This window comes from Cyrtonyx montezumae, unplaced genomic scaffold (assembly GCF_038088225.1).
Source record: "Cyrtonyx montezumae isolate F1298 unplaced genomic scaffold, pur_monq_1.0 scaffold_31, whole genome shotgun sequence".
Taxonomy (NCBI): domain Eukaryota; kingdom Metazoa; phylum Chordata; class Aves; order Galliformes; family Odontophoridae; genus Cyrtonyx; species Cyrtonyx montezumae.
In genome coordinates, this window is record NW_027072036.1 from 522,069 (window position 1) to 633,848 (window position 111,780).

At 50.2% G+C, this 111,780-nt stretch overlaps 6 protein-coding genes and 1 long non-coding RNA gene across 13 annotated transcripts; 2 read left to right on the forward strand and 5 right to left on the reverse strand.

Annotated features, from left to right (window-relative positions):
• Positions 1-10,894: 10,894 nt before the first annotated feature.
• On the reverse strand, positions 10,895-38,719 carry RPS6KA1 (ribosomal protein S6 kinase A1). Of its 4 annotated transcripts, XM_065744362.1 has the most exons (23): positions 38,600-38,719; positions 35,352-35,396; positions 25,454-25,507; positions 21,737-21,853; positions 21,078-21,159; positions 20,792-20,872; positions 20,111-20,190; positions 19,737-19,843; positions 19,136-19,173; positions 18,876-19,018; positions 18,418-18,488; positions 18,090-18,178; positions 17,823-17,887; positions 17,121-17,223; positions 16,744-16,871; positions 16,180-16,305; positions 15,086-15,175; positions 14,703-14,861; positions 14,379-14,540; positions 13,694-13,770; positions 13,480-13,597; positions 12,956-13,093; positions 10,895-11,676 (listed from the first exon to the last, which is right to left on the reverse strand). In XM_065744362.1, the coding sequence occupies exons 1-23, from the start codon at positions 38,660-38,662 to the stop codon at positions 11,554-11,556; spliced, it is 2,259 nt and encodes a 752-aa protein (XP_065600434.1). In that variant the 5' UTR covers positions 38,663-38,719; the 3' UTR covers positions 10,895-11,553. The 4 variants fall into 4 exon arrangements, with proteins under 4 accessions (XP_065600434.1, XP_065600433.1, XP_065600432.1 ...); XM_065744361.1 differs by lacking the exons at positions 35,352-35,396; positions 38,600-38,719 and adding an exon at positions 23,747-24,175 and having other exon boundaries at positions 25,454-25,501; XM_065744360.1 differs by lacking the exons at positions 10,895-11,676; positions 35,352-35,396; positions 38,600-38,719 and adding exons at positions 12,329-12,735; positions 27,251-29,210 and having other exon boundaries at positions 12,910-13,093.
• Positions 38,720-51,693: 12,974 nt separating this feature from the next.
• Positions 51,694-55,111, reverse strand: HMGN2 (high mobility group nucleosomal binding domain 2). Its single transcript, XM_065744368.1, has 6 exons — positions 54,800-55,111; positions 54,116-54,160; positions 53,737-53,766; positions 53,391-53,441; positions 52,986-53,081; positions 51,694-52,570 (listed from the first exon to the last, which is right to left on the reverse strand). The coding sequence occupies exons 1-6, from the start codon at positions 54,812-54,814 to the stop codon at positions 52,535-52,537; spliced, it is 273 nt and encodes a 90-aa protein (XP_065600440.1). The 5' UTR covers positions 54,815-55,111; the 3' UTR covers positions 51,694-52,534.
• A 1,516-nt stretch (positions 55,112-56,627) lies between these two features.
• On the reverse strand, positions 56,628-65,820 carry DHDDS (dehydrodolichyl diphosphate synthase subunit). 3 transcript variants are annotated; one of them, XM_065744750.1, is made up of 8 exons: positions 64,519-65,192; positions 63,497-63,613; positions 62,394-62,536; positions 61,129-61,245; positions 60,844-60,945; positions 60,097-60,211; positions 59,236-59,343; positions 56,628-58,173 (listed from the first exon to the last, which is right to left on the reverse strand). In XM_065744750.1, exons 1-8 carry the CDS (start codon positions 64,579-64,581, stop codon positions 57,937-57,939), a joined length of 1,002 nt encoding a protein of 333 aa, XP_065600822.1. In that variant the 5' UTR covers positions 64,582-65,192; the 3' UTR covers positions 56,628-57,936. The 3 variants fall into 3 exon arrangements, with proteins under 3 accessions (XP_065600822.1, XP_065600824.1, XP_065600823.1); XM_065744752.1 differs by lacking the exons at positions 63,497-63,613; positions 64,519-65,192 and adding an exon at positions 65,790-65,820; XM_065744751.1 differs by lacking the exon at positions 63,497-63,613.
• Positions 65,821-69,303: 3,483 nt separating this feature from the next.
• Positions 69,304-79,475, reverse strand: LIN28A (lin-28 homolog A). Its single transcript, XM_065744616.1, has 4 exons — positions 79,445-79,475; positions 78,580-78,755; positions 70,407-70,591; positions 69,304-69,517 (listed from the first exon to the last, which is right to left on the reverse strand). The coding sequence occupies exons 1-4, from the start codon at positions 79,473-79,475 to the stop codon at positions 69,304-69,306; spliced, it is 606 nt and encodes a 201-aa protein (XP_065600688.1).
• Positions 79,476-85,473: 5,998 nt separating this feature from the next.
• Positions 85,474-95,501, forward strand: CRYBG2 (crystallin beta-gamma domain containing 2). 2 transcript variants are annotated; one of them, XM_065744552.1, is made up of 20 exons: positions 85,474-85,555; positions 88,005-89,779; positions 89,891-90,370; positions 90,815-90,862; positions 90,942-91,060; positions 91,295-91,451; positions 91,525-91,664; positions 91,745-91,871; positions 91,948-92,111; positions 92,237-92,363; positions 92,478-92,620; positions 92,703-92,829; positions 92,922-92,954; positions 93,071-93,183; positions 93,335-93,464; positions 93,608-93,747; positions 93,833-93,956; positions 94,278-94,436; positions 94,781-94,940; positions 95,028-95,501. In XM_065744552.1, the coding sequence occupies exons 2-20, from the start codon at positions 88,040-88,042 to the stop codon at positions 95,114-95,116; spliced, it is 4,320 nt and encodes a 1,439-aa protein (XP_065600624.1). In that variant the 5' UTR covers positions 85,474-85,555; positions 88,005-88,039; the 3' UTR covers positions 95,117-95,501. The 2 variants fall into 2 exon arrangements, with proteins under 2 accessions (XP_065600624.1, XP_065600623.1); XM_065744551.1 differs by having other exon boundaries at positions 88,005-90,370.
• A 1,561-nt stretch (positions 95,502-97,062) lies between these two features.
• On the reverse strand, positions 97,063-101,058 carry LOC136053591 (uncharacterized). The gene is made up of 3 exons (XR_010622658.1): positions 101,044-101,058; positions 98,723-98,917; positions 97,063-97,366 (listed from the first exon to the last, which is right to left on the reverse strand). It is a non-coding gene; the product is annotated as an uncharacterized LOC136053591 (long non-coding RNA).
• A 71-nt stretch (positions 101,059-101,129) lies between these two features.
• Positions 101,130-110,814, forward strand: UBXN11 (UBX domain protein 11). The gene is given in 12 exon segments (XM_065744369.1): positions 101,130-101,546; positions 101,548-101,631; positions 102,369-102,423; positions 103,408-103,484; positions 103,991-104,102; positions 105,458-105,669; positions 106,362-106,439; positions 107,743-107,863; positions 108,667-108,767; positions 108,986-109,053; positions 109,721-109,867; positions 110,450-110,814. Coding segments are annotated over 12 exon segments (1,278 nt in total). The 5' UTR covers positions 101,130-101,489; the 3' UTR covers positions 110,616-110,814.
• The last annotated feature ends 966 nt before the right edge of the window (positions 110,815-111,780 follow it).

Here is a 111,780-nt window from a genome sequence, read left to right on the forward strand (position 1 = left end):
GAATAAAGCAACCTTTTTGTACAGTGACTGCTGATTTTCATATGTAAAGGGTTAAACTGACCTTCACTATTCAGAAGAGGTAATAAAATAGAACTTTTAAGGACAAAAATGGAGCACTTCAAGAGATTATTATCAAGAGTGATGATAGAAGACAAAACCTTATTCTTAAAGCACAGATGCTTCTAAAACGAGAGCTCACATGTTTATAAAAAGCACGCTGCCAGGCCCTTATAATGAATTAGCAAAACAAGGGGAAATCGGTCCTTTCTCGCAGGGCTCGGAGGAAAGAGGGCATTCAGTCGATGCGCTCGCAGAGCCAGATGCGTGCTTTGCACTTACGCAGGGCTGCGAGCTGGTATTGGTTGGTAGGGGGAAGAAAACAGCCTGAGAAAAACCCATCAGAGCTCCTGTCCTCCCCTTTCAGCGTTAATGGGAGGGATACGCGGCTGCGGGAGCTGCAGTGGGGGATGGGGCTGCGGAGGGGGTGGGGAGAGCAGCGCGAGGCCTTGCGATCAGCGCAGCTCTTATTCTGCTGCTCTGCTCCCAGCACAGGCATGTGGAGCTCGGGAAGCCAAGCAGAATCTTCGTTTGGCTTTTGTCCTCTCCCCACGGAGCTAATGAGGGGGAACACGGGGCCGTGGCGCTGCGGAACGGGTAACGGAGCAGTGCAAAGCTCAGCAGGACCTCGAGACAAACCCAGGAGGTTCCGGGCCGAACTTTCCTCGCACCATCCAGCGAGTCACCGCAGACCCGGACCCCATTGCAGGGCACGGGGCGGGCGGAGGGCCTACAGGCGCTGACAGAAACGCGGCTCCTCGCACAGAGAGAGGCCAGCCCGGGCCACGGGGGGACGAGCACCTGGGGTGCTCAACTGCGACCCCAGGCCCTCCACCTCGAGGCGGGAGAAACTTTGCCCCAAACTTCACCTTTTCCGCTGCCGCCCCTCCCGTCTGCCTTCGGGGGCGGGGGAGAAACAACCGCCCCTCAGCGCCGCTCCCCCCGCAGAAGGGGGAGGGGGCGCAGTTCCCGGCTCCGCGCCGCGTTTTCCCGCTCACCCCTCCCTCGTGCACAGCGCCCCTGGTCGCCTCACTCCTCCGCGCCTGCGGATCCCTCCGCACTGACGGCGCTTTTTTTTTCTGACCTCCCTTCTCTTTCCCCCCACATCCACACGTTCTCTTCGCAAGTCCATGGGGTGAGGTGAGGGGATAAACGCTTCTCTCTCCCCCACTCTCGTAATAATCTTCCGCGAAAGGAGAGCGGGACGGCACTTTATAGTGGCTGAGGGCAGAGAGGTGCTGGGACTACTTTGCGTTCCTGCCACGGCTTCGGCGGAAGGGACGCGCTGTGCGGGAGCTGACTGGTGCTGCGGCCTCCTCTGCGCTTCCTGGAAACTCCCGCTCATGGCTGGGAGGGGGGCGAGGCGGCGGCAAAGAAAGAGTCCCAGGCCGACTGCGGGCGGGGGAACGCACCCTCTTACCGCCGCCCCTGTGAGGCGCGCACGGAGCCCGGGCAGCCGCCAGCGCCATTTCCCTTTGTGGAAAGAGGGATCAACTCCTCAGATCCCGTCCTCCCCCGTCGAGGAGGCCCTTTTCCGCCCTCGTAACGCATAGGAGCCCCGCCACGAGGGAGAGCCTCCTCAGAAAGCCCTTCCTGGGGCCGTGCCCGGGGAGCGGCGGAGTTACCGCTCAGGGGAGGGGAGTGGAGTTTGTAAATGGAAACACGGGCTACCGAAGCGCCCAGCGCAGTAGGACCCCGAACCTCCGGCTGCAACGGGCTGAGCACAACAAAAAACAAAACAAAACAAAAAAAGTTAAATCCCTCCCTCTGCTGCCCCCTGGCAGCCGAGTCTGTTAAGGATGGGTACGGGCAGCATCGGTCCGCGCTGCGTACGTACGGACCTCGGCGCTGCATCCGATGGATCCCGCCGCCGTCACGGCCCTGGTGGAGCGAGGCTCCGAGAGGAGTGAGATCCAGCTCATGACCGGTGGGGTCTGTACTGGGGTCAGCCCTTCGTCTACAGTGATCATCTGGATGAGGGGACTGAGTGCACTCTCTGGAATTTCACAGATGACACCAAGTTGGCAGGAAATGTCGATCTGCCCGAGGGTAGGAATGCCCTACAGAGGGCTTTGGACAGGCTGATCGCTGGGCTGAGGACACTGTCACGAGCTTGAACAAGCCCAGGAGCCGAGTGCCACGACAGCCCCACACACCGCTGCAGGCTTGGGGCAGAGTGGCCCAAGAGCTGCGTGGTGGAGCAGGACTTGGGGCCATTAGTAACACGACTGAACATGAGCCGGCAGAGTGCCCAGGTGACCAAGGAGCCCAATGTTATCCTGGTTGTGTCAGCAGCAGTGCAGCCAGAAGGAACAGGAGGTGTCCATCCCTCTGTTCTGGCATGGGTGGGGCTGCACCTCAGTGCTGTTTTCAGTATTGGGTCCCCTGCTACGAGAAAGACATGGAGGCCCTAGGGTGCATCCAGAGAAGGGAATGGAGACGCAAGGGGCCTGGAGCACAGTGGGTAGCAGCTGAGGAAACTGGGATGGTTCCGTCTGAAGAAGAGGAGGCTCAGGAGAGACCTCATCAACTCTCTATAACTACCCGAAAGGAGGTTTTAGTGAAGTGGGTTCACCCTGTTTTCCCAGATGACAGCAAAAGTACATGTGAAAGTGGCCTTAAGTTGCACCAGCGGAAGTTCAGTTTGGATATTAGAAAAAAATTATTCTCAGAAATAGTGGTAATACATTGGAATAGGCTGCCCAGGGAGGTGGTGATGTCATCATCCCTAAAGGTGTTCAAGAAACGGTTGGATATGGCACCGAGACATTGTCTAGAGTGGTCACAGATGTGATGGTGGCTGGACTTGATGATCTTAGTGGTCTTTCCAATCTTAATGACTGTATTCTCCTCTTCCAGCTCTGCCCTGACATGGGTCATTCTCAGACATCAGAACCATTCCTGCACTGAACCCATGGACTCCAGCAGCACTGGGGCTGCGATCAGGAGAAGCAGGTGATGTGTAATGGAATGATGTGGGAAAGAAAGATTGATGACATCAAGTAGGTGCCCTTAAATCCTGTTAACCATTAAGCATTTCCATAGAAATATCCTGATTCTCGATGCAAACATAAAACTCAAATGGAAATCTAGGGTGAAGGGTTTTTAACTTTATGTTCCTGACCTCATGAAGTCCTGGTCTCATGAAGTTCTGTCTTGTTCATTGGTCAGCCTCAACCTTCATGGTACAGGGAAGATGGGAGATGGGTACCTTAGTCTTTGGAACCTTTAGGACAAAGAGAGGACATACAATGACTCTGAGCTCCTCCAGTCCTGTCCAATTAAAGATATTCTGGTCTCTGCTAAGGCCTCAGGTACCTCTTAGCGTGTATCTTTCGGTTGATCTCTTTGTTACACTTTTATTATTTTGGTCTTTGTACTCCAGTCAATTCAGAATGATTTGTAGATATCTGTGATTCTTCTGTCAGCTTTGTGCTGCTTCTACCATCAAAACATTAAAACAAAAAGGCTTGCTGATTATTCATCAGCAGATCTTCAGATTTGCACCCAGGCTGCTTTCTTGGAGCAAGTCAGCAAATTAAAACCAACTCTCTCAAAAAAACCATTTTGCTGAGAATTGATTGTTTCCAGGTCCTTTCACCCCTCAATAAAAAAGAAATATATATATATATATATATATATATAAATAAAAATAAAATCAGGTCCTGTAGAGAGCTGATAGCTGCTGTTGAAGAGCCAATTGCACACCAGATTCTGATGCTGGTTATGTTGGAATAATTGCCATTCAGTATTTAGCTAGTAGGAGATGAAAGGAAAATATCACTTTGTTTACGTGTCCCATTAGAATAAATCTTCCTAGATATTTCAAGGGGATAAAGTGTCTGCTAACAAAGAATTGTCTGGACTGAAAAGCTTTGTGTTGCTTGGTAGATAGTTTGAATTATCATGGGAGGATTATGAAAAGCCTAAAAAAACCCCAAACACATTAACATGAAGCACAGAAACGTGTAGTGTCCAAGTGAAAAAAATACAAGTATTGGAAAGGGGAAAAATAAAAACCCAAATCTCTTGGATTTTGTGAAGAAAAATGCTTTATTCTAAACATCCTCTTATTTGTGCTCTGGTATAAGTTATTGCTTGTCTTTTGTTTTTATGGAAACCAGTATGGACTATGCTAATATTACAGATCTGAGTGATTCTGGTGGTTCCTGAGGGCTGTTTAGTGAAGCCACTTGTGCCTGTAGCCTGACAACACAGCCCTCAGTGTGCCTGTAAGGTGGGAAGACACTGCTGGCAAAGGTTCAGGCTCTGTCATTAAGTGTAAACCAATTATTCTGGCTGAAGTTTGTTCAATTAATGATGTTGACTGCCTGGACAGCAGACATCTTAGGGTTTGGAACTATTTCGCAGCTGAGAGGTAAAGGTTTTGCACTTGGAAGTGATGTCAGAGCACTATTGATTATAGATGTGATATGAATCCCTCTCCTGCTGTCACATCAGCTTTCAGCACCAGGTAGAATCACTGAATCACCTGATTACGTAGAAACAAAAACAACAACAACAAAAACCTGGTTTGACTTGTGCTTAGTTTTAAATAATCTGAAGTAATTACTGGCTCAGGTGTAATTTTCATACCTGTATTCTTAATGTTCAGGCTTATATTTTTACACAAAAGTCACCCGAGTGAGCAGAGATCACTCTGGACCTGGACTGGCAGCATCCAGCAAAGCAGAGGGCTGCTGCTCCCACTGCTGAGTGCATTAGGCAGAAGAAGCTACAGCTATGAGCAAGCATGGTGCTCCTGCGGAACATGGCTGGATGACGTCACTGAACCACCAAGGAGGAAACTCCATTCATCAGTTCTCAAGCCTCCTGCTAGGCCTCTGGCAGAGGATGAGGGGAGTTTATAGGAGCTTCCCAAATGGGAAAGGAGAAGCAAGTTGGTTAAATGATGTATTTATGAGTCAGCAGCTGAAGCAACATTACCATGTGAAGGGGATCCCACAATTAATTAAAGAAACATTTTTGTGCCTGTGTACTTAAGTGAAATCCCATGCAACACTGCAGCCCAGTCATAGCTCCTAAAATGTGCAAATCCACACAGTTTTAGTGCTTCAAGAGCAGACAGCACAAATCTGGGGGAGTAGAAATGAGGTGGCATCATTTGCTCCAATTCATTGCAGCCAGGGCCCCTCCCCAGCTCCTCACTGGAGAGCTCACTATGGGGCACAGAGGGTGTGCTATGGGAACACAGCCGTGTACCAGTTATGAAGTGAGCCCAGCTGAGTGCAGAGCAGTAAGGGGAGAAGAGGTTTGCAGGTGGGTGGGTGGCTTCTGTGCTGGCAATGGCAATGAAAGGTGAGTGCAGAGCTCAGCAAACTTTGCCTGGGACTAACTCAGATGATGGCACAGATTTGTGCTGCAAATAGTTATTGCAGATAGCAAAGATCCAGAGCAGTGTGTAGTCCTGTGCAGATATGTCCTGTGCCAAGGAAATATAAGGTTTCAGCTTCTCAGAGATGAGGAGTTAAAGAAATATAAATGTCCTTGCTATAAATGCAAGGTAAATTATTCATTCTCTCTCCCCCCACCAACCCTCCCCCCCCCCATTCCCTCTCTCTAGTTCAGTTTTTTCTTTTCATGCTTTAATCGTTTTGACACCAAGCTGTACAAAAGTAATTTAAAATTAACATGACTGACACTTGGTAGATAGCAGGACTGGAGTGGAACTCCACCTCCTGCTCAGGACTGCTGTGCAGGGAATGGGATTGGGTCAGGCAGCCGATGGGGACCAAGGGAAAACATGGCAAACAATTAATGTTGCTAATTTAGTTTTCTGTGTAATTTGAAACCAGAAAATTGTCAGGTACCCATCAGCCCATGAGCGAGTGGACTTAGGGCAGCGCTGTGCTCCTGGTAGCAAAGAGGAGACACAGTAAATTAGATGGCAAAACAATTTATTACACAAGTACCAATGGCACTTAAGACTTGCCATTGTGTCTTAGCATTTACGTTCAGTAACACTGCATTTTTGTGCACGCAATAGCTGCCTCTTTGAGTGGGAAGGAGGCAATGCACACAACGTTCTGAAGAATCCCAGAGCCTTTGCCAGTGTGGCAATGCCACAGTCGAGCAGCAGTGTACAGGAAGAGCTCCAGTGCTTGCAGAGTGCTGGTGAAGCATAACAAGCTGCATAGAGACTAATGTGCTCTGATGGAGAAATGCTCTAATTTGATTTCCTCCCTTCATCTGTGAAGGAGAGTATGTAATTTCAGATCTGCTTGAAGTGGGTCTTTTGAGCTCATGTGCCCTTTATACTTGATTTTAGGTCTAGTTGTGATGCAGTAATGTCTATTTATTTTGTGTGTCCAGTTCCAGATTTCACTCCTGGCTCATCAGAACCAAAAAATTGCTGCAGCCCAAATTTCCATCTCATGCATCTGCCTGGATTTGCAGCTGTGCTTGTGGGTGAAGTTGTGAACACGTTAAGCAAATTGGTTCATTACCAGCAGAGGGAGCGTGGGTCAGCAGGGAGTCAAGAGGCCAAAGCAAGGATTGTCTTCCAAGGAAACGTTGGTTTGCTGCACAGCTCGTTTCCTAAACCCAAATGAACTCAGAGATATGACACATGCAAGGCTGGGACTCGGTCTCCCCAACTCACAGATCTCCTCCCCTTCTTAGTCAGAGTCACTAGATGGTACTGTTGCTGTTTAATATTTATGCCTCTGGACTGTCTGCTTTGGAAACTCACATTTCTGCTGAGAGATGAAGAAAGGCCTCATAACTCATCAGGCAAACACAACCAAGAAGCCAGGGGAGGAGCAGTTCTGCTCCTGTGATTCCGTGGCTGGAAGGATGGCAAAGGGGCTTCACTCTGACTGTTTTGCTTCCTGAAGGGGAGATGGAGTCAAGCTAGCCCTGCCCATAAAGCCCCAAAACACAGCTCTTGGAGACCTCCATCTGCAGAGGGTGGAACTTTTGATGGGGGGATGCCAGATTAGGGGGCTCAGCCTGCACCAATTCTCCATTCCATCAGAAATATTCCATGACAGTGATTGCATGAGTCTCAGCATTGCAGGAAGTCAGCAGCCTTCCCACAGCAGCTAATGGCAACAAGCAGGTCATTGTGCTCTGCATAGTCCCAGCCAGAATGTGCTCGTCCCAGCCCATGGGGCTGCTACAAGAGAGGAAAATCAAGCCAATTAAATCAGGCAGCACTGAATCCCTAATGACATAAATGAGGTAGACAGACAGCAGGGAAGGATAGATCAGGTGTCCTGAGTGACAAAGGGATGGCATACAGCCTGGGGTCCTGCTGTGCCCTGTGAACATCTCAGGGAGTGGTAGAGTCATGGTAGAGTTGATGGAGTTGTTCCTAAAAGAACTCCAAACCATCCCCAAAGAACCCTCAAAAATGCCTCTTACTGGGCATATTACATAAAAAGTGTTTTTGCCTCAAACAAGTTGCATGTAAGGCCTTGCAGCTGAAGAACAGCAAACTAATTTTAAACTGTTTCTTTTCCTACATCTGGGACTGCCATATTAACCACTGGATATTCCATCTCTGATTTATCAGGGAGTGTCCTTTCTCCTCGTGGAGACCCTTCAAATACACGTTCATGCAGTTCCAAATTACTTAAATCTGTGCATCGCAGAGGGATGAGGTACAAAGGCTGAGGAGGCACTGCCACTGCACTCCGTGCCGGAAACCAGAATTACCAGCCCACAGCACAGCCTCACCCAGGGCGTTGTCCTGATGGAAACAAACACTGCTGGCCATTTTCTGGAACAATCTCACCTGCGCCAGGCAGAGCGCAGGGGACACCTGCAGGTATGGAGCACTCTGGGTCTGCCTGTAAAACTGGAGTGGAGAAGCCCTAGGAGTTTGGTGATCAGGAATAGAGTAAGTTTTAGCAAATAATCATTAACAACATCATTTTCTGATGACTTCAGGCAGTGGAGGAAGGGATTCGCCTTGCAGCTCTGGAGATGATGCTCACAAATCTGTGCTGGCTGAGGCTCCTGTAAGTGAGGTCTGAACTCAGCCCTCGTTGTAATTCTGTAATTTGAATATCATTTTCACAGACCTTGCAAGATGCAGATGAATGAGAGATTCCTGGCTTCGAGTCAAATGCAACAGTAATTAAATGTTTATAAAACACTTCAAGCTTGTGAAGTGCTGTTATCATATACAGGAAAGCAAATGGCAATGGAAGACTGGGGCAGGGTTTGAAGCACACAGTGAGTGTAGCACACTCCTGCAGCTTTCTTCTACAGGTGCTAACAGAGCATTACCAGGCTCCTATTATTATGACCGGAATAAGTCAACTAGAATTGCTTTCCTCCATGTGAACATGTGTGATTGCAAAGTTTTTCACTCTGCAATAAATATCCCTGCTGATGGGAAGCGTGCCATTATCTTGGGAAATGAGGAAGCGCTGCCACTTCTGATCTCTCCCATCATGCTGAAGATGTTCTACCTGTTACAGGTTTCTAACACCATCTGCTGTTTAAAAATAAGACAGCATTGGAGACCATCACACAGAGTCTGTGCTCTTTTGATAAACTAAAAGCAACATCAGCCCATCTAGAAGGATTGCTGTAATTGGCACATTCCACCTTTGTTCCTTCAGCCCTGAATATATTTCAACTTGTTCCTAATTAGGAAGTGAATGACTTCTTGGGGACCCAGGGACCAATGCGAGCCAGACCCCAGCATTCCCCCACTGGCAGACCTGACCCAAAGAATCACAAAATCATAAAATTGTTTGAGTTGGAAGGAACCTTAGAAGAACTTCCATATATATATATATATGTTTTTTAAAGGAGAGCCACAGGCTCTGCAAGGTGTGGGGAACTCAAAGAAAACCTTTAGTTTCTCAAAAATATCAGTACTTACTTCTTACTGTCTCATGCTGCTGCTGTGTCATGGAAGAAATGCTCCAACTAAGAAATGCTCCAACCAACTTTTGCTGCTTCCTAACTGAAAGCAATATGACTTCTGTCTCAGGAAAGGCAAGAGCATCTTGGACTTCATTAAACATCAAAGTTCTCATCACCAACACTCAGTTTTTGTTGCATGTGTTAAAAAGTGGTCAAGTGTTCTTAACAGTGCTTTTTCCAAAAAGAAGAGTGGGTTCTAAATGGCTTCACCCAGAGTCAATGCTTCTATTGCCACAGGCTCAGATGAAAAAAAAACCCCACAAACCCAATACCCCAATTCTTAAAGTCTAATACCAAACAGAAGATGCAGCTATGTGACCCTTCTTGGGCTGCTGGCCCATTTACATCATTCCCATATTTAACATTTATAACTCCCTTCACACGTCATTTAAAGTGGCTCCTTTTGTAAGCAGTTGGCTACTTACTCTAGCATTTTACATGCAGTTCCTGACAAAAGAGACCTTTTACATGTCAATTTATTTTCAGACAAGCATATCTGAAAGGGAGTTTCTCTCCAGAGCAGAATTAGTACTAATGGCAGGTGTTCCGGTGCCACACAAAGGAGGAAGGCAGCAAGTGAGCTGTACTCAGTGGTAAGACAGCTTGATGTGTTAATAACCAGATCAAGAAAATGGAGTGGCAGTAGACCTCCAGCTTCCATAGCATGAATGAATGTTTTACACAGTGCTCCCCCATACTTGAAAAATATGTTGATATATTTTAAATGTTTTCTTTGCTTTCAAGGGGAGATTTAAATTACTGAAAGTTACATGAAAGCACGGCACTTGCCCCACATCCTGGCATATGCCCAGAATCCCAGAGCATCCTGAGCCCCCCTCTGGGGGATGGTGGCACCCTGGGACCAACCTCTGCCCCATCCTTGGCTTGTCCCAGCCAGTGACTGGTGGCGAAGCTGCAGGAAGGAGTTAAAACTGCATTAACTGACCAAAAGTGGGGGCTGGCAGAGGGTGCATGGAGCTGTGCTGCATTTCACTAAGAAAAAAGGATGACTGCTCAGAATGTTACCAGACTTCAGTTTTCAAACAGCCTAAGAACTCGTGGTGGGAACAGCTCCCAGGCCAAAATGCATTTATTTATGCTCCATTTAATTTGACAGGTCAGTACCACATCATTAAGAGGAAGGCACGGCTGCTTTACACAGTGGGAAGAAGGAAAACAGTCTCTCAGCTGGGTCAGCCCTTCTACAACAGAAAACATTGCTGATTTATGCTCCCAAATGGGAAAGATCAACCCTTCCTACACAGGAGCTGCATTTACACAGAGCAAAATGCTCTCTGCTATCTCCAGACTACTTGGCTGTGGGTTAACACGGTACCTGGGCACAGCTGAATAATTCCAGGTAGACTCCATGATTAGAGGCTGGATCCCAGATTTCAGCTTCCCAAAGCTTTCCTATGGACTGAAAGGACAGCAGGCTGAAGGAGCTCCACTTTCACTCTGAGTACCTCCATTCAGTGTGATAGCAGTTGATCCCTCTGTATTTTGGGAAAGGTTTAATGCTGTCAGAGAAAACCACAAAGGGAGCAGAGGGCCGTATGGCCACACAGGTACCCACAGTTCTCATACACAGAGATCAATGTGTCCTTTTTTATTGAGCACTGGAATTAAAAAAGTAACAGCACTTGGTTGATAGGGAACTAATAATCAAAACTTGCCAGAAACTTGCACAAGGACTTTTGCTGACTTCAGTCACACCTTTGTGCACCTGCAGTTTCTGCCATTTTGCTTCACCAGCACTGGGGTAGATCCAGCACTGCCCTTCAGGTGAGAGTGGGTCTGGGATTTACTTCTAGTTCACCTCGAAGTGTTGGTTTCTATTAACACTAAAATACCCTGAGAGAAGGAGTTCCCCTCCACAGCCTGCCACCTTTCCTGTTGATTCCTGTCTTGTCCTAGCTAGTTCTTACTTTCCCCACTGCAAAGTGGTGCAATACGCCTGAGAGGAGGTGGCCCATATGCAGCCCTGCTATAGTACTGCTGGTTTGCCTGTCACAGGGCAAATGACACAGCTCTGTAGATCCGTGTGCCCTGGTGGCCAAAGAAGGCCAATGTTAACCTGGGGTGCATTAAAAAGAGCGTGGTCAGCAGGACTAAGGAGGTGATCCTGCCCCTCTGCTCTGCCCTGGAGCGGCCATATCTGGAACCAGTTTTGGGCTCCAGGCCCTTCATCATGTTTGTGGCCCTATGCTGGACCCTCTCTAGATGGTCCTTGTCTTATTTGCAATGATGTAGCTACAACAAATATTTGGCCCTACATGGGAAAGGGTGAATCAGAGCTGCTTTTTAGGGCCACTTGACATCAGTTATACATTCTAGTTCTCATATACACAGATGGATGTCTTTAAAACCCAACAATTTACACTTAAAAAAAGTTTTACAGTGAAATTCTCTCAGCAAATATGTCCACACAAGGAGGAGCCAGTCTACTGCAGGCAGAAGGCACTTGGCCTTGATGTGGATTTGAGAACAAGTCCTCAAGGCAGATGTAGGGCAGGCACTGAATGCCCTATGTCCTGCCTGACCTCAGTAGCTGTGCAAAGTTTGGTGAGACCACCCTGCTCTGCCCCAACCTCACAGAGTGGTGGAGGGGAGCTTTTTCACCCGCCGTTGTGCCAGGATGGATGACTCGATGGGCTTCAGCTGGGGGCTCGGCTTGGAGCTGTTCAGTGCAGAGTACGTGGCAGCCATCGCCCCCTTGGAGAAAGACACAACAGAGGTCACTCAGGTGCAGGAGATGCTTTACAAGAGGAGGGAGCAGAGGAGCCAGAAACAAAGACAGGAACATCCTGCTTTTTTCTTTAAATCTCTATCCCTCAATGACATGACATTCATAGAATGATACAATCACTGAGGTTTGGAAAAGACCTCTAAGATCACCAGGTCCAACCCCAACCCATCCTCACCTCCTCCACTGATCATGTTCCTCAGTGCCACATCTCCATGTTTCCCAAACACCTTCGGGGATGGTGACTTCACCACCTCTCTGGGCATCTTATTACAATGTATTACCACTCTTTCTGATATTTTTCCAAATATCCAATCTGATCCTTCTATGGCACACCTTGAGGCCATTACCTCTCATCCTATTGCTGCTACCTAGGAGCAGAGGTTGACCCCCATCTCACTACCACCTCCTGTCAGGGAGTCGTAGAGAGCGATATCGTCTACCCTCTCCTTCAGATAGAACAATCCCAGTTCCCTCAACCACTCCTCATAGCACTGAGCTTCAGACCCCTCACAACTCCATTTCTTTCCCTGGACATGCTCCAAGGCCACAATGTCTTTCCTGTAGTGGGGGGCCCAAAACTGGGCACTCAGGGTGCTGCCTCACTTACTGGTGAGGGACAATCAGCTCCTGCTCTTGCTTGCTGCACTACTGCTGACACTGCCATTGGCCTTCTTGGCCACACGTGCACTCTGCTGGCTCATGTTCAGCCTAGTGTTGACCAACACCCCTAAGTCCTTTACCTCACTGCAACTCTGAGCCATGCTGCCCCAAGCCTCTAGCGCTGGCATGGTGTTACTGTGACCAAAGTCTTGTTGAACTTCATGCCAATGACCTTGGCCCATTGGTGAGCCTGTCCAGGTCCCTCTCTAGGGCCTTCCTACCCTCAGGTAGATCAACACTTCCTCCTACCTTGGTGTCATCTGCAAAATTCCAGAGGGTGCATTCAATCCCCTCATCCAGATCATCACTAAAAATATTACATAGGGCTGGCCCCAGTATCAAGCCCTGGGGAACACCATCTATGACTGTCACTAGCTAGATATAACTCCATCCACCACCACTTTCTGGGCCTAGCTGTCCAGACAGTTTTTCAATCAGTGAAAGAACCTTCCTAAGCTTTCCTGCCCCAAACATCACCATTGCCTCCCCAGCCAGCAGCTCTATGACCTTCCACTCTGTTTTACCCACACCAGGACCACTGCTTTCCAAAGAGCTCAGGGACAAGGAAGTCAGCCCACTCTGTACCTTTACCAGCTGGACATCCTGGTGATTCAGCTGGCTCTGTGGTAAGCTATCCTTCTGTGTTATCCATGGGTGCTGCAGGACCTGCTTGGCTGTCAGGCGCTGGTGAGGATCTATATGAAGCATCTTTGATACCAGGTCCTAAGGGAATCGTTTGGAAAGTCAGACTTCTTTTAAAAGAAAAAATATCACCCACTTGTTCCAGAATACAGATTTCAATTCAGAGGCTAAGTTTAAGGACCCCAGACAATCAATCTCCTTTTGTATAAAATATGCTTTCAGGGAGCCCTTGTGCCATGTTGGGCACGAGGTTGTTGCTGCGTGCATATTTTCACAGCCTGAGCTAGAACAAAGCAGGCAGAGGCACACTGCTGAGCTGCTCATGGGGAAGATGCGCACAGGGCAGAAGCCATGCTACTGCTTTTCTTCAGTCCCCTCTCGCCTCCCTCCCCAGCCTGCACTGAATCTGCCTCACATATACCTGACCCCCACCATGTAATACAATGCAGATAGACACCACATCATGCCTTGGCCATGTCAGAAATGGTGTCCCAGTTGCCTCCATTGACAGAGAACTTCCCCCTGCCTATTCGGGTCAGGATCTCTTCTGGAGTGTCACTGGGTCCATTTGCAAATGGAGTGCAGCTGAAGAGAGATGAGAGTAAGAATGACATTTACCATTCTGAATTCAGGCCAGAGAGTGGTTCTGGGCAGCAGGAAGTGATGGAGAGATGCACTTACCCTGCAAGCATAGTGTAAAGGAGGACTCCCAGGCTCCAGATATCACAACCCTCATCGTAGCCCTGTTGCTTCAGTACCTGGAATAAGCAAAGGAGAATAAATATGTTTGGTTCTGGTTGCTGATCTTGTTTCAGCTTGCAAAGAGCAGCACAAGCCCCGTGTTCAGGCTGGGTGCAAAGCTGCTAAAGCCCCACTGAACAGCAAAAGCATGGACTAAAGGTCAGCATTCAAATCAGACTTCAGCTTCATGGAACAGAGTAACTCCCTCAGCTACATCAAAATGACAAGTGAGAAAGAAGCTTCATTCCAATGTGATGACACTGCATGTATGCTCCACTGCTTCCCATCTCTTTTTCTTTCGTCCGCACCAAGATAGCTGGAGGAAAAGTAATTCCCACCTCTTTTAACAGGTCAGTTAATCAGGAAGAGAAGCAGCCTAAGAAATCATTGGGATTTTAGCATGATCCTATGCAGACCCCCAGCAGTATGGACAATATAAGGTGAAGGACTGCACTGGGGATCACATATTTGTTCTGTACTACAGGTATTGTTATTTTTGAGATTACCTAATACAAGACAAAATACACCAGAACAGGCACACTTATACCAATCTGTGCAGAGTTAGAACACAGCCTGGGGAAGGGAAATGAGAGCTACTGAAGCCTCAAGTCAGTCAGGCGCTTACCTCAGGTGCCACAAAGTTTGCAGTATAGCAAGGAGTCATGAGAAGACCATTCTCAGCTCTCAGCTGCTTGGCAAAGCCAAAGTCACATATGCGAATGCTTTCTGGGTTTCCTGACTCATCCACATAGAGAATATTGCTGGGTTTCAAGTCCCTGTGAACTACCTGCAGAACAAAGGCAAGGTTACATTCATGCCCCAAGAAGGACTGAAGCTGCATTGACAGCTGAGACCCCTGCTCTGGCCCCGCATCTGCCTTGCCAAGACATCAACACAAGGCACAACACCAACACAAGGCACCCAGGGAAGCAGATGTAACCATACTCACCCCTTGAGAATGCAGATATTCCACTGTTTTGCAAATTGTGTGCAGGACTGAACTGGCTTCCCTCTCTGAGAAAAACTTCTGTCTCAGGATTTTATCAAGCAGCTCCCCTCCTCTCATCAGTTCCGTCACCAGATACACGTATTTCCCATCATCATAAACCTACCAAAGCAAATATGGAGGGGATTAATTAAAAACTGCTTCCCAGGCTTCCTTGTTGTATTTCTACCATCAAGAAGCAGAAAAAAGTCAACAACACAGAGGAGGTATTGATTGGATGCTCCCCCACCCCAGGGCAATCCAACAAAGCACTGCCATTGGGCTGCCCATGCTGGAGCAGAATTCTCACCCCAACATACACTAGAAGTCATTCAAGGTACACTCACATCTTTCAAAGTAATGATGTTTGGATGTTGCCCGTATCGCAGGAGGATTTCAATTTCCTCAGAAGGGTCCCGTTTGCTCTTGTCAATAACCTGCAGGGATGTGAATAAGGGTTACTCACAGCTGGATGGGACAGTGGCCAGGACAAAGCAAACGAGCTGACGGTTTAATCACAGAAGCACAGAATGGTTGGGTTGGAAGAGACCTTAAAAACCATTGTCTTAGCTTCAGTTGGGACAGAATTGTTCTCTTCAGAGAGGTTGTTACGATGCTATGTTTTGGTTCTAGGAGAAAAATGGTGTTGATAACACACCAGTGTTCATAGCTGTTGTTGAGCAGTGTTGTACAGAGCCAAGGCCATTCAAGTTTCTCAGTGAAGGGCTGATGGTGGAGCCCAAGGAGCTGGGAGGGGACAGAATCCAGACTTAATCAGCTGACATAAACTGGCCAAAGGGATATTTCATACCATATGCATCATGTGGAATGAGAGTTTTGAAGGGATTGGGAATTCATCTTGCTCTCTTTCACTTGCTGAGGGGCGAACTGGGCATCAGTTGGTAGGTGGTGAGCAATTGGTTGTGCATCACATGCTATATACATTTATATATGCACATACATACATACATATATATATATATAGTCATAACTATTATCCTTTGCTGTATCTTAGTAAATTGCTTTATCTCAACTCCTGAGTTCTACTTTGGTTTTTTTTTCCAATTCTCTCCTCCATCCCACTGGGAAAGGGGCCAGTGAGTAAACAATTGTGTGGTGCTCAGCCACCTTCCAAGTTAAACCATAACAGCCATCCAGCTCCAACTCTAGGCTCTAGGCTGGTTGCCCCCCACCCAGTCAGGCTGCCCAGGACTCCATCCAGCCTGGCCTTTGGCAGCTCTGGGCACCTGCAGCTCCTCTGGACAGTCTGTATCAGCACTGCAGGCATAATGGGCTATATCCATTCCCTGTTATTTGCCCCAAAATTGCATATTTAAGTCCCACACAATCAAGAAAAACAATTTCATTCCTTGCTATTCTTTTGTTCGTTAAGGGGATGAACAGAAATCTAACATGGGAGATCAGACCAAACATCTCAGACCTTGACTGCATACTCCATGTTGGTTGCTTTGTGAATGCACCGTTTGCACACTGAGTAGGAGCCCACCCCAATTGCTTCCTTCACCAGGTAGCCGTCGCTGAACTGGACGTTCTTGCCATGCAGCTGCTGCAATAAGAGAGCACGGAGCAAATGAGCTGGGAGGGTTCAGTTTGTGCAACATGATGAGCTAACTGCAACACTGAGTGAAGTGACAGACTGCTGACTGCTACACCCCACAGCCTCTCCTCCCTGCTGGAGAGGAGAGGACAACATGGCGAATATAGGTCAGTAGGCTAACACCATCTGCATCCAGCATGCTGCATTCCTGCAGCACCTCACATTCACACAGCCTGAGTCCACTTGGCAAGAGGGAAGCAAACACTCAGTGTGCCCCACTGACCTCTGCATGTGGCAGTCAGTAGAAACAAAAGATCATTGGGATGCAAGAATTCAAACCAGAATATCTTTCCTTTAGCTCTACCCCAAGAAGCACACGTGTCCTGCAGATCCACTCTGGAGTTACTGCAGTCTCAGAGCAGTTGTCCCTCTGTCCCCACATCTCACCTGCACCACAGAATGCAGGGGTGGCTGTGCAGGTTTCACCTTGCTGTCGTCCATCAGTCCGGTGGCCACAAAGCTGAAGCCACGGAAGAGCTGATGTGCACCTGCACTGGGAGGGATGCCTGGGGAATCTGCAACAGGAGTTGAGGGAAAACTTGAAAAGGAGAAGCAGTGGAAGCAGAAGCCTTCCCCTCATGGCTGTGGCTCAGACAAAAGCAATGCCATGCAGCACGGAGCTTCCAATAACACCTTGCATATGGCTGGGACTCATTTTCCCTGAAGGAGGAGGAGGAAAACCTTGCCCTGATGGCACAGGCAAGCCAGGATTAAACTGTATGATTTCACACAGGCTTCAGCTAAATTTATAAATTCATACCAACCTTTTGGTGTACGCGATGTAAATTCTGTATCAAAATAAAAGGTGTCATCAGGCTGGCCTACAGCAGGCTTGAAGGGTGGCTTGATCTCTCTTCGGTACAGCTTCTGCAAAATACAGATAGCTTGGAAGTGCTGCAATAGCTGAATGTGTTCAGAAGGGTGCAAATAGCTGCTAGGAATGAGAGCCTGGGCAGAAAGTTTACAACACTACAAACAGCAGCTCAGCAGTTGGAGGGATGGCCTCCTGGCCAGAAGGTGCCTTGCAGTCTTTGTGAAGTTCTGTAAGTTTCTACCACCTATCGTATGTTAGTCAAGAAAAAAAGAAAGTGTTCTATGTACAAAGCAGGAAAACACAGGCTCAGTTATTGCTTCACCTCTCTGTGGAGTACAACGTAGCTCCTTGCCAGAAATGCCTCCCTGTGCCCTTTCTACTTTGTGCATGGCAATTCTTGCCCCGAACCTCCACTAAAACCTGCATCTTACTTCTGAGAGATCAGTATATTCAAACCACAGTGAGATCATAGGCAACTCAGAATGAAACAGTTACTGGCATGACAAACAGCAGTTTATTTTCAGGAAGGATAAATAGGAAAATGGAAACATGGGTTGACAGCACTCCCACATCTGGTCAGCCTGCAAGTGTCACCACTACGGTCAGCAGCACTGCATGGGGTGAAATTCACTTCTGTGTTTCTGATACTCACATTCCAGTCAATAGTAGAATAGAACAGATGACGTTTTATCTCTTCTGCCCCATCTGGACCAGAACCTGAAAGATGAACCCGCAGAGTGGGTTTTTTCAACATTTAATCAAGATCAAGAAAGTGAAGGCTATCATCAAGCATGCAACATAACCAGGTATTACAGAGAGCCCATTAACCTAGCACAAGTGCCAGCATGATGCTGACCCACTGCCATGTGAGAGGCACGGCTACAGCATCAGGTGGATGCAGAAACAAAAAATGTCTTACCTAATCTGTTGGCTGGGTTCCTTTTGAAAAGGGCTCGCAGGAGGCTCTGTGCCTCAGCACTCAGGAACTGAGGCATGCCCAGTTTTGCCCTAGGGAAGAAGTTGTGCAATCAGCTGCAGGTATAAAGAAGCCAACCCACAACAGCCCCTCCACATCTGAGAGTAAGAGATCTGTTTGCCATTTTGTACTGCACCCTTCAAACTGAGTGCTGATAGGAAGCCACTGGCCAAGTAATGCCGTTACACTGTGAGAACCACAGCTGCAGCATGGTTAGAGAAAGAGCAGCAGGCTCATCTCTGTACACAGATGAAAGAGAAACTCCTCTTACTTAAGGATTAGGGTCATCGTCTCCTTGCGATCCTTCCCCTGGAATGGCAGCGAGCCAGTGAGCATCTCAAACTGGTAGGGAGAGAGAACATATAAAAGCAAGGTCTGGGGGCTGCACAGATCACATTACACCTTCCCCTGGGAATTCTCCACAGCTAGCAGAAGCCCTGCAAATAATCAAAAGCCTGGCTTTGGAAAAAGAGAGCCAGCATCACATTCCCATAAGGGGGCTTTGTATCACAGTGTGTAGTGGGGATGTATTCCAGCAGTGCTGGCTCTTGCCACAGTCCTTGGATCCAGCAGCTGCCAAATGGTGGCACCAGATCTGCACAGCAACCAACAGCGTGCTCCAGGGCCAACACTGGCACACACATCTGTTGGATGTAGTCACCTAATGGTATTTCATAGCTACCCCATGAGCAGCTGCTAAGGTTCCCAAGCCCACCAGTTGGTACGCACCATCAGCACCCCATAGGACCACCAGTCTGCGCTATGGGAGTGGCCCTGGCGGTTCACAACCTCTGGAGCCATATATTCCACTGTCCCACAGAAGGAGTAAGCTTTCTTCTCATGGTCTATCGCCTCCTTACTCAAGCCAAAATCTATGAAAGAGAAAAACCATCAGCATGTGCCCACCTGCTCTTCACAACAGCCCAGAGCACACAGGTCAGAGAGAAGCTCCATGTTTCAAGAATCAAGGTTTTTATGGAGCATCTCACCTGTGAGTTTGATGTGTCCTTCTTCATCCAGGAGGATACTACAGCAAGGAATAAAAAAAATAAATTATTAGTGGCAAGAAATGCTGGTGAGAACCAGCAGGTGTCCCACAACTGGTCAGAGATGCTCCAGAACTGCAGAGGAGGAACTTATCCATCCTTCCAACCCCTGTACTTTTAAACTCCAACACCATGAATGGGGGAAAGCAGCCTCCTTCTGTACACACTATATGTCACATTGAACCAGTGGGCCACATAGATTATATCAGCCTTGATCCTTCCCATGTCTCAGGTAAGAATAACCCAACTGCTGTATGTCTCCTCAGAGCCCAAGCATGGTGCTTTTTTCCTCTGAAGGCTCTCAGTTGCTTAAAGCTGGAGCCAGGCACTGGCTGAAGATTAATGCTCAGACATGCAGTGCACACATACTGCCTCTGCCTTCACAGTGCTCCTGGCTCTAACTGTTGGTGTGAGGAGCAAGAACCTTGCTGATCTGCTCTGCTGCCTTCCATCTGCTTGGCCCAAGGCATTATTTCATGGAAGAAGGTTGTACTGTGCTCTGACTGCGGGATGGGGACTGAACACAGATCTGTATCACACATACTTCTCTGGTTTTAGATCTCTGTATATGATCCCCAGGCTGTGCAAATGGTCAAGTCCTAGAGCAAGCTCTGCTAAATAGAACTTCACATCCTCCTCTGTGAACATGACCTGCAGGAAGAGACGGGAGTTATAATCCTGGCAGCATGATAAGCAACACCCTTCATACCCATGTTGCTCCCTTGTGCCTTTTCAGATTTAAGTTTCTCAGGCTTTGCCAAGGGACAGGGCTCCTGACATCCATTTCTTTGGAGCAGCAACAGGTTGGAGGCTCTTACCAACTCTCTCAAGGACTTTCTGAGGGTCAGTCATTCCTCCAGGCAATTAACAACAAACTGAGAGCCTCAGCAACCCACCAAGATGCCAAAGTATACCCACCTCTTTGGAAAGCCGAGTGAAAAGGTCACCTCCTCGGAGGAAATCCAAGATGAGATATAGCTTCCCCTCTGTCTGGAATGCTGAAACACAAGCCAGAGCAGGAATGAGACCCCTCCACTGAGGGTAAGCTTGATGGTATGACATTAATTACTTAAATCCCAACAGCCTCAGTTGTGCAAATGCTCTGCATTGTTACTAAGTTAAATACAAGTAGGGTAACTATTTGGGCTAGATCGATCTCTTGCTGATGATGCTGAAAAGGACACAATCCCCTGGCACTGCAGAAAAGCATCATTTTATGTGGGATTTGTTCCCTTTCAGCTAGTGATTCTCTGCTGGAGAGGCCATTTCCCAAGCAATACAGTGGTCAATTTATACAGGCAGAAGCTGTCCTTAGCTTCCTCAGAGCCAGAACCATGTTAACTCTGCTTTCACAATTTCTCCTGAATTAATGTTTTAATCCTAAGGATTTGATGTTTAAACCTCTTCTCCTGGTGACCCATTCAAGAGCGAACATGAAACAAAGGACTTTCCAGGAAAGGATTTATTTTAAGGGGACTGTGAAGGCTTCTAGTACAGCCACTGAGGGACACGGACTGACACAGGCTCTGCCACTGCAGGTGCCCAGAACCTGCTGGAGACCATGGCAGGCACACCTGAGCCAACCAGCCCTGCACTCACCATAGTGCAGCTTTACCACAAAGGGATGGTTCACATCAGCTAGGATGTCCCTTTCTATCTTTGTCCTTACACGATCACGCACTGTGGGAAAAGAGAGGAACTGTTCAGACACTGGAGAAAGCACAAAGCCCTGGTGTCAGCCTCATCCCTAGCTCTAAGCCGTCTGGTATCCAGCAGCTGGAGCCAGATCCCTCTGACCTATATCACCCCAGGGCCAGCAGTGACTTGTGGTGACATTTTTCCAGAGCAAATGGAGCAACAGGACATCACAGGAAGGCTCCCCTACCTTTCAGTGTCGCCTTTTTGAGTACTTTCATGGCATAGAGGTGGTTGCTGTCTGGTGGTGTTATTTTTCTCACCAAGAAAACCTGAGGCAGAAGAACACATGAACTGGTTTTAGACAGCTTCAAAAGTCCTCTATTCATTGCAACAAAGCTGCTGCTGTACGTGTACAGCACCACTGCTGCACGAGTCCCCACTGTGCCAGTGGCTGACTGATGCGAAGCTGAAGACTTAACATGGGAGCAGATGGTCTGAAAGAGATCTGGGTTATTTGCACTTTGAAACAGATAAAAGTTACAAGCTACTTCCTTCCCCCTTCGCAGAAAGGAAACAGTAAATGGGCCAAACCCAGTTCCCAGCACACAGCATCACCCTGAGAAGACAGGCATGCCCCAGCCCTCTATTCCATGTAGCACTGCATGCTTCTTTCCTCCTGACCAGATACACAAAGACCCCCCAGGGCAGTGCTGACACACAGACTTTGATGAGAGGCATCACCACAGTTGCCCTTCAAATCAGAAGCAGGCTAAGTGAGCTTATCAGACTCTCACAGGCTGCGATCTGGTGAGAATCAGGAAAGAGGTTATGCTGGGGACAGCCCCTTTGTCAGTTCTTCTTTCAACACCACTTATCTGCACGGCACACAGGAAGGACTAAGCTCACCTTGCCAAAAGAGCCCTGTCCCAGAACCTTTAGAAGCTCAAACTGCGATGGGTCAGCCTTTTCAGAGCCCTCCTTCACATGGTGTGTGATGTTGATCTCCTTCACAACACCTTCGCCCTGGAAAAGAGGGGACATGGCTGTATCCTGAAGGAGTGGAAAAAGTTCTTATTGAACAAGGAACAAGTATTATAGCTACAGACTCACAGGAACCACATCTGAGACAACTGTAAGAGCTGGTGCATGTTCCAGCTATCTCCTGGCTTAACATCTGGAACAAAGCAGTCCCCAGTGGGCTTCCACCAGGCAGCATCATTAAATGCCCACACTCTCCCCAGCACCAGAGGTGCTTCATTCCTTTGAACTACATCTCAGATGAGTGCTTGAAAGCACCTTCCTTTTTAAGGCATTGGTGGCAAAAACAGGAGTGTTTATGCCACTAAAAATCCCACAACACAAAAATACGGCGATGTTGTCAAAACATGGCCAGGGCTGGCAAAAATCAGACATGTTGGAGCCCATCTGCTCAGCAATCTGAGCAACTCTGCAACATAAGCCTTGGTGCATCTTCAGCACATACAGATGATGCTTTTAACAGACTCCAGCCTTCAGAAAGATTGAGGGGAAGCCAAGGTCTCTGGCACATGTTTTGTTTAAAACACATTCTTCTACTAGTTGCTAGTTAGATTTCCCCCTTGCTGAGTAGGGGATGAGAAAATCAGACTTTGTTTTCTAGAGCTACTCAGATACTTGCTCCAGGACCCACCTAATGAAAGCTTTCAGAAAACAACAGGAAGCAAGCTGTAGGCTCTGCCCCCTGCACACACCGAGCTCACACCCTTGCTCCTCCTCGCAGGGCACACGGATGTGGTTGCTGCCTGCAGCACAGCATTGATCACCCTTCCTTTCCCATTCCTGTGCTTGGCTTTCCTCTAGGTTACGCAGGGCTTTGCTCTGTGTCTGTTGGTAGCTTTGCAGCTTTGCTCTCTCAAGATCCTGTGATTTCCAGATACTCAGATCTGGCAGAGAGACCCATGCACAATACAGCCTGAGTCTAGGGAGAGGGCAGTGGGACAGAAGCTCCTCGTGTCACAGAATCATAGAGCCATTAAGGTTGGCAAAGACTTCTAAGATCATCTAGTCCAACTGTCAACCTAACTCCTCTTGTCCACTTGTAGAATCATAAAGGTTGGAAAAGAGCTCTAAGATCACTGCATCCAACCATCAATTCATTCCCACCATGCCCACTAAGCAAATCTCAGTGAGCACAACCAAGAAAGATCTTACAGCCTCTGCAACAAGGTCTCATGTTCCACGTGATCTCCCAGCTTAAATCAGCCACCTTACACTCCTACTTTTATTTGGGGGCTTTGTCCACGGCAGACAGCTGTTGGTCAGGAACAGCTTTCCAATCCAGCCAACAGATGGCCCACAGGTTGCCATGGCTATCTTTCATATAAGGGCCACTGTGGGTTGTATGGGGTCACACGAACCATTGGGCACAGTAAAACAAACACCCTGAAGGCTGGCTGTGTCACATCAGGGCTGTCTGCAGGCTGCTGGGCTCCTTCGCTCCCTCCTGCCATCTTCATGAAAACTCAAGAGAAAAAACAAGCCTACATGTCACTGACATGTATTTCACCCAGCAGCTTCACACACTTTTGCAGAGAGGAATGTTCAAAACAAACACTATGTCTACCTTCAAGACACCTCCTCATACCGCAGCTGTGGGAACTCCTTGCCTTGGCCAACGGCAAGACCCACTGATCTGAGCTGCGAAGGGTCTCTGCAGGCCAAGCTGCAGTTTGTGGCATCCTCCAGCAACCTACAGCTCTGAGACCAGCACAACAGCTCCCACGGCTCACCAACAGCCTTCACTGCACCACAAGTTTCTTACAACGGCACCACAGGTAAACCACCCCACAAGGCACAAAGACAAAAGCAAACCAGAACATTCATCTGAAGCATTGGCCCACCAGGACGAGCAGCAGGCGACACAACCTACGTACTGACCGGGCTGGGGGGCGGGCTGGGGGCTGGCAGCTGCAGGCTGCAGGGCTTCGTCCGGTGCTTCCTGTGCAGCCACAGTGTGAGGAAGGCGCAGATGCGGGGCAGCTTGGGATCCCTTTCCATTCTCCCATCCCGCTCAACATCACAGAGTCTCAGTGACCACCTCAGCGAGCTCTTGGGACTGGGGGGGCTCCGGCATGGGCACATGGACATCAGCACATGGCCATGCGGGAGGAGATGCAAGTGGTTAAAGCCCAGAGGCAGGTGTGTTGCAGAGATGAGCGGTTCGGTCACACGGAGGCAGGCTCATGCTCCTTGGCGGTGCTTGTGGTTGGGGCTTTTTTTGTTGTCGTTGTTTTGCTTTTTTAAAAAAAATCTCACAGCTCCGTGTTCACATTTGATTTCTCTTCCCTGGCACAGGCAAGATGCTCCCTGACAGAAAATGTGCATAGTGTATGTCAAAGTCTGACTTCCATCTAGCACCATGTGCCATGCTCACATTTTGGGTATTTCCGCAACAGAAGAATACACTGAGAAGCCTTACTCATTAAAAGGAAGACAAAAATGAATGAACTCTCATGCAGAAGCCTGGCAGCACTTCTGTTTGCTCTCCCACAGGGATGACAGTCACCCACAGTGCGAAGTGGCGGGCACCAATCCCATGGCAAACCCTCTGCCATCATTGGGGTTTACACCTGTTCCTTCATTTTTATTTCAAACCCAATCCTTTTTGCTTCATTCCCCCTCCAAACCCATGTTTCCCTTTGACCTTTACATGGTGTTGGGACAGATGTCTTTTGCAGTAACACCCCCACAGTGTAGGTAAGAAGGAAACCACTTGAGATGAGTACAGTGACACTCATACACCTTTGAAACTAGAAATAATCCTGTGTCAGTGTTGACTTCAGAATTTCTGCAGAACACACAGTCTGAAAAGGGGATGCGGAGAGCCCGTTTATGACTGTCCTGCCTTCTCCACCCCTATACCACGCTCTCTGATAACTGATACTGAAAGAATCAAATGACTGAATGTCAGCAACCCAGCCTGTCCCAGCCCTGCAGGAGAGCCTCAGCACCAGGTGATGATACCCAAAGCAAGGGGCTGGAGGTGGAGAGCAGCATGGAGCAGCACTGCACAGCTGCTCAACAGGAGCTCTCCAAAGCCTCAGTTCATTCTGACACCTTTTTTGCTCTGCAGGGATGCAGACGAGCGTCACCACTTCCAAGGAAGCTCTGTATCACCAAGTGAAGCCCTTCAGGAGCCGCAGTAACAGCTCTCCCCACCAGAGCGTGTGTGCAGGGACACATAGTTACATCTGACAAATTTTGTCCTGACCATGGCAATGTTACATGTTGGGTTACCACCACTCAGTGCCCTGAATTAGCCACCTTAAGTCCACGCAGCTCAGCAGCAGAGAACCCGCCCTGCGAGCTGACAAGAGCAGAACATGGCAGGAGAGAAGAATGACAGCACGTAAAGGGGTTTGGTGCGGGCAGGAAAGAGGAGGAGGATGAAGTCAAGTCTGGGATGTCACGTGAGCAGGTGACTAAATGCTGTTTGCTCCATGAGTACTTCCACCAAGCAGAGACAGGTCCGTGGGTAAATGCTGCAAGGCAGGGATGCTGCTGGGGTCCCAGCGCTTCCCCCTTGCACATGCTATCATGGGACAAATGCCATGAAGTGCACCACTCTCCTGGAGGCTCTCTTACCTTGTCTGCTGAGCCCACCAACTCTTTCTCTACCCAAGTGATGTCTGACTTTGCCTGTGGAAAAATAAAGAAGTGTCAGCACAGAGGGTCTGTGATACTCTGCTAAAGCTTTCTCAACAAACTTGTTTAGCAGGAGGGTGAGCTGCTTGCAGCCTCTGGACATGTTCCACCATGTGCCCCGATCTGGTGGTGGTTCCAGGAGAGCAGGAGAAACCAGCTGCTGTTGGAGCCTTGGGCAGAGCCTGCAGGCAGTGGAGAAGGACATATGGTGCTGGCAATGGGATCCAAGTGTTCCCCAAGAGTCAGAGCACCTCTGCCAAAGAGGGCAGCCCAGCAGTCCTGAAGCAGCCAGGGCAATTATGTCCAAACGCTGAACCTCATTGCATCCAGGGCAGGGCAGGGCAAGGCCAGAGTGGGCCTGAGCAGCAGCAGAGATATTGGGGTATACTTTGGGACCAGATGCAATCCTATGAAACCTTACAGTGAAACTAAGGAACATTCAAAGGGAGCCTAGAAGAGAAATGCTCCTTGGTTAGGATACGGCTCTTTTTCCTCCTAAGAACTGAGATGGGGAAGAAGTTTTGTATGGACAGAGCTTAGATCCTGAAACCTGCTATGTTTTTATGAGTGCATGTAGATACACTATCACATAGGTGCTCTTTAGTCTGGTTTTGAGAGAACAAGCTGGAGCTCAGATAGAAAAAAACACTAAATAAACAAACAAACAAACAAACAAAAAACAGACCAGAAAAACTCCATCAGATTTGAAATGTTTCCCACAGAGCGCAATCCTTCAGCCTGCAGGTCTGTGCAGGAGGGACCTAAGGACCCGAGCTTCTACTGCTCATCCATCAGGTCAGAAAGAAGCACAGGAGCACCAGCAGGGAGAGGAAAGGCAAGCCCCAAGGGTAAGGAGGAGCTGCAAAGCACCAGACCAGCACTCAGAACTGATAGACTGAAGGTCTGGAAGGACTGAACACACTGGAAAGGCCTTTCATTTACCTCTTCCCCTTCCTCCCTCGCTGCATCTCCCCAGGGGTGTGGGTAAGGGCAGTCCCACCCTGACACTGTCCACCAGGCACACATCCATTGCAGAAGCACAGGTCCTGTGGTCCCACCCCACCTTGCATGACAGCAGCCATCTCCTGCCCGCAGCCCCAGGAGAGGCCATTTTGCAAATTCCTGCATGCGGGGGAAACAAACTCCATGCTGCTGGAAAAGAAAAGCACAGCCATGCATGCTGGGCAGCTCTGAGTGCAGGAAGTTGCAGAAGTTGAAGCAGGAGACGATTTCTGGTGAACTTCCCAGTGCACAGATGGCTCAGCCCATGCCAGGGCTGGGGACACGCGCTGCTCCAAACACAAAAATCTGAGTCCTCCTTCCTGCTTTCTGAGGAAAGTTTTTCCAAGCCAAGAGACAGGTTTGTTTTTGCTCGCGTTTTGTCACTTTGACAGTTGAGACAGTCACATCTAAATGCAAGAAAAAAACTGCAAGAGCTAGAAGCAGATTATGCTTCTGGCATTTTGCTTCCTATTCATCAGCAACTAACCAGAAGCTGTTGTAATTTCTGTTGCTTCACACATGCTTTGGTCCCCAGATTCTGGCAGCACCTAGGAAAGACACTTCTACAAAAGCAGTTTTACCATCAGAAATGCCTTTTGCATGAAAGAAGTCACTAATGAAGACAGGATGAGGGCCAGCTCTCTACAAGCAGGAGGTTCCCCATTCCTCCCTGCATCCTGCAGAGCACACAGCACAGGGCTGTGCACAGCAGACATATTAGAGCTACACACTTGCCTCCTGGATCCTTGGCTTGCTGCGGAAGAGGAGCCTCAACATCTCCAACGCTTTCAGTTGCTATTATCCCATAGTTTGCAAGCTGGCTTCTGAACCCAGAGCTCTCTGCAGCACCCAGACTGCCACGAGAACCCCGAGTAGTAGTTACGTCACTGGGATGTATTTTGGGAGTTTTTGCTGAAAGGAAACTGTGGTTTCATATGGGGAAATTGCACTGTGTGGTGACGGCTGCACAACACCAGCAACTCAGCACGAACACTAGATGACTTCTGGGTGCTTAGACACGGCTCTTTCCACCAACAAATCTCAGCAGACTTTCCAAGCAGACCTGTATTGGCATCCCATGTCACAGACAGAGCAATGTGAGGCAGCATATAGCAGCTGGGCCCCTTCAGCTCTTCCCTACAGTTACACTGCCCTTCTTCTAAGTGGCATAAACACTGTTTTCAGCATCAGTCCCCCAGTGCTGGACTACAGGTCTTCAGGGAAGGGGTCTGAAGAAGCTGTTTTCTGCACCTTCCATTGGTTTGTCCCTGACCCACACTGGAGTCTCAGCTTAGCCACCTGCATCCTGCTACATCAGGGCTTTCAGAAACCACTGTGAGGCCCCACATGAGCCCTGCACAGTGACATCTGGTGAGCATTGTGCAACGCTGCCTGCTGGTTTGGGGTCAGCTCCGGCACTACAGCCCTGCTCGCTGACATGGAGATGTCCTGATACAGAAAAGAGGTGAGGAGATGGGAACTGGGAATGCTCACATCGGGCAGCGCAGTGCAGCCACCGGCCCTGGAGGGGCTGCAGGAGGACTTCGGTCCTATGGCTCTGAGCCAATCCTCTCACAGTGTCTGCTTGTAAGGAAAAGTGTGAACCATGTGCTTACTCCCAGATCCCTTCAAGAGGCCATCTGCATTTCATCTATGCAAAGTAGATGCCCTGTATGGCTTCTGAAGTTATCCAGCTGCTTCACCAGTATCACTGCCAGGGCATTCACAGGAACATGCAGTACAGCACATGAACAGAGAACAAGGCAGGAGAAAGCCAGCCTACCCATATCACACTTCCAGAAGCTCTGAGTTTGACACCTGGGGAGATCTCTGTTGCTTGTAAACCTTATTCCATATCAGGTACACGGCGCTCCCGCTGTAGAGCTTGGGGCAAACAGGAAATAGGTGGTACGCAGGAAACAAATGCACTTTTTGCTGCTGTAAAGACTTAACGAGGTAGTGGCAGCTCTGGGTTTTTTTTTTGTTTTTAGTTTTTAAAGTGGTGGTTCTCAAAAAGGGGAACTTACAAAGCAAAGAAACCTCACCAGCCACTGCCTCCCTTCATGCACGAACCTTATTTGGGCAAGTCTGACTGCTGCTCTTCTGTGCAAGCAGAGAACTGAGCACAGCCACATCTGTGTGTCTTTGCTTCTTTGGTGGGTGCACCCCAGGAGCTCTTGGTAGCAGTCAGGTACACCTCCAGCCCTAGGAACCCCATCAGGAGCCCACCCTTGCTGCAAGCTATGGGCTGTCTCCTGCACGCTGATGGCACAGGACGGCACTAGGCACAGGCTGCCAGAGGCTGAGGAGGCACCAACTGAAGGAGTATGGTCACAAACACACTCAGCCCTCAGGGCAGAAGCCATTTTGATGCAAGAGGAAGCAACAGATGGTCGCATCACTGTGGATTGTAGCTTGCTGTCTTGCAGCCTATGAGCTTCCAGGAAGGTGAATGAGCTTCCAGATGTGTGATGTTGGCTTCCCACAGAGGAAACTGCCCCACGACACTCCCCAGTAGCTGCTCCAGTCCGTGCTGGAGACAGTGCAATGTCACCATGTACCCAAACAGTGCCCTGTGCAGCACAGACATCATGTCAGAACCTCACCTCCTATTGCTCTAAGTGGCAACAATAACTTGAAACTTCAAGCAGGTTTAAAACCCTACTGCCCAAGACCTGTTCTCACAGAATCACAATATCACTGAGGTTGGAAAATACCTCTAATATCACCTAGTCCATCAACCCATCACTGCCATGCTCACTGACCACTTCCCCCAGGGCAACACCAGGAACACTGGCGTTTGGAATTGTAGTAGCTCCTGACACAGAACTGCACACACCAGACACCAGGGCATCCTGGAAGTGCTGCACTGCTCCACATGCGCTCCAACATCACATTCATTTGGTCACCCTTGGGAACAACTTCACTGCTGTCCTGAGTTTCCCACTAAAACGGTTACAAGCAAATCCCTAAAAAGTGAAAACTCTAACCACAACAGTCCACTTTTCCTGTTCTGCATTTAGAAGGACCAGTGGCTTTTTTTTTTCCTTTTTTTTTTTTAATGGACGCTTTCTTTTAGCAGAGCAAAAGTTTGCGTCTTTTGTATGCCAGAAAACGACACGCACCGTCTTCTGTGGAGGTGGAGGGAGCTGCAGCAGGAGGAAAATGCTGCAAAATCCTGGAGGACACAAATAGATGTTGGTGCTCCTGAGCAACAGCAGGGACGATGCAGGACCTCCACCAGGGCGCGAGGCAGCAGGTCCCAAGGGTACGGCATGGGCTGCACCGGTCCTCTCCCATCCCACTGTGGGATGCAGTGGGTGGAAAGCAGTGGGCTCCCTGGGCCAGCAGGTGGCACTCGGAGCTTCTTCGAAGTCCCAAATGAGCAGAAAGGGCTCATTTTGTAACCACCCATGGAATAGACAGCGCCCCGAAATGGGGGGTTAGGAACTGATAAAGGGATAAAGCCTAAGGTTGAAGAAAGGGTAGAAATTGGCCATGGTGAGGAAAGCCATGGCCTGTAATGTCCCCATGAGTAGTCCCCATACTCAGCTGGTACCTGACTCACTGGAGCACCACAACACTGGCCTGTTGACATGTTCTTCTAAATGCAGAACATTACCCTTAGGAACCAGCACTGAGGCACCACCCGAGTGCACGGTGCAGCCATGCTGCCTTCCACATGAAACACACAGGCTTTTTCTGGACAAATCTAAGAACACAGCGCTGCTTTCACCATGAGATCTGTTTGCTGCCCCTGCATTTCTTGTGGGAAGTGGAAAATATTCTATCACATTGATGCAGAAATTCCACACTCCTCCCACCACACAGGCTCAAGGAGCTTTCTCCTTGCAAGACGTGCATGAAAACAGTACATTTTCAGACAGTTATCTTAAGAAGCTCTTCCCCACTATACTTGCAGTGCCCTGAGCATCGCTCTGCCCGCATGCAGCATCAGGAACCCCAGACAGCAGCACAGAGCCTGCCCAGCTCAGCACACCCTGCACTGACACCACCTCCCAGTGTAAGTGCATCCAGCACAGTGCAGCCAGCTCAGCCACAGCAGCACAGTGAAACACCTTTTCTTACAGCGAGGAAATCAATAGCACCCCATCTCAGAGCACTTACGGAGGACAAAAAGATTCTGTTCAGACTGTTCAGGATTCCCAGAGAAGCTCTGTTAGAAGCTGTGCTGCTTTCAAGTACAAACAAGGGACAAGTGCTCTCATTTCTGGTACCTGAAGGCAAGAAGGACTTTTTGCACATGGCTCAGAGTTCATTCCTTTGAACTTTGGTGGGGAGATGGATGACAAAGGTTTCCTCCATATAGCAAAAGAGGATTTGTGCAGTTATTATTATTATTTTTTTTTCCAGTAAAAGAGGCTTCCAGGAGACAGACCTTGCAGAAATTTCAATTAATCAATGAGGTGGATGGAAATGAAAGAGGATAAAGCAGAGAAGAGTTCAGATCGGTCACACATCGACGTGCAGAGGGCTGCTCTCTGCTCTGCATTCCTCAGGTACACTCCTGCAAACTGACCCCTCTTCAATTATTCATTAGAGCCTGCAGCTCATCAGAGAGATGCTGCTCCTCAAGCAGGCATTTTGATGCTGTGATTTTGAGGAGCTCAGATGCTTGCTGCTAACCACAGCCTGGCCCTGCCGAGGATGAAGAGCTGTTGGGCACTGCATTGAAAACAAAGCCCCTTGTTGACTTTAGCTGGCAGCATGGAGCAGCCAGCTCAGCCCAGAGTTTCACACTGCCAGGCTGAAATGCTGCATGCAGAGAGATGCAATAGCTGCAGCCAGGCCAGGAGGGTTTGCAGACAGTTCTGCACCCAGTGCTCAGGGACCCAACCAGCAAAAGCATGCTTTGCTATGCAAACAGAAGCAACAAGGAGGGGCACTGGGCAGAGAATGCCTTAGCTGAGATACCTGTCTCTTCTCACACTCAGCAGCTGTCCAACTCTTGCAGAAAACAGCAGCAGCTGTGCAAACACACCAGGTCACTGCTTCAAAGAAGAGCACTCTGTTTATTTGTTTTAAAACTCTTCACTTTAAGAGGCTGTGCTCGGAGCTGTGACGATCACACCACTGACCTCCTGTCAGTGCTCTGCCTGCAGCTGGAAGTACCTGCAGAACCTGGGCAATGCCAGCTGCTGAAGAGCACTGTGGTGAACAAGCACCAGTGCACTTGTGCCTGATGGAGCATCCTGTGGCATGACAGCAGCTCCCTGCTCCTGTCCCAGAGTTCTCTTTTATGGTGTAAAGCAGAGCTGGAAGAGGTTACTCATTCACCAACCTGGGTTTCACTGTGTGCTGTGATCACCACCAAAGAACAAGCTGCTCAGCACTCCCAGTGTTACCTCCAGAGTGGGCATGCTCAGTGCTACAAATCCACTCCTCTGTTCTTCATTATGAAGTGATTTCATTAATTGGGTGTTGTACTTTCATGTACAATTCCTCACACTCAGCACCTCCAGGGAGCATGTGCTCACCCCTCAACCAAGCTGGCTGTAAAACCCCAACAACACATTCTGTTTTTCCACTCCGTTCAAACCCTGATGCCATTCCCCTCTGAACAAGGACAAATCTTCAGCCTACCTGAGAATTAAATCTAGGGAACATAGGGGAGAATGAGGCTTGGTCCCCAGAGAGCAGTGCACAGTGCTGGCAATTAGGCCCTGGCACAGAGCAGCCCTGGGAGCAAAGCAAGACCTGCTGTGCTGGGGAAGTTGCAATGAAACTCTGCACCAAGGGCACTGCTGCTGGCTGAAAGTCAATGCTGAATTGTTTAAATATCACCACCAATGGGGAAAAAAGCAAAAGCAGATACCCTTGCACTCATCCTGTTCGAAGTTCTCCTTCTCGATGCAGTTGGATCAGTAATCTGGTTCCAGGGATACTGCCAGGATGGCCTGGCAGATTGCAAACTCTTACAGAGGTAACAGCCAAATCAGCAGGCATTAGCAATTTAGGATTGTGTTCATTTGTCAGGTGAGGGCTTGGCCTGGAACACCTGGTGCCACACAGCTCGAATGATGCTGCTCTGACCACGTGAGGGGAGGCAGTCACTCCCAGTAATGCCCCTGCCCAACCTGTAGGATCCTGCAGGCATTTCCAAGATACTCAGATAAACACAGTGAGGTACGATGCTTGCAGGGACTTGTGTACCATGGTTGTTCTTGAAAGGTGGGAATCCACACAGGAGTAGAAGCCAGGAGTTATGAAATGTGCCAGGTGCCCTTGGAAGGAGGCTGACAGGTGCCTGGCTGCTCCCAGAGCACAGGTAGCTGAGCCCAGACCTCATCTCCCCGCATCTGCAGGAATTGTTCTGCTATGCTTCATACCCAAAGGCTCCTGTGCACAACAGCAGCAGATGAGATGGGAGATTGGGGCCCTGTGCTGCCAGCTGACAAATTCCCAACTCTTTTGAGGAACCCCTGGATTCCCTTTATATCAAGGTTTCTTTGGTTCTTGCCCAAGGTTTTGTTTCTGGCAGCATCCTGCTGACAGGGACAGAGGGAGGGATGGCACTTTGTGTGGGAGTTGAGGAATCACTGCTGTTGCTGCTCTGAGCTATTTTTAGTGGAGATCACAGAATGAGACACAAAATGATGAAAGCATAAACCTGACATAAAGTGCCTCCTGTCCCCCAGGTCAAGAAGGGCAGCAGAAGAGCTGGAACAGAGGGGTATGGGAGAGAGCAAAAGCTAAGCAGCTTTTGGCTCACAAACATACAGCTGCTGCTTCCTTCTTCTTTAGTCCTTGCTGTAGGAAAAAGGAGGCAGTACCAGAATTTGCTGCTGACATTGGTCCTCATGCGAGCAGAAAAACAGAGATATTGAGTTTGTTGCCTGCTCGCTTCCTTGTGCAGAGTGCTGGAGCTGGTGCAGAGTGCCATAGTTAAGTGTGAGGTATGTGTTTATAGCAGGGATCTCATCTGTCTTCATGCCTGTAGAACATACACCTTGTACAAACTTGGAAAACGCACCAGAGGTTATTTCAGAAGGGCTGTGCACATTTAAAAATGATTGAAAATGGGACTGTTGGCACAGCACACAGACACAGTGCCTCAGCACAGGACAAAGCAGGACACCTGCACCCATGGTACCAGGAGGGCAGTTCAGCCCAGTGTCTGATGATCAAAGAAGCAAAGGCTAAAGTCTTAGAAGCCCAGCTGGAATCGAACCACAAGAGACAGATTCTCTTCCATGCCAGAGATGCAGGCACAGTGAAGAATGGTAAAACCTTTATCCAGGGGAGAGAAGCATGCAGTGTCGTTGACCTGAGCTCATCCCGCCTGCACCAGCTTTCATAGAATTATAGAATCATAGAATGGCCTGGGTTGAAAAGGACCCCAAAGATCATCTTGTTTCAACCCCCTTGCCATGGGCAGGGTAGCCAGCCTCTAGACCAGGCTGCTCAGGGCCACATCCAGCCTTGCCCTGAATGCCTCCACGGATGGGGCATCCACAGCCTCTCTAGGTAACCAGTTCCATCCTCTGAGTGAAAAACTTCCTCCTAACATCCAAAACCCCCTTGTCCTATCACTATCAACCCATGTAAACAATCATTCTGCCTCCTGTTTATATGCTCCCTTCAAGTACTGGAAGGCCACAATGAGGTCACCCCAGAGCCTTCTCTTCTCCAAGCTAAACAAGCCCAGTTCCCTCAACCTTTCCTCACTGAAGAGGTGCTCCAGCCCTCTGATCATTTCAGTGGCCCTCCTCTGGACCCATTCCGAGAGCTCTACATCTTTCTTGTGCTGGGGGCCCCAGGCCTGGACACAGTATTCCAGATGGGGCCTCACAAGAGCTGAGTAGAGGGGGACAATCCCAACCCTCTCCCTGCTGGCCACCCCTTTTTTGGTGCAGCCCAGGATATAGGTGGCTCTCTGGGCTTCAAGTGTGCACTGCTGATTGATGCCCAGCTTCTCATCCACCAGGACCCCAAAGTCCTTCTCTGCAGGGCTGCTCTCCAGGAGTTCTTCCCCCAGTCTGTATAAATACCTGGGATTGCCCCGGCCCAAGTACAACACCTTGCACTTGGCCTTATTGAACCTCATTAGGTTCACATGGGCCCACTTCTCCAGCCTGTCCAGGTCCCTCTGGATGACTTCCCTTCCCTCCAATGGATTGTACAGCTCAGCTCAGTGTCATTCCTGTGGTGCCAGCCCATCTGCTGGCCCAGAAGGGCAGAACAGGCTGCTGAGATGCAATGGCAGTACTGGAAGTTCAGTATAAGTTTCTGGAAAAGAACTAGCAGAGAGGCAGCCAACTGGCTTTGGCTTAAATTTCTTTTACTAAATGTGTAACAGTGACCAACTGGGAAAGCAATGCCATAACCCTCCACAGCCCTTAGCATGAACAATGGAGCAGGGTGCTCATAGTGAGGAGCAGGACAAGCTCCAGATGATCCACGCAGCAAGGACTCCCAAGCCAAAGCAGACACGTGGCATCACTCCCCATAGCTACAGCATGTGCACATCAGAAAAGGAAATCCTGAAGGGCTGTGCTTTTGAGGCACTGAAATGGCCTGAAACACTCCAGAGATTCTTACCAGAGCCCTCTGCTCCAGCTGCTGTCAGACTCTGGCATGCAGCACTTTGGGAGAGCCCAGGTGAGTTTGGATGACCAAACTGACAGGGAAAAAGAGGGTCTGCCTGCTCTCTTCCCCCACTCCAGCCCCTCATGCTCCCACAAGCACTCATCCAGATTACAAAGCAGCAGCTTAAAGGATTTAAAAATAGCTGTCCTCAGCCTATTCACTGACCAGCACACACCACATGCAGCTCAGAGTGATAGTGAAGGACTCAGCCCCTCTGCGGCTTTACCTGGCATGGAGGGTTCCCACCTTCCTCTGGAGCAGCCTGCCCATTCTGCAAAGGAAGAGAACCCACTGTTAGCACACACCAGGCACTGGCACTGCCTCCAAGAACATTTCACATGTGTCTAATTGGGGCTGCTACTTTCAGACACGGTACAGATGGCTGAGCACTCCCCACATATCCATAGGACACAGCAAAGGATGAGGAGGGGGCAGCAAAGCAACGTAAGAGAGCAGTTTGCAGCCTCGTGGTCATTTTGCTCTATGCTGGTTTTAATAGGAACTTTTATTGGTTATTTATTACCATATTGCAGCTGATAACACTCCTTCCTGGAGAAGCATAGGGACATCAACCTGACATCTGCCTCAGGAGCACCAGTATTTGTGGCTGATGACTGCAGTGAAGGAATGGTGCTGCCATAAAGGATCAGAGGAGCACAGCCCAAGTGTTTACACAGAGCTATTGGTGCCATCAGCACAGAGAATATCTAAGGAGTGAAGTAAGATTTTGTGTTTATGTATATCCTCCATGAAGAGCTGAAGAGAGCCAGACTTGGAAACACACTTATGTTTACTGGCTCGGCTGTCACCCATCAACAATTATTAAGTCACTGCTAATTAAAACTGCTGTGCTGGGAGGGCTGTTTATGTCCACAGTAGTTTGAAGCCCGCAAGGAGCAGAACCTCCGTGCCAGATGGAGCAGTACACGACACAGATACACGTGTCAGGAGTGATGGTCGTAGAGACAAAGCTGTAATGTGACCTTCACGTTCTCAAGATGATGATGTGCAGATTTGTGAGGAAAGAACTGCAGTGTTTGGAGCCAAGTTCTTCTACCCCAGAAAAAAAATCAGTCTTCATATCCTCATATGGGATTTGGGAGCACCCAGGATGGAAGAGCAGCCTGGCAGCTGGGCACAGAGCTCAACGAACAGCTCGGCACACTGGGAGGGGATGCAAAGTGCTGCTGAACACTGTGCTCTAAGAACTTTTCTTAACAGCATGCAGAGAAGTGCACTGGAAAGGAAGTGTACCCTGTTGCATAAGCGCCAGCTTGGCTGAACTTGGAGATATTTCTCTTAGGACATCTCGAGTTTTAAATCCCTTTAATACCACATAATCTGAAGCACAGGTAGGAGCATCTTACAGAACAGGGCACTGCTTTGAGGACAAGTGTGAGGCCAGGCAGTACTGTGGGGCCATGCCCTGCTGCAGCACCAGGGAAAGGACCTAATGATGCAAAAAAAAAAAAAAAAAGCATCTGCAGCTCTTCCCTCCAGTTCCAACACAAAAGGAGTCACTGCTCAAAGCGTATCGTGGACAGAAGTCTCTCTGCTTCCTCTGCTAGCTTTGATCATCACTGTCTACATTTTCCAGCTAAGATGCTCGAAGAAGTTACTCATTAATAGCTTCTGCTCAGTTAGGGATGAGAAGATGCAGATATACAGGCAAAAATAATTTGCTCAAGTGGTTGGTTTTGTTGTAATCCCATGTCAGCTGTGTTGCTCTGTAACACAAGAGTTTAAAGGCAAGCACAGCCATGATGGCAGCTCCCATTGCTATGGTGATGCAGTCACTCAGCTGCAGTCCATCACTGTTGCTCTGCCCCACATGAGCTTTTCTACCACATAAGCAATATTCCAAAATAGGCAGAAGAAAAAGCAGGAGGAAAAAAAAAAAAAATGGAAGCTCAATGAAGCAAGCTCAGTCCCCAGGACATGCTCGCTCTCCCACTGCCTCTCCAGCACAGCTCCAGGACTGTGGATGCCAGCTGTGACCAGTGCTCAGCAGCTGCTCCTGGAGAGCAGTGGAAAAACCCCAAATCTGACACACCAGGTCCAGCACAGTGCCAGCACCTCTGCTCCATGACTCAGAAGGCAAAGGTTGGAGGAAGGCAGCTTTACACCTTGATGGCAGCGATCCCAGGCGATTTACGTAACGCCTTCCAGAAAAGTCTCTTTGGTTTCTCTTTGGTGCCACCCTGCTCCACAGAGGTTTACCTTCCTGCTGCCAGCAAACAGAACCTCTCAGCATGCAGAACCCCCACTAAGTCCCTCTCTGCCATTCACAGACTGCAGCCTGGCCCAGAGGAGCAGAGCCACTGGTGCCCCACCTGGCACAGGACTGCGATGTGAAGGGACTGCCTCCTGGCACCAGCATGCTGCTACCAACCCCGCTGCTGACCTCCGGCCCCACCAAGGTGAGCTGGAGGAAGGTATCCTGCAGCTGCAGTTTACACATTACACATCCATCATAATTAATGCAACAGGGAAAGGAGCCCTCACTGCTGCCACAATCCTCTCGAGGGACTCTGACTGATGAATGCACTATGCCCCTGTGGCTGCTTCCAGTGGGGAAGACATGGTGGTGTCAGAACAGCTGCCAGCACCCAGAGCCCCAGGATTAAGTAACACACCATCCTGCCGATGGCATCTATTGCCCCGGGCACCGGCATTAGTTTCCTCCCACTCCAGACAAATCACAACTACATTTCAGCTTTCACCCCCCAGCTGCCTCTTAGGGCCTCAAGACTACAACGTGGTCCCTGCAGGGGACAGGAACATCCCCACGCCCCGTGCAAAGGTGACAAGGCATTGGGAGCAGCTGCCCAAATCTGGCTGTGACAGCTGGGCCACCTGGCCTCTGTTCCCAGCAGAGCTTCCTCAAGAGATCACCTGAAGTAGGAATAAGCAAATCTGACCATGGTAACATCCCCAGGCGTGACAGGAGGGGCAGAGGCACACGACGGTCTCAAACGGGAGAGCAGCAGGGGCTGAGCCAACCGGGACAAAATCCACGCGAACCTATCCGGAGAGCTGCGGGCTGCAGCTGAGGTGAGAAGACGCGCGCTCGCTCAGCTCGGCCGCGTCGCAGTGGGGGAAAAGCTGCGAGCGGTCCCGACGTTGCACGGCGGCTGCGATGCATCCCGCGATCCGGGCAGCGCACACCTGGGCCACGGGGCCCTCGGTAAGAGCGGAGCGCCCGAACGCAGCGGACAGACGCGGGACGGCGGCCGCGCAGCGCCGGGGCGGGCGGGGGAAGCCCCCAGCGCGGAGCCGTGCGCGCGATCACCGCTCGCACCGAGAAAGCGCAGGGAAAGCAGCGCAGCTCCGAGCGCTCCGCAGCCCCGCGGGGTTCGGCCGGAGCAGCGAGGCAGGAGCGGAGGAAGGAAGGAGGGAGGGAAGGAGCAGGCCGGCTGGGCGCTCCTTTGTTCCACGAGACCCCTGGGGGTCGCCGCCCGCTGCCCCGCTCACCTCCGTGTCCAGCTGCACCAGCTCCATGTTGGGCCAGGGCTCGGCCAGCTGGGCGAGCGGCATGCTGGCGGCAGGCAGCCCCGTGGGGCGCGACTCGGCACGGCTCGGCCGGGAGCCCCGCGCTGGGCACCGGCTGCCCGGGCCGGGCCGGGCCGGGAGTGGCGGGGCGGGGCGGAGCTGGGGGCGGGGCGGCTCCGCCCGGCTCCGGGGCGGTTCTGAGCCGCGGTCGGAGCGCTGTGGCCCCGCTGCGCTCGGTGTGCAGCGCTGCCCGCTGTGCAGCCTTTACCTCGCGCCCGCCTGACCCCCCCACCCGTCGCCGTTCCCTCGGGCGGCGTAGTTGGTTGAAGAATCGAGGCCGTTCGTATATCCGCGCGCACCTTTGGGTTCTTCAGTTGGAGATGAGGCGCTGCTCGCGGTGCTCTCCTCCCCCGCCTTGGACTCGGGCAGCAAAGCCCTACCCGCCTTGCCGCTCAGAGGAATGGTGCTGTAAGCACGACTGCTCAAAACACATCCATCGCTGTTTGGATTTGCTACGTTTCCCAAAAAGAAGTTGTCTTCTCGCTTTTACTGAAATCCAAAGCACCGTGGTTTCAAGTTTCTCTCTAAAACGATTTTTTATTAAAAAAAAAAAAAGTCAAAGGGTGCATTGCTAAGGGCTGATTTCACCAAGGTGTGGCCGAAGTATCATTTAACGAGCACAAGGGAAAGTGCACGCAGCTCTGCCGTTGTATTCTGAAGGCACTACCCCAGGAAGTCATCCCTGCGCCAATTGCCATGAGCTGATCAGAGGAGGCGAAGGCAAAGAAAGCCAAACCAGGATAAAGCACAGCATGCTGAGAAATTCTAGTTAATCTTCACAGTGCTCAGAGCTGATCTGTAAGTTATCATCAGGGCTGTCTTTCTTACAAGTGGAGGAATCCTATGTAAGAAATTCCCACAGTGACAGAGAGTGTGTGAGCCTGGCACATCTTGCCTGTGCTTGGAACACCGTTCTGTGCTGTGAGTGCTGAGTTGCAGATGAAGGCATTAAATAACACGGATCCACCAGGCTGGTGCTAAGTGTGGCCAATTAAACTGATGTCACTTACTGTCGGAGCAAGCTGAAACAGATCTTGTGGAGAGTTATTCATTCAGCCCCAAAGCTGTCCATAATTTTCCCCTTTAATGCTCGGAACATGGAGTGCCGTCTGCTTGCATCTCTCCTCCAGCTGCTGCAGATTGCGACCTGTTTTAAATGGCATCGATAACACAGTGATGTCAGCGCTGGCATCCCACTTACCTTCTACATTTGGTTGCAAAATACAGCTCCCATTCTGGATTTCCATGTGCATGTCGACCAGGTCCGGTCTGGGGATGCATAAAGAAGTGTGTGTAGGAGAGAGAACACAATGAGACATCACTCTCGGTGGCCTGCTGTGCTCCATGCCAACCCCACTGAGGTGACCTTTCTGTGTAACACTGTGCTCACAGCTCTGCTGCCTGGGGGTGGTGGAGTCATTGTGCCTGGAAATGTGACTCTGAGGGGCATGGTGGGCTGGGCTGGGTGCTGGGAACCTAGTGAAGGAAGGGACCCATTTCTGCATCCCTGCACCCCCTTCTGGGACTTCTACGGAGAAGCAGAAAGTCCTTGATGTGTCGCAGCAGGATGCCAGGCAGGCTGCCCAGGAGCTTGGCTAATGCAGGAACTGTGAAGCTTTATGGAGCAGTGATGTCTTTTAGGCTTGGAGAAACAGGCAGCTCTGCACCCATGGGTGTCATTGCACCAAAACAGAAGACTATCCTAATTCTTTTCATATAACAGCAAATTAAAGATACTGGGGAGACTACAAATAACTTGTACATGACCACTCCCTGCATCTGAGCAGCTAATTTTGTTAAAGGCTAGCAGAGAATTTGATGAGGAAGCTCTACAGTACCCTCAGAATTACACGGGTACCCCCAGAGAGCCAGGCAACAGCACAGCAATGCAGCAGCAGTGCTGCATGGGCAACCTCAGGGTCTCTCAGTCCCCACCTACAGCACTCAGAGCAGCAATGCTATCAGTTTGCAGACTGACCTTCCTTCAGTAACTGCAGCTTGAGTGCAGGAGCTGAACAGGACATGGCATGTGGCAGTGCTCTGTTGATGGGTCTGGGGGAGGAGGACGTCTGAGTGAGTAAAATGAGGTGGTGGTCTCCCCTGGTGTTTATCTTCTCACCACAGAGCAGCTATAAGAAAGCAGGGTACAAGAAATGCTCTGTGGCACAGCCTGCTGTCTAGATAAGTGTCGTGGCTAAACATGATTACAAAATGTACTGACACTGTTTGGAGATGTCTGCAGAGTGGGATTTCTGCACTGCTGTGTAGTGTTATGAGAAACAGAGACCTCCAGATAACCAGAGTCCCATCAGCCAGCATCACATTTGGTGACAATTCAAAACACTGAAATGTTGGTTAGGTTTTAAAAGAATCAAATCCTCCTCTAATACGATGGTAGCTGTTTTTTGCCTCTGCAAGCAGGCTGGCTTTTGATCTGTAGCACTCTCCTCTTCAGAGAGGCTGACAATGTTCATGAAACCCATTATCCCCAAAGAAGCACTCCCAAAAGTGGAAGTATTGGGGCTGGTCCTCACCCACATGACCAGAGACCAATTCTAACTCACTACACTGAAAGCTGTAGCAGTGATTCTTCATGTGACTGTGTGGTGGTCCCGAGGCATGCAGTATCCATTCGTTCCTCCTGGTGCCAGGGAGCATCTTTCTTTGACTGCAAGCTTCATGCTATGCTGCTTTTACACATATAAGGAAATGCAAAGAGGTTGTAGTCATGAGAACACACAAACCGAATCCCAAATGCCTGCTGCAATTTACAGGCTCTTGTAATCTGCTTTGTATATACACTCAGAGAGACGTTTAATTAGAGCTTACAGAAACCTTTTTTGCATTTTTAAGATTCATTCATCAGTTAATTGTTAACTCCATCAATGGAAACTGAGTCATGTTTTCAATAGATTACTAGGACAGAAATTTGAACTCCATGTCCTGTCTTCTAATGCTCTGCTCTCAGTTCACACTATCATTCCCTCACCTCTTCTGCATTGTTTTTCCACTGTGGAGGAAGAGATGATAAATCACCTTATTTTGATCACAGGGAGGTATTTTTCCTCCCCATGGCTCAAACATCACACTGAATGCATCACACAGCCCTGCAAACAAGGAGCTCTGGCTGGGTTCTGCAGCAGAACTGCTTTTACCTTTTGTGACAGATTTCTTTCTGTTCCTCACCATTGTGCAGCTGCCTCGCGGGGCAGTGTTCTCCAGGGCAGGTCTAGAATGCAGGAGGGACAGCTCAGCAGGTAGGAGGGTGAGGAACTCCTCGGGGACCGCAGTGCAGGCAGCTCTCCTCCTGGAAGGACATCTGCAGATTGAAGCTCTGCTCAGAGAACAACGCTTGGACTTCTGCCACTTCCAGCAGAGGTGAGCATCGTGCTGCCTCACTCAGCTCACCAAATCTTGCATTGGTAAGGTGAGTAGCATATCTGAAGTGCTTTTGTGCTGCACGATGCATTTTGGCTGCTGGTTCTGAGTCCAGCCTGCTTCTGTGTGCTGCTCCTGAAGATCACACCATTCCTCCACGGACTGGATTTCTTGATGCCTCCCACAGGGCTGCCACAGAATGCTGATGGAAGCACGTGCAGCTCAGCTCAGGGAAGAGTTCTGCTGATGGACACTAGAATTATTTAAGCTATTGCCTCACTTCATTTGGGAATTTGGCAGCCATCTCTCAGGAACATTGAACTGCACCTCTGGTGCCTCAGGAAGAGGGACCCATTGGAGATAGGAAGGCAGAGGAGGCAACCAGGGAAGAGCTGCCAGGCAGCACAGCCATGTCTGCTGGTTGTCATGGATACAATCACCCTGTCGGCCTCCCTGATATCAGTTACCTTCCATTTCCTGGATGCAAATAAATGAGTGGGGGGATCTGCTCCTGCTTCTGTGCAGAGTGGAACCTTTCACATCCAAACAAAAGGAGAAAGTACTCTATTGCAAACCTGGACATCTCTTCTAAGTGGAGAGTGGAAGGTGACTCGCTCTTTTGGTATTCAAACTATGCGAGTCTGATAACGCTCTGACCAATTGCATTTGGTGCTGTTACATCCCTGGAGATCAGAGGAGTCGCTCTCCAGCCCCATCCAGCCTCTCAGCTCAGTCCTTCCCATGCATCAAAAGCTGCCGTGCTGTGTGTCATCAAGCTGTGCTGCTCCATGCTGAAAGCAGGCACACACCTGGGCAGAACTCCTCAGGCACCCATAGCCCCAGGTCTCAGTCTGAAAGAAGAGCAAGTGAAAAAGACTTTCACAAAAACTCATACAAAATCCAAGCAATTGCTTTTTTTTTTTCCTTTGAGGGGAGATTTTTAAAGCAGGTGTACAGCACATGTAATAAGTTACTTAGAATGAGCTATGCTTCAGTACATTTTGTTTTTAATTAGCATCTGGATGTGTTTGTAGTTAATTTCATTGTAGTGCCCTTCAAGGAAGTGACAACATGAAAGACAAAACTCTCAGGAACTGTCAAAAGAAGGGAAAGTGTCAGGCCTGGTTATGTTGTCCCCTAGCCAGGGAGAAAGCTGAGAGAGCAAATGTGCTGTGTGCAGCCCATTCCTACTGTTCTTTTGGGTTTAAGAACTTGTAAACCAGTGATGGGTCTTTTAACTGAGTACAGATAGATTCCCTGTGCTTCGTGTTGCCCACAGAACAAGTGGAGGTGTGCAGGTCCCAGTTTCTCCAGACAGGGAAGGGGAATCTGTCAGCTGAAAGCAAAACCACATTTCAACAGAAACACTGCTTTGGCGAGAGGAAAATGTTACTCCTCTGTTCCAGGCTCAAGCCTTCACTGTGCAGCTGGACAAGTTTCATCCTGCTCAACTGAAGGCACGCACAATTACCTGCTCCTCATTACTCCATCACGCAGTTCAGAACACCGTTATGCAAAGTTAGAAAACAAAACCATTTCAAAAGTGGAAGTGCATTTTAGAAGTCCTGATGACAAACCTGAAGACCCTGAGTGAAGGAAACTATAAAGCAACTTCATATCGGATTTATTCAGAATCATGGCTGTCAGCGTTTTACTCCTTAGTCCTCTTAACAAAACAGACTGCATCACACATCTAGCCTTGAAGAGCTACAGCCCAAAAACAAGCAGAGAAAGAAACTTCTGAAGAACAAGAAGTGATCGTTTTCTGGAAACGTTTTTCAGCCCCAAAGCATGCCCCAGCCCCAGCACACTAACAGCCTGTCTGCCCACTTGTTGGGTGCACTTGTCCCTTCATTGCCACTCTCCAGAACTGCTCAGAAAACATCACTTCAGGTTTTCTAAGATGAAAAGTAAGAAGTGTACTTTGATTTCCCTTCCTTCAAACTCTGGGCTTCCACATGGTCAGAAACAATCCATGTTATGCTGGGGCTGCATCTTCCTTCTACAGCTATAAAAAGAGGAGGGTGGTAGTGCTCAGCTGTAAAGTTGTACAGGGTATTTTGTCACCTGGTGAGTAAATAAAAGCTTCAGTACTGCTTTCTGCCAGTGAAGGTGTTTTATCCCAGTGCAGGTTTTGCTAGAGGCAATGAGCATTTCAACATGTTCCAGCTCTGGAAGGCAGTTGGTGTTTCACTGCTGACTTCAATAACAGCAAAAATGAGACTTAGTGCTTGCAAGGTAGGTACAGGCTTCTTTCACTCTTTTCCTGCAGGAAATCAAACGTATGCTTCCAACACTGCTCCTGTAAGTCCTGACCAGACCTTATTTGTCTGCTGATAATCTGCACAGAATCATTTTCTCCCCCAGTGTGAAAAGCTGTTAACATGTTAGAGATGAATGACCTGTGGCAGCATCCTGGCATAAAGTGCAGTGGAAACAAGACCAGTGAGTTGGGGGTGGATAATAAATAACACTTGGAGTAATGTTATTTAACTTAAAAGTCTTCTATCAAATATAAGGACACAGGAGAATGCTACAGCACACAAGGAATGCAGTGCTATTAGCTAGCTCTCAGTAATGCCATATGCTTGTTGAAAGGCAATATTGATGAAGAGATAGAAACAGTTTTTTGGCAGCTGTTGCCAGCTCCTTGGAAATTAATCTGGGAGCCAGTTAGCAATGGACAAATGTCCCTTCTTGCAGGATACCACTGCATTCTTGGCACGAGCTCTTCTGCTGCTGGAAGCATTTCAGGGCAGGCAGACACAGACCTTGTGAGAAGGGGTTGTCAGAAACACCAAAAAGCTGAAGCCGTGCTGGTGAGATGGCAAAAATGGGGGGAATCCCTCTTGTGAGTAAAGCGGGGTACTGCACTGAGACTTGTATAATCACTGTGTGAGCTGCTGCTGAAGTGCAAAGAAGCCACAGTTCTGTCCTCGTGTGTTTGGTTCTGCAATGGGTGGCCAGCTCCGTGGTGTCATGGTTTTATGATTTTTGTTATATTATTGATATTCCACATCATAACATCATGTAGTGTTTTGGGATTTAAAGAGTTAATGCTCTAGCTGCATGGATGATCGATAGTTATGGGTGTAACTGTCTCAGAGGAGAAGGACTACGTTCCCCAGAGCACTGTGTGATGCTTTGGATTTGTTCGTGTTTCTGCTCAGAGGGAAAGATAAAAACTGTCTGTGGTGATGGGACGCTCTCTTCCCTTCGGGATGGAGCTCAGCAGTGGGTGTTTGTTGCAGCCGTCCCTTCAGCGTTAGTGTAAGGCCTTCACTTTATCGGACACTCTCTCACTCATTTTATTTGATTCATTTGCTTCAATTCCAATTATATTGTATTACATTGTGTTATTTTGCTTTCTGATATCTTATTTTGTAAATTAGCCTTCCTCCTCAGATCGTTGTTGCTGTTTTGTTCCTAGGCCCATCTCCCTTCTCCTTTTTGTTTTCCCTTTCCCCCTCCCCCTTCCCCGGGGTGTGGGCCCGTGGGTCCCCTGCCTCAATTGTCATGGGGCCGGGTCAAACCATCCCGCAAACCATTGACACATGGTCAGGCACCATTCCCTCTCTTCAGGCATGAACTCCACACCTTGTGCATCAGAAAAGACGTCCATTGCTCTTCTCACTGCTCAAAGACAGTGAGCACACATGGCATGTGTGAAGCACCTTGGGGTGACATTGGGCTGTTCTATGTTTGCAATCTGGATACTCACCTCTACAAGCCAGGCACTGGTAAGCTTGCAGAGGCTAATACACTGTAGCCCACTCAGTACGCCTACTGAGGCAGCTGTGAAGCTCTCCAACTCACCGAATGACGGGAAGAAAGGGTCTGTCTGCTCTGAGTTTGCTTTTTTTTCCCTTCCCCCTTCAAACACAAGCACTACATGCAACTTATAGCTGACCCATCCTTGCTTTGCTGACATAAATTGTTCCTTTCATGAGTTAATCAATAAAACAAACTCCTTAAGCATTCCCACACAAGCAGTAAGGGCTCTGGGTCTGGTTGTTTTGCTCATCATTAAATAATCACTGTAGATTTATTATCTAGGAATTAGCAGGAAATTGTGACAATACCAATTTAATGGACACGTGACTAAAATCTTGTCTTTTCCAGCATGGTGCTCACTCAGATGTCTCTGAAACAACTGGTCTCAATGTAGATGTATTTTCATTTGTACTCATCAGCAGCTGGAATCCTTGCCTTCTTGTAATTTGGGATAGTACTTCACCCACTTCATCCAAAAAAATCCATCAAGCACAGTAATCTCTGCCGAGCTATTAAGAAAGAAAAAGAATTACAAGTTTGGCTTACCAGGGGCTCATCTTCAAGGAATCATGAATGTATCAAGTGTTTCACATGCCATCCCTCCAGCTCTTGTAAGCAACCACTTCCTTTCCACCTTCATGCCCTGTTCCTTGTTAGAGGTAAACATCAAAAGCATGTGCTGGAAGGAGATAATCCAATGACTAATGTATTTCACAGTGTACAAGGTTAAGGACAAAGAGCTCTCTGCAAGCAGTGGGATTGCTTCAGCCCTATACATATGGTAGGATGTTATTCAGCTAGAGCAGACAAGAGTGTTAGTGCAGTGCTGCTAAAAGTTGCTGGACAGCAAAGTGAGCACTGAATTTTACAATCTCTTTCCTAAATTTGGTAGAGAAAAATCAAATACACTCCAGACGATGGCATACAAAAGCAAAGGGAAACATGACAAAAAGACCAGGAAGCTTTTTGATTAAGTGTTATTTCTTTGTACAATACAATCATCTTAGGTTGAAGATTCAGCACATCTGACACAAAGCAGCTTGTGCCAATGAGCCTGACCACACTTAGAAAATAGCTATTTCAATCTGTGTTGAAGATACAAAGTACACCTTCTCCAGCTGAGGACAGGTGAGATGGATAACCAACTTAGGTTTACATGTTCAGGACGTGTGTCATAGCAGCTGCACTACCTGCTTGAGGAAGGGGACTCAATTTTGGACTCGATGATCTCTAGAGGTCCCTTCCAACCCCTACATTTCTGTGATTCTGTGAATAAAGGAATGGCTCAGTGGTGGTTAAAATAAAATCCAGGAGGTCTGTGTTCAAAGCCCTGCCCCACCATGCCTTGTGAGATGCCAGGTACGCCTGCAGCACCGGCAGTGAACTGAGCACTGTGTGCCCGTTTCACAAAAGAGTAACAAAAACCAGAAAGCGTGGTTGGATGGAAACACCTGACAGGACCCGAAGGAAGGCTGACCACTCAGGTGACGTGGATCTCTGGTGTGGGTCTTCTGAAGCTGGCACGTGGCTGTGGAGAGCAGTGAAGGAGCTCTCCTGCTCTATGAAAGGAAACACATCAGCGCTGCACAAAGATGGGCCTGCCATCGTTGGCTTCCGACTCTGATTCTGCGTTTCCTGGTACCACCTTGTGGCAAAGGGAAGGAATAAGTCATCCACCAAAACGTGATAAGGAACCAAAGAACACTGCATAAATCCCTTAGTCCATTGAGATGTGGCAAGGAGAGGTTGCCAAACGTGGTGTTTCCCTGCCAGGTCAGCTCATTCTCGAAACCACAGCTGTTTTCACAGGAGAAATTAACTTGGTGTCAATGGAAATTCCTTCCTGGATTTCTGGATGAATTGCCAACAGGGAGCTAGCTGGGTCACACTTCGACAGGGAAACCTGGGCATTTCCAGCCAAGAGGTGGTCCAACAAAACCCATATGGCAAACACTCAAATCACTGCAACAATCTCACAAATTATCTCCAGTAAAAAAAAATATTCAAAAAAGTAATTTAGTAGGATAACTGAGTATCGTCAAAAGAAATTCACTACGAAACCTGCCATCTGTAAGAGGAAACTCAGAACATTTGGGTTTTAAGTATTTGGTAGAAAGACACCAAATCTGGTACCTGCAGTGGGTCAGGAAGTGGAGCACAGAAGTGACATCTGGGATACCTGCAGCCACTGTAGGACCTCTCCTTCCAAGACATTTTCTTAATACATTCTCCAGGCTGGTTTTAAGCACATATGAAATGCTCTTGTCTGGAGGCTGTAGTGCATTTTTGTAGATCGCATGTTCAGGAAGTTTTCCCTGATGTATTCTGTTACTGTCTCCTCTGTCACATCCTATATTCTCTGGGTCCCTCAAAATTCTGTTTGCAAGGAGATGGTTAAAAAAAAAACTGCAAAAGATGCACAGATATAAACGTACATATACACATTCATATGCATACTCTTTCTCTCTCTGTGTATATAAGAGACCATTTCACCACCTCAGGGCTCACTTTGTACCTGAGAATTCAGACTGAAGGAAATCCCAGACTCCAAACTCTCCATCAGACCTCACTCAGCTGAGCTGCTCTTCCTCCACCAATCAGACCCTCTTTGGGAGGACAAGCACATCAGACCAATGTCACTGCAATCTGAATGCCTTCCTTGTCAACCTGTAAATCCTCATGCTCCTTTCCACTTGGCAACAGCTCAGCCCTACACTCGTGTCCCAGGTCTTTAAGCAGAACCTCTTGAAGAGCATATATATATAAATATATACATTGCACATCAGAAATGTTCCTTCCCTAGCTTACCAGAGCTCTATTGGTTGGTATCTTGTCCTCAGCCTCAGACAGACTCTGTTAAGATTCAGTTTCTACTGTCACAAGTCCTTCCCACACACTACAAAAGAGGACAGGTGCACTGCAAATTGTCCACTTAACTCTATCTTCATTTCAAGTTTATGAACTGCAGGATAAGGATTCATTTCTCAAAAATTATAGTTATATTAGTCCCTGGATATGGTTTCGCTGTATCTGGGATGATTTAGGGACAATAAAACACTTGTGCTATCAAGCTCAGTGATTCTTCTGACACAAACAATGCTGCAACTCAATATTTGCTGAGCACTCGCTGAAATGTGGTCTCTTTCCCATCCTTGTTCCTTTTGATACCATCCATGCAGGGCTTGGCTGAGGTGCTCCTCTGAATATAATCAAGCTCTGTGAACACAAGATGAAAACTGCAGGGCTGTGTTATTGTGAAACTGAAAACTGTTAATCCAAGGGCACTGCACTAGGAGGAGCATGGCACGAGTCTGCTGTTTTTAGGGAGTCCTCCCAGCACAATGTAGTCTACTTCTTGTAGTTTCTATTAGCCTACAACCTGCTTTAAAATAAATGACAGAAAATGGAGCTTGGTTCTTTTTCCCAGACACTTAGCAGTGAAAAAATAAGCTGAGATACAATTGAGCAGCACTGCTACTTATTTTATACACCTTTACACCACACAGTTTACAGTACACAGATACTACTGCAGAGTCTGACCAGAAACACTGAACCTTGCTCATTTGCCTTCCTGTTGTCAGTAGTGAGCTTTTGGATCCTGGATGCAGCTGTTGCCCTTTGCAGGATAACAAATCCAGCCCTGTTCATCACTTGTGCAAACCAAGTTCTTCTGAGGATGAATAAATCAAAGATGAGAAAGGTATCAAAGCAGAACAAGAATCATGTGAATTGACAGTGGACGTTCAGAACTCAGGTAATTAGCAGAAAGACAAAAAGCTTTTGTCTCATTCAAAGCACAGGGCACGTCCACTGTACCCAGCACTACTCTACCAACACAGCACAGATTTCAAGACAACTGTCTAAAGAGAAGTGATCCAGGTATTTGGATGTTATAAGGGTTCCAACTTTCCAAGATTTCATAGATAGCCCTCAGCCACCCAGGAGACCAGCACCCAGCCACAGATATCACAGTTCTAGCTTACACACTTCCATGTAAAATGGTTATTTGACAAAAAGCTTACTTTTAGCTAGAGGCATTCTGGCAGCTGGAGATGCAGATTTGTGGTTATTCTAATCACTAAGCATGCACAGGTTGCGGCACAGTATTGTGCTCTTTAGTTTTTAATTTATAGAACCAATTAGTTGGATTTACTGTCTTCAGCATCTCTTCCCCTCTATTTGTGTAAGGAGAAAGAGATGAGCTCTGCATGTAAAGTCAAGGCCCCCCCCCAAAAAGCCCCACACTTTCAGCACAAGGGCACGCCCAGCAGGAAACACCTCCAATGTAGTAAGACATGATCTCACAGCACCAAATGCATCACTGTACGACGAGAGGGGCAGTTCCCCACGTACTGAGATGCAGATCACCCAGCAAGCTTCAAACCCAACAAAGGTGCCTTTCAACCACAAAGCTGTTTGTTCTCAGCACAACAGAGCATTTCAGTTGACATCCTGTCCAGCAGCAACCCCTTCAGAACTCAGCTCATTTCGACCTGCTTCACTTTGTTCACGTGCTCAGTAAATCAAGCAGATTTCAGTCTTACATTATTATTACAGTACTTAATTACCAACATTACACTGTTACTGGGTAAACCCCCAATTTTGTGTCCAAAGTGCACTTAATTACAACCTGGATGGTGCTGTAAGACCAAGACCATTCCACAGCCTCGGGGCTCACTTTGTTCCCAAGAATTCACTCAGTGGGAAAGCCAACTCCAGACTCTCCATCAGTCCACACTCAGCTGAGCTGCTCTTCCCCCAGCAATCAGATCCTCTTCAGGACCAGGCAGAGCCAATCAGACCAATGTCACTGCAATGTGAGTGCCTTCCTTGTGCAACTATAAACCCTTATGCTCCTTTCCACTTGGCCCCAACAGCTCAGCCCCACACTTGTGTGTGAGACACCCAGGCAGCCCTGGTGCATTACCCACCTCTTCAGTTTTTCAGCAGCCACATCCCACTGTTCAGACACTCAAGCAAGTTGTCAGGAATTTTGTTGTCCCTTTCTACTTGCTGGTACTGGGTGAGCTATGTACAAGATTGTTAAAACTTCGCTAGTTTTCTAGGGCAAATGTCAGATGTTCCAGGTATGATAATGCAGGATGGAAACAGTCATTATTAGTATGTTTTGATCCGTTTTCTGCGCTCTAGAATACTGCCAGTACTGTAGACACAAAATACTTCTTGGTCCAGAACTCCTCCCTGCTTTGGATTTTCCTCCAAAAACACAACACAGGTTGGAACAGGTCACTGCTTCATCAGGAACTGATGCTCAAGTCCTAGGGAAAGCCAAGTCAAGAAAGAATATTTTTGCTGTCTCATAAAGTTGCTCAAGGAGACATTTACACATCAGGGTTTTTGGTTTGGCTCTGTTCTTTACTATAAGTAGAGATGATAAAAATGATACATCTTTACTCAACAAATCCTATTTCCTGCTTAGTCACTAACATAGCAGTCTGCTTTTGATTAGCAGAAGCAACAACGTCCAAGCTTGAGCATGGAAATCCAACACAACCAGTTTTATGGTTCCAGTTTTACTAGGAAGGAAAGCTCACCAAAATAATTTTTCTCTGCAGCAACTGAAAGACTTTCCTTTTGAGTAGCCACCACATGTTAGATGTTATTTTTTAAACAATAACAAATTATCTCAGTAGGACCTCACACACTTCAATCTGGGCCTGCTATGAAGTCAAGGCTTCCAAACATCCAGCAGCAGTTACCTTATCTAGCTCTCAGGCGTAAAAATCCTGCTTCTCACTTGTGATTAAAACTGAGTTAATTATCTGAGTTAAGATACTTCAATTCTTTCATCCATATTAGAGATCAAATAATGGCAAAACAAATAAGGAATCCATCAAGAACAGTCCAAGCCAAACTGTATCCAGCTTTATTAAAGGTACTTTTCATAAACAATCATGGTAATTTAGGCAGGACATGGGCTACAATCTGCAACATTTTACAACAACTGTCAAACTCCCCTCCCTTCGTGGACTATCGGAACATACAAGTTGCTATAAAACCAACACATCTTCGTTTTTGCGTACTTGTAGAGCAAAATGTTTAGAGTGAGGGTGGACACTTTCACATTTAGCATGTTGTTTAACAACTCTTCACAAACCTACCCTGACTTTGCGAGGAAAAATTAAAACTGCAGATCCCTTAATCTGAAGATCTGCAATATGAAAGTGGAAATGCAGCTCCTTCTAGAGCTATAATATACCAAATTAGACACCAGAAGTCCAGATCACCTCACAAGACATTTAGAGTGGTGAGTCCCAACGTGCCATTTCTGCTATAGAGTGACAGGCTCCAGGCAAAAACTGAGGGCATGAAAGGAATCGCAGAGGGTACTGCAAACTGCAGTTCTGAAGTTGGCAACAGGCATTTTGGGAGCTTCTGTTCACTGACATGGTCCACAAAACTGAAGAGGTGTGTAGCATGAAGGAATCCCTTCCTGATCATTTAGGAAGAGTCCTAAAAACTGGGAAGGGGTAAACTTTTAAAATTTAGGTTCCAAGAAATAGCCTAAGTGACATTTGTCCCCAATGCCCCCCTCAAAACACAACAACAAAGCGGTCCATGTGCTAACAACATAGCTTAAAAAAAAGTAAAACAAAATTCTGCATTGTTATAAAACTTGATAAAAAATAGTATTTCAAACTGTACAGTCACCAGAAGTACACAGTTATCAAAAATTCACACATTTTACTTGGCATCACCAGCACCTTCAGCTTTCTGTGCCTAAAAGAAAAAGGGGAACCAGTCAATACACACCACACACGTGCACCAAACAAATAATAACTCCTTTTCCTGAGTAACAATTCTCTGATCAGTTAAAATCTTGTCCCTGTAACTTTTAAGCAAACCAAACTTAAGGTCGCAAAAACCCAACCTGAAGCTGCTTTATGACATGCTAAGTTCACACAATCTCAGAACAAGGCAGAACAGTACCTTTTCACATAACTACTTCAGCCAGTAACCTGTTACCAACTGAGCAACACAATTCCCTGCATCTGTAGATGTTTGTGTCATAATCAACAGGTCTAAATAATCAAGTGGTAATTCATCTTCATTACTGCAAGCCTAGGCTTGCCTGTTTGATACAGAAAATAGTAACTTGCTCATGTAACACACTCTGCTAGAGCTGCTGTTGTACCTGGTCTGTTTTGGCATCTCCATTTTCTGCAGGGTTGTTTCCCTCCTTGCCAGCATCAGCTTTCCCCTTCTTTCCCTTGGGCACCTTCTCACTCTTCTGTCGAATGCAAATGACATACAGCATTACAAATCAACAGTCATTAAGCCACAGGAATAATAAAAAAAGTTTGGTAAAAACATTGGACTTCAGCCTGAAGATGAACACAACACACAAACGTTCACATTTCAAGACTGACAACTGCTGAATGCTTTCCTCTATTTATCAGTCCTTGGATTTTTTCAGTGCAAATATAAAGATGAAACAACTATTCTGATTCCAGGTCCTACGATTCCAAGTTCTATCAGTGGATGAATCTTAAGCTTGCTTCCCACTTACATCTAAGGAGCAGTGCTAACAGCAACTAACCTTTGGAGCTGCCTTTTTAGGTTTAGGCTCCGGCTTCGGAGGGGCAGGTTTCTGTAAGAAAGTGTAAGAAAACTCATTCTATTAATGTTACTTTACAGGAAACGTACACATATGTTCAAATGTTCACCCCAAGTGGTCTTTCAGGAAAGGAAGTACAAACACTTGAAACTGAAGCACTTTCTGGATTTGCCAGTGACCTGCCACTCCCCCAGCACACACAGTGGGGCCGTTTGTTACACCAGACTCCTTCCAATCCAGCAAAGCATCACCAAACACCCACAGCTCTCACAGACGCAGTACATAATGCTCAAAGCTATGAAACGCTGTGCCACCCCTGGATACTCACAGCAGATAACCTTGCCGATCTCCGTTGTGGCTGTTAAAAAAGAGAAGACTGCCTTTAACATAAGGAAACATAAAGCAGAATGAGATCCAAGCAACAGAATTCCAGAAATCATGGTAAAGTTTCCAACTGACTATTATCCAACTCTCAAGGAGCATGGGAACACCCTGCTGACATCCCTGCTACTAATCAGCAGGAGTTAAGCAGTTCTTTGCTGTTATAAGCAGCAGGTCTCTGCCCTCTGCAGGGCAGCATCTAGTAAGAAGCACCCCTTCTACCCCTGCTTCTTGACAACGATGTAATTAAGCACCACCTCCCACCCCCAAACGTTCCCCGATCCAACTTTCTCGATCCAACTTTCTCAAGATGCCCAACTTCTTACCTCATCCTTAACTTTGGCCTTATCGCCCTTGGTATCTCCTTCAGCCTGTGGGGTGAGACAAGAGTCGTGCCAACAGGTCTGCGGGACAGGGAGCTCCGCACCGGTCCGCCCCGCCACAGGGGGGCGCTGGCCCGGATGGGGGGTGGGGGGAACTCATCCCTGCGCGAGGCCGCTGGGGCAGGGGGCAGCGCGAAGCCCGGCGGAAGCATGGCCGCGCCCCCCTCCCCGCCTTCGGGAGCGCCCCTTCAGGGCGGCCCCGCGCCCGCCCACGGGCGGCGGTTTTGGCGGCAAAGCGGCGGAGGCGCGCGGGCAGAGGGAGCGCGGCCACTTCCCGCCCTTTCTGCGCGTCTGAGGGAAGGGGCGAGCCGCCCCCTCCCCCTTCATCCCGACCTCCCGCCAAAAGCAGCCGGCTCCGACCGGTCCGCGCCGTGCCCCGCCCCTCCCGGCCGTTAGCCCCAGCGCGCGCGACCGGTAACGGTCTTGCCGCCCGCCCCACCCCCCCGCGCTCGTTGAGGCCGCACGGCCGTTACCTCCCCGCAGGAAGGCGGGGGAGAGGGGGAGGGGAAGTGCGGAAGGGAGAAGGGAGGGGTGAGGCGCGTAGCCTTGTGCCTCCCCCCTCCCCCCCGCCAAACCGCGGCGCGGGGGAGGGAGCAGGCCTCGGTGCGGGCCCGCGGTGCCACGTACCTTTCTCTTCGGCATAGCTCCGAGCAGCGCGTGCGTGTGTTGTGCGAGGAGAGAGCGAGCTGAGAGGGCGGGCAGCCGGGCTCGCTCGGTGGCGGCGAGAAACAGGGGAGAGCAGAGGGGGGGGGGGGAAGCGGGGCGGCGGGGCTGGCGGCCGGCTCGCTGCGCTGGCTGCCGACCCCACTAATTTGAATCGGGTGTTTATAAAGTTTTATATAGAGCCGGACGCGGCCCAACCGGTTCCAGCCGGATCCCCGCCGCCCCACCAGCCCATTGGCCCGCGTGGGTCACGTGGGGTGGGGCCAAGCAGGGAGGGGACCGGGGGTGAGAGCTGAGGAGGTGGCGCGCGCGCAACTGGGCCTTACCGCCCCCTCCCCCCCCTCATCCTCGCACTCTGCTGCCGCCTTCCCGCGCGCCGCCTCGCGGGCGGGAAAAGCAGTGGGGAGGGGTCGGCGGCGCCCCAGGGCCGTGCGGGGCGCGCGCCATGAGATCCCCCGCGGCCACGGGGCTCTGCGGGCGGCCCCGCTCCGCGGCGCGCAGAGGAGCTGTTCCTTCAGCACCAGGCCGCTGCTCCGCGGGCTCCAGGCCCCACCGCTGTCAGCTTCCCGCAGAAAAGGGGGAACTTCCAACTCCTTCTATCCCATCTTTTTCCAGGAAGAGCTGAAAGAGAAGTACAGGAGAGGAGAGGATGAGGCAGTGCGCCTTTAAAATAAAAATAAAAAAAAAATCACAATTCAATTTTGCTCCAGAGAGATTTGCACAGGTGGTGCAGTGTAGCACCCATCACTTACACTGCAAAGACTCCCTGAAGGAGTCCCCTGTCCCACGCAGGTGCTCACACTTCTCCCTGTAGCTGAATGACAGCTACACACACACCTCCCCAGCCCTCACTGGATCACAGTGCACTATCTCAACCCTCAGGTGCAGCACAAGCAACGGTGCACCCAGCAGTGTTTCCCAGTTGTGCTGGCTGTTAACAGCTCTGCCATACACGGGTCAAGGAGTTAATTCTCACTGATATTAACCTACAGCTTTCCTTCCACAACTGTCAGGGCAAGACTGATTGGAAAGATGCACTCCTGAAAACTCCGGCTTTGCCTTTACAGCTTACGTCAACCTTACACTGATGCAAAGCTCACAGGAAAGTTTGTATTTCACTACAACTGCCACAGGTGGAATAAAGCTCAGAAGCAACAAGCCCTCACCTACCGCTTGCAAAAACTAACACATCCTGTCTCATTCCCATCACAGCAATGGTTTTTATAAAATGGATTAAAACCTCCCCTGCAAAGCTTTTGGAACTCACACCCTGCTGTTACCAACCTGCTGGTTACACTCCTTTGTGGGGAACAAGCACTGGAGTTCTGACCACTTGCAACACAGCCAAAGACATTCAAGGCAAAGATACATTCTTGAATAGAAACAACCTCCCTGTACCCGCCATGTAAAGCAGACTGGAGAGCACTCCATCTCACGGAGAATAAGTTATTTCTACAGAGAACTTACCAAAATATTCAGAAAGACAAAATAAAAATACAGCAGAAGTTGAGTCCTCCAATCATCTTGGCACTCTCCATCCAAGGGACTGCTTGCTACTTACATGAGAGGACGCATGTGCACAAAGCTTCATTCAGCCAGGTCCTGGGATATCAGCACGTTGCTCACACTATTATAGGAAGAATGCAGACTTCAAATCTTTCCCATCCTAACTGGGACCAGATGAACAGTCTGCCATACGTTAAACCACATGGTAGATCTGGATGCAAACTTCATTACACTTCAGAATATAAAACTACGTGATTTAAAATGTTAAGTTAGTTTTTTAAAATGATTAGATGAGAATATACTTTATTCACTGACAATGTAGTTATCCTCCTTCAGAATCACATTCAAAATGCTGAGTTTGCAGTACGTAAAAGTTTGCATTTTTTCATTTTCACCTGGAGGTAAAAAACAGTTTGAAAACAGCAACAGCTGATAGTGCTGCACCTGTATGTGCATGAGAAACATTACATTTATTTCTTCCCCTGTAGGGATGGAAACCAGGAAAAAATAGAGACAGAATCAATCTTAGAAACTAGCCAGTCTACCTCCTCACTCAGAGACTTGAGAAGTAGCACTCCACAGCCGCTCAGGCTACTCCCACTGAAGTCAGCTATATAACAAACCATTTTGGCTGGGATCACAGGTTGTTTTTGGCTACTGTATTCCCATATTCCTACTCTCATTCCCTGGAAATGGATGCCAAGTCATAGCTCTAGAGTAAAGTCTCAGAGGAATATGGTATACTGTTCTTACCACCTGGTTTTAGCTAACTTTTCCTTGGTAAGCCATGACATCAATTCCCTAACTAATTGTTCTTCCTTATCCCTTTGGACTATTCCCCCTTTCTCCTCAACACACTGTTTCAGCATCACCTTCTGCATTTGGGTATCACCCCCTCACACTGCTGGGGAAGGACTGCAGGACCTGACTGAGTTCTGACTTATCTTTTTTTTCCTTTATGGCATGGCTAACAACATCTCACATTACCTCTTCGGAAGCCAAGAGCAGATATATCAAAACCTGCACAGTAAGGTGGGATAAAAGCAAGATGCTATTCTGAAACAGGTGACAGGGAATTCCTCTGCCAGTGCTTGGCACAGGGCACTTTTACATACCAGGAACAAACCTCTCTGTTGAAGAAAGAAGTTGGATGGGAACACAAACGAACTCTCACGAGGTTTACTATTACAAGGTCACAAAGAATTCAAGTCCAGGCTGACTTAATATGATTGTAATGGTTTGCCTGGGCTAATTCATGAGAAGCCCAACAGAATGGGAAACTTGTTTGAGTTAATTCCTTGTCATCAAAAAAAACAAGCAGTGGAGATATAGCGAGATGCGTGTATTCTCCCTCTATCATCAGGGGCAGGGAGGCAAGATAGAAGGATAGCATTACCTCCTTCAGCAGCATTCACAGAAGTAGAAAGGTTCACAGTACTCTGTCCCTGCCCTTAGATAGGGCCAGTAGGGGATTCAACATCCTACGGCAGCCCTGCCTCCCCACAGCAGAACCACATTCAAGTGAATTTCTTTGGGCTGCAGCTATTCTAACATGGGTTAAATATTGCCTTCCCAAGAGCCACCCAGCATTTATGTCATGCAGACACTGTACATAATCTTTCAAAGAAGTCCACTCTCTTGTGCTCTAGTGCCTGCAGAAAGCCCTGGATTCTCTCTTCCCGCATGGCAGTGCATTTTTGCAACAGTGTCCGTCGGCGCCGAGAATCTCCGTGGGATGCAAAACCCTCCATCTGCAGCTTCTTTGTCACATAAGCCTGATCCCTTTCCATCTGTTGTTGCTTCCTTTCCTCCATGTAGGAGTCTCTGGCCTTCTAGAGTGAAAAGCATTAGAATGTTAGCACTTTACCAGCTCATCTGCAGCACAGATACAAGGCAGCACAGGCCTTGGAAGAAACAGCCTCTGTTTGGCCATTGAGCTGCAGGGTAAATGAAGAGTGGCTTTGTGTGTGCTTTTAGGCAGACTGCTCAATTGGTTAGAGAAAATACAGGGATAGTCTCCAGGACCTTATACCCCAGAAAAATATCTGCTCAAAGTATTAACTGCTTGTTAAAATATGTAGAGGTCATGACTAATTGTGGAAAAGTTCTCAGATATCCAAATCATGAGGAACAGTATACAAGAGCGCTTCAAACCACAGAAGTACACACAAGCCTGCCAACATCATCACAGAATCTTTGATATCATTCATGCAGCGGCTGAAAGGTTTTATGGAATTCAGAACAATGATTTGCATGGCAATTCTAGCTCATGATCAAGTGTAGATCTATCCAGCTTTAGCAAAAGAGCCAGAACAGGCTCAACATTCCCAAATGTCTGAGACCTATTAATTTATGAGCTCAAGACAGAGCAGAATGGGAAGCAAAAGGCAGTAGCTATCCTTGCCTACCCTTCAAGTCTTTGAAGTATTTCAGCAGAACATCATTTTTTGATTTCTACTTCTTATGTATATCTTAGCCTGTAGCCTCACAAACCTAAAAGCCTTCCACAGCTGCACAAAGGGATATTAAGAGGAAGAACTGGCCTTTCAGATGAGGAAGGAGTAGTAACTGTTGAGTTAAACTGGCTGATTTTGCCCCATAGCAATGAAGACTGTTTACTTGTTCTGTTCTGCCAAATGAGAGGACACATTTCCAGCTGGGACACTGGCAATAAACAGTAGACACAGCAGTGACCTCAGATAATTTAGTCATTCCTGAAAGCAGAGGACTCAGTCCACATGCTAACACATTGTAAGAAGACACAGTGGTACAGGAGACGCAATGCTTCTCACACTGGCTGCGGGTATTGCAACAAGGTCATAACTAAATTCACTAACTGAACAATTCATTTGTTTCCACTTTGTGCACTCTCACCTGATATCCAGCTTCCTTACCTGTAATGCATTATAGTTCATCTGGAACCGAAGGATAGCCTCACACAAGTTCCAAAAGGAATATTCCGGCCACAACACTGACTGAAACACCAGGCATGAATGGGATGTCTGCAGAAAGCAAGATCACCAACAACATAATCAAGGAGCAAGGAAGGAAAAAAAAAAAAAAGTCATCACAATGCAACACTGATGGTCAAACTATGGCATTTTTCCCCATAGGAATTTTACCTAGGCTGTGTCATCAGAATCTCTTAAAATTAAGTAAATACCAGTCAGGACAATTTGAAATTGCACAGTGTGAAGTCTATCTAATCAGTCTTAATGCCAGAATGTGCCATTCATTCATTCATATAAAATTATCTGCAGAATTCTTTCTAATGTGATGTTGGTCTTCATAGAGGCATTTTTAATAGCTTAAGCAGCACAGATGTACAACAAAACTCAAACAGCAACACTGGATTACCAAAGGCTGAGTTAAGAGAATAACATATGAACTGAAGATCAGGACATGACATTTATGCCATTTATCAAATGACATCTCATGATATTTCTTGCTGCCCACTCGTGGCATTTAAATTGCTTAATGAATCTAAGAGTCGTGGTATGCTGCAGATATTATAGAGCTGAAAAACACAAGCTTTCAGCTCTAAACATATTTTTGCCTCTCAGTATTTCAGGTAATTGTATTCACGGAAGTGCAAGAAACAGACTCATGAGAGGCACCCCTGCACTCAGTCCATCCAGCAAGTTACCTAAACTCTGGCAGACAGAATTTACGAGCCATCATCATTATCACACTCAGAATCCTAACACTTTCTGATGCAAAGACGGAATACTTAATGGAAAAAATAAAAACTTTACCTGCCAGAGCAGGAAATCACTCAATCGGACCTCTCCCGAGGTTCGAATCAGGAGGTCTGGGTCAGGGGAGTTGCTCGTGTACAGACACTTATCAAGCAATGATTCAGACACATCACTAAAAGACAGATGCATCTTATTAAGGACACTTTCCTGATCCAACAGGGAGAGCACTCAATCAGAATTACTAAGAATTTTCATAAACAGAGAACTGCAGATTAAAATTACATGGATGGGACTGTACCACTGCCAGTCACCAACTTGTTTCTAACAGACTGGGGTCATTTCAAATTATCCTTCAGCCCTCTGAACATCACCCAGTGCTCTCTGAAACATAAAATAGTGCTTAGAAAGACTGAACTCTTCAGTCTGGAACAGAGTTAACTATTCCTTCTCCTCCAGGGTAGAGGAACAGTACAGTATTGATGATTAATCTCCTGTTTGACCTCGTGGCTGAAACAGTCAACTGAGCAGCCCAGTACTGCAGTATGAAGTCTGCCTTCACATTTAAAGCAATTTAAGATACAGACCTTAATTCTCTTTTGTTTTAGTTGTGTACCTATCACCATGGTAATTGGAATAATAAAAAAACAAACATTGCATAGTAACTTGAAATCATTTGTTCCAGTTGGACCGGTTCAGTAGGATCTATTAAAAAGCCTCTCGGTTTCTGGGAAGTTAGTATAATGTGTAGGAGGTAAGACAGGCAGTCTTTATTTATAAAGTCTCATACAGATAAACAAGAGTTACCTGGGTTCAAGCAGTCCTTGTTCCACTCCCCAGGCCATTTCCCTGACAGCATTGCTGATTTCATGTCTTGATGTGTATGCAAAGCAGACATTTAGAAAGCACCTGAAAAGAGGAAAAAGATGTGAAAACCTTGAAGTAAAGCAAGTCCAGCACGTAACAGGGAGTCTATATAAACTATTCTGTGTGATTCTAAGACAAAGAAAAGTTATATCATGGCTGGCAAGTGTACCTGACAATCAGAAGAAGGCATGAGGTATTGGCTACTTTGAACTCCATGTTACTTACTTGTTGTAGCTCCTGGTTGCCATCACAGCTTGGGCAATCAGTTCTTGAATATCCAAGGGTAGAAGTGGCAAGTCCCCAAGGACACGGATACACACACCGTGCTTCTTCAGGTTCTCCCTACACCCAACAAAAGAGTGAGGACTGCAGAAAACAGATCAGCCCTTATTGCACGACTGCCACATTCTCTTTGTGTAACATCCACCAAATGAAAAAAGCAGGCATGTAGCAGGCTTGGCTTTAGCAAAACTAAGAATCAGACAAAAGCATGACTGACTGACTATATGTCTTTTGAGTGTCGAGAATTTGCTTACGTTTGATCATCCCAAACCCTTCTCTGAGGGAAATGTGAACATTCATCATACAGGTTTCTCAAGCACAGACATAACCAAAGGACTAGATGATCACACATCAGATATGCCTACCTGAAGTTATGAAAGTCCACATGTAGAAAACTTAAAACCACAGACTCTAGGTAACTAACTAATAATAATAAAAACAAAACAAAGCCGAACCAGGAAAATAGCAGAATTACTGATTATTGGAACACAGAGCAGCACAAATACTTTTCAAGGCAAGGCTGGATGTGGCTCTGGGCAGCCTGGTATAGTGGTTGGCGACGCTACCCATGGCAAGGGGGCTGAAAAGGACTTCAAAGATCACAATTTCAACCAAGGCCATTCTATTCTTCTATGATTCTACTGTCTGGTCTATTGCTCATAAAAAGCTACACTGGGTAGAAAATGGGCAACTGGCCTCTTTGAATCATGGGGCACTGGAGTGCTCAGACAAAACTTGACAAGATCAAGGAGTACACACATGCTGTCCTCTCCCTCTCATGTTCCCAGTTGCATCCCCTCACAAGTTACTTCAACCATGTAACCAACTACTTCACACAACACTTATCTGTCAGGCATGACGAAACAAATACAACCAAGGTCCTATGCAACGCTGCACTGTAATGTCCCTCCCTGCTTACTCAGATATGTACTAGTTCCATCCACATTCACTACATGAACTAGTTCTCCAGCTCTAAAGTGAATTAATACATGATGCAGATATTCAAGACCCGCCTGGACGCCTAGCACTGCGACCTGGTATAGGGAACTGCTTTGGCAGGGGGGTTGGACTCGATGATCTCTTGAGGTCCCTTCCAACCCCTATGATTCTATGTGCCCATATGTGGAAATCTCAAGTTGAGAGGTCTCTCTTAAATATGACATTCCACTTTTGTTCTACCCCATAGGAAACAGCCAGAGGATTCTTACTGTTCTTCCAGTAGGCGGATAAATTTCTGTCTGGCCAGATCCATTAGTCCATCCACCTCCTCCTTGGATCGTTTAAAGTTCTCAATACTAAAGGCATAAACAGTGACCTCCCGAATGCCCAGATTTAAACACCACCGCAGTGTCTGCAAGAAAACAAAAACAAAAGTCGGATGAGCAGACTTGTAATCAGACAGGTCCAGAAGACCCATCTCTGCAACTGTTAGAATTGTCATTTCCCACTATGCTAACTAACACTGTATTAAAAGAAAAATAAAAAACAAACAACAAACAAACAACAAACAAACACAAACATGAAGATCTGACAATGATTCCCACTTGAGAGAATTTCAGATTAATCTTAAAGAACAGATGGAAAATATCACCACCTAGGATGGGGCTCCATAATAGATATATGACTAATCCAGTCAGCAAAAGCAATTCCTGTAGACAACATGATAGATTATGTAACACCACACTTTTCAAAGCCTTTTCAAAGAAATTCAACTTGCTTCACAGAATTAAGCTTCAAGATCTGCAAGGCAGACATTTTAATCAAATGTAAGGCAGAGGAAAAACCAAGCAATGAAGACTCAGCAAGGTAACAGAATGAGAGAAATCTGAAGTCAGACCACAAAGGTTGGAAAAGACCTCCATGATCCCAGTCCAATCACTCACCTACCACCAGCGTTTCCCCACTAAACCATATCCCTTAGTACAACAACTAAATGTTCCTTGAAAACCTCCAGAGATGGTGACTCAACCATCTCCCTGGGCAGCCTGTTCTGATACCTCACCACTCTTTAAGAATAGATTTTTCCTAACATCCAACCTGAACCTCCCCCAGCACAACTTGTTATTTAAGTGTTACATGGGAGAAGAGGCCAACCCCACTTGCCACAACCTCCTTTCTGAGAGTTGTAGAGAGCAATAAGGTCTCCCATGAGCCTCCTCCAAACTAAACAATCCCAGTTCCCTCAGCTGTTTGATGACTAGTAGAAGTCAGAGAAGAATCATAATGCATCAGTAAAGCGGTTAACAAAGTCAGATGGCAAACATCTCAAACTTTTAATGCACAACTCAGATGCAACAAAAATTTTTCCCACCTGTGCCAGTTTATCAAAACCCTGTGTATGTCCTTGCTGCCTCTCCACATGACACTTCTGAGCATAACGGCGATTGCCATCCATGATGAAGGCAACATGCTTGGGCATTGGACCTGCCTAGAACATAAGAAACAAAGAGAGCTGACAGGCAAGCTGTCATCTTGCACCACAAAGCATAGTCCCATCATCCTGGAAGTACTCTGTACTTGTAAGAGTGCAGTGAGTTCTCCCAGCTTAAAGCCTGGAGCCAAAAAAAATAAGATGCTAACCACCTATCTAGTAACTCCAGCTTAGGCTCCCACTAAATAATGTCAGTACTGATCACTGCCTAAACTGAAACAGCAACTTTACCCTCCTAGTTTCTGTTTCATGACAGAGAACTGCAGTACTTAGGATGGACAACAGCACTGTCACTGCACACCTTCCTTCTACAGATAGAGGTAAGGTGCACAGTGTTGTACGTTGCAAGTATTTTTATTTCAGAGTTCAGAGACATTTTCACAAATGATTCACTTGGATGAAGAAAAGTGAAGTCATGAGACCTTCAGCCCTTTAAGGGGTGCAACTATTTTCCACTGACCTCATTAGACCTGCACAGACCCTTTTGAAAAAAAGATAGCAGTACCACTTCAGGACTCTGCTGAGCCAAGACAAAATTTCCCTGACTTTTTATTCCAGTCAGCAGAAACTCAGTTTCATTTCTGAGATCCATAATCCAACCACCCCACACTCTCCCTCCTCCCACATCCTGCCTTCACCAGCAAGGGCTCAGAACCTGGAAGCCTGGATACGTAAGCTCATTATTGGCAAGCACTGCCTACAGCCTTGATCATTTGCAAGACTAAGCTTAAGTAATTTTCCATCTTTGAATACCACTTCGGGATGTAAATGCAGCACCAGCATTAGAACCCACCCTTGCTAGCAACACTCTAGAGCAGATCAGTTGGAGATGAGACTTGCCAGGGTTCAAAGTAGCACTGTTAACTACAGTTTACCACAGACAACCAAAGTTCACTCCTTACCTTAATTATGTTGGCACAAAACCTTTCAATGATGGTCAGCTCACCTTCTCTGATCCACGACATGTCTTACCAAGAACTCTTTTTCAGCAGGAAGATGAAAATAAAAGGTTAGAGGTACAGAAGATTCCACCTGAGTCCAAAGCAACACCACATGGGATCACCTTGGCAAAATAAGCTTTGACTGGCTACCTTGGAGCCCTTTTTATCACATGGATCAGCAGACAATCGGCAAGGTGAACAGATCAGAAATGAGCTCTGGAATTTTCTAGCTGTTTTTCAAGACTTTATACTCTACTTACTGAAATAAAATAAAAATCCTTACTGCTTCTACCTGCAGAAACAGCTGCTGAGCTCATACAGACACACAACAAGCTCTCACATCACACTGAACCACCACTGAGCTGGTCACGGAGCAATGATTGCAAAATGACTTTCAGTGCTTTTGTGCTGAAGTTGTTGGAAACCCTTAAAAGCAACCATCTGTTTCACCAACCACCCTGCTTTACAGATGCCACTGTGATTTCTTCCCCTTCACAGATAGAATAAAATCAGTCTTTATAGCTTTAAAAGCATTCTTTTCACCACATCAAACATAAATAATTGGTTTACTCTAACAGGATGTAAGAGTTTCCTAGCATTCCACATTCACCTTCATTTTGCTCAGCATGGAGCCCTGAGAGATGCGTGCAGAGCAACACTGTGCGGGCAGCAGCCCGATCCCACCATCCCGTATGCAGCTCGAGATGAAAGCAGAGCCAAACTGCAAAGTCAGCCTGCATTTCCTGCACATGCATTCTCCGTGGTGCTCTCGAAAAGGGACGTCTGGCCACAGATGCCGCCACTAAGCATTAAGGAACCGCCAGAACACGAGCTGCACTCATAAAGCCCTTGAATAACTCTGCCTAAAAGCACCACCTCTCCCAACACCGTTAACAGCAATCCACCTTTTACCCAAGATTTTGCACAGTCACCCTTAAAAACGCTCCCCACGAAGCAGCCGCTGCCCTATAAGCCAGGGAAAGCACGCCAAGGAGGCCGAGCCCGGCTCCAGCCACACGGCGGACGACAGCCGAGCGGCGCCCGGGCCGCCACAGCCCACCCCGGCGGGAACAGCTACCACTCCCTGAGGGGACGACCTCCCTCAAACTCCCTCGGCTTCCTAAGGGGAGAGGAAAGGACAGAGACGGCAGAAACCCAGACACCATAAGAAAGAAGCCTTCCTCTACAGCCCACGAGGACACCCGGACCCTCCCGCGCCGCCCGCTACCTACCCCGGCGGCGCCGCCTCAACCCCTCGGAACACTGACGCACCCTTCCGTTTACGTCATCCTATCACGCATGCGTAGACACGACCGTGTGCGTGCGTGTGTAGTACGCATGCGCGTGCTCGCGGAGGGGGGGCCTTGGTGCGGAGTGGTGGCGGGCGGCTGCTGGCTGCGGTGGTGTTGTGTGTGGAGGCTGGACGAGCTCTGGGAGTGTACTGTGGAGGCTGTAGGGGGAGTCTAGCTGGTTTTGGGGGCTGCGGGCTTGCAGCAGGTGGAAGAAGCTGTATTTAAGGCTGGTGGGACCTGGGTCTGCTCCGTGGACCACAATTCTCTCTGCACAGCACTGCTTTGCGGGGGAACTTCTCACCCCACAGCCCCTGGGTGAAAGAAAAGACCCAGCACACATAATGTCACCAGCAGACGTTGCCCGTGGTTTTTGTTTATTTATTTTTCCAGAAAAGAAAAAAACAAACCCACATTTTACATAGTTGGTACAAAAAAATAAAAAAAATCATATATAAACAAGGAAAGGAGGGGGTAAAACTGCAGCAACAGGAACCGTGGGCCTGACTGCAGGGATTCCAGCAGGAAACCTCATTGGAAAGCATGGCTGAGCAGAGCCACCCCCCACCTCCCACACACACACTTCATACAATTCAAGAGTTTGTCACAAACAAGCTTTGGTTGCTAGCAGTAAACATGGAGTTACATTCTTCTGTCTCCTCGCAGACCATCATGTGACTCGAGGCTTTCACACTAGCAGAGACACCATCCTGAGAGGGACATTTCTCCTCGTACATTCAAACGCCTGGTTACAGCAGGACCCTGAGTGCAACCTCGTCCGCCTGCGGTTTGCTGTCCCGCAATGCATAGTGCCCAGCACCTGTGAGCCAAGCATGGGCAGGTGGGTGATAATGCAGCAAGTTAATTATTGTCAAGACACAGGAAGGACCACGACAGCGAACACGAGAATATGCCAGTCAAGCCTATCTTCTCCAGCGTGGCTTCCCTTTTCAGTTATAATCCCTGTTTTCTTGGATCCCGGTGCCATACTGGCCTTGGGGAAAACCTGAGTGATTCTCTAAGCCATTGGCTCTTTGCTTTAGGGTCAGGGATGGCTACAGAAGTCATATCCCCACACAAAGTTGCAAGGCAGAGTACACAGAGAAGATCCTGTCTCCCTGGTCCAAAACCTATCAGATGCTTTGGCTATTTCTTTTTTTTTCCCCTCTTACTTTTGTAAACAATAAACAAAGAGAATACTGAGAGAAAGCAGAAAGATTTACAGAGATATTTACAGATACTAAGCAGATAGCAGAAAATCACCAAACTATTAAATGGGGCAGGGGGGAAAGGCCCTACACAACTCTTCAGACAGATACAAGAACCAGGAACTGGCAAACAAGGTGGGCCAGCAGCCCCCACATTGGGTCCAAAGCCCAGGGATAGACACACAGCCTGGTGTGTTCTATTGCATTTACCCCGTTCAGACAAAAGCAGTTTTCCTGAAGTGGGTTAGTGTAAATCTCAGCACTAGTTGAGAACTTGAGGCCCTTCCCCCACTCTCCTAAGAGACCACCACCTCACCATAGGAACTACTGGAGTAGGACAGGCTCAGCTGGGAGCTGCTCTCCAACCCCACAAGCCTCAGGGAAGGGGTAGATTCAGGGCAGAACAAAACCCCAGAGGGGTCACCAGCTGCAGTGATTGTTGCTGGTGAGGTTGGAGTAGACACTCTCCATCTGGTCCAGCACTGCTCCACATCTAAACCTATATTCTAGTAAAGAACATTAGAAATTTTGCACATGTCCTGAGACACCAGCACAGTAAGATCCCCTCATTGCGAAGGCTCCAGCCAGCCCTGGACTGAGGATTGGAGTGTTGGTGGTCCAAAACAGGGGATGCAGAGCATCCCTCAGCCATCATGAGCCCACATCTGGGGAAAACCAGGAAGAGGAGAGATGGAGCAGTTGCTCTCCTTGACCAGGAGCTGGGTCCACCTTGGCACCAGGTCCCTTGTACTAGCAGGTCCCAGCCTGGGGATGAGTGAGGGCTCAGAACAATGCTCAGTCTCTCAGCAACCTCCCTGGCTGCCATCAGCTCTCACTGCATGCCCTGGGATCCCCATCCTGGCTTTTAGGTTGCCATCCCCATGGCCTGCTGGGAACCTGTGCAACATGCCAGCATGTGGGTAACAGGGAATCTGGCACAAGTTGGACAGGAGCATTCCCATTGGGACAGCAGGGAGGGGGCTTGTAAACTGAAGACAGAAATGAAAGACAGTCCTCAAAAACCACTGGGCTGGGAAAAAATCTGGAGTTGGGGAGCCAACGTGGGCTCTAGCAGCTGTTCCCTGCCCCGTGGCACTGCCTGGCTTCTCTATCCCTGTGCACGGACCCACAGACACAAATTCCTCCTTAGTCTAGTGGAGAAGGGAAAGAGATTCTATTAAAATACAATTAAAGAGGAAACAAAACCCAAACATACCAAAAACCACAACCAAAAAGCTCAACAACATATCAGTCCACCTAGCAAACATCCAGTGAGGTAGATCTACACTTCCAATACAAACTTTGTCATATCTTTGTGCTGTTAGAAAAAAACTCTCCTCTCCTTCCAGCACTGGGCTACAGAGGTATTTTATCCCTGAGATTGCTCAAATACCTGAGAATAAGTTGCAGGAATTAGGTCCTTTCTCTTTCTCTCTCTCTCTTTTTTTTTTTTTTCTTCTTTTCTTAAAGATTAAAATATACAAAAATACAAAAACTGAATATTTATATAAAAAAGAAAAAAAAAAAGCAGAAAAACCAAAACAAAGCAAAAAACCAAAGACAACAATCAAACCCAAAGATACGTCATTCACGCACATTCTAGTGCAGCTTCCACTTGGCGCTGGCTTTGGCATGGTTGGGGCATCTGGCCCCAGGAGAAGGGCTGTCACTGGGGCCAATAAATAAAGGCAAGGCTAGGGAGGGATGAGGGCAGCTGCTGCCACCCTGGGTTTTCATTTTCCTGTACCCATGAGAGGCTCAGCTCAGGGTGCTGGTATAGTGTGGGAAGGAGGAGCAGTGGTATTTGTCCCACGTGGGTTTGATCCACGCAGAAGGCTGAACTCTATTGAGCCACGTGCTGCTCTGTGGGGTAAAGAAGAGCACTTCCAGCCCCATGTTTTGGAGGCGAGGAGCTTTGGGGGCCACGGGGCCGGCCCGTGGGCATCCCCCCAAGCCCTGCCACCCTTGTCTCTCCCTGCTCTAGCCAAAGGGCAGGGAGCAGGGAGCCACCAGAGCCTCCCTGAGCTGTGTCTCCCTGCTCCTCCTTCCTAGCTTCCTGGAGAAAGAAGACAAACCAATTTATTTTCATTTTTTAGCTGGGAGAGGTGCACTGGATGCTCCCCCTCCTATTTTTGGAGCCATCCCAATTAAAACCGGGCTTTAAGGAGAAAAAGGTTCTGCCCTCATACCTCCCCATTTGCCTTGCCAAAGCCTCTCCATCCTGGTGTTAGCCCTTATGCTGCCCGCCATCATTCCCGGGTTTCGGGGAGCAGGGCTGAGCTGTGCATGTCCTCCTCCTCACGAAGGTAGGCAGGCTTTCCCTGAGAGCTGGGAGACTGCTGCGCTTTGGCAGGGCAGTTGGCAACCATGTGGCTGATGCTCTGGCAGAAGTGGCATTTCTTGGGCTGCGGAGGCAGCTTGCACTCTTTGGCATGGTGGTCCAGCCCGCCGCAGTTGTAGCATCTGGGAGGGGAGGAGAGAGATTCGAGGAGGGGAAACAAAAGGAGAGGACTCACTGAGGCCACAGAGGGACCCTGGGTTTGCTTCCTGGTAGTTTAGACATGTCCCAGTGGTACTGCTGGTACCAGGAGATGGCAGCAAACCCACGTGCTGAAAACCAGCACGTGGGGGTGAGACTGGGGGACTCACAGCCCTCTGGAACTACTGTGGTTATGGATCTGTCTGTGGATCCTGTATCACAGGGTACCCCACTATGAGCTGCCGGTGCTCAGTGCAACAGGAACAGACAGAACCCAGTTTTCTGACTTACTGGGAAACCCTTGTGAGCATCACTCTTTCCTTTTCCTCCCCAGTTCCTTTCCAATTCATTGGAAACCCCAAAATGAGAGGTGCAGCTGCAGCCCTGCCAGGGTGCACAGTCTTGCTGGAAACACTGAGATCCAGCACCCCAGGCAGCGGGGCTGAGGGCTGGCCAGGAACTGGCTTCAGGGCCCAGAGCCTCGCTGTGGGAGCCGCTGCCAGGACATGTGGTCATTTCCTCCCCACAAGCAAAGATTTTTCTTAGAGAAAATTACCCGTGCCCAGCTCAGCCCACCATGGCTCCCACACACAAGGAGAACATCAGCCTGGGGTGTCCCCGACCTCTGCCCTCTTGCTTCTGCCTCTCTGCCCTTTCCCCACCAAGCTGCATCTGCCACTCATTAAGCACTGGAGGAAGTGGCTTTCTCAGAGAAAGGGTCGCTGCCCATGCTGTGCCCTGCAGCCTCTGGCCAAAAGTGGGCAGGATGGGGATCCCTGACCATGTAGCTCCCGCCAAAGCCCAGCCCCAGGCAGTTCCTGGCACCCACAGGGCTCAGAGCCAGCCCTGGGTCAGGCCCCATGTGCCCCTTACCGGTCTCCTTTCGATCTGCGTTTCTGCAGGCTCTTGCCCTTGGGTCTCCTCTCACTGCCAATGCAGAAGACGCCCCCTGGTCCAGTCACCCGGATGGACTCCAAACCTTTGGAGGATTTCTTGAAGGTGAATTCAACGGCTTCACCCTCCTTCAGGCTGCGGAAGCCCTCCATGTGCAGCTTGCTCTGAGGGCAGGAGGAGAGGATGGCAGTCAGTGCTTGCAGCCCAGCACACCACACATGGCAGCAGGGGTGCTGATGTCCCCCATACCCAAGAGTGTGGGCATCAGGACTGATCCTGACTGCACTTTTCATCTGTTTGATAACGCAGAGATGAGATGGGCTCACTAACCCAGGAAACAAGGATCTCTGACCCTGATATCTACAGGGTTTGCTGCAAAACACTGACTCTCCACACTGCAAACCAGCAGCTCCCTTCTCCCCTTCCAACCCTGCACTGCACCCTGCAAGGTCCTGAAGCTGCAGGCTGAGAATGCTCACAGGGAAATGCAAAACTTCATTTTGACCAGACAAAGGGATCTCGAGGCTTTGCACATGCAGCCCTTCTGTCCTCCCCATCAAGAGGCAGAACTGGAGGGGTGTGAATACATGGCCAGAAGATTTCATCTCAATCCATAGCTGAGTTGCAGAGGGTGCAACACACTGGGGTAGGAATTGGGGCCCTCAGGGCAGTGTCCACTGGTTCCTCCCTGCTGTGCTTGGCAGAACAATAAGGAGCTTTTCTCTGGGGCCCAAAGGTTGCTCTTGCCTGATGTGATAACACGGCTGTTCCAAAAAAATGAGTCTCCTGTGGCCTTAGCTCACCCCAGCTCTATGCTGCTTTTGCTTAAGTGTCCTTAAAAAGCTGCTGAGCTGGATGCTGAAGCAGGGTAGCCCTAAAGCTCCAGCTCTGTATGTGCCCCTAGCAATTGAGCTGCCATGTGACCGTGGCTGCTGGGGGCATCCACTGTCCCACTGGGATCACCACACAGAGCAACAGTGAAAGCAAACCTGGGAGTTCAGAACAAGTCGAGGTAGGAGGGGGTGGAAAAATCCACTCTGTGTTTGCGAGACCCACTCATTTCAGCAGAACAACATCACGGGGAGTAGAAATGAACCGGTGTCTCCTGCCCACCCATGACATGGGCACTGCTGCTGGACCAGCACTGCTACATTCGAAGCAGAGATTTGAGCAGAGGTTTTGCTCTGCTTTGTTAGGGGAAGTCTGACGAGTGTTAAGCAAAGAGTTAAGAGGGATTTGCTGTCAGAGGGAGGAGTAGCTCTTCGTCGCCGGGCTGGGATTCCCAGCAGGGCGCGGTGCTGACGCACAAGGAGCCATAAGGACTCTGCTTTTATGAATGGAGCATCTCCCATTCATTGGCTTCAAGTTCTGTCACGTGGCCGCCCACGCTTCCCACAGGGACGCAGCATGGGCATGCTGCTCAGCAAGGGCAGCCACACCGCTTCCCTCTTCCTTTTCCTCTTCACTCTCAAATCTGCCCAGGATCCACATGGGGACACCCCACATGAATGCAGAGAGGGAGGAAATTGAGTTGTTGGTGGTTAGGAGTGATTTTTCTCAGTGGGATCTTGCAGGATGTGCATGCATCTGTGAGCACATGGAGGAAGTGGAAATGCAGCAGAGCTTAAGAAACTGCCCCTTTTTCTGCTGCTTTTTCCGTTTCCTCTCCCAAATCTCCCATGGGGCTTTCTCCACACCAGCCTTTACCACCACGTCCTGGATTCTGGTCAGGGCCACGTCACCTACATCTGCTCACCCATGGAGATGGGGGCAAGAACCCTCCAGATGGAACCACCTTTGCTGTCTGAGGGCCTGTACTGACAAAAGCAGGACCAAAACCTGCACTGAAGGCCCAGCCACCAGTGAGCCCCCTGACAAACTCAGTGTAATCATAAACTTCACTACACAGTCGCAGCTCAGCTCCCCCCAGGCTGTGCATCATGGTGAGGATGCTGAACATCACCATAAGGATGACTTGGTTTAGGAGACATGGTGGTGATGGTTGGTCTTAGATGATCTTAGTGGTCTTTGCCAACCTTAACGATTTCATGATTCTAGGATGATGGGCATAATCACCAGGAGGTTGCCGAGCACCACTTAAGCAGGAGCTGTGTTTGAGGCATGGAAGAGCTGAGCTCTGCTCAGTGGCACTGGAGGCATCACTGGAGTCTGAGGAACGTGAGGCAGCTGCCTGCACAGACCTTCATCTCCCGCAGAGATTTCCATCAGGGTGTTTACAGCCCAGCTGTGTTGACACTGCCAGCAACCAAATCTCAAAGGCACTCTGCTCCGTGCAATGGGTCAAAGCTGCACTGTGGCAGGGGGGACCCTAACACCATTTCCTGGGTCCCATTCCTCACCCATGATTATGATCTCCCTCTTCTCTCAACTTGCTCCCCACCGTTGCTGCACTTTGGCTGACAAGGTAGAGGAGGACTGGAGCCATAGCTGCCGCAACATGATGGGGAAGCTATTTATTTTCCAGCAGCGGGTGAGGATGACAACTGCCTCCTCAGCCCCTGGCCCCCTCCGCCAAAAGGGCAAAAGAAACGCCCTCTCCCCAGGGAAGGAGGGGGGCAGCGGCCAGGGCACCCCAGCTCTCCCCCCTCTGCGGCCTTTTGAAGTGAGCTGTGAGTGGCTGGTGGTCCCTGCTCATCCCCCTGCCCCCTTCCCAAAACACACACATTGCTGGCATTCCTCTGTTATCAGATAGGTAATCAAACTGCAGCCCATTGAATTAGCTGCATACCTCCTGCATCTGAAAGGAAGGGGCCCAGAGCCCCTGTCCCACACCACACACAAAGCGGGAGCCTTCCCAGGCCTCCACACCCCCCCCCTCCCCAAAAAATAAAGAGAGGAAGGGGGGCCCAGAGCAAGCCAGGGATGCTGGTGAGGGGGAGCATAGGGGAGGGCCTGGGCTGGGAGCCACTGGGGCTGGCCAGCAAGAACAAAGGGCTGGCCGTGCTCACACCAGCCAAATTCCAGGAGTTCCAGGCCACAGCGGGGGGAGGAAGGGTGGCTGGCATGGACACGGCCCTGCTGACCCTCTGCCGGCTATGGGGGCTGGCAGCCCACCTCTGCAGTGCTGTGGTTTCCCTCCTGAGCTCTGCTGTGCCCCATGCACTGACATGGTGCCTGATTGCCAGGGTTTGGGATCTGGGCTTGGTCTTGGGGAGGTGATTTTGGTGGGGAGGGTTTGGAGTGACCCCTGGCTCTCAAACACAAAGCATCTGTAATAAAACCGTGTTTTGAAGTATATGTACCAATGGGGTTCTGCTTGACATCAGTAGGGTTCAGAGTCAACTGGTGCAACAAGGAGCAGCAGCAACATCAACACTGCCTGCCTGTCCCCACCCCATGTGGTGCCAGGAAGCCCTACTCTGGGTCCTTCAGCCATCCCAAACCCCACCACCATGGTTTAATGCAGACAAAGCCACCACGCATGAGCAGCTGAGCACTGCCCCACTGTCCCAGTGCACCACCCACACCCCAATTCCACCCATTTCCCCTTCCCCACTTGCACCATCCACATCCTCCTCATCCCACAAACCCCCCGTTGTAGCCCCTTGGGACTGGAGGATCCCAAATCCAACGTTGCTCCCCAGGTGGTGGCAGCTGCTCTGTGGCAGCCCTGGATTTGCCCCTGCTCTGCTGGGCACTGGAGGGGCTCAGCTGGCCCCAGGGTCACCATTGTCCCCTTGGCCTCCCCAGCACGACACAAGGAGATGTTTATTCCAGCCGGCCACGGCCACTCAATCAAACCATCTTTGTGTTCAGAGGGGCCTCAGGCAGAGCGGCTGCTGCACCTCACCCTTATCTGCACAGGGAATTGCTTTGCTTTAAATTCTGAAATCTCTGGGCAAACAAGCCCAGGTGGGATGCTGCGTCAGGAGCAGGTCTGGTGCTGAGCTGGCCGGAACAATTAGAGCAGCCCAAGCCTTAGTTTCCCCAATTAGGGTTTGGCATAGAGCAGACCCTCACTCCTGTGCCAGCGGGAGCAGAGGGATTGCACCCACTGACTTTGGGCTAATGCTTGCCCATTCCTGCCTGGAATTCTCTCTTCCCAAATACCATAGCAAATCTTTTCCTGGTACTGCTGCTTTGGGGCAGAGCAGCCCAGTGCTAGTAGGTAGATTGGGTAGATGCTGAGCCTGGAAAGAAGGGGTGCTACAGGGATGGGGGGGAACCCAGGGCAGTGAGCACCAAAACACCACTGGGTCTTTCCAGGCTCTGTATTCCTGCCTGATTTCTTCAAAGTAAATCCAAAGTAAAGCCACTTCCCTGACAAAATAATCAGGCATTCTCTTCATTTTCCACCATGAGCAAGAGAAATTAAACAGTAGGTTAATTTTGGGTAAAACAACCCACCGGCTAAGGGGTCTTTAACACAGTCACCTGCCCTAAATCCACATTTCCACTCACTTTTACCTGCCCCGGGTTGCCAAACCCTGTGAGCTTCCCATGTGCGGGGAGGGGGCAGCAGTGGTGGCCATGCAGAGGCTAATTAGGATCAGCTGCTGCATATTAATTTCATACTTCCATACTGGAGCACATCCGGGAGCACAGAACTTTCCATTGATGAGATCGGCTCCATCCAGGTTATTTTTAGGAATAAATAAATTTGGGGGGGGGAGGGGGGAGAAATGGTGGTGCTGGAGGTGCCCGGGAGAAATCCCATTCATTTGGGCCGTTTTCTCTCAGAGACCATGTAAAGGTTTTTTCTCTCCCTGCCATTGCCCTGGGGGCTCGAGAGCGGCTGATGGGGGAAGGGAGGTGCCTGCAGCCATCAGTTAATCTTTAGACGGAGACAGGAGGCTTTTTTTTCGTGTGTGCATCTTGAGGGAGGTTTCAGGGCCGGGATAAAGCTTCACGATTTGCCGTCGGACAGACACGGCATTCCCAGCAATTCCCGTTCTCAGGACATGGCAGTGTGCTTTTCGATGCAATTTTATCCCAGCACTTATTAAAACAAAACAAAACAAAAAACCCCAAACCAAAACAAAACAAATAAACAACCCCCCTCCCCCTCCAAAAAAACAGCAACAACAAAAAAAAAGAACCACAAAGGGATTGCTCCTTCCTCCCCTCCCCCCAAAAGCAGAGGCCAAAGTGCATCTCTGCCCCATGGAGCCCTTCCAAGGGGACGCACCCCATCCCGCAGCTCGATGCTGCACCTGAGGGAGCATTGCACACCAGGCAGTAAAAACTGAGATTTTAATACACCCCTGCCCCCAAAGGCTGCTGTGATGTGCTACCCCTTCCCTTTCCTCCGGGGCTGCATCCTGCTCCACAGCTCAGCTCTGGAAAGGCAGAGCCCCTCTCTCCGGGGAGAAGTCTCCTGCACACCCCCCTTCACCCCCAGCCTTTGCAGAAATTTCGGGATGGGGTTGCCCTCCAACACGTGTTTTTCTTAAAACCTTCTGTCATCCTCACTTCCCATCAGTCTGTTCTGGCTGTGCTCAGGGGCACGGCACTAGCCTGGGGTGCCCTCATTGAACTTACAGTGAGGGGCGGCTGATGTACCCCTCTCTCCTGCTCCCCATGCCCCTCGGTGGGAATAGAGTCTCATGCCCACTGTGGGGCTCCTGGGGCTGATGGCACCTGGGGGACCACAGCCCCCTGCCTGGGCAGGGCATGATGGCCGGGTCCTGGCCACATCTCTGATATGGACACATGTGACCATGTCACCTAGATGTCAAAACATGAACCTCTGCAGTCCCCCTAAGTCCCAGCTGTGCTCAGCAGCTCTGTGCCAAAAAATCGTGAAAAGGAACAAGACTACCCAATGTTCTCACTTTTATCAAGGATTTCAGCTTGTTGGGTTGGATAAACACTCTGAGACACAGAGCAGAGATTCAGAAAGGTATGAGGCTGGGAGTAGACCCATCCCCTCTGTTCTCAGCCAGGGCACAGTGGGCAGTGCTCACTCTGCTGCAGGCAATGTTGGAATGGAGCACACAGATTTGCCCCCTCTTGTTGGCCAACTTCACCATCGCAGCATCAGTGAGAGCCCAGGACCACAGCCCCCTAATGAATCTATCTCCAGTGTCCAGGGGAGGCATTTTAACCCAAATGCCTCATTTTGAGCTCACAATGAGAGGGAAAGGCAGCCCTGGAGGAGCCCTGTTACTCTCCTGTCCTGCCGAGATTTTAATCTCTTTGTGATCAGATAAAGAGGGAGAGAGATGGAGACGCGCGCTCCCCACAGAGCGGGGCCATTCAGACCTGGTTCCTGTAATAAAGTGATTTAATAGATCTAAAGAGGCCAATTCCCTTCTTTCTCCCACCATTACTTCCTGTGGGTCATCATTCACATATGTAAATGAGGAGGGGAAGGCTCTGGGGGGGGTGCTGGTTGTTGTACCCCAATGGTTGGGTGCAGCACCAAGCTGGGTGCCGGGCACAGCACCCTGACTCCTTACTGTCTTTTGCCCTTCAGGGTCTGACCCGCTCCCCCTGGTGCTGAGCAGGATTGAGGCAGTGCTGGCAATGCCACTCAGTGGGACAGCCCCGGTTGGCTTCACTGCGGGGAAGCAGTGAATTTACACCAAGAGCAAATGGAGTGGTGATGGAAACACTGCATCAACCCCAGATGGCCTTACTGCTGGGGGCTGTGCCTGTCAGAAGCATCCAGGCTTCACTGCATACATCCGGACAGTGGGAATCATGCTTTCACTCTGGGCACCCCAATACCACCCTGAACCCCAAATTGCCCATTGCCCACTGCTTGCTGCTTTCTGACCACACCAAGCCCTCCTCTGGTCTCTGTGGCCCCAACAAGTGGGGAATACCAGGAGGACACACCAATCATCCTCTTTTCCTGCAGGAATGTGAGCAACAGCAATCAGACTGTCCAGGGGCAATAAAGCCCGGGGAGAGGGGCAGAAAGGAGGCTCCCCACCACCGACACAGCACTGACATGCAAAAACTCCTTTGCTGCCCCTGGGGAACACCCAGAGCTTGCCTTTCCCTGGTAGATTTGGAGTCCTCAGCCCCAAATCCAACAGTGCTTCTGCACAATGGCTTCTATAAAGAAGGGGTTTGGTTCTCCTCTATCCCTCTGTTCACCAGGGGAGGATTGGGAGCCCCCCAGGACCCATCACCAGCACCATCATTCTGTCCCCATCCTGCACCCAACTGCATGCACAAGATCACCCAAGTTTGTTCCAAAAACATCCCTATCCCCTGTGCTCATACTACTAACCACCCCCCCCAACAGCTGCTGCTTTCCCTGGAGGAGCAGGAACCCAGGTTTAGTGCATCGCCCCACTGCCACCAAACCCATTTCGTCCTTCCAGCATTGTCCCTGTGGCCCCAGTTTGGCTCCATCCCCATGGTCTCCACTGGGGCTGGATCCGTTCCCCACCACTTTAGTGGCTTTGAGCAGCTGCAGCCCCAAAGCTGCAAGTTTCCCTCTGCACAGGACACCAGCATGATGTATGCGGGTCAAACCCGGACACGAGACCGCAGTTATCGTATGGAATCCATGGGGGCATGACTCTGTGTGCTTTGTGCTTTGCAGAATGAGATGCAGCCCTGACCTGCTGCCACAGAGTGGGGTGTGTTGCAGCAGGACTTTGCCCCCCAAAACGCAGCAGAGGGACCGAACATATGTCATCGCATTACAGGCGGTTTTGTTTCCCCAGTTCCCAGGGATAAATGTCCTGGGGCTCACACGAAATTAACCCCCACTCTTTGAAGATGAGCTGAAGAATGCCCAATCCTGCATCCCTGTGCACAGCACTCAGCACCCTGTACCTGGGAAGTAGGGGAAAACGCAACTCTTTCTCCTTTCCCAATATGAGGTGAGCAGCATAACTACTCCAGTGTGCCCTATATATTCCTTTTTCTACTCAATGGGCACCTGCTCCTCTGCATCCAGCCCTCCAAAGGGCTCTCCAGTGAACCACAATGAGAAAATCAAATGATTCCAAGGATTTGTTTACGGGGTCGCTCCCTGGAGAGCAATCCAAGGGCTGCATTGCCCTTCTCTGCTCTCCTTTCCCAAACACAGAGGATCCCATCACCCCCAGGATGCCAGTTTGGGATGGCAGAACAATGGTCCCCACTGTGCCAGCAGCACGGGGAACCACAGGTCAGCACACTGGGGCTGTACCCCACTGCCTCCAACCCCAAACCCGCTGCAGCATACCTGGTGCACAAAGACATCGACGGGTGAGTCCAGCATCGCACCACCCTTGGCGGTCATGGAGAGGAAACCGAAGCCCATGCGGACGTTGAACCACTTACAGATGCCGGAGCCATGCAGCGGTTGGGACTCATTCTCAGCTTTGGGTGAATCTCCATCTGGCTCGCCTGGCTTTGCACCTGGGGAGATAGTCAGCAAACACCTGAGCAGGGCTGGGAGGGCCCACACCCTGCAGCACCCCAGGGAAGGCACAGAAAGAGCCCAAAGTTGGGTCCTGCTGGATGGGAAAGGCGAAATAATGACTGCCCTGACCCAAACGCAGCCGTCCGCTGTGCCCGCACGTGTGGGATCACAGTGGGACCAGGGATGGGAGTGCTGGGGCCATTTCCCAGACCAAAGTGCTTAAGCAAAAAAGTAAAACAAAATAAAACAAAAAATTAAAGAAAAAAACAAACAAAATAAAGCAGCCCAAAATTCATCACTTAAAAAATATTCAAAGACGGGGGATTTTTTTCTTCTTTAAATCAAAACCAAACGATATAGGAAAACAAAACAAAACAAAACGGAAAAACTCTAAAACACCGATCCAACCCTCCCACCCCACCACACCGAGCTGCGATACGGATTCCCCGCAGCACCGGGAGCTCTGCTCCCACTGACCCCACACCCGACAGCTCCGAGCTCCTGCTCTCAGCCCGGGGCTGGGGGTGGAAAAAATTCCCCCCATGCCGGGCCTGGGGCCGGGGCACAGTGGGGCACAGCGGGGCACAGCGGGGCTGGGGGTGTCCCAGACCCCCTTTGGGCTCTGCCGCCGTTATTAATAATCGCGGAGCCGAGGAGGGCTGCGACAATAATAATATAACTTAACCTGCAAACTGCTGGTTGGAAACAGACCCCATCCCGACACTCGCTTGCAAATTCCGAGTTGTGGCTGTTACCGCCTCCTCCTCCCTCCTCCTCCTCCTCGGCCAGCTTTGAGGGTATCAGCCCAAAAAAAAAAAAAAAAAAAAGCAACAAAAAAGCCCCGGCTTAGACCCCGACTGGAGGGAGCCGGGAGAGGTTTGACTCCATCTTCACTCCAACAATAGGGGTGGGAGGGAGCGAGAGGGTTTTTTCAAAGGCTCCCAAATTCTCACAGACAATAGCGGCCCCCGCTGCCCCCCCCTCACCCCCAACCCCGGCCGGGACCCACCCGCGGGGCTGTGGGGCGCCGGGCCCCGCTCCGACATCCCGCCCCCACGTGATCCTAATTAACACCCCCTCCCCTCCCCCCGCTAACAGCGACACATTCCGGGAGGGATTTGGGTGGGGGGCGGTGCGACCCCCCCCAGTGACGGGCGAGGCCACCTGTCAAGGGGAAGACACGGGGAGGAGGTGGGATCCCCCTATACCCGGACCTCGGCGGGGTCCCCACGCCGTTTCGCCACCTGAGAGCCGCGTCGGACGCGCGTGGGGCCGGGCTTTGCGGGGGAGCACTGAGGGAAAGCGAGTGCTTTTGGGGGACACCGCGACCTTTCCGCAGCCTCATCCCAATTGGCGGCACGCGGGATCCTCCCGACACTCCGTCTTCGCCTCCATTCCCCCCCACCCACGCGTGGCTGTGAGGGGAGCGGGCCCGGGGCCGGGCGGGACAAAGGGCCGAGTGACCGCAGCTCCATTTCCGGCTGCAGGACACTGCCCGCCGCCTCCCCGCCCCGCGGGGGCACAGCGCCTCCCGCAGCCTGTCCGGCCCCGCGCCGTGCGGGCGGTGCGTGGGCTGCCCGAGCTGTCTGTGACCCTCCCCAGCGTTTCCTCGGGAGGTCGGTGTGGCTTCGTCTACATGAAGAGCCACCTCCCCACGGGGGATTCTTTCTTGCGTGACCCAGCTGCGCGGGAAAGGGGCAGCGTTGGCACACAGGAAGGTTGGGCACACGGAAGGTGTCGGGGGCGCCCATTGAGAGGGGGGAAGGCTCTGATTGAGGTCCCCCAAGGAAAGTCCCGCGTGGGGGAATCCCGCGTGGGGGGCGCCGCAGGGCCGGACGTTGCGGAGCTGTCCGTGGTGCTGAAGTGCGCACTGTCCAGGGTTCTGCGTGGCGGCGAGGGCTGCCTTCCTCCTCCTCCTTCTGCTCCTCCCCCTCCTCTTTCTCCTTCTCCTCCTCTTGCCCTTCTCTCGCACAGCTCACCACCGGACTCTTCCACTCCCGGCAGCCCCATCCCCGGTGAGGGTTTACGGCATGGAGGAAAAAGACGATTGTTTTTCTCTTTGCAAGCAAGGGCAGGGACGTGGGTGAGCTGGGACTGGGTGCTGAGGACATGGCTCTGATCCCCACAGCCAGTTGAGTCTCCACGACCTCATGCAGCACAGATGGGCAGAGCAGGTGGTACTGCTACCAGCATGCAATGCTGTTAATAATGCAGTGATGCTCCTAGGTTGTCCATCATCTTTACACCAGTGACAACGGGGATAGACGTGGTGGGGGGATCCACATTAAGTCTTTTATCCCAACATCACTCTTGAGTCAAGTCCTCAGAGCCAAGGAGCAATCTGCAGTAGTAGGAGATCAGGGTGTGGGTGGATGCTCTCCCTCCCACTATGGCAACAGAGAGGACAGAGGTCCTTCTTTTCCTTTGCCATGTGCCATCAAAAGCGACCAAGCTCCATGTCCCCCCTGCTCTTCGGGGACCTCACTGTGCCAATTCCACCCCCGTTCCCTACCAACTCTGCTCTGTTCCCCATTCCCTACTCCTGGGATCGCCGCTCCGGGACCGTCCAAGAGAGCAGCAGCATCTGGCACCCTCTCCTGGCCAACCTGGGGCAGCTCGCTTTGACTCCTGTTTTCGTTTGAGGAATAATTTGGACAGGGACGTGGAGTGAGAAAAAAAAATTGGGATACTCTTTTGCGTCGCTCCTTTCCTTCCCTGCTTCCTGCCGGCATTAGTTCTTAGCAATCTACAGTTTCTGTCCATCCTCGGTGACTGCCCAATAACACAACCCTGAGCACAGCACCTCCAGGCAGTGCCCCACTGGGATCCATCTTGTCCACCCCCTGGCCTGGTGTCCTCTTTCTGTGTGTGGCGTATTTGTTTTTGGGGCCTGTTGAATGGCAATGTGAACGGGAAGGGGACTCCTTCCTGTTCTTTCAGAGCCAGTCGCTGCGCCCGGCTCTGCTTCAAGGGAATAGCCAGCAAAGCGTCCGCTTTCACAAATAATGGCTTCATTAGATTGAAAGAAGTGGACAGTGACCTCTCTGAAATGGACTTTCTGACCCCTGCTGACCTCTGGCCCCAGCTCTGACAGACAGTAAATCTTTCCCCGTGCACATGGCTGGGGTGAGTGACAGCAGTGCCCGACCCCGTGCCAGGCACCACCATGCCACCCAGCACACTGGAACCCAACCCCACAGGATGAGGCCTGGGGTCTGCGGGAAATCAGTTTTATGGGTACAAATGTGGGAAAGATGGGGGCTGGTGTCCTTTTGGTGCTGTGGATCAGATTGATGGCTGACCCCAATGGCTGTGTTGGTGGTCCCACCACCCAGCATTGGCAGCATCACTGTGTGATGATCAGAAAGGTACAGAGGTGTTCTCTGAGCCTGCTCTGGGATGAACCAAGCTGTCCCACTGCCCATCCCATTGGGATAAGCCCTCCTGGCTGCATGCACAAAGCCCACTGCCACCTCTCTTCCTGCCAGCACAGCCCCAGTTGGGTGCTGACAACCTGTGGCTGAGTCACCCCAATTCTTCCAGCTTTCTGCTGGGGAAACTGAGACACATCAGGAATCCCAAGGCTGGTGGCTGCCACCATGGCATGGTCCTCAGCCACCCTGGTGCCACCCACCTCCCTCCTCCCAGCACTGTGCACACGCCGCTGACCTTTGGCTACAAAACAATCAATAACAGAGGCCGTGGTGCCCCTCCTCCCTCTTGGCTGGTTCCCCTAATGAGCTCCACTGTGATTGAGGGACTTTCAGGTACTTCCTATTGATGGGGGCATTGGGATGTATCCACTGACCTGAGCCACAGGTGTGCTCCCTGGGATGCCCTACACAGGAATCCCAGCACTCCAAAAGCACTCCCTTGGCATCAGTATAGTTTGATGGGAGGGTGAGCAGTGCTTGCTCAGGGTATGCCATGGTGCCACGCTTCCCTGCTTTTTGGGTAGGGTGGGAGGGGCACACAGTTATGGAACCAGAGTGAGGGGTCCTGCCCAGGACCATAGGCTTCACTTTGCATACCAGCTCCCTTCGATAAAAGCCCCAGGGCAGCTCTGATCAATTGGCTGCAGAGCAGGGATTGATCAGGACTTCAGCCCCATATATATTCTTGCTCTCTGATAAAGGGAAATCAATAGCTGAAAGAGATCATCCTCTGATGTGACCCCTCCAGAGGCAGCAGCCTCCAGCAGACTGGGGCAAGCCCTGTTCTTGCCTCCTAAAGGCAAAAAGGAGCTCTCCTCCTCCTCCTCTGGGTGCTACCCCACAGTCAATTCACAGCCCATTGCCTCTAAGCCCCGCAGCTGCTGCAGGCTCTGCCGTGTGCTCAGCCCCTTCCTTAGTGGTGAGAGCAGGAAACACTGCAGGTGGACTCTAGGTCAGCCCAGATGGACGCTCTTTCTTTCCCTTCTCATACCCCTTCTCCAGCTGTGCCTCAGCTTCCTTATCTGAAATGAGACTTGTGCCTGGGTCTTTCTCCTGGATGCTTTCATTTCTCACAGCCCAAGCTCGTGCTGTGCCACCACCATGTTGCCGTGGGGATGTGGCTCCTCCAGTCCTCCCCTGCTGTGGAGCTGGGGGAGGCAAGTGGCATTATTCCTGACATTTTATTCAATAAAAATTCCTTCCTTTGTAACAGTGCTGCCCCAATCCCACGACCCTGTTTGCTCTCCAAATACTGGTGCTGAGCTCCTCCAGCAGCTCCAGTGCAGCACCAGCCTTTGCTTCCAGGACCTCCTGTGCTGGGGATCCCTCACTGGGGCTTGCACAGAATCACAGAATCGTAGGGGTTGGAAGGGACCTCTAGAGATCATCGAGTCCAACCCCTCTGCCAAAGCAGTTCCCTACACCAGGTCGCGCAGGTAGGCATCCAGGAAGGTCTTGAATATCTCCAGAGAAGGAGTCTCCACAACCCCCCTGTGCAGCCTGTGCCAGTGCTCTGTCACCCTCACCGTAAAGAAGTTCTTGCGCACATTCGTGCAGAACCTCCTGTGCTGCAGTTTCTGTCCATTCCCCCTTGTCCTGTCTCCACACACTGCTGAAAAGAGTTTGGCCACGCCACTTTGTCCCCCACACCTCAGATATTTATAAACCTGGATCAGGTCCCCTCTCAGTCTTCTTTTCTCAAGGCTGAACAGACCCAGTTCACTCTGCCTTTCTTCATAGGGGAGGGCCTCCAGGCCCTTCCCCATCTTTGTGGCCCTGTGCTGGACTCTTGCCAAGAGATCCCTGTCTTTTTTATACTGGGGAGCCCAGAACTGGGCACAGTACTCCAGATAAGGCTGCACCAGGGCAGAGTAGAGGAGGAGGATCACCTCCCTTGATCTGCTGGCCACGCTCTTTTTAATGCGCTCCAGAATGCCATTGGCCCTCCTGGCCATGAGGGCACACTACTTGTGGTCAACCTGTCGACCACCAGGACACCCAGGTCCCTCTCTGCAGAGCTCCTCTCCAGCAGCTCATCCCCCAGCCTGTCTTGGTGCATGCAATTATTCCACCCTAGGTGCAAGACTCGACACTTGCTTTTGTTAAATTTCATCAGGTTTCTGACTACCCAGCTCTCCAGCCTGTCCAGGTCTCGCTGAATGGCAGCACAGCCTTCAGGCGTGTCAGCCAATCCTCCCAACTTCGTATCATCAGCAAACTTGCTGAGGGTGGCCACTATCCCCTCATCAGGTCATTGATGAAGATGTTGAACAAGACTGGACCCAGCACGGACCCCTGGGGGACACCGTTGGTCACAGGCCTCCAACCGGACTCTGCACCGCCAATAACAACCCTCTGCACTCTGCCAGTCAGCCAGTTCTCAACCCACTTTGACTGTCCACTCGTCTATCCCACACACCCTTAGCTTTGTTATAAGGAATCATGGGGGACAGTATCAAATGCCTTGCTGAGGCATTTTCCCATGGGTTTCACAACCCTGCAATGGGGACAAGCAGGGCAGAGTCCAGCTCGAACCAGCAAAGCATCAGCAGAAGGAGGAGAGCAGAACTGAGAGCTCTTTGGATCCCATCCTGAAACCACTGGCCAAGGTGTGGGGTGCTCCAGTGTCCCCAGCCTGGTGGCTGTGCACACTGAACCAGCAGTGATACACTTTGTGCTGCAGTGGCCTGGGGTGAAGATGGTGGCCAAGGGCTGGGCAAGGAGTCAGGGCGGCTGCCACAGCCCAGAGCTTCTCTGGGACAGGGCAGCCCACACCCTGGGCTACGTCTTCTCTGGTGACCCAGGGCCACCATAATCACTGTCTGTCCCCCCCTGGGGGCCTGTGGAATGTGCATGCCACAGGGATGGTGGATGTCCATCATGAGCACCCTGTCCCTTTGTGTGCCATGGGTTTTGGGCCCTGGCAATGAATTCAGCTGTGACCACAGCCCCAGGACTCCTGGTGCCACTGGGGACAAGATCCAGTGTTGGGAGGTGGCAGCAGATGAGGCAAAGGTCCCACCAAAGTGGCCATACAGGGGTCTGGGGGCCCCACCAACCCAGGCAGGCCGGTTTCCCCACTGGTGCTGCTGAGTCTCAGGAAACAGAGGAGCTGCGTTGCTGGGGAACCAGCCCGACCGGCTCCCCAGCTGTCAGCACCTGAGGAATGCCAAACCTCCGCTTACCAGGGCTGGGTGCTCACCAAGGGCTGGGTGCTCGCAGGGTGACTCTGCCGGTCCGCCCAGCCGTGCTGTGCCGTGCCGTGCCGGTGCAGGGAGCAACACCCCGAGCCCTGTGCAGTGCCTTCGGTGGAGTCAGTCAGTGCGGAGCCCACCTGGTGCAGCGGGACCCTTGGGCAGCAGGTATGTGAGGCGTGGGTCGGAGCCTGCGGACACTGTGGGAGCCAGGAGCTGTAGGACACCTGCTGCCACTTGGGGCCACACTCAGATCCATGTGTTGGTGCTGCTGCTTAGTCCCCACTGAGCTGAGGTCGGCACTGGTTGGGTTGCAGAGCTCATTTCTGTTACTCTCAGCTTCAGCTCCTTCAGGCTTTTAACCCTATTCCCACCCCAAAGCACATCCCAATGCCCACTGAGAGCAAATAAGTGCTCACCCACCCCCAGTGGCCTTGTGGCTAGCAGATAGTGGGGTCCCTGGCTGCCCACATTCCTCCTCTCTGCAGGGCACATGGCCACAGGAGCATCGGGCAACAAAAGGGGAAATGGAAATTGCCCTGCCCTAATTATTAGTCCCAATCTGTGCAGCAGCCGCCCAAACAGAATGCTGGATTTTCCTGGAGGCAGCAAGTCTGCTCTCACCCACAGACACGGGGAACATCCCGGTCTGTCTGTGGGGACAGATTTCTCTATGGCCACCAGCCCAAAGCTGGCCACAGGTTTCTGCTACCCAGCCCCTGGTCCCTTCATTACATCATAGGATGTTCATTGGGTTTCAGGAGCCCCAGTCAGGCTGCTTAGAGACCCTTATGAATAGCAGGAGCCAACAATTAGCTGTGTGGGTTTGCTTGGGTGGGACAGATGATTAATTGCTGTGCCAGGTGCCCATTGCAACAATACAGCTGCATTTCATTGCAGCGTGTCTTGGCGTGCAGGGACAGCCACATCCTCACCTGCCACCATCGAGGGTGTCAGTGCTGCAGAGCATGGGGGTAGTGTGCCCCCTGCACTACCAGCACCCACTGGGTGCTGGAGCCAGCTGTGACCCTGTGAATGCAGCTGTGGCCCCACAGATACAGATGTAGCTTTGCTGATGCAGATGCACGGCCTTGCCTGAGCTCTTCTCAGCTTCCAGCCCTGCTCACTGTCCCAGACATGGTCTCACTGCCTGCTGCAAAATGACACCAACCCTTCCTTATAGACCAGAAAGACCTGCCGAGCTGGGGCATGTGGTGGGCGGGCAGGACCCAATGTTCCTGTCACACCACTGAAGTGTTCTGGTGGAGGGCAGAGCAGACGTGATGGGTTTGGAGAGGTCCAGCCCCAGGTGAACCCCACAACAGGGAACCCCCAGGGCTGATCCCAGGGATGGGGGAGGCTGCACTGTGGGAGAAATCCATTTCTCATCCAGGAGGACTCATCCCACGGAGGACCTTCCCCGTCCCCAGATAAGAAACGCTGAATTTTGCCACTCTTTGGGCTGTGCCCAAGTCCCAGCCCCTCCCACTGGCCCTGTGGCCCATATACCGACAGTGTTTGGATTGGTGACACCAAGGAGCCCCTGCCTGGGAGATGCTCAGATGCTGTCACACTTCTGGCTCATTCACCCACAGCTGCTTCATCAGCTGCTTTCCATATCCCAAGCACAGCAATAAAACCATTCTGGGACTGTCATGCAGCCCTCTGTGGTGTCACCTCCACCAGCCGTGGCCTCAGGGTGCCCATGTCCTCCCCGACAGCATCCAGCACTGCCCAGAATGGGGACATAGGCACAGGGGGCTGGGTGCCCACTCTGCCCAGGGTGAAAGCAGCAGGTAATTAACACAGCTCATTTTCCTGTGCCAATGGGGCCTCAGATGAAGATGGAGCAATCTTGTCTTTGCTGAGCAATAATTGCCATGATCAAGGGAAAATGCTGCTGGCCCCAACCTCCTGCAAAACCCCTGGGTGTTGTTGCACAGCTCTGTGGGGCCCTTTCACCTTGTGGAGCTGCTTCCCTGTTATTTTTTGGGCTTGTTTGTTTGCTGTCTTTGCTGACTCGGCGCAGTCCTGTGCCCTCCTGACTCATCCCACAGCTCAGGGCAAGGCACAGCATGGCCAGATCCTGCCCCGATGGCGTGGCAGAGTGCTGGGATGTGCAGGCACTGCATTGTATTGCATTGCATTTTGTTGCACTGCATTTTGTTGTTGCGTTGCACTGCATTTTGTTGTTGCTTTGCATTGCATGGCATCGTGTTTCATTTCATTTAATGTCACTGTACCACACCACATTGCATTACATGTCATTGCATTTCTTACATTTCATGTAGCTGTACTGTGTTTTGTTGCATTTCATTGCAATGTGCTGCCTGTCATGTCAATGCATGGCATTGCATTTCATGTTGTGTTGTTGCATTGCATTGAATTTCATTGCATTGAATTTTATTACATTGCAATGAAGGGATTGTGGTACCCTGGGTCATGCATTGATGAGCATCCCAAGAGAAGCTCTAAGGAGACACAGAGGTACCATTGGTGTGCTTGAGACCCCCCAAAATGTCCTAAAGTACCGCAGAGGGGAGTACCAATGTCCAAATGGATGAGCTCAAGGTTTGGGGTCTCAGCTCAGCTGGATTCTCGGTGCCTCTCCCTGCAGCTCCACCAGCCCTGCTGCATGGTGGCAGGGGCCACATGGATCTGCCGTTCCAGCACAGTGCAGTGAAGGGCTTCATCTCCAGCGCCGAGCTGAGCATGAAGCAAACAGCAGCACCAGGTCCCGAGGACCGATCCCGCTTCCAGAAAGTCTCACTAGTGTCCCGGCAGCTGGAGCACATGGCAGGAGGGAGGAGCCGGGAAGGCAGCCCTTCTCGTGTCTCCCTGCTGCTGCAGGCCTGGGAGAGGGAGATTGTGGAGAAGACGGTGTCAGGACCAAGTGCGGTGACGCAGCACAGCTGCTCATCCTCCATCAGCATCCTGAAGGACTTTGCAGCGCACAGCCCCGTCTTCTCACAGGTTTTCTCGCCACGACGGCAGAAGGAGAAGCGGGAAGATGACACAGAGCCTGCACCCCGAGATGTTCCTGTGCACCGTGAGAGCTACATGCACGGTGCACTGGTCCCCACCGCTCCCCGCTGCCAGCGCTCAACCTGTGACCCCAAGCCCAGAGCCAGGCATGTCACTGTGCTGCGGGAGAGCAGGGAGGCAGAGAGCAGGAAAACCCAAAATGGAGTGTGCAAAGCCACCACTGTGCCCTCATCACATCAGAAAGGCTGTAAGTCGGATGGTGGTGGCATCACTAAGATCACAGCATGCAACAAAAGCTCACTGAGCACTTTGGATACTGGGGAATTCTCCAGGAAGAAATGTTCAATGCAAGATGAATCCATGCTCAGTGCAACACCAAGAGGCAGAGACAAAGCCCAGCACCTCAGAATCAGTGCAACCAGTGCCCAGTGTCCTCTGGCAGATCAGTCTGGAGTGGAAGAAGGAGGCACAGTGCATTGGGATGGCTCTATTTCAGCCACACAGCCCAGGACAGAGAGCTCTGAGGGAGCTGGTGGCACCTCCAAAAACATCTCCATGGAAGGAAACAATGGGCCTGAGCCATTACCTGGAGCACAAGCATCTCCAAAGGATACAGAAGTTGAGATGGAGGAGGGTGATATGGTGGAGAATCATCAGAGTGTAGCCCAAGATACCCAGAGCATCCCTGAGCCTCCCATGGAGAGCACTGCAGAACCCCAACCTGAGAGCATCCCAAAGCCCCAGTGTGAGAACATCCCAAAGCCCCAACCTGAGAGCATCCCAAAACCCCAGTGTGAGAACATCCCAAAACCCCAGAGTGAGAACATCCCAAAGCCCCAACCTGAGAGCATCCCAAAACCCCAGTGTGAGAACATCCCAAAACCCCAGAGTGAGAACATCCCAAAGCCCCAACCTGAGAGCATCCCAAAACCCCAGTGTGAGAACATCCCAAAACCCCAGAGTGAGAACATCCCAAAACCCCAGAGTGAGAACATCCCAAAGCCCCAACCTGAGAGCATCCCAAAACCCCAGTGTGAGAACATCCCAAAACCCCAGAGTGAGAACATCCCAAAACCCCAGAGTGAGAACATCCCAAAGCCCCAACCTGAGAGCATCTCAAAACCCCAGTGTGAGAACATCCCAAAAACCCAATGTGAGAACACCCTCAAACCCCAACATGAGAAAATCCCAAAGCCCAAATCTGAGAGTGTCCCCAAACCCCAACCTGAGAGCATTTCAAAGCCCCAAACTGAGAGTATTCCAGAGCCCCCCCATGAGTCCCCAGCCCCACCACCTGAGAATTCCCCAGATGCACCTGAGGAGGATCCTGAGCTTGTGGTGGACATGGAGATCTTTGTGGACACGCTGCGCAACATGGAGCCCTCAGAGATGCGGAAGGCTCCGAAGGTCCCACGACAGCCCCGGCCCTCGGCGCTGGGTCGCTGTGCAGCACTGCCACCCATCCACGAGGACCGCGTGGCCCCGCGCGCCCACATCTCATTGCCTGTCGCCCTGCAGGAGCTGCTGGCATGGGGAAGGCGGGGACTACAAGCTGAGATCCCCCCAGAGAATACTGGGAGCCATGATGAGGAGGAGATAGAGAACCCCTACCTGAGCCCTGGGGAGAAGGCACTGAGAAAGGCTCAGAATGGCAACGGGGAGCTGGGCTCTCTCCTGGGGGGGGCAATGCAGGGCAAGGCCACAGGTGAGTGCAGTATTCTGTTCCGAGGGAATGTCCTCAAAGGCATGTCACTGCTCTCTGACTTCCTGGAGCACCGTGCAGCCACAGTGGATGAGGCCAAGCCCTACTCACGCCTGGACAACAGTGTGCTTTACAGCCGCTTCGTATCCCCTGCCAACACCCACAATGGGGTCCCCAATGGTACAGGCTCCATTGACCATCCCACCACTGAGCTGGAAGCACTGAGTTCTGACCACATCCCTCCAGTCCCTGAAGAGTCAGAGAGTGCCAATTCCCCATACCCCACTGACATCCCGGTGAGTGCAGCCCTGGAGCAGCACCAGGGGGTGCTGGGGTGCATAGGGGTGTAGGTCTGAACTCCCTGAGCATCTTCCCCTGCTTCCAGCCTACAGATGGTGCTTTGCATTGAGGGAAGCTGTGCTGCATAGCTCCCAGTATGATGGGAGGGTGCTGGGATGGGTGATGGGAGGGTACCAGCAGAGATGAGAGAGTATACTGATATGGTAAGGTGTTGGACTGGTGATGGGAGGGTGTGGGAATGGGTGACGACAGAGGGCAAGGGCTGGGCAGAGGTTGGTCCAAGCAGTGCAGGAATGCTCAAGGTGTGGCTGCTCGGGGCGGTGGGAGGGATTTGCTGGCTGTAGACCGTGAGGCTTGGGCTGCTGCTCTGTTGGGCTGCAGCAATGGCTGGTGTGGCTGATGTCTCTCTGCGTTTTTCATGTGTCCCTGGGTGCATGCAGCAGGAGGACAAGGAGGGCTCTGTGAAGATAAATGCCAGACCTGGCAAGGTATGGGGCATGGGGCCGGGGCTGGGCAGGGCTGGCCCTGGGGCCGCAGTGCTGAGCACTCTGCTGTCACCCCAACTAGATCATCCTCTTCTCCGAGGCTGGCTTTGCAGGGCACAGACGGGAGATTTGGGGTGATGTTCCTGACGCTACATCCTGGGAGCTGTCATGCAAAATCTCCATCAGGGTCATCCGTGGCGGGTAGGGACCATGCAGGGACAAGGCTGGGGGTGGCTGGGGAGGAGGCTGTGTCACAGCCTATGTTCAATGGTGACCATTCTGCCATGGGCAATGGCTATGGCCATGAGCCAGTATCATGGTGGTGGGATGTCCACACCCAACCCATGCTGCTGGAGGCTCCGTATGGCCACGTCCTGCACCCTGCCATTAGGCAGAGCCCAGTAAGCACAGCAATGGAGATTTCCCTGCTGGCAGGTGGGTGATGTATGAGAAACCACGGTACCATGGGCGAAAATGTGTGCTGGCAGAAGGGGATGTGGAGATTGACAACCCCTGGATGGTGTACAGGGAGAGCAATGAACCACAAGGCAGTTGGCCCTTCCGCATCGGCTCCTTCAAGAGGGTGGTGAAGGTGAGCAGCTGGAAAATGGGGTGCAGAGCCCCCCCATACTCAGCCACCCTTCATTCTGTTTTCCCCATTCTAGGATTACCGCATGCCTGAGATCAGCCTGTTTGCTGAAGAGAATGGAGAAGGTGCCAGGCTGCAGTTCAGTGACTCGGCTGAGGACACCCGTGTGCAGGGCCAGCCACTCACCGCTTCCTCCATCATTGTGCACTCGGGACTGTGAGCAGGACAGGGTGTGGGGTGCTGCTGGCATGGGGTGCTCCCAGCTGCCAACGAGCATGTGGGTATTTTCTCTCCAGGTGGCTGGTTTACTCCAAGCCCTTCTTTGATGATGACCCCTATGTCCTGGAGCCAGGCGGGTACCCCAGTCTGAAGGCATGGGGAGCAAAGGATCCATCCATCTGCTCCATGCATCCCATCAGGCTGGTGAGCGTTGGCTGCCGGAGCACTGGTGCTACATTCTATGTGAGCACATCACTCTGCCTCTCCTTCCTTTTCTCAGGGCTGCCCAGTGGTGGAGCGTCCTGGCGAGCCACAGGTGCTGATCTACAAGGATGCAGGATTCCAGGGATGCAGCTTCATCATCAGCCGGGATATCTATGACCTGAAGTGCCTGGCTGAGCTGCCGCTGCCCACTGTGGGCTCAATGCGTGTCCTGGGTGGTTGGTGAGCAGTGGGATCACTCCCAGGAGGGGGCTCAGGGGCTGCAGGATGGCAGTGAGGTAGCACATCTCAGAGGTGCTCAGCTTCGGGGATCTCAGTGCTCTTCTGATCTCAGTGTCTGCACGCAGCTGGGTTGGCTACGAGAAGGAGGGCTTCCGTGGCCACCAGTACCTGCTGGAGGAAGGGGAGTACCATGACTGGCGGCAGTGGGGTGGCTACAGCAAGGAGCTGGCGTCCTTACGGCTCATACGGACGGTGAGGTGCCACCACTCCATGTGCCCATAATGTTATATGGGATGCAGATCAGAAAGCAGCCATCCTCCAGTCCCTTTCCCACAACAAACTGAGGGCTCAGGTTTATCCCTGCAGGATTTCGCTGACCCAGCACTGGTGCTCTTCGAGGCCATGGACTTTGAGGAGGGTCCCAGCGTGGAGCTGAGTGAGGCACTGCCTAACACGCAGCTGGCTGGCTATGGCACCATCACACAGTCCATCCATGTGCTGAGTGGCGTGTGAGTGCAGAACATGGGACATAGGGACAGACAGGAGAGAGGAACGGCCAAGCCTGAGCCTGAGCCTGCATTCCCCTGGCAGGTGGGTGGCCTATGAGGGCCCCAACTTTTCAGGTGAGCAATACATCCTGGAGAAGGGAGTGTATCGCAACTGTGAGGACTGGGGAGCCACCAACTGCCACATTGCCTCGGCACAGCCCATCCTGCAGGTGGGTGCACATGGACCCCCCTGTGCCCGGATCCCTCCTGCACACCCATGGGTGGGCGAGATGGCAGTCAGCCCCACTCTGTTTGCTTGCAGGTCAAAGAGCACAATCTGCACTTTGTCTCCAAGGTATGGGGTGATGTGTGGGGATGGGGACACACACCTCTTGGTGTCACCACTCTTTGTGGGATGGTGACAATACTGTTTTGCCTGTCTCACTGAGCCTCTCCATGACCCCTCCCCAGATTCTGCTCTTCTCAGAACCTGACTTCCTGGGGGAACACCTTGCCTTTGAAGACAAGCAGAGTGCCCTGCCTGACAGCTTTGTGCCCCGATCCTGCAGGGTCCGTGGGGGCAGGTAGGAAACTGGGGGCTCAATGCTGGGGGGGCAGAATGGGGAGTCTGGGATCCATTGGGGGCTCCCTGGGAGTGGAATGGGTGTGCTGGGAGGACACTCACCCACCACGATGGCCACATCAGCTCAAGCATGCTCTTCTGCTCCCTGTCAGCTGGATCCTGTTTGACAGCCAGGCCTTCACTGGGGAGCAGCATGTGCTGTCCGAGGGCGAGTACCCCACACTGGGTGCCATGGGCTGCCTCTCCTCCACTGCCATCCGCTCCTTGAAGAAGGTCCCAGTGGTGAGTGCTCAACATCGCCAGGGCAGAAACCCCCAGGAGCCTCCTTGTTTCCTGCAGCATGTTTTCCAGAGCCCACCCACGCACATGGGTGCTTGCTTCCCCCAGCTTTCCCCCTTTACACCTTCATCTTTGCCCCCCCACAGTTCTTCTCAGAGCCCTCCATCTTCCTGCATGGACTAGAGTATTTTGAGGGGAAGGAGATTGAGCTGAACAATGAAGTGCGGAGCCTCCAGGCAGAGGGCTTCAACAACCATGTGCTGTCAGTGCGCGTCAAAGGTGGCATGTAAGTGAGCCCAGCCCTGCTGTTCCCATCCCAGTTGAGGTCTGTTGGCCCACCAGGACTGACTGCACTCTGCCCATCCTCACAGCTGGGTGTTGTGTGAGCATGGTGACTTCCGAGGCCGTCAGTGGCTGCTGGAGTGCACCGAGATCACCAACTGGCTGACCTACAGTGGGCTGCAGCACGTGGGGTCCCTCTATCCCATCCGCCAGGTGAGCACCCAAGGAACCCCAAACCAGCCCTGGTGCAATGGGATTGGCCAAAGCAGCATGCTGCTGCCAGTGCTCGCCCATGAAAGATGCTGCCAACCTGCCATCATCTCGCTGCACCAACCTGCAATTTGTCGTGGTGAAATGTTCCCCATGGGCAAGCACCTTGCACAGTGTCTCGGAATCACAGTGTGGCAAACCATGTTGTGCCATCTGTAACATGAGCCAGGACCACAGCCATCACCCTGGCACCGCGGGGACGTGTGCAACATGGTTCTTGGGTGCTGCAGAGATCCTGAGCAAAAAAAGCTTATCTCCTTCCAGAAACGGATCTATTTCCACATCAGGAGCAAGGAGCTGCAGCTCTACCTGTCTGTCCCTGATGATGTGGAGGACATGAAAGCAGGGCGCGTGGTGGTTTCCAGCCTGAGTGAGCAGAGCAGCTCTGTCTGGTACTATGAGGATGGGCTGCTCAAAAATCAGGTCAGGGCTGCAGCTTGGAGCTGGAGGGGACCTGGGAATGCTCCAGAGCAACCTTTTAGTGCTTCCACTGTCTTTTTCCTAGGATAACCTCAGTCTCATCACCAAAGCCCATTGAATCCCTCTTCCCCCAATCTCCCCTGGAGTCATGAATTCATTTCTGCCTCACCTGAGTATTTTATCACCCTGATCATCCTCATGGGTCACTGTTTTCTTGCCTTCCTTGAGTCCCACCCCAGAATCAGTTGCTTTTGACATGGAAACCTTCAAGCCTGAAGCCCCTGAGCCCCACCAGGTGGAGGCAATGGAGGGGATGGGGCTGACATGTCCACCACCTTCCACTGCAGGTTGCCCCTACCATGAGCCTGCAGGTCATCGGGCCAGCTGGAAAGGGAGCAAAGGCCGTGCTGTGGTCTGAAACCCGAATGCCACGTCAGACCTGGAGCATTGACTCTCAAGGACGGATCCGCAGCCAGATGTTTGAGGACATGAGCCTCGATGTAAAGGGTGAGGCCATGGTGCTGGCACAGGGACTGCTATCCCAGGGACCTTATGGAAATGGGGTGTCAGACGGAGCTGCTCTCCTGTTTGCAGGTGGCCGATCATACGACCGGGACCATGCCATTATTTGGGAGTTGGCTGAGGAACGACCCACGCAGATCTGGGATGTACAGGTGCTATGAGCAGGTAGCATGTGGCCCTGGTGCCAACAAGTGTCCCTGTCCAGGACAGGAACACCCTGCAGTGGTAGGAGCTGCCTCCTGCCCCACTGCCCTGACAGCTGCTGCCATGAAGGATGCCTATGACCACCTCCATCACCCACCTCCCTCCTGGAGTACCACAGGCACATGTGCTGCTGACCACCGTGGGATGCTCTGAGAGCAACACAGCAGAGTCTCTTCCCCACCCCATTCCCCTCTGAACTGTATTTAAGTACGTGTGTAAGATACGGTCCCACTTGAGGGGGCCAGCTTTGTCTGGGATTGGTCTCCTTGTCCTCCCCACTGAGCTGTGCGGTGCTCCTCACAGCACAGGGCCCAATCCTGCTCCCCGGGTGGGAACTCTGTGCCCTCTGGTGTCCAAGGGCCATGAGCAACATCCAAGCCCTTGGTTCAGAAAAGTGAAGTGCACAGGCTGCACTCCTGAGATAGCAGCATGTCTGACTCTGGATGCTGCTCCAAGGGCAGAGTGCTCGGGGACACTCTCCCCTGTGAGCAGCAGGATGACCTGGGGATGTATCTTGGCACTGCTAGACTGGGCTGAGCTGTGCCAAAGGTTTGGAGAATACCACAGAGGAGCACTTGGGCCCTTCACATGGAGGGTGTTTAGGCAAGAAGAGCTCTGCTATGGAGAAAGGTAAAGACATGTGGGAGTCTGAGAGTGGTTAGGTGCTACAGAACCTAAAGGTTTCAGTCCCAGATGGCGATAGTGATGGTCCTAGGCTGATGGTCATCAGCACCCTGCTCTGCTGCAGGCTTGGGATTGCCAAAAGCCATCATTTCCAACATGGGCCCTGCTGCATATCCCCACCACAGCTCAGCTCCTTCCTCCAGTCTTCAGGACAGAGCTGTCCTCCATCCAAGCAGAGCTCAGAGCAGGGCAGGAGCTGCCCAGGAATGCCACGCAGAGCCATAGGAGAGGTGGTGGGGAAGTCTGCACACGCAGACACTGAGTGCTTCTGTCCTTGCTGCCAGGCACAGCAGAGTATGGTTTGCTCAACTGGTTGGGCTCAGCTTGGGGACAACACGTCATGCAGGAAGCAGCTACCAGCCTTGCAGCACAACCAGGCTGCTCTGGTGGTGACAGGCAGCACCACACCCTCCCTGTGGGTTCCTCCCATAGATGGGGCACACTTGAACTCCAACATCAGGCAGGTCCAGCTTGCCAGAGATTGCTCTAGCAGTTGGCAACAGCCATGACCTAACACCCGTGGTTGTGGTGAAACACCTCCAGCTGCCGTGTGTTGATGCAGGAGGTCACAGAACTACACAGATCACAGCATGTGGCACAGGGACTGGAGCCCCACCAGTCGCCTGCAGGCTGCAGTGTCAAGCAGGGCAGGGCAGGGTGCACACAGGGCCGTGCTGGGCAGGAGCAGAGCGGCTGCGGCCTGGAGGAGGGACAGAACCGCAGAGCCACCACCAAGCCACAGATCTGTGGAATCCACGCAGCCTGCAGGCAACCACCGGGGAGAGAGGCCCGGCCGAGGCAGCCCTGCTGCGCTGTGGCCGCCCCGCAGGGCCCACATCTCTGCTTGGAACGCTGCCGGTACGGTTCAGCCCCTGGTGGGGGGCGACCGGCAGAGGACACACAGCGGGGACCACCACCGCCACCCCGCAGAGGGACACAACACCGCCTCAGCCCACCCACACATGAATGCCGCCCGGCCGGGCCAGGCCAGGACGGGCTATTGGCAGCTCCGGATTGGCGATGAGCTGCGGGATTTGAGCTCGGTGATTGGTCCGGTCGGCGAAGGCCACCCGTGATTGGCCAGCGCTGGACCGAGGGCGGTGCCTCGGGTCCGCCCGTCCTGCAGGGGGCGCTGTGTCATTGCGCAGCCTCAGCCCGCCGGCAGTGCCCGCCCTGCTGTTAACAGCCGAGCAGCGTAACGACACGAGAAATAAACACCTCAGAGCTTCCGTACTTTATTTCTCAAAGCTTCACGGCACAACTATGGAGGCTGTGCTCGGAGGTGGTCTTCCTGGAGGCTGCGGCCATAGGGAAGCGCCGTGGGGACACGGACAGGAACTGGCTGGGCCCTGCGGTGCAGCCCCGGGGCAGGGCTCAGCCGGCCTGCGGGAGCCTTCGGGCCCAGCTCAGCACAGTCGCAGGAGGAAGGCCGCAGCCAGCCCCAGGGTGAGGGGCAGGAGGGCCGGGCTCTGGCCTTGGATCCCACTTGTCACGGTGCTGTTGTCCTCTGCGCGGCCTAAGGGCTGGAAAAGCAAACAGGAGAGTTGGCGATGGCTGCAGAATGAGGCAGAGAGCAGCGCTGGCCGGGATCTCCTCATCTTGCAGTGCCCCAGTGCCATGCGGTCTCATCAGCACCCGTCATACACAGGCAGAGCTGTGGGCCTCGGGTTTTCCCACTGCAGGAAGCAAAGCAAGCGCTCGTTCGTGCCGCCACCCTATTTCAAGGCCGGGGGAAACAGCAAGTGGGCAAGCTGAGGGGAGGGGCTGGCTCTGAGGAAGTGGCTGGGGCCTGCGAGCCCTGTGCTGGAGGATGTGGGGTGCAGAGACAGAGCTGGGAAGGCCCCTGCTGGAACCAAGGAGGGGGGAGATGAACACCTTCCTGTTGCGAGGGACATGGCAGTCATTACATGAAGTGGTAATGCAGCTGGGGTGGAAATTTCAGGGCATTTTCCTTCTCTCTCTAAAGTGCCCCTTCTGAATTAAGGCGTTTGCTTGAACACCTGTTGCCATGGCTGCGCAGAACCACTTTTTGGGTATTTTGTCCTCAACACCACAGGATCCCTCTGGAGCTGTAACAGTGATGAGGAAGGGGACATGGATGGACACCATTTTGCAGGCACTCTTTTTAGTTGTGAAAGTCTGTTGTCAGCAAGGTGGAATTCTGAAATGTAAATGCATCCCGTGGAGCCTGCAACATGTTGCGTCTGTGTGGCTTTTGAGAGTGGCACCAGCTCAAACAGATCTGGCCTCATTACCAACATGAAGCAGAAGAAAAAATAAAATCAAGCTAAGAGCTGCTTTGAGGAACATTGCCTACTCCAGAGGTCTTCTCCCAGTTTCAAACAGCAGTCCCCACCCACCAGATAGCTGCTATCTGCGCACATGGTGCTGGAACACTCAGATGGGCCTCCCAGCAGTGAAAAAACAACATGCAAAAGGGGAAAGGAAAGGAGGGAACCCTGTGGCTGTGCCCAGAGTCCCCACAGCCATGCTCAGCAACCCTGAACCAGGCAGCAGCTGGGGATAGGGATGAGGACAGGGAAGGGGCAAGCATGGAAAGGAGAAACGGCACGATGGGGTGGAGAGCTGAGAAATGGCAAGGTTATGGATACATGTAATGATCTTAAGCAAAAAACTCAAACATTAAAAGAAAAGAAAAAAGCAACATACAAAAGTATTTAAATCTAGCAGCCTGCAGTGCAAAGCTCCTTTTAAGACAAGCAGGGTTACAGGAAAATAAATTGCTTTGGTTCCCTGCTAAAGGCAGGGGAAATTCTCCCACCAGTTGAATCCCCGACCCCTGACCACTGTCACACCCCAGGGATTGGTCTGTCAGCTCCCCAGCTTTTGGGATGCCCAAGCTGTGGGCTTTCTCTTACCAAACAGAGGACAAGCATGGTGAGCAGGGCAAGCAGGAGGAGCAGGTGGGCACACCGGAGAGGTTGCATGGTCCAGGCTCAGTGCGCAGCGTGCTGCAACGCTTCCTCATCTGCTCACAGTGATTGCTATCAGAGCTTTTCAAGCGCAGCCGTGGCCCCATCTCACCAATCACACTTTTCTTCCTTATGCTGCTGCTGTGGAGCACAACCCATCACCCAGAAGGGACACGAGAACTGCATCCATAGAAAAGCACCAGGAGGTGCAAATGCATGGTGCTGCAAGGATGTGCGGGTGGGAATGATGCCCTGAATGGGACATCCCAGCCACCATCTACAGCAAAGGCAGCAAGCCCCTTGCCCTTGCATTTCCCACATCATATACCACTCCCTGCTCTGTGCCCCGTGCCTGGTACCAGTTACAGGTTCAAGCCCTCCACTCCACCAGGAGGGTCTGCAAGCACTGCAAGCATGTAACAAGCCTCTTGCCCTGCAGGATGGACGGGAGCTGGGCCCAAGCGTGGCAGGGTGGTCTGATCCACATTGCAGATGGTGGCAGTGCTCCCTTCAGCCCTGCACTGCTAGCAGCATGTCGCTGAGCTGCACCACCCACCCACCAGCCAACAGAAGACAGAATGGGCTATTTTAGGGCAGGCTGAAATGAGCAAAGCTACACCTGTTGTGGCTTTTATTTGTGAGGTGCATCACAGCAAGCCTTGCATGAAGGCTGGTGGCTCAGAGTGCAGCAGAACGAGTGCTCTTGGCATCGTATCTCCTATCTCCAAAAAATTCTGGAATGCAGAAAATCCGATAGCCTTTATGCCTGGGTTACTGGCCAAGTCCTGGTCTTATAGAATCATAGGCGTTGGAAGGGACCTTGAGATCATTGAGTCCAACCCCCCTGCCAAAACAGGCTCCCTACACCAGGTCAAGTGTAGTGTCTTGCAGCTTTCTGTGGCAGCCTGTGAATGCTTAACAGACAAGTTCCACCTTTCCTTCTTCTTTTCTTCGTGTGTTTCCTTATATTCGTGTATTTCCTTATATATTCGTTTGTTTTCCTTATATACAATTAGAGGATATTTGCTCCCATTTGTGATATTTCTGTCCTGGGCACTGCTGGAATTATTTGTTAAGGTGTCACGGTGCTTGTGGTTGCTTTTCCTCCACTCTCCTTCAGTTTCCGCTTTGTGGGGGCCCCCTGAGCCCGTTCCATCACCGCGCCCAATCTCTAATCGCTACAAAGCGTTGCGCGCTCTCTCCCGCGGTGCACGCCGGGACTTACAGTACCCGCCCGGCCTCTTCGCCCCACGTGACCGCGGCTCAGCCAATCACAGGGTTCAGACATCGCCGTGGCAACCTCTGGTAAATAAGATGGCGGTGTGAGCGCTGGGGGAGCGGTGGTTTTCCCTGAGGCCTCAGGTCTCCTCTCGGAGCCAACGCCAGGAGGCTGGGCTGGGTTCTGGCCATTATTTGAAGTCCCGTTTTGGTGTGGGCCCTCAGGATGCCGCCACTGGCCTTCGAGAGCGTTCGTGGTCGGGTGGATGCATTGACCATTTCTGCACTGCGATGACTGAGGGGTGCAGGAGCGCACCCTGCTCTAAAGGCATACAGTGTGGGCTGGTAAGAAAGGGATAGACAGTCCAGGCTCTTCTGGACAGCCTTTCCCTTTTATTTTTAGAAACGTGCTCGGCAAGCAGCCCCCCCCAAAACTAACAAACCTATCCTCGTTTTTTTATGTATTCTCTCCTCACCACTTTTCATAAAAAGGGCTGAGCTGAGTGCTTTGCCTCTGCTGGCAAGGTGCTTCTCATTGTCCTACGTGTGTTGTGGTGAGTGTAACTTTTTTTCTCCCATGTCCGTGATCAGATAAGTAATGGAGGGTTTCAACATCCTCAACAACCCCTAGAGTACATTAGAGCCTTATTTTGTTCTACAGTTCCATTTGAGGTCATAGCTGGCCTATTAACAGCACAAACGCTGTTTTTCCACTGTCAGCGAAGTCTCCTGTTTCTGCTGCTCCAAGATGCTGTACTTTTCATTAAAGCAGCTCAGCAATACCACTTTCTGCCTCACTGAGTGGCACAGGATGCTCTGTACCAGTGCCATAGTCTCCTTCTGCCAGCCCCATTTTTGTTTGCTCTTCCCAGCTGCTGAGATTTTATGTTCCTTCTGGTTCTGTGCTGTAACAAATGCCCTCACCCACTCGTTATTTTGAGAGTGCTTTTGGGAGTGAATAGCCTTGGGCCACTCTGCTTTCTCCTTCCCTCAGAGTAACACCTATATTTCTTTATTGTTTTGGGAGAAGTCATGTGCAAAATTCTGACCTGTTTTCTTTCATCCTCTTGTGCCTCTTCACAGGTGACACAGCCTGTCCCCTGGGGCAAAGAACCCAGTTGCAAGGCAGTCTTCCCTTGCAAGGACAACACTAAAAAGGAATATATGACATCATAGAAAAGCTTAGGTTGGAAGAGACCTTAAAGATCATCCAGTTCACCACTTCACAGGGTGAAGTCCCTCAAAGATAAGGAGGTTCTCAACCATAATAGTCTTTCAGTGACAGTCTGGTTGACTCAGTACCCCAGGCCTGTGCTAATTCGTGTTGTCTCCCCCCCACATATACAGCATGCTGCCAGTAACACAGCCATCTCCCTACCAAGAGCTGAGGGATCAGCTCCACCCAGCATCCACCAAAAGTATCTTTTTTTTTACCTGCTTTGGCAGAACCAGAACTCATGTATAGGTTCCTTTGTGGTGCAGATAAGCCTCCAATATGAATTGCCTTTCTAGAGGTAACATATTTGTGTTTTCAGGAACTGTTCCCACTGACTATGGAGTTCATGTCATCCATGATGCAAAAAATCAGCCTGTTGGAACGAAAAATAGATAAACAAGCACTAGAAATCCAACTGAAGGTAAAAGTTCTGGCCCTTATCAGGCCTGCTCTGTCTCCTGCTTTAACTGTTCAAGCCAGGGTAATGATACACTTAGACACAGTCTGGGCTGCAACAAGTTAATCCATAGCCTGCTCTGTTAATTAGATAAGTTACCCTTTGCAAAGCAGCAGAGCAGTCATATCTGCCCTTGACATGGAAGACTGAACAGCCCTTACTGCTCTGATCCTACTGTGACTTTATAAAGTAATGACTCTCAGCATCCTTTCACTAGACTCTTCCTTTTGCATTCTAAAAACAAAACAAAGCAACCAGTGACTTAGACATGTAAAGTAATCTTAGAACAGGTCTCTTTGTAATGCTGTTTAGAATAAATACTATTTAATTTAGAATAAATAGCAGTGGGTTGGGGTTTTTTTGGTGGTTTTGTTTTGTTTTCTAACAGATGGTGACAGAGATGCTGGTTTGGTTTCCGTATTTGCCACTAACAGGCCTGAGTATGAGCTAAATTCCTGTGCAGATGGAAGGAGAAGATAGGTTAGCAATGCTCCCAGTGTAATATTGGAGCAGTGTATTACATCCCACTCTCTGCTGAGTCACAAATTTTGTGACATTCTATGCCATTCTAACCCTTATTTTGCCCATCTGAGAGACATGTGCAATGCTGCCTCACTCAGCCAGGACTAATTGTGCAGACTGCCTCAAGATCCTGAATGCAGAGGAGCTTAACAAGGTCATTATTTGTTGTGATCTTGAAGGACAAGAAGATTGCTGAGCTTGAGGAGAAGATGAAGACTTTTCAGAAAGGAGAAGGTAAAAACTGTTTGACTCTTGGCACCTTTCTCCTACCCACATGAGAGTTACAGGGCTCCTGGTACTGCAGCAGAACTTGCTGCTTGGGGAACTTCCCTCTCAGCCACCCTTGCCTTAAAAGCCCATGAGCCTCTTCAGTGGGCAGTATCAGTTACACACATGGTGCTGTTTGCCAAGGTAGATCCTCACTTCATCAGTTGTTCTGCTTTTCTAGAGCAGCACCATACATTATTTCCTGACCTATTTTCTGTGTCTTACTAAGTTTCCATGAGCACAGAACAACCACAAACCTGAGGATGGCCAGAAAATAAATAAATAAATAACAATATACACCACAGAGTTCAAATAGGCTGGGGAAAAAAACAAAACAAAACAAACAGACAAACAAAAAAAACCAACCAGAGCCACTCGTAGCTAAGCAAAACCAAAAACTGACTTGCAGTTTCAAACAGCACTTACAGGTCCAGGCTCACTCATCCTGCAAGGCAACCTAATACTAAAATAAGCTCAGCTTTAAGCAAGTCACTGAAGCTCTTCTGCCCCTCAATTCTTTGGAATCCAGTAACTCTCCAGCTGAACTCAGAAACATTTCCTGTCATGGCTGAACTACCTTACTAGTGTACAGCTGTGCTGCAACTCTATTTCCTGAGCAGAGAACATAAATAAGCCTGTCAAACCACGGTTGTGTTTGGTACATCATCATGCACTGTGCCAACTATGAAGCCTAGGGTTTTGGATCCATCTTTGGTGGACACCTGCTGATTTTTGAATAGGTCTCTTAAAACCAAGCCAAGTAATTCTTGTACAACAGTGAACAGCACCGCTCACGTCAGCTTCTCACAGCATAAGACTTCAGCAGTGTTTTACAGGCTTGAGTTCACTGATGGTACAGGAAGACTGATGGGGCATCCACACTCTGTGAAGTGCGTTATCTGTAGCTCTTCTTTAAGGCTATGCATAATAAAAGCAGATCTTCCCTTTCAGGTGCTCCTGACTCATCCACAGCAGAGGATCTGGAAACTAGGTGCCTTCAGCTGCAGACCCAGGTCTGGGAGATGGAGGTGAGATGCCTGCTTTACTTGCCCCAAGCCATCTGCACATTAGGTGTGACATTGTTGCAGTCCCAGAGTGTCTGGTTCTTTTCAAGCTGCCACTGTGATGACCACAAACCCTCTCTTCACCCCTCTGAAAGAAAAGAACAGGCTGAGTGTGAACTACAGGGTAGTACATTATTATTATTTTATACACAGATATTTAAGCCTGTTGCAAGCCTCATCATTTTGATTTCCAGGACTGTGGAAGTAAGCTACACAGCTACTAGACTCTTGGGAGACTGCTGCAGATATCTTGGGAGATAACTACAGATTGTTTAAATCTTCCCTCCCTTTTGACTGCCTCTAGTAGAGCTGCTACTTCTGCTGTCAGTGAGATGGCAGCCAGCCAACCCCAAGACAAACCTTGTTCACCTCCACTTCTGCTTCTCACTATTGCAGCTAAGCACTCTCAGGCCTCTCTGTCTAGTTTCTAGCTCTGGTCTACAACACTGGCTTGTCCTTTCCTCTTACAGAGGTTTCTAAATGACTATGGTCTGATTTGGGTTGGAGACAGACATGAAGAGCCGGAAGACCTAGAGTCACTTAGAGATGATGAGCTGCTGGCAAAGAGGCTCTGGAAGCCAGGTAAATCATCAGTGCTCTTTGCTTAAGCAACTACTCTAGCTCCTGCTGCACGCTTAGGGAAGGTATGATGCTCCTTAGGGCAGATAAGCAGGTCATCAGAATTTGTGATCCTGTTTTGGGGTCTTCGTGTCAGTCCATCTCTGGGTTAGAAACATGGAACAGTTTAACAAGAGCTGGGACAAGCAGAGCACTGGTATTTTATATTCACCTATATTTTATAAACTTCATCTGGGGAAAAAGGAGAGATCCTGATGGCCCAGCCATTTGGAAGAATACCTTCACAGCAGCTGCTTCCTGAAGAGTTCACATACCCTGCATGTTTGAAGCTTGATTGCTCTAATAACACTGACGTAAAATGGGTGGAAAACAGAACCAAGTGCTTTGTGTATTTAGTAGCCATGGCAACTTACCTATATTATCTGGCTCCATCAGGGTATTGTTTGCCTTTCCTCCCCGCCACCATGTGAGTGATTTAACTGGGACCTGATTGTGCTGTATGGAGTCCAAGCATATTTGGCAAAGTGGTAATAGAGGGAAAAAAAAAGAATACTTCTTGGACTATATAACCATTGCTACTTCCTAACAACTGTGTAAATACTAGCTTGTTATTGAATCCCTTAGATGAATGAGGGGAGAAGACATGAAAAGCAGTAGAAATATTTTCATGGCTTTCATATTGCTTACCCTTTTCAAGGGAGATTCCCTCCCTCATTTAAAGCTTTTTTTCCGCTATCTTTATCAAATCTCAGAAAATCAGAACAGAAATACCAATGGCCTTACACTCTGCTTTCATTCTCTCTCCTCATTTCATTCTTCTGTCCCACTGTAACTCTTTCATGGCTTCACCCTACCACTCTCTTCAAACACTCTCTGCAGTGTCAGAGAATGAAAGAAAGAAATTTGCTGTAGTGAGAAATGCTGGTGGCTAAGAGTATGCAGCCACACTGACATTTCTTCAGCAAATCTGCCCTGGTCCATTTAGCCAGTTTAGATAACTCATTCTTTGTCCATGCATTTTGCAGCACCACATTAAGGGACAACACTTAAGAAATTACAACCAAAACCAAGTTGCTGAACAGCTGGGTGCACCTTAGCTAGTAGCTGCTGTGTCAGCATGTAGGTGTGGGCTGTTTCTCTGCTACCATGCCCTTGCAGTTTTGCACACACCTGTGTGGATCTGGCAGCCCTGAACCACAGCAGGATTGTTGCACTACACTTTGCAAAGGAAAGGTGACACATGAAGGGCAGCAGTGGTGGCCCCAGAATGTTGGGATGCAGAGGACAAACCTGCACAGAGGTGAAAGCTGCTCAGCTGGCATGTCCTTCCCCCTGTAACTCTGCTCTTTCTGCCACAGGTGAGGCAGTCATTTCCAAACACCAGATTGATTTTGATTTAATCTTGGAAAACGTGAGGAGTTTGAATGTGTTGGCTGGAGTCTCTCACATTGAGCGCACGCCCTGGGGAGCTCGGCTGAGGCAGCCAGAAGCCCTGCCTCTGACACTGTATCAGAATGGGATCATCATGTTCGATGGACCCTTTCGCTCCTATGAAGAGCTGTCTGCTCAGGTACAGAGAGGTTTGTGCAGGAGTCAGACATGAAGCCACCCTGCTGTGCTTCACTGCATATCAGGAAAGGGAACTTAGAAGAATGGGGCTAGTGAGTTCATCTCAGTCTCCCAAATGAGCAGCTAACCTGACCTCCAGCCTTCACATCCCACTGCCCTGCTGTGATGCCTCTGCTGTTCTGCAGTACAGCTGCAGAAGTCACAGTGCAAACTGTTGCCATTCACAATAAGTCTCCCTCCAACCCTGATTGAGTAGATAGAGCAGCAGTATTAAACACCAGCAAGCTAGGCTGGCAGCAGAGTCTTTGTCTTTTTTTTTTTTTTTTAAATTGTATGGAAACAGAAATGCTGAGGTACTGACAGGCTGACTCCTGTTCCTACCCCTGCCATCAGAACGGTCCCAAAGAATTGTTATCCATCAGAGATATGTGCTTTATATATATTTACATATGTATATATAAATGCCTTAAACCTGTTCTCAGCACACCTTTAAAAATCAACGAGTAGCAATATTTTTTGTATTGTTATTTTTTTTATGAAAGTGGGAATCTGCATGCAGAGGTTTTTTTGGTTTTTTTTGGTTGCACAGCAGTAATAATACAAACAGAAGCAGCCCAGGATATAAATATTGATCATCAGATAAATAGAAAATCGGAGGTGTGACCATGAATAAGCTGTCATTTTTTGTTTCAGCAATGCCTGCAGGACATTATGGATGGTTATTTCCCTTCAGAGTTGCAGGCACGCTACCCAGATGGAGTCTGTCTTCAGGTAAGCAGTGCAAAGTTCTGCTCTCATGATGTTTTCGGAAAAAATGACTCTCTTATTTCCCAATAAAGTTGTTCAGTTTTCTTTCTCTTTCACCAAACTGCATGTTCCTGTAACAAAATCTTGTTGAGGTTGTTGAGGTTTCTGAGCACAGCATACAAGCAGGGATGTTCTGTGCATGTGTGTATGGAAGTGGTGAGGAACACACCTGCCTGAGCCGTTACAGGATGTAAATGAGCAGTTGTACATCAGGGCTAAACAGTTTCTCTGCCTGGCTGAATCTTTGCTTGGATCAGGACTTCTGAGATCACCAATGGGCTTTGCAGAAGAGAGGTGGCATATGCAGCACCCAAAGAGCTGTGCAACAGCAACATCTCTACTAGTTCTCCCAGAAGAGATTCTAAATACAAATTGAATAAGTATATCTCACAGAGTTTGCAGAGAGTTTAATCTGCAATAATTTAAATGGGTTTGGTCACCTGCAGTCCTTTGGGGCCCAATTTCTTTTTAATTTATCAGGAAAAGCAAAAAGCCAAGGCTGAGTTTTCAGACAGAGAGCCTCAGAGAACTCTGATGTAGGTCTTTGAGTGCCTGTGAAATATTAAGTGCACAGAGGCAGAGGGGTGCACCTGCCACCACCAAGAAAGCAGGGCACACCTGCACAAAGAGGTCAGAACTGTGTGAGCTGGTAGGGGAGGTGGTTGGAAAACCAGATGGAGGAGCAGGGACTGTGCAGGGCTTTTGTGTATGTGGTTGCCTATAGCCACCTCATTGCCAACCACACCTACAGGCCACAGGACGGTACTGAAGCCCAGACAGAAAGGCTGACCCTGTTTATACTGTTTTTCCCACTGCTGGGGGCCTCAGTCTGGCACTGTCCATCTGTTGGAGTTGTCCATCAATTCCCACTGCAACTTCTGCAGTGCAGTATGAGTGACAATAAAACCCTCTCTGCTCCTGAACAGCTGCTTTCACATCACTGAGAATGTTTTCAGGCATGGAAATGGGCAGAAGAAAGGTCTGACTGGAGCACATTTCTTACAACTCGTGGAAAGGGGATGGCTGTCCAGTGTCTGTTGAGGCAATCAACTACTCTGAGGGCCGGACAGGCCAGGATCAGGCAGGATTTGCTTTGTTAGAGAACCTGGAGGAACTGGAGGTACATTTCATTGGGTTTGGACAGCTGGAGCAGCTCCCAGGGAAATACCTCTCAGTTTCATTTGGCATTTACTGCTCTAAGTTGATGTAGTTTATTGTTTTCTGATACAGTGAGCCTTGCTTATAGTAGTTGGCCTTAATCCAACAGGTCATTGACAAAAGAGATGTGGTCTTTCAGGAGAGAGACCTTCCTGGGAGTTTTCCTGGCCATGGCCAAGTTGTTGGCTATTCAAAACTAAGCAAGGTGGAGGAACCCACCAAGATCCCAGGTAAGTTCCTTCACCTGTCTTGAAAACACATCTCCCAAAGAGAACTGAAAGCTCACTGGGGCAGTCCAACTTGCAGGAAGTGAATGTGTGGGGTCTCAAAGAGGAAGGCAATGCTTCTGGGTTAAAGTTTCACCTTTCTCAGCATCAAAGGATGCCAAGGGAACCATGCATTCTTTGAATGAGGTCAGGCCTCATATTTCCTCATTTTGCTTCTGGGATCTAGCAGCCTGCATAAGCAAAGCTGAGATACTGTGACTGGCTGGAGAGCCAAATGTGCTCAGCCAGGGAGACCGAAGACAGTAGTACTATGCATACGTAACTAAATAACCTGTACACAAGTACTGCCCTCAGCAGCATCTTCATATTTATATACATTAACACTCCTGCTTATCTCAGGGACGTTCACAGAGAAGTTCCATTGTCCATGTGGGAAAAAAATAGCTGCCCAGAGACACCACACCAAAAGGAACTGACACAATTGCAAGATGAGCAATTTTCCAAGCCTGCAAGAACTGTCACAGTATCAGACCTTCCTGTTTGCAGCAGAGATAATGAGGTTTCTGCCTGTTGCAGACTGCAGGTGTGAGCTGCACAGTTGCTCGCTAGTTACAATGGTAATCACAGTTAGGGGGCCATAAAGTGGGACAAGCTGCAGCTGGGCACCAGGCACCAACATCTGCACAGCCAGGAGAGGGTAGAGTTCTCTGCCAGCTGTTCTGCTCCCTTTTCACTAGATCAGTTTATTCAAAAGAAAAATTCTGTATGTGCATGATCTTTTTGACATATTCCCTCTTCTATGACAGGGCCCAAACCCTTTCTGGAGGAGTTTTTGAACAAATATTCTAAGTTCTCAACGCACAGAGAAGCAATAGCCACCCAAGACACAGTCAGAGCAATACAGCAGGTACAGGTGAGCCCCAACAACAGCCCAAGGACCAGGTTGGCATGGTTCCCCAGGCTCAGTGCTCTGCACACAGCCACATCTCCTCCTTGTAACCTCCTCTTTCCTAAATGCTCCATCAGAGCACACAGACAGCACTGTGACACCTGCTCCAGGTCTGTTCTGGCTCTGGTTTGTGTCTGTGTGGAACAGGTAGTGATACTCACCTGATTTAGTTGCAGGACTCTGATGGGGTGCGAAGCAGCAAAGAAATCATGGTGGGGGTACCCGGGCTGCCTGCCCCACAGAGGTATGGGTACACACATTCCTGCCCATCAGCTCTCATCTCCTTCCGATTTCAGCACTGCAGGTTTTTTTTTTTTTTTTTTCCCCTGGGGTTTCTGCCCATTGATTTTAAACCTTGGAAATAACTAGGAAAAAGAAAAAAAAAAAAAAGCCAAATTTGGTCTTTTGGGGAGAACCTGACATCTTTAACAAAATTTCTGTTGGTCAGTTATGACTTGTACTTATAACTTATGGCATTTAAATACTTTTTCTGACAGTAAAGCAGGGCCTAAGAATTTAAAGCCACCTGAAGCTACATGGGAGAATCCCTCCAGGAAACTGATGTGCATGAGGGAGGTGACACAAACAGTACATTTTCACTCGGTCTTCTGGGCAGGGCAAAACCCAAATAGCTAATGAAAGAATCCCAAGCAGATTATTTTTATTCAAAAAAGTAGGACAGAGATCTTACCAGACAACCCTGATCTAAAATAATAACATAAAAAAGGTCAGCAATCCTCTTCTCAAGGCAGTTTTTAAGCAGTGAAAGCAAAGCAAGAGCTGGGCCTGTGGACCAGGCTAAGCCTTGCTCAGCTCAGGCACGTTCCCAGATGGGAAGCTCTCCCCAGTTCAGATGACCCCAGCACACCAGAGCCATCACTCCTTAGCTGAGACAGCTTTCTGACCTACAGGTTGGAGGCAACTGAAGAGGCTGATGCTTCTGCTCCTGAAGTCTGTACTCTCCGCATCAAATCTGAGAGTGGGGAGCAGATGTATGTTGTAAAGATGCTGTTCTCAGAGACAATAGGAGACCTGCGCCAACACCTTGCCTGTGCCAGGTAGGACTTCTGCACTCCTTCTCCACCCTGCTCCGTCCAGTTTCAGGAGAGGTTTTGCTGCTGTTCAGGGCCCTGGAGTCATGCTTGGAGCAGAGCAGCTTGCATTGAGCAGGGCTGGGTCCTGGGCACCCTCTGCTGCTTTGGCTCCTCTTAACACCAGAGCTGCACTCTAGCTGGCAGGGGTTTGCTCAGAGCACTTAATACACACATTTGACAGAAAACTGACACATCACATGGGATGTCTTTCATCCTCTCAAAACGGACAGTTCCTGTTCTCTGGGGGGATCCTTTTGGTCTTCACCCCTGTCACAGACTGTAGCCCGTGCTCTGCCCAAGCCCATGCTGAGCTCTCTGCTTCTGGGACGTAACAGCCTCCTTCTCACCACAACTGTGAAGCCTGGAACGGCTGCTCTGTGCCTGGCTGCATGCAGTTTGGGCAGGAAGCCCTTTTTTCTGCTTGGCCTGTGCTTGTGAAGCAGCTGCTCCCTCTGCTCTTAAGTAACTGCAATTGGATGAGCCACAGCATCTGCAAAACCTTGGGGGATGCTGTGCATAGGAAAAGATTGTGCTGTTCTTTCCTAGGGGTGGAGATTCCAACTCATATGAGATCATCAGTACCTTTCCCCAGAGGGTGTACATGGATGACTCCAGGAGCCTGCAGGAGTGTGGGCTGATCCCCAGTGCCTCCTTGCTGCTGCGGAGAAGAGACCCCTTCCTTCCAGAGGGGACAGGGCTGAAAACAGCCTAGCAATTCCTCTGCAGGAGGAAGGAGCTGCCTTGCACTGTCAGCTGAGTTACAACATCCCCTTGGCTGGGAAGAGAGCAGAGTTATCTTTCCAGATCTAGCTTCGTGGCACCGTTACCTGGGATGGAGAGCAAGGCTCCTCTGCCTTTAGCAGAGTGTGCCATATGCCAGCCCGTGTCCTGCTGTCCCCTGGGTGGTTGGGTGGGCTGCTATCACATGGATTTCTGTTAGCTCAAAGCAGAGGCTTGGTTTGTCACCTCTGCTGGAGGTTATACTGGCTGATGTCTGCTCAGGGAAGGCTGTGAGCCTTGTGCTGGTACCAGGACAGTTGCTTAGCTGCACTCTGGGATTCTCTACAGCAGCGGATATCTGGGCAGGGCAGACAAACAGCAAGGGTCAGCCTGCTTTCCACACAGCTGTTTTGCCTGGAGATTTTAACTGCATTTATACCACAAGAAAAACAGGCTCAGTTATACAGTCTTGAGCAATGGCCTTGGGCCATTGCAATACTGGGGCTGAGCCAGCCTCCACCCAGCCAGGAGATCCTGCTACTGGATTTCCTGGACGTGAGCAACTCCTTTCCTTGGTCAGCCCCCATCTGCAGAGGGGCTGAGGCTCACAGCCACATGGAGCTGGCCTACTGCTGCCTTCCTCCCTCCCTGCTCGCTGTGCTGCTGCAACAGGACACCGTGTCATTGGAGAAGAGCATAATCTCTTTGCAGAGGAACCCTGAGAGTAAAGCATCTTCCTCTCCTGAAGGCAGCAGCCATGCTCTGCAGGGCCCTTTCTGTGCACATTCTTCCCCTTCCAGCTCTGACAAGTTCCCACTTGACTCCCAGCTGATAACACTCCCACATGTGTGAGGCAGTGCCTTCTGGCAGCTTCCCTTTTAGCAGAAGCTCAGCACATGCTGTCACCCGGCCCTCATTAAAGGCTCCTGATGAAAACATTCCTTTAGTCGCAATTTCCACTTCCATTGAATTTTGAAGGAGCAGCGAGATGCAGAAATAGGGTGCTCCCTGGAGCAGCTCTGCTTTCCCTTGCCTGTTCTGACCAGAGCTGGGCCTCGCACAGCTCACACCACGAGCACAGCCAGCTGCCCTGCCAGCAGTGACTCAGTGCCTGCAGCTGTCCATCAGTTTCCTCTTTTTTCCACGTACACTCCTGT

What these genes read in the sequence shown, in the direction of transcription:
- LIN28A (XM_065744616.1), bottom strand. Translation starts at nt 79,475, where the DNA reads ATGGGGTCTGTTTCCAACCAGCAGTTTGCAG. An exon ending in TCGATGTCTTTGTGCACCAG is followed by an intron (nt 70,592 to 78,579) that starts GTATGCTGCAGC and finishes TCCTGCCCTCAG; the next exon opens with AGCAAGCTGCACATGGAGGG. An exon ending in CGCAGATCGAAAGGAGACCG is followed by an intron (nt 69,518 to 70,406) that starts GTAAGGGGCACA and finishes CTCCCCTCCCAG; the next exon opens with ATGCTACAACTGCGGCGGGC.
- RPS6KA1 (XM_065744359.1), bottom strand. Translation starts at nt 23,956, where the DNA reads ATGTCCATGTGCCCATGCCGGAGCCCCCCCAGTCCCAAGAGCTCGCTG. An exon ending in ATTCTACTATTGACTGGAAT is followed by an intron (nt 17,224 to 17,822) that starts GTGAGTATCAGA and finishes TGTATTTTGCAG; the next exon opens with AAGCTGTACCGAAGAGAGAT. An exon ending in AATATCTGCATTCTCAAGGG is followed by an intron (nt 14,541 to 14,702) that starts GTGAGTATGGTT and finishes TTTGTTCTGCAG; the next exon opens with GTAGTTCACAGGGACTTGAA.
- DHDDS (XM_065744750.1), bottom strand. Translation starts at nt 64,581, where the DNA reads ATGTCGTGGATCAGAGAAGGTGAGCTGACCATCATTGAAAGGTTTTGT. An exon ending in TTTGTGCCAACATAATTAAG is followed by an intron (nt 63,614 to 64,518) that starts GTAAGGAGTGAA and finishes CTTATGTTCTAG; the next exon opens with GCAGGTCCAATGCCCAAGCA. An exon ending in TGAACTATAATGCATTACAG is followed by an intron (nt 58,174 to 59,235) that starts GTAAGGAAGCTG and finishes TTTTCACTCTAG; the next exon opens with AAGGCCAGAGACTCCTACAT.
- CRYBG2 (XM_065744551.1), top strand. Translation starts at nt 88,040, where the DNA reads ATGGATCTGCCGTTCCAGCACAGTGCAGTGAAGGGCTTCATCTCCAGC. An exon ending in CGGCACAGCCCATCCTGCAG is followed by an intron (nt 92,830 to 92,921) that starts GTGGGTGCACAT and finishes GTTTGCTTGCAG; the next exon opens with GTCAAAGAGCACAATCTGCA. An exon ending in ATCTGCACTTTGTCTCCAAG is followed by an intron (nt 92,955 to 93,070) that starts GTATGGGGTGAT and finishes ACCCCTCCCCAG; the next exon opens with ATTCTGCTCTTCTCAGAACC.
- HMGN2 (XM_065744368.1), bottom strand. An exon ending in GATCGGCAAGGTTATCTGCT is followed by an intron (nt 53,442 to 53,736) that starts GTGAGTATCCAG and finishes ACTTTCTTACAG; the next exon opens with AAACCTGCCCCTCCGAAGCC. An exon ending in GAGATGCCAAAACAGACCAG is followed by an intron (nt 52,571 to 52,985) that starts GTACAACAGCAG and finishes TTTTTCTTTTAG; the next exon opens with GCACAGAAAGCTGAAGGTGC.